General features: G+C 53.5%; 4 protein-coding genes across 14 annotated transcripts; 2 read left to right on the top strand and 2 right to left on the bottom strand.

The window, feature by feature from the left end:
• The first annotated feature begins 3809 nt into the window (after window positions 1-3809).
• On the top strand, window positions 3810-42445 carry SLC44A2 (solute carrier family 44 member 2). 5 transcript variants are annotated; one of them, XM_030546048.1, is made up of 23 exons: window positions 19016-19201; window positions 19875-19951; window positions 21306-21354; window positions 21632-21705; window positions 22827-22911; window positions 23793-23877; window positions 24509-24625; window positions 24822-24882; window positions 25534-25657; window positions 26188-26271; window positions 27134-27246; window positions 28025-28156; window positions 29718-29817; window positions 30085-30177; window positions 30420-30507; window positions 31217-31479; window positions 31608-31702; window positions 32692-32795; window positions 33271-33344; window positions 33928-33998; window positions 34285-34373; window positions 36563-36647; window positions 40437-42445. In XM_030546048.1, exons 1-23 carry the CDS (start codon window positions 19041-19043, stop codon window positions 40541-40543), a joined length of 2331 nt encoding a protein of 776 aa, XP_030401908.1. In that variant the 5' UTR covers window positions 19016-19040; the 3' UTR covers window positions 40544-42445. The 5 variants fall into 5 exon arrangements, with proteins under 5 accessions (XP_030401909.1, XP_030401910.1, XP_030401911.1 ...); XM_030546047.1 differs by lacking the exon at window positions 40437-42445 and adding an exon at window positions 37587-40430; XM_030546049.1 differs by lacking the exons at window positions 19016-19201; window positions 19875-19951; window positions 40437-42445 and adding exons at window positions 3810-3923; window positions 37587-40430.
• Window positions 42446-50868: 8423 nt separating this feature from the next.
• ILF3 (interleukin enhancer binding factor 3) lies at window positions 50869-71415 on the top strand. 7 transcript variants are annotated; one of them, XM_030546154.1, is made up of 20 exons: window positions 50869-50975; window positions 56093-56183; window positions 56267-56493; window positions 56802-56982; window positions 57350-57497; window positions 58816-58907; window positions 59291-59386; window positions 59754-59865; window positions 60586-60683; window positions 61114-61225; window positions 61327-61437; window positions 61736-61935; window positions 62415-62585; window positions 63097-63219; window positions 63449-63625; window positions 63907-64063; window positions 64311-64364; window positions 68115-68480; window positions 70414-70551; window positions 70752-71415. In XM_030546154.1, exons 2-20 carry the CDS (start codon window positions 56181-56183, stop codon window positions 70883-70885), a joined length of 2700 nt encoding a protein of 899 aa, XP_030402014.1. In that variant the 5' UTR covers window positions 50869-50975; window positions 56093-56180; the 3' UTR covers window positions 70886-71415. The 7 variants fall into 7 exon arrangements, with proteins under 7 accessions (XP_030402014.1, XP_030402015.1, XP_030402018.1 ...); XM_030546155.1 differs by having other exon boundaries at window positions 70414-70542; XM_030546152.1 differs by having other exon boundaries at window positions 50870-50975; window positions 63082-63219.
• A 6761-nt stretch (window positions 71416-78176) lies between these two features.
• On the bottom strand, window positions 78177-91665 carry LOC115642506 (beta-1,3-galactosyltransferase 2-like). Its single transcript, XM_030546074.1, has 2 exons — window positions 91614-91665; window positions 78177-79383 (listed from the first exon to the last, which is right to left on the bottom strand). The coding sequence occupies exon 2, from the start codon at window positions 79317-79319 to the stop codon at window positions 78225-78227; it is 1095 nt and encodes a 364-aa protein (XP_030401934.1). The 5' UTR covers window positions 79320-79383; window positions 91614-91665; the 3' UTR covers window positions 78177-78224.
• A 3244-nt stretch (window positions 91666-94909) lies between these two features.
• LOC115642475 (potassium channel subfamily T member 2-like) lies at window positions 94910-103550 on the bottom strand. The gene is made up of 5 exons (XM_030546004.1): window positions 103458-103550; window positions 99271-99399; window positions 97442-97730; window positions 96306-96390; window positions 94910-96002 (listed from the first exon to the last, which is right to left on the bottom strand). The coding sequence occupies exons 1-5, from the start codon at window positions 103521-103523 to the stop codon at window positions 95897-95899; spliced, it is 675 nt and encodes a 224-aa protein (XP_030401864.1). The 5' UTR covers window positions 103524-103550; the 3' UTR covers window positions 94910-95896.
• Between the last annotated feature and the right edge of the window lie 6152 nt (window positions 103551-109702).

Genomic DNA, 109702 nt, shown 5'->3' on the forward strand with positions numbered 1-109702 from the left:
TCTCAGCCCAGTGCCCCACACACTAGCCCATGCTGTCTCTGTGGTATGATGAACGTAGGCGGCTCCGATACCTCCTCTCCCCGGCCCAGCAGCGGCACTGGACTCTCTGGGCCTTTCCCCTGCTCCAGCTCTCAGCCCGTTTCCTAGTGTGGCAGGTGCCCACCTCCCAGAAACCATTCCCGGCTTGGCACCCCCTTGCCAGCAACCTCAGCAGAGAGGAGACCTGCTCCCTCCGGCTGGAGGAGGCTGCATCACAAGGGGGGGATGTGGGTACTGGGCACAGCCCCTCCCTGAAGAATGCCCACTCTCCCTCCCAGGAGGGGCCCGCTCTGCCCCCCGGGAGCTGGAAGGCAGCTGAACCCAGAGGCTGTAGGGACGATTCCATCGCAAAACCCAAACCCGTGTGGGCGTCTGGCTCAGCTGCTGCTCTGGGGCGGAACTCAGAGCTCTGAGCATCTCCTCCGCTGGCACCAGCCTCAGGGAGAGTCACCCCAGCATTGGGGCCCCCCCAAGGTCCACTGCAGCTGAGCTGCCCGGGGGGCTAATGGGGTGCCCGGCTCCAGACAGCAGAGCCCGAGCTGCCAGGGCCTGGCTCCCCCATGAGCAGGGGACTCGCCCTTTTCCAAGGGACCCAAAGCCCTTGGCTGGGACAGGCCCAGTCCCTGCACTGTCCCCATGTGTCCCTCGTGACGTGTTTCCCGAGCAAGCGAGGCAACAGGGGGCACTGGTGCCCCCATTCCGGGACCCAGGGAGCCTGTTCCCATGGGCCTGTCCCCGGGATCTCTTTAGGGGTGTCCCAGGGGAAGCCCAGGAGGTGCAAAGACCAGCCTGTTTGGGAAGCAAGCCCTGGGGCTTGGCAGCACAGAGCTGAGAAGGGATGAGGAGGAAGGATGGGCTGGCGGCCGAGGTGCTGGGTAGGACCCAGGAGATCTAGGGTCAGTTCCTGGCTCTGCCCCAGACTCTCCTGTGGGGCCTTGGGCCCAGGGCCGCCCAGAGGATTCCGGGGGCCTGAGGCCATCGGCGGCAGGCGGCTCCGGTGGACCTCCTGGAGGCATGCCTGCGAGGGTCTGCTGGTCCCGTGGCTCTGGTGAAGCATCCACAGCCATGCCTGCAGGAGGTCCACCGGAGCCGTGGGACCGGCAAGCAGCAGGGGGCCCCCCACGCAGCGAAATGTCTAGAGCCAGCCCTGTTCGGCGGCAGGGGGCCCTTCCGTTCTGGGACCCGCCGCCGAAGTGCCCCGAAGACCCGCGGCGGGGGCCTCCCGCCGGCGAATTACTGCCAAAGCGGGACCCGCCGCCGAAGTGCAGCCCGCTCTTCGGCGGTAATTCGGCAGCGGGGGGCCCCCGCCGCGGGTCTTCGGGGCACTTCGGCGGCGGGTCCCTGAATGGAAGGGCCCCCCCGCTGCCGAATTACCGCCGAAGACTGGGTTGCACTTCAGCGGCAGGTCCCGCTTTGGTGGTAATGCGATGGCGGGGGGTCCTTCCCCCCGGAGCGGAAGGACCCCCCCACCGGCAAAGACTGGGTGCGGAAGAAGCTCCGGGGCCGGGCCCCACAAGAGTTTTCTGGGGCCCCAGAGGGAGTGAAGGACCCCGCTCCAGGGGCCCTGAAAAACTCTCGTGGGGGCCCCTGCGGAGCCCGGGGCCTGGGGCAAATTGCCCCTCTTGCCCCCCCCCCCCGGGCGGCCCTGCTTGGGCCTGTTCCTGCATTTCTCTCCGTTCCCCCTCTGTCAAATGAGAGTGACTTGCTGTTCTCCCCCTGGGTCTGTCTGGTCTTTTTAGGTTGGAAATATGGACCGATTGTCTGCACAGCGCCCAGCATGACAAGGTCCTGATCTCGGTCGGGGTCTGGGCAGCTCCTGGTACAACGGGGCCCTGATCTCGGTTGGGGCCTGGGCAGCATCTGGCATGACGGGGCCCTGATCTCAGCCGGGGTCTGGGCAGTGCCCGGCCCGACGGGGCCCTGATCTCAGCTGGGGTCTGGGCAGCGCCTAGTGGGATGGGGCCCTGGTCTTGGGGTCTGGGCAGCGACGGGGCCCTGATCTTGGTTGGGGCCTGGGCAGCGCTCGGCGCGACGGGGCCCAGATCTCAGCTGGGGCTCTCAGCACTGCTGTAATACATATATAATAATAAGGGGCAGCTCAGGAAGAAAACTGAAGCAGGCAATCGCTCTGTGCCAGGCAGTGTGAGTACACGCTGGTGCCAAGCCCTGGGCTCTTTGCCCAGGGACAGAGCCCTCCATGCTCAGCATGCCTCTGTAATTGCACGGTGTATATTTTGGTGGGTACAAGCCCAGTCTGTCGGGGGACGACCCATGGCGCAGCAGGGCCCACGCCCAGGGTAATTGGAGGTGGGCAGCGAACGAGGCAGTTCCAGGCCACTGCCTGCCTTTCACAAGCGCTCTGGGATCTGAGGGAGGCAGCAGGACTGCGGCTTGGTGGGGCTGTGGCTGTGAGTTCTTGTCAGAACAGCCCAGGATCACAGGCCAAGGAGGAAATGTGGTCGGCTGGCTCCTTCTCTGGCTCCTTCTCAGGCACTGACATCAATGTGTGCAGCCCACGGGCTCTATAGAGCCATAGGGGCTACGCGCTGCTGAGACCCAAGGAGGAGCAGGGTGGGATCTAATGCAAGGGGTAGGTCCTGGGGGGGTCTCAGTGCCTGGTCCACTGCCCCCTCCCCTTCTGCTGAGCTGATGCCGGGGGTGAAATTAAAAATGAGTTTTCATTTAAAAAAAATTCAGTTTGGACTGGTTTGTTCTGACAGGCTGCATGGACGATGGACTGATGGCCCCATCCAACATAGCTGGGATACCAGGCTATACGGGCCCCTAATAATCTATAGGGCACGACAGGACATGGGATACTGGACTATATGGACCAGCAACAGTCTATATACACCTCTACCCTGATATAATGCTGTTCTCAGGAGCCAAAAAATCTTAACCATGTTACAGGTGAAACCGCATTATATTGAACTTGCTTTGATCCACCGCAGTGCACGGCTCTGCCCCCCAGAGCACTGCTTTACTGCGTTATATCCAAATTCGTGTTATATCAGAGTAGAGGTATAGTATGGCAGGCCAATGGACTATGTGGACCAGCAACAGGCTATATAGTATGGCAGGATATTGGACTGTATGGACCTGTAAGTCAGATCCACTAGGGAAGAGCTGTGGATACTGAGGTCTGAGGCCTGGCCCCCTACTCTGCTGCCTAACAAGCTGGCCAGATCTATTCTTCTGTTCCAAACTGGTTAGGTTCTTGTCCGGTGCTCATCACCGTGGTATCATCTGCAGCGCAGCAGGGGGTGGGCCAGTGGGCCAGCGGACCGGTAATGGCTCGATCCTGCAGGGCAGAGAGGAGGGTGCTGGACTTTATGGCCTGATGGCCCGACCTGGCATGGCATGGCAGACAATAGCAACCAATGAGCTGATCTAGGGTGGAAGATGAGATATGTGGAGCAAAGTTCTGATCTGCAATGGCAGGAGGTGCCATATTGGGCTATATGGACCGATGCCCCTCGGGGCTAGCACAGGAGGGAGCTATCTGACTATATGGACTGATGGTCCAGTCCCAGGCAGCAGCAGATGGAATATTGGACCATATGGACTGATGGCAGGATGGGGCCGCTATGGGGCTATATGGCCCTGCCCCAGGGGACCCCACCCCTGCTCCTCCCCGGGCAGGCGCGTCTCGTAGCAGGGCCGGGGCGCGTGGCCCCACTGAGGACCCAGGCGAACGGGGAGCCGAGCTCTGGGGGTGTGGCCTCAGACCCCGCCCCCCGGCGCCCCTCCCCGGCGGGCCCCGGGCTGTGCCGGACGAGCGGCTGCGGCGGAGCAACGCGGGGTGCCTGGGACGCAGCTGCCTGCCGGGGCCAAGCCAGCGATGGAGAAGGGGCCGGGCCGGAAGGACCCGGATGGGGCTTACGGTAAGGGGGGGCTCTGTGGGGCTGTGCCCAGGATCGGGGCCCTCACCCGCCCGAGGGGAGCTGGATGGGGCTTCCCCCATCTGCTGGGCTCAGCCCGGTGGGGGGTGAGCTGGGATCCCCAGTCGTGCCCCGCCACCCCAGTGTATTTCTCCTTAGTATCCTGTAACGCCCGCGGGCTCAGCTCGCATTCCCCCCCGGCGCCCCTGAGCTCCCCCGGTCAGTGGGGGACGGTCAGGCTGGGGGCTGTAAGTGGGGGTCAGCCGGAGGCTGTGGGGGGAACCGGGCCCGTTAGCTGGTCCGCTGTGGCTGATGGTGTGTGACGGGGGGACGGGCCCTGTGGGGCTGGGTTCAGCGCGGCTGCTTTGAAAGCAAAGATCCCAGCTGGGTGCAAAGGCAGGAAACCCTCAGTCCGGCCCTGGGCGGGGCAGTGCAGCCGAACCGAGAACTGCGTCCAGGAGACCCCGTCCCAGATCCTGGTCCGTCGTGCCGGGCGCTGCCCAGACCCCAACCCAGATCCTGGTCCGTCGTGCCGGGCGCTGCCCAGATCCTGGTCCCATCGTGCCAGGCGCTGCCCAGACCCCGACCCAGATCCTGGTCCGTTCTGCCGGGCGCTGCCCAGATCCTTGTCCCGTCGTGCCGGGCGCTGCCCAGACCCCGACCCAGATCCTGGTCCATTGTGCCGGGCGCTGCCCAGATCCTGGTCCCATCGTGCCAGGCGCTGCCCAGACCCCGACCCAGATCCTGGTCCGTTGTGCCGGGCGCTGCCCAGATCCTTGTCCCGTCGTGCCGGGCGCTGCCCAGACCCCGACCCAGATCCTGGTCCGTCGTGCCGGGCGCTGCCCAGATCCTTGTCCCGTCGCGCCGGGCGCTGCCCAGACCCCAACCCATATCCTGGTCCGTTGTGCCAGGCGCTGCCCAGATCCTTGCTCCGTCGTGCCAGGCGCTGCCCAGACCCCGACCCAGATCCTGGTCCGTCGTGCTGGGCGCTGCCCAGATCCTGGTCCATCGTGCCAGGCGCTTCCCAGATCCTGATCCCATCGTGCCGGGCGCTGCCCAGACCCCGACCCAGATCCTGGTCCGTCGTGCCGGGCGCTGCCCAGACCCCGACCCAGATTCCGGCCCCAGCGCCAGGGGTGGCTCCAGGCCCCAGCACACCAAGCGCATGCTAGGGGCGGCATGCTGCGGGGGGTGCTCTGCCAGTCGCCGGGAGGGCAGCAGGCAGGGCTCTGGTGGAGCTCCCACAGGCGTGCCAGCGGAGGCTTTGGTGAAGCCGCGGGACCAGCGACCGGCAGAGCACCCCCCGCAGCATGCCGCTGTGCTTGGGGTGGGGAAATGTCTAGAACTGTCCCTGCCCGTTGTGCCAGGCGCTGCCCAGACCCCGACCGAGATCAGGGCCCCGTCGCGCTGGGCGCTGCCCAGACCCCGACCGAGATCAGGGCCCCGTCGCGCTGGGCGCTGCCCAGACCCCGACCGAGATCAGGGCCCCGTCGCGCTGGGCGCTGCCCAGACCCCGACCGAGATCAGGGCCCCGCCGTGCTGGGTGCTGTGCAGACCCCGACCGAGATCAGGGCCCCACCGTGCCGGGCGCTGCCCAGACCCCGACTGAGATCAGGGCCCCGTCGGGCCGAGCGCTGCCCAGACCCCTTGAGTTACAGCTCTCAGCTGCTGTCCCTTCGCGGGGAGCCGGCTCTACCCGCCCAGAGCAGCACACGCATACGCAGGCTGATGTGAAGATGGGGGCTGGGATCACCGGATATGTGATGTTACAGACCATTCGTTCCCCCCCGTCCCGCCATTCTGTCTCCTCCCCCCGAGCTGTCAATCGTGTCCAGTTCCTGGGGTGATGTTCCCAGGGGCTGTTTATCAGAACCAGCCCTGGGCTTGGCTGCCTTCCGGTTTCCATGGCGCAGGGCCCCGTGTTTCTAATCAGCAGCACGACTTGCGTTGTTTCCTTCCTCCCGGACTGATGGGGCAGGGGAAAGAAGTGGGGGGGGGGGGCCTGGAGCAAACCCTGGTGTGGCAGCCCTGTGAGAAATGCAACGGGCCAGGCGGGTGCCCACACTTGCTCTCCTGCACAAGCAGCACTGACAGCTGCGGGGTTGGGGGGAGAGCAGGGTCTGGGGCTTGTCCCACCCCAGCCAGGGAGCAGAGTCGGGGACTGCTCCTAGCAGGTTCCAGAAGCAGCGGATTGTCCCCCCTCCAGCTCCTATGCATAGGGGCAGCCAGGGGGCTCTGCTCCGCATGCTACCTCTGCCCCAAGTGTTGCCCTCACAGCTCCCATTGGCTGGGAATCGCGGCCAATGGGAGCTGCAGGGGTGGTGCCTGCAGATGGGGCAGCACGCAGAGCCTCCTGGCTGTGCCTCCGTGTAGGAGCTGGAGAGGAGCCATGCCGCTGCTTCCAGGAGCTGCCTGAGGTAAGCGCCACCTGGAGCCTGAAGCCCTGAGCCAACCTCACTCCCACCCCCTGGTTGCCCCTCCCTGTGCCCCAACCCCATTCCCCATCTCTGATCCCCCTCTTACCCTCTGAGCCCCTTGGTCTCAGGCTGGAGCCCCCTCCTGCACCCCAAAACCCCCAGCCCCACCTCAGAGCCTGCACCCCCAGCCGGAGCCCTCACTCCCCCTCCCTGCACCCCACCTCTCCTGCCCCAGCCCGGAGCCCCCTCCCGCACCCTGAACTCCTCATTTCTGGCTCCACCCTGGAGCCCGACCCCTGGCCAGAGCCCTCGTGCCCTCCTGCACCCCAGCCCAATTGCATGAGCATTCATGGCCCGCCTACAATTTCTATTCCCAGATGTGGCCCTTGGGCCAAAAGTGCCCCTCCAGCCCCTGATCTGGAGTGTCGCCCCTTTCACTGCACAGCACTGTGCAGCCGGAGGAGCAGTCTGGTTATTCCTTGGGGGCGCTCATTAACGATATTGCTGGGGCTACCAAAGCTTGGTCCTGAGTGGAGCCCCTGGGCCAGGTGCTGCCCAGACCTCGGCCGAGATCAGGGCCCCATTGTGCCGGGTGCTGTACAAATCTAGACTGGGAAATAGACCCTGCCCCAAAAAGCTCACTCGCTAAGCAGCCCCCTCCCCAGTGCCCAGATGAAAGGGGACAAAGTGTGATTTATGGGGCAAGTTTGAACTGAGGAGGTGGTTTCTACCCCCATTCCCCCCCATGGGACAGAACAGGGCTGGGGGGGGCTCTCACCTTCCTGGTTTATAACAAGCTCTTTCCTCTGTCCTGGCCCCACCCTGGTGATGCAGCAGGTCTGGCAGCCAGAGACCAGAGCGGTTGGGATGTTGGTTTCGGCCCATGGTTCTGGCTGGTGTCTGGGGAGGGTTGTTCTCTCCTGGAGGAAGGGCTGTGGCTGGAGCCAGACTGAGTGCATGCGAGGAGGTTTCTTGGCTCAGTCGGCTGGTGTGACCGGCCGCAGGGCTGGGCTGCGTTCTTCCCTGGAGCCAGCTCTGCATACGCCGCCCTGCAGACAAGGCCCAGGTTGCGTTTTCCCTCCCTGGAGCTCATGGGGGTCAGCTCAGCCGGGCAGAGGCCGCCGGCGCATTGTCTCCATGCGGGGTTTATGCTGCGCTGGCTAATTCCGGCCCAGACACCTCGTTCTGGAGCATATGGACCGGTGGCCCCGGAGGTGAGAGCTGATGTGCCTGGCCCAGCGGGGGCCTGATCCTGGCAGCGGATGGCTCCGCAATCCACACCTGCCGCAGCCCCTCTTCTCTGCAGATTCCTGCGCTCTCGGTAGGGGCTGCTGCTGCACCCATCACCATGGTATCGGGCCCCTTCCAGCTGGGCACTGAGCAGCGTGACCAACATGTCACATGGGGCTCGCTCCCTCGTATTCTCTCCCTCGGTGAGCGTACAGGATCCTCAGCCTTATCGTCCCCCCAGCCTGGGGGCCAGGGCAGGGCAGTCACCCTCCAGCCGGGGAGAAATACCCTGCTTTAGGCCAAAGGGCTAGGCCCTCGCCTGGCAGCGCTAGGTTGGCTGGGAAAGGGCAGCCCGGAGGGGCAGAGGTATTTGCAGGGGATGTGTCTCTCTCTGTAGGGGCTCCCAAGGGGGAGCGTGCCCTGCCCCCATCCACGGGGAGCAGCGTGACTGGAGTCAGGGCTTGCAGCCAGTTCAGTGCAGAATTGGTAGCCCCAGGGGCTGCGTTTGCCACAGGGCCGGCCTGGGAGGGGCCAGTCTGGGGCACTTGTCTGTTGGGCCTGGGACGGAGCCCCCAGGCACATTCCATCCCCAGGCCGGTGACAAGCTACTCGCTGCCAATGGCAGTTCGCTCTGCTGGCTGCCCAGAGGGGCTGGGTTCTGGGCTGCAGATGAGGGGTTGGAGGTGCCCTCCCCGTTCCCACCCCCACCAGCTGGCAGCGTTTCAGAGCTGGCATGCTGGGAGGAGGGGTGGAAGTAGGGGGGAACCGAGGCAGGGAGGTGGCTGCCTTCCAGTCATTCAGGACAGGGTGGGTCGCAGCGCAACTCACTCCCCAGGGACACGCCTGGGGAGAGAGCCCACAAAGCCACGTGTCTCTTGCTTTTGATACATGTGGCTTTTCACTCCCAACCCTGCTGTGCATCAACGGGGAAGCCCAGCCCCTGCCTGTGGTCACCTACCCAAGTCTGAGCTCCGAACGGGAGAGGGACCATGCAAAGGATAGAGAGCAATCTGAACGCAAGGCCACCCCTGAACCCAACTCCACTGTAAGGCCAGCATGCCTGCTGCGGGGATTTGCAAAGGGGCCTGCTAACCAAATGCACAGGAACAGCTCTTCCTAGGAGAAAATGCAGCTGCTTCTGGGGTGGAGCGGGTGCTGTTTAGCAGTGCACAGCCACAGCTTAGGGTGTGTGTGTGAGGAGTTCTGTGCCCAGTGGGATCTAGGGAGGAAGAATGTCCCAGAGAAAGACAGACCTGCTCCCTGTTTGACCCTGCACCCAAAGCTGTTGTGGGAGGGGGTGGGGGATGTTTCCATCTGTCAGGTGCTGTTCAGTCTCCTGGAGGTTCAGAAGCTGCCTAGGGCCCCGGTCCCCGGGTTCAGACCCTTATGGCCCAGAGGCTGCAGACCTTGGCCCGGCTGGAGGAGAAGGAGCCTCCCCTCTGAGTGGGCTCCTGCCCCAGCAGCTGACTCAGGGAGAGGGAATCTGAGCAAGGCAGGAGATGCCTCAGCCAGACGATGAGAGGGAGTTTTGAGGGGTGGAGAACCAGGCTCTGAGATGCCTGCCAGGTCACATGCCAGTCAGCACCCAGCCTACAGGGAGAGCTGCAGATCCTGGCCATGCTGGGGCCCGTCAGGGCAGCAGAGGCCAGGGCCCGGAGAGCAAACAGCTGGTGGTTTGGTGCTGCAAACAGGTACTGGGCTGCGAGGCTGGAAACGCCAGAGGTGCCAGGACCACGTGAGGATTCGGAAAGAGGCAAGCGCTGCCCACGGGCCCCCATGGAGCCTCCAGCGTCAGAGGGGCCCTGGCCCGGGCCTGGCCCAGTCACTTGTTACAGGCCAGGCCTCTAGCTCGTCTGACTGCGCTAGCAGGCATGACATCCTGTTACAAGCCGCACAGGTCACGTGCTCCCGCAGGGGGATTTCCTCACCTCAGGGCTGGATGTTGGTAGCAGAGGGCAGGTGCCAGACTGGCAGCTCTGGAAACTGGCATCCGCTGGGTAAGGCCAGAGCGGGACCTGTGGCAGGGTGACCCCACACCTGGGGGGATGGAATGGTTTGTATAGTGGGGGTGCTGAGAGCCGGTGAACCAAACTCTAAATCCTGTAGGTGATGGAAACCACTTCAAACCAGGGGCTCCTGCCACACCCTGGCACCCTTACTTGTAGCACCTGTGCCCATGCCCTGTACCCACTGCCGCTGGGCATCCCTTGCCCTAGGGTCTCGAGGTCTCTGTTCTCGCCACAGGTGCAGCCCAGGCCATGGCAGGATGGGCCCCAGGTAGTAAATCAGAGATTGCGTCCAGAGGCTGGAATTGGGGAACCCGTCCTTCCCATGTCCTGGGGCACAACGAGGGGGTGGCTGGCCGGGCGGGGGTGGGGGGCATCTGACGCAGGCTGGTCACAAGAGCAGGGTTGCATCAGCAGGAAGATTCCCCCAGACCAGGAGACCGGCCCTGCGGAAACAGGCCACAAGCTGGTCAGTTCCCGCAGGAGGAAACCAGGGCCCGGCTGAGGGAGGAGTTGAGAACCTGTCAGGGCCTCAGCCTGGGGTGGGGCTGCTCTGCCCGCTGGTGACCAGGGGGAGGAGGCGGCTGCAAGGATGGAGCGAAGGGCATTGGGAGAGTTCAGCTGGGAGCCAGGACTAGACTTTGGTGAGGCTGCAGGTTGGGACTGAGGGGCTGGGGAGACAGGCCTGGAGTAGCAGGGGGCTGCGGGTCGGGAGTGAGGGGCCCTGGCAGAGCTGGGGGGGGCAGGGCTGGGATAGTGAGGGCTACCGGCAGAGCTGGTGGGGGGTAGGGCTGGGATAGTGAGGGCTGTGGGTCAAGGGTGAGGGGCCCCGGCAGAGCTGGGGGTAGGGCTGGGATAGTGAGGGCTGTGGGTCAGGGTTGAGGGACATCGGCAGAGCTGGGGGGGTGGGCAGGACTGGGATAGTGAGGGCTGTGGGTCGGGAGTGAGGGGCACTGGCAGAGCTAGCGGGGGTAGGGCTGGGATAGTGAGGGCTGTGGGTCAGGAGTGAAGGGCACCGGCAGAGCTGGGGGTAGGGCTGGGATAGTGAGAGCTGCAGGTCGGGAGTGAGGGGCACCGGCAGAGCTGGGGGTAGGGCTGGGATAGTGAGGGCTGTGGGTCAGGGTTGAGGGGCACCGGCAGAGCTAGTGGGGGTAGGGCTGGGATAATAAGGGCTGTGGGTCAGGGTTGAGGGGCACCGGCAGAGCTGGGGGGGTAGGGCTGGGATAGTGAGGGCTGTGGGTCGGGAGTGAGGGGCACTGGCAGAGCTGGGGGGGGTAGGGCTGGGATAGTGAGGGCTGTGGGTCGGGAGTGAGGGGCACTGGCAGAGCTGGGGGGGTAGGGCTGGGATAGTGGGGGCTGTGGGTCGGGGTTGAGGGGCACCGGCAGAGCTGGGGGGGGTAGGACTGGGATAGTGAGGGCTGTGGGTCGGGAGTGAGGGGCACTGGCAGAGCTAGCGGGGGTAGGGCTGGGATAGTGAGGGCTGTGGGTCAGGAGTGAGGGGCACCGGCAGAGCTGGGGGGGTAGGGCTGGGATAGTGGGGGCTGTGGGTCGGGGTTGAGGGGCACTGGCAGAGCTAGCGGGGGTAGGGCTGGGATAGTGAGGGCTGTGGGTCAGGGTTGAGGGGCACCGGCAGAGCTGGGGGGGGGTAGGGCTGGGATAGTGAGGGCTGTGGGTCAGGAGTGAGGGGCACTGGCAGAGCTAGCGGGGGTAGGGCTGGGATAGTGGGGGCTGTGGGTCGGGGTTGAGGGGCATAGATCCTCCACTCTCCCAGGCAGCAAACTCTTTCTCAATTAAAAGATAAAACCAAATTAACCCCCCTGTTACAACAGAACACAAACCCAGGTCTCTTTAATCTGATAAAAGGCTTTAAACTGAAATTGTCTCTTCCGTCCCTTCCCCACTGTGGGGTCAGCGAGGTGGGTCTAGCAGCCGCTGGGAGGTGGGGGTGGTGGACAGGCTAAACCCAAGTCGCCATTGTGCAGCGAGCCCACGGCTGCCCAGGGATCTCCGGCTACGCCCCACTTCCTCGCTCTTGCGCCCCTCGGAGCCGATGGGGCAGGAGCGGCTGAACAGCTGAGCACGAGGTCTCCCTCGGAGCGGTTCCACTTTTGGGCTGTGAGGAATATGCTGGTTTCCCGCCGTGGAGAGGGGCCTCGGGGGTTCCTCGGGCTCAGCGAACTTGCGGCTTCCTGGCACTTTCTCTGGAACAGCCTCTCTATCGAGCGCCCCTTTGATCCTGGCTGAACGGCAGATAAAAGCCGGCGGCATCCATCTCTTTTAATTAGCGCCACTTCATTTCCTGTTGATTGGGTTGTCTTTGCCAGGACACTGCTCGCCACCTCCACTGGGGCTGGTGCCCTGGGCAGCCCCTTGCGAGATGGGGGGGTCTCCGAACTGTCACTGTGCATGGCCGGAGGCAGAGGGCAGCTGGCTCGGGAGATGACACTTTCTACCTTCTCCTTGTTCTCGTCCCCGTCCTCAGGCCCAGCAGCTCATGGCATCCGAAAGCTGTGAGGCTGCATCTGGGGCGCCGGGACGGGGGCTGCCTCGGGGCTCAGAGCCTGCAGCTTGAGGACAGAGAGGAGGCTATGAGATTGCGCCCACCTAGCTGGTGGGGCGAGGAGAAAGCCGCCTGTGGAAGCCTCTCCTGAGGGGGATTGAAACAAACCTGCAGAATCCACGTTGGGGAAGGAAAATGGCCAGAGGGGCCTGGGAAGGCCACGTGATGGTGATGGGAAAGTCAGAGAGTGACAAAAGGAACCCAAATAGCTCCGGGTGTGTGAATAACCGAGCCAGCCCCCCACCCCCTGGTGAGCTGCCCATGCCAGGGGCTGGGGTATCTCAGCAGCTTTGCTAGCCCTAGCTATGGGAGCTGCTTCTCTGGCCCAGCCCTGGGCTACTACTCATGGTGTACAGCTGGGACCTGAGGCACAGAGAGACTAAGTGACTTGACCAAGACCACACGGGGAGTCAGTGGCAGAGCGGGGAATTGAGCACAAATCGGAGGCTGAACCCTTGGATTGTCCTTCCTCCCCCCACTGTCTGGATCTCCCAGTCCCACCCCTCCAGGCTTCCCCCTTTGCTCCCTCTGCCCCCAGCACTGCAGCTCAGGGACCGGCTAGGAGCATTCGCCCTCTGGGCTGTGGTTAACCGGCCTCTCTCATGCATTCACACCCACTTGTTTCTTGTTCCACTCTCCCCACCCTCCCTGCAGCAGCCTGAGTGGCAGAATGACTCATGGCCCAGCAGGCTCTGCCCTGTCTAGGGAGTGGGCCTGGCCTCTCTCCTCTCCCCAGCATGGCTGAGGCTTTCCCCAGCCCTCCTTTGTGCTGAGGGGCAGCCTGGCACTGGGCGGGGGGCGGTGGTTCCCTCAGTCCAAGGCAGCAGCTCCAGGAGAGATGCTCAGATTCTCCCACTCCTCCAATCCCGGCTTTTGTTTCGGAGCCGTAAATCGTGGCCTACCAGTCTGCCCCATGACATCACCGCCAGCCAATGGGAGTGCAGAGCTGCTGCCAGGGCAGGGGCTCATGGACGACTGGCAGAGGGCACGCAGGGCAGCGAGAAACGTGCTACTCCCACGGTGCATCGTTACGTCAGGCCCCAGGTCTGAGCCCAGCAGCAAACGATGCAGCTGCAGGGAGGTGGATTCTGCGCTGGCTTAGGGGGGTTGCACAGGATGTACCTTCAACCTTTGGCCCAGTCACTATCCAAAGGAAGTTCTGTCTAGTGCTTAGAGCAGTGGGGGCTGGGAGCCAGGACTCCTGGGTTCTGTTCCCAGCTCTGGGAGGGCAGTGAGGTCTCATGGTTAGAGTGGGGGAGGGGCAGGGAGTCAGGGCTTCTGGTTTCTATTCCTGATTCTGAGTCAATGTATCTAGTGGGGATTTATTTACAAGCTAAATATAGCGAAGAGGGTACACCACAGCAATGAACTGTCGGCTCAGGGGACAGAGTAGGCATGAGACACTCAGTGATTTCAACAGCAGCCTGAGATCGGAACGTGCGCCCTGACGCAACGTGAATTTGATGGGTCTCAGCCATGAACAGAACTGGTACCAGCTGGCTTCTTGCTCTTGATCCCAGCAGAGGTGCCGAGGATGCTGAGATGGAGCTGAGGCCCTGGCAGGAGGTGGTGGGAGGCAGAACCCGCTGTAGGGTTCTCTCCCCACTCCGAATTCTGGGGTACAGATGTAGGGACCCGCATGAAAGCCCCCCTAAGCTTATATTCCACCAGCTTAGGTTAAAAACTTCCCCAAGGCACAAATTTCTTACCCTGGGATGGTATTGCTGCCACCACCAAGTGAGTTAGACAAAGATTCAGGAAAAGGACCACTTGGAGTTCCTGTTTCCCCAAAATATCCCCCCAGGCCCCTTCACCCCCTTTCCTGGGGAGCCTTGAGAATAATATACCAACCAAATAGGTAACCAAGCTGAGCACAGACCAGGCCCTTGGATTTTTAGGACACTAAAAACCTATCAGGTTCTTAAAAACACAACTTTATAATAAAGAAAAAAGTAAAAGAAGCACCTCTGTAAAATCTGGATGGAAGGCAATTTTACAGGGTAATAAGATTTAAAACACAGAGGAGTCTCCTCTAGGCAAAACTTTAAAGTTACAAAAAAACAGGACTAAACCTCCCTCTTAGCCTAGGGAAAATCCACAAGCTAAAACAAAAGATACGCTAAGGCATTTCCTTGCTGTTACTTAAAATTTCTGTAATATTAGATGTATCATTTCAGTAGGAGCTGGATTACTTGCTTGGTCTCTCTCTTTGTTTGAGGGTATGTCTACATCTACAATTTTGCAGCGCTGGTTGTTATAGCTGTATTAGTACAGCTGTATAGGGCCAGCGCTGCAGAGTGGCCACACTTACAGCAACCAGCGCTGCAAGTGGTGTTAGATGTGGCCACACTGCAGCGCTGTTGGGCAGCTTCAAGGGGGGTTCGGGGAACGCGAGAGCAAACCGCGGAGAAGCAGGTCTCCTTCCCCGGGTTGCTCCAGTGTTCCCCGAACCCCCGTGCAAGCAGGTCTCCTTCCCCGTGGTTTGCTCTCGCATTCCCCGAACCCCCCTGCAAACCGCGGGGAAGGAGACCTGCTTGCACGGGGGTTCGGGGAACGCGAGAGCAAACCGCGGGGAAGGAGACCTGCTTGCACGGGGGTTCGGGGAACGCAAGAGCAAACCGCGGGGAAGGAGACCTGCTTGCACGGGGGTTCGGGGAACGTGAGAGCAAACCGCGGGGAAGGAGACCTGCTTGCACGGGGGTTCGGGGAACGCGAGAGCAAACCGCGGGGAAGGAGATCTGCTTGCACGGGGGTTCGGGGAACACGAGAGCAAACCGCGGGGAAGGAGACCTGCTTGATTACCAGAGAGGTATCCTCAGGTATGCTGGGATACCTGCTTATTCCACGGAGGTCAAGAAAAGCGCTGGTAAGTGTCTACACTTGATTACCAGCGCTGGATCACCAGCGCTGGATCCTCTACACCCGAGAGAAAACGGGAGTACGGCCAGCGCTGCAAACAGGGAGTTGCAGCGCTGGTGATGCCCTGCAGATGTGTACACCTCCTAAGTTGCAGCGCTGTAACTCCCTCACCAGCGCTGCAACTTTGTGATGTAGACAAGCCCTCAGAGACAACACCACACAGAGCACAAAACAAAAACCTTCCCCCACAGATTTGAAAGTATCTTCTCCCCTTATTGGTCCTTTTGGTCAATCAGGTTATTTGAGCTTCTTAACACTTTACAGGCAAAGGAGGGATTTTATGCCACCCTTAGCTGTATGTTCATGACACCCGCCTTGCTGTGGCTCACCGTGTGCCCCCTGAGGATCAGACGAGGTGCTGGGACTGGCAGTCTGCCAATTATGCTGGGCACACGTTATGAACACAATGAGCAGAACCAGCTTCCAGCCACAGTCCCGCACCTTGGTCCCGTGCCAGTGGTGGCCAGTGGCGTGGCTAAAGGAAGAAGAAGGTCTAGTGGTCAAGGGTGCTAGCCTGAGATGTAAGTGAGCCAGGTTCAAATCCCTGCTCTGCCACAGACTCTCTGTGTGACCTCAGGCAAGTCACTCAGTCTCTCTGGGCCTGCAGTCCCATCTGCCCACTGGCGGTAGCAGCCCCGCCCCCTAGGAGTGTGTGAAGGAGGGCAGATGAGCACAACAGATAGGCTTGAAGCTTTGTTTAAAGACACAATTCTAAGGTCTTGTCTATACACAAAAGCTTAACTCTGTTGGTAGAGTCACCTAGTGTGAACCTGGTTAGCCCGATACCAAGGTGCCTTGAACCGTCTAGCTATTCCTGACAGGAAGGGGAGCAAATCACCTTTACTCTGGCATACCTGCATCCGTGCTAGAGGCTGTGGGAGTATGACTGTATCAGAAACTGACACAGTTCTACCAGTGCAACCATGGTGTCTCGGCCCGTCAGCAGAATAGAAACGTGCGCACATCTATATGCGTCTCTCTCCCACGTGTGCTTTCCCCTCACTTTCTGCATCGAGGGCTTGCGAGAGGAAAGTTTCTTTTTCAGGAGAAAAGAAACTCAAACTTTCTGCCTGTAGCTGCTGCTGCACGTCAAGCGCGCATGAAAGGAGGGAAGAGAATTCAGCTGCGGAGGGGTCAGAGCCCAGCTCAGAGCCTTGCATACCTATTTGCATGGGTGTAAAAAAGCTTATTTTGTGAAGCAATAAAACTTCCCCCATTTTGTTGCCTTTTCATGGTTTAAGCAGCTACAACTGTTTACAGCCTGTCTGAGAGACTCCCTTCTCCCATGTGCCACCATGCTGCCCTGGCCCTAAGGCAAAGAGCTGCTTCATGAACCCCTTTCTTTGGGGAGAAGTTCTTCACAGTGGGTCAGATCCTGTGTGTTTGAGGGTGCTGGGCGTCATGGTTGGGAGTTCTCTGTGCAGGGCTCTGCTTGGCCACAGGCCTGGCCATGCGAGATGGCTAGAATCTGATACATCTTCCCTGCACGGGACATCTTGAGAGATCCTACATGCGTGCTAAAGAGCCTCAGCCCTGCTTGTGAACTGGCCCCTGCCTTGCACCCTGGGTGATGTTTCCACCCTTGTTGCCGTTCTGATTCGGGAGCACTGACACGCTTTGGCACAGGGTGTGAATGACCAGGCGTGGCACAGGGCCTAGGAGAACAAGGCCAACAACCCAGCCCTAGCCTACAGGAGGGTTGCTGTTCCTTTAAATGTGCTCTCTGAATGGGCTTCTGTTTTTATTGGCTGCTTATAGTCACACCCAGAGGGAAGGGGAAAGAGGGCTAAGCTCGCCAGAGAATCAGTGTGGGAAAGAGCAACACAAAGTGCCTGCAAAGGAGCTTTTTGCTAACTACCTATTACAGGTTAGACCAGTTCAGCCAGAGAGGAAGAGGGGCCACGGGAGCCCGACTGGGCAACCGATCCCCGACTGACTGGGGAGTCGAAAGGAAGTGAGCTGAGCTCCTGCAGCGAGTTGCTGGCATGGCGGGAGACGAAGAGAATTATTATGGCAAACACGGTAAGAAAGTGTGCGTCGTGCAGCCATCCAGTGTGTCTTCTCTGGGGCCTGCAGCTCCTGCGCCTGGCGCGTTCCTGCCCCTCTGCGGTGTGCAAGGCTCTGCACTGGACGGCACTTAGTTCTGGGGAATCGGGTGCTGCCTCGCCTGGGGGCCTTGGGACTTTGCCAGTAGCCTTCTGTGCTCGGATGCCTTTCTGATTATGGGCGAAGAGTCTGGACTGGAATCTGGGCGTGGATGGACAGGGCTGGCTCTCAGCAAACTCCCTGAACTTTAATGAATGTCCGACAGTCAGACTCCTTCACAAGCAGCTGAGGTCCATGGAGGGTAGAGAGGATGCAGAGTTACAGTTAACAGCTTCCTGGCTAAGCAGGACAGCAGCTGCCTTTCCTCTGCATTTCTTTTCAGTTGTGGTTAGCCCTGCCCTGAGACTGAATGGAGAAAAAGGCTCTAAGCCCTGGTATCAAGGCACCCTGCATCCACAGACTCTACTCCCTTTCTTGCAGGGGAATAGCTATAAAAGCACCTTTGTAATCAGTATAAACGCTAGCTGGCTCGTCCTGCTTTCCATGGTGTAGTTAAAGCAGCATGACTTGTGTGTGGACAAGTTGTCACTCCCTTGTTGTGAATCACTCTGTTAGTTACATAGCCCTGGGCGCTGGCCCCTCCTCTCTTAGGCTCCCATGGCCACAAATTAACCCTGGAGTCTCTTGGCCCTGATGGCTAAGAAGCTGGACCTCCAGTTCTACTCTGTGACCCTCACCCTTTCCGCAAAGATTCAGAGTTCCCTTTGTGTCAGCACAGATGGTGGAGAACCCCCACCCTTGCTGTCCAAGACATTCATGGGGGGTGGCTAGTTTGGGGGCAATTGCCACAAAGTTGTTGCTTGTGTGGTATTTTTAGGGAGGTGAACGTTTCAGCAAAGTTACCCATTGCTGCCCCGGAGTGACCCAGGACTGGAAGAGCAGGGCGGGGCAGAACTGCGGTGTGTTGGCAGAGTTGGAGGCATGGGGAGTCCAGGACTTGAATAGAAGCGAGATGCACGGACAGTGTCCAGGATTAGCAGGGAGCGGCTGCACGTTTGGCCTGAAGCAGGCTGTTAGTTCCAAGCAGGGCTACTAGCTGCTCTTGCTCTGAGCAGTGAACTGTGATTGGTGGTTGGTGATGGGTTGTTGGATGGGATGGGAGCTGAGTTACTGCAGAGAATTCTTCCCTGAGTGCTGGCTGGTGAGTCTTGCCCACATGCTCAGGGTTTAGCTGATCGCCATATTTGGGGTAGGGAGGGAATTTTCCTCCGGGGCAGATTGGCAGGAGCCCTGGAGGTTTTTCGCCTTCCTCTGTAGCATGGGTCACTTGCTGGTGGATTCTCTGCAGCTTGAGGTCTTCAAACCACAATTTGAAGACTTCAATAACTCAGGCATAGGTTAGGGGTTTGTTATAGAAGTGGATGGGTAGGGTTCTGTGGCCTGCTTTGTGCAGGGGGTCGCACTAGAAGATCACATTGGTCCCTTCTGACCCTAGAATCTATGAATCTATGATCCTTCTGAAAGAGGGAAATCCAGTGAGTAGAAATCAAGAGCTGTTTCATTTCACAGATGCCAAGTGTCCACCTGAGAGCTTGGTGATCTCTGTAGCCTGGCAAATGGGCAATGGTTTATCTTTTGAGTGCTGAGTGGGAGCTGCAAACCTGCTGTTATAAACTCTTCTGCATAAATTCTCCCTGGTGGGGGTGGGGATGCAGCTGCTCTGAGTGTTTGCGCAGACAGTTCACAAAAGCTGCCAAGAATCCTGCTCTGTAGATAAGGGAAACGGGGGCCTTGTAAAATCACTTTACTGCCTGTCCACAAACAAGATAGCCAGGGTGGGTGCTCTGTGTGGGTGAGAGATACGGAGAAGGAACGTTGCACACTCATGTCTCTTCCACAAGTGCCAGCTGTAAGTACATTAGGTAGCTGGAATTTCTGGCATATGCATGCTAGTCTTGCATCCTGTTTTTCCAGGAAATCCACCTGGTTTCACTTTCAAAGCATCTGTGTATGCCTGCCTTGTGCACTGGCTCTTAGGGAATCTCAGCAGCTCCTAGGCTTCTCAGAGAGGGATCCGTGCCTGGCTCCTTCTCAGAGCCGGAGGTAATGGAATGAGGAGTCTGGCTGCAGCTATTGAATTCCATCCAACGAGTGCGTGGCTGGGTTAGGGTGGTTGCACCCTGTAGAGAGACAGGATTTCTAGGTTAGATAAAACTTGCTATCCTAGGTCTGGATCTGGCTCTGGGTAACCTGACTGAGGGGCCCCTGGGCCTCTCCTGAGGCTCTGAAAACATTTCTGGTGACTTTCTCTCTTGGAAGATTCCCAGGAGCTAAATGGAAACATTCTCGAAGAATTGGCTGAGGAGCTATGTGGAAACTGAATTACTTCCAGCCCTGGACACTAGGATGTCAGAAGAAAAGTGATCTCTTGGTAGATTATTTTCCTCCCTGGTTCTGGGTAGTCTCCAGGCCTTTGTTGTAAAGGTGCAACCCACTTCCAGCCTCCTCCATCCGCACCATCCGTGGTGCCAAGATGAGGATGTAGTATTCTAATATCTAAACTGTATTGTTAAATCTAGTCACCTAAATTTGGGTTATTGCTGACTGTGTACTCTATGTATCATGTGACTTTTAAAAACTAACTTTATATTTGTGAATAATCTCTAAGCACTATACCCAGATGTACAGACACTCTTTTCCCAACCTATATATATATATATATATATATTTAACATTAGCTTTAGTAAAATTTTTAAATCTGTTCCTCTTTTCCCAGACCCTGTCTCCTGCGATGTGTCCCGTGCTTTGGGTGTACTTTCCTGGCATCTCTCCTCCCTCTGTGCAGCGTTATTGGTACTGCACTCAAACGAGGGGTGCCAGTTCCAGAAAGAAAACAAAAGACATAGGGAAAGCTTGGAAGGAGCTTTCAGGAGACAGAGGCATGCTTTTGTGAGCTGAGTTCATGAGAAGGAGATAGGACGCCTGGGTTTTGTTGCTGATTCACCGTGTGACTGAGGAATAAATTTTTCCATTTTGTGCTCACTTTCTCCATCTGTAGAATTATGATTCTGACTGGCCTCCCTGAGAGGTTGAGGCACGGGTGATAAATGTTTTGTTTGTAAAGTGCTTTGAGATCCTTGAATGGAAGGCACTGGGGAAAACCTGACATCCTTGGTGGATGGCCAGCATTTCCTTCCTTCCTAGGAGCATTACTAATTGTTTTGGCTCCAGCAATGTGTCTCTTATTTTTAAATTCCCCACCTGCCCCAGTGACTTAAAGCAGTTCTTGAGCTGGTGAAGTGTTAAAATAAAAAGGTGAGAATATAGCACAGAGCTGGCTGTAAGGCATGAACTGCTCCTTGGGCCATGAATTCCTGGTATTTTTAGATCTGCCTGGAGTGTTGTTGGTATTTGGTGTGTGACAGAGGCAGGTGAGGGTGGCTGTGTCTCTGCTGCTCTTCTGTGCTGCTGGATTGTTTACCTAGCATTTTCCTTAATTCCCTTGCTCCTGGGGGATGGCTAGGATCAGCCCAGAAAATGGTGGTCGGAGGTGATTTCCTGTTCTGAATCTTTCTTGCCTGTGTCTATAGAACTGAAGTTCTCCTGCTCAGGAGAGCCCCAAACTCATTACTAACCCACAGCTTCCTGAGTTCTTCTCTTCTTGCTGGGAAGAAATTCAACTGCCACAAATAGACAATTAGACTTAGAATCAGACTTCTTCAACACACCTTTCCCACGATAACACAGCAGATGTGCACAACTCTGCTTTTGAAAAGTAAATACAATGGGTCATGGTCTGCCCTCTGTTATATCTCCAGGGCTGCATGGGGTACCCCAGTGGGGCCAGATTTGGCTCAATCTGTGTCCGGTGGCTGCAAAGACTGAGCAAAGAGGGAACATTGCCAAGTAGTTAGAGTTGTGGAAAATGGTGTCCTATTCCTGACTGTTGCACTGATGTGCTGTGTCCCTTTGGGCAAATCACTTCCTCTTGCTCGGCTTCGGTTTACCAGCTGCCCTGCCACCCGATGAAAGGCATATTTGTCATCTCTAACCAACACCAATATTTGCCATGTTCCTGCTACTCCTGAGTGTGAAGTAGCTCCATAACAGGGCCTAGTTGGAGGAAAAGGATGGGGAAATTGACCCTGCTGTCCCAATGCTACTCCAAATGAATGGCTAACTCAGTGTCCTCTTACCTTCTTTTTAGGGACGCCACAGAAATATGACCCATCATTCAAAGGTCCCATTCATGACAGGTAAGAGCAGCCTCTCAGCAGCTGGCAATAGGAGTGGGGTGCTCCTCACCTGTTCTCATCCGACACTCTGAAGTGGCAATAATATGAATAGGTGACTGGGGAACGCTGATTGCCGCAGAGACCTTGGAGGCAGGAGCCACGTCTCAGCTAGAACATGGATGTGATTGGTTTCTGCAGGGGGGTGCTGGGATGAAGCAGGGGGTCATAGTGAGTGCTCCAGTCTCCATGCTTTTCTGGGGCTAGTGCCTGATCTTCTTACTTCTCCTTCCTCCCTCAGGAGCTGCACTGACATCATCTGCTGTATCCTCCTCGTCATTGCCATTGTTGGCTATGTCGTTGTGGGAATCATAGGTAGGCAGCATGTGGCCCTCTCTTCCTTTCTCTGTTTTCTAGGAAACTGGCATTTGTCACCCTCAACACCTCTAGACTCGGATCCTGGTGGGGACAGGCCCTAAAAAGGCATTGGGATAAAAACACCAGGTTGAAAAGTGATTAAATGCTTACTGTGTTGTGTTGTTACATATGTATGGGGTGGGGCTCACGGGGCATTACTTGGCACAGTACCCAGTGCCCAGCCACTAACAGGTGATGTTTCTGGGTGGGAGGGATGGTTCTCCTCTTGCAGGTGGAGTTGCCCCTGCTCCTCGAGGTAAGATCCCTGACTGTGATGTGGCAGGGCTCCTCCCCAGCTTTCAAGCATATGCTGCCACAGCCAGTATAACTGAAGAAAGTTTATTGTCCAAACCAACAAAACCAGTTCCTCAGCTCACCTCTATCCTAGTGTTTTGTGGCCTCTCCTCCAAGGGGTTTCTGGTAATCCTGCTTCTTGCAGCTTTCTGATTTCACCCAGCTGCCCTTCTTCTGGAAGGCTGGCACCAGGGTTAGCTCTTCGAGCACCTGGGCCCTTGTTCCAGGGATCCATCCCCAGGGTTAGCGCCATTCCTCTGTGGTTTCTGTCCTCAGGAACAACCTGCCCTAGTCACTCCTCTGCCCGTGCTCTGACAGGCCTTCCTAGCCCCACATGGAGCCCTATCCCCTTTAATGGGCTCGACTGGGCCCACCTACTGTGGCACAAGGGAGCCAGACCTGGTCTGTTCACAGGGCCCAGCCACGCTGGGACAATCCCTTTAGCTCCTCGGCAGCTGAAAACTCATGGGGGCAGATTGTCATTTCATGTACTACCTCAGTTTTGTGTCTGCTCCTGTTTCAGAGGGAGGCTGGAAGAGACTGGTCTATGTATCCACAGCCATGTCAGATCAGCACAGAGGAGAACTCTGGGTGGGGCTACCCATGATGGGGCCGCCCCATTGATTTGTTTGGGGAGGAGGGTGTTTATATGAGATCACTTGCTAAGGGGGGTGGGAGAGAGGTCCTTGGCCAATGGTTGACTCAGCAGGTTGATACAGCAGGTGAGATGGGAGAAGGGAATGAAGGTTGCCTGGTTAATCGTAGCTTTTTTTTCTCCCACTCAGCATGGACATACGGTGACCCCAGGAAGGTGATTTACCCCACAGATAGTCGCGGGCAGTTCTGTGGCCAGCTGGGAACTCCCAATGAGTATGTGTCTGAGATGTCTCTTCCTTTAAAAGACTGCCAGGAAAGCTGGTTTGCCATTAAATGGGAACACTGAGTAATGTTCTTGCTCCATAACACTTCTAGAAGCAATATAGCCTCAAAATACTACAAACTTCATTTCGTGGCTTCCTACAGCTCCATTCAACTGTATCTCCTCCCCTCCCCTCCCTTCTCCCCCTTCCGAGCAGCCAGGGGATTTGCCCCTTTCCCTCTGTCCCCCCCAACCCCAAGCTCCCCTGAGGTATAAAGAGGGACACCAACAATCCATCTGTTTGCTCAGTGCTACCTTTTGTTTTTCAGGCTGTGTGAGCACCCCGCCCCCTCCACTTGCCGCTGCCTGAGACTAGGCAAAGCGAGAAAAGCTCTAATCAAACCAGCAGAGACTACTAGAGCTGCAGGTAGAGGCTATGGACCCGGGCTGAGCAACACAGCCTTTTAGTCTCTATTCACACCTAAGTGTGGGTCATTATGATTTTCCAAGTGGCAGCTCCAGTTCTAATCAGCCAGAAAGTGTATTGCTGCGATTCTCTCATCCTAAGAGATGAACCTCTAGACCACTTGCCAGGGAGCCAGATAAAAGAGCAGGATTGGAACTAGGTTCTCCAGCCTGGTGAGACAGAGCATTTGACTCTAGGTTCCTGCTCCAGCTCTTTGGTTTGTGAAAAGAGCAGCACTATAAATGTTTCGAAAGCACTCAGCTGTCTTGGCTGTGGAAGGACAGTGTGACTTCTCCACTGCAGTCGGATGGGCAAGGCAGCGCAGGGTCTCACTTCAGGCCTGAAGTAGAATAGGTGGTGCGGGAGGTTCCTGGGTCCCCTCTTGGACAGGAGATTCCAGAAACTGAAATGTCGTCTTGTTTGCAGGAACAAGCCTTTCCTGTTTTACTTCAACATCCTAAAGTGCGCCAGCCCCTTGGTGTTGCTGGAGTTCCAGTGTCCAACCAAACAGGTAACACAGCTCTCCGCAGCATCTCACACTCCCAAACACCACTCCTTGCTGCTTCTCTTGGGGCTCTGACTCCTCCTTTGTTCTCATTTGGAAGGTTTTAAATAGGAGCTTTGCAGTGTCCCACATGCTATTCCTAGCAAATGTCCTTGCAGATAACATGCAGACCACCGCCCGGGAGCAGGGGGTGTTGCCTTCCAGTCAGCCATGAGGGAATCCTGTAACTGGGTGGGCACTGGGTATTGTGCCAGGTATGTAGAGCACGCGTCTCCCGGTGTTTGTGTCTCAGTGTTTAGGGGGAGAGGAGCTACTTGGTGCGGAATGCCCTCTCTTGGTTGTGCCTGGGCATTGCAACAACAACTGAGAGCCTGAACAGAGAGGTGCAGGAACAGGAGCAAAAATGAGTGGCTTCTCCTGGTGACTTGCTTTGAGTTTTATGGCACGATGGACAAGCGTTGAACTGTAGGCTGAGACTGGATGCTGGCTAGCAGACTGCTGCCCCTCACCCAAGAGGGAGTAGTGACCTGGTGTCTGTCTCATCTGCTCCTCTCTGATTAATAATGATACTTAGATCTTATATAGCCCCACTCAGTTCTTTCAGTCTTAAGTACTGTGCATGTCTGAACTCTTTCAGATCTGTGTGAATAAGTGCCCAGACCAGTATCTCACATACCTGAATGCCAGGAAACAACCCAAAGACTTTGAGTACTACAAGCAGTTCTGCGTCCCAGGATTTAACAATTCGCAGAAGGTGAGTTGTATTAAAGGAAAGGGATGTATTTTAGAAGTAAACTATTCAAAACTGGTCCCAGTATGGTGCCATTCTAGACTCTTCTTTCTCTGATGTTAACCTGATGCTTGCATGTTTCTCCAGAGGAAGAGTGAATGGTATAGAAATTTTCAGGCTGAGAATTTCATTTAAACTAGTCTCTCTCTCTCTCTCCTAGAGTCTCCCAGAAGTGCTGAAGGATGGAGACTGTCCGTCCGTGATCACTCCCAGCAAACCCTGTGAGTTTGACTGGGGAACAGAGGAAAAGAGGCTGGGAAGGGTCCTGGGAACTGAATACGGCTAGTGTTTAAGTTCAGACAGGGTTTGTTGCCTCTGGTGCAACAGCATGTGAGGGCAATGTACATCCAAGATAGCTTTGCAGACAGGTGTGTTACTAATAGCTGGTCTCCATATGTCTTTGTCCCCCTACCTAGGATTTGCTCCAGTTCATTCCCTTGCAGATTGCTTGGAAGAGACTGCAAATACAAGGGTACAGGTTCCTTCCCCCAGTGGCACATCCAACCATCTGGGACAGGGTATTGGAGATAGCATTGACTGAGCAAAACCCCCATTAAATTGCTGGATAAGAGCAGGAGCAGACCAGCTGCTGGGTTTGGGAGTGCAGTATGGTGATGAGAGCAAGGGAACCAGCCAGATTCTAAACCCAGCTCTGCTGTTGATCTTATGTGGAACTGTGGCAGAGTTCCTTCCCAAATCTGTGCCTCAGTTTCCATATATGTGTAAAATGGTGTTAGTGGTATTGACACTTGTGTAAAGCACTTCCTGTTAGCCTTTACCTGAAGGTACTGGATTTTCCTGATGAGGCAAGTGGCAATTAGACTGCTTTGCTCTCCAAAGTTCACCTGTGCCTCTTATGCTTCATCCCTCAGTGGCGCGCAGGTGTTTACCAGCAATCAACACCAAGAAAGGTGTCGTCATGGTTGGGAATGACACGACCTTTGAAGATGGACTGGGACAACGAAGGAATGTGACAGAGCTGGTGGAGGGGGCCAAGTGAGTTCTGAGCCTCATCTCTGAGGCGAGGTATCCTGGGTGCCTCTGGGCTTGTCTTCGCTAGGAAAATTGGTCATGTTAGAACATGACCAGAAGGCATCATGGTAATTAATTTGATGGTGAAATACTACTTGTGTTGTGGTAGCACCTAAGAGCCCTAGTCCTGGACCAGGAACCCACTGTGGTAGGCTCTGTGCAAACACAGAACAGAGGGTCCCTGGCCTAAAGAGCTTACAGTCCAAGTATAAAGACCAGAAAGAGGTGAAGACTGACAGACAGCTGGGGGAGTACCGGCACAACCACTGCTGAGTCACTAGCAAAATGTTTGTAGGCATCACAGCGAAGTTCTAAAAGGGTATCTGAAGGAAGACAATGAGGTGGCTTTGAGGATGTTCAGTGAGAACAATTCTTATCCTGGCACCGACAGGGCGTTGGTTGACCTAAAAAGAGTGCAGGGTTGATCAGAAACTGACATGCCTCTTCACGCGCCCCCCCACCCCCCAACAACTTCCTGCTGTTCTTAATTCCAGAAAAGCAAATGTGGTTCTGGAAGCAAGACAACTGGCCATGAAGATCTTTGAAGATTACACGGTTTCCTGGCACTGGATAATAATGTAAGTAGAGACCTGAATGGCTGAGCTAATGCATACAAAGAGCATGATGTCCGACCTCCTTCCAGACAGAGCTGTATGGGAACAGAGCCAGGGAGCCGCTAGTGCTTAATGGGTACAGAGTCTGGCAGAACATGTGCTGAGAACAGTGCGGCATTTGAATGAATACGTATCAAAGCTTGCTGGTTATGGAAGCTGTAGGGTTTTTCTATCCCCTGTGTAATGAGGCTGTGGGGGAGGCTTTTTCCACTCCACTCTGCTGATGGTAAAAAGGTGGTAGTGGAACTATGTTAAAATAAAGGAATTTAGAGAGACTGGCTGGTTTGGGATCTGAAAGGAATCCAGAGTTTGTTTTTCTTTATCGGTTGGTTTCTGCGCCCGCCTCCGATTCTGATCCACCACCAATGTGGCAGTGGCTGAATCATTCATTCACCTCTGAGAGTTGGGCATCTTGTGTGCAATGAGTTTGGTGGGTCTTGGTCCAGTTCTTAGCAGGACACGTTGCCAGGACTAACTGCCCCATTGCTGGTAGCCCCCATCTAGAGACTAAGGATTTGAACAGGCATTGGGGACTGATCTCTTTCCCCTGCCCTCCTCCAGGAATGAGACACACAGAGAAGGCAGTTTAGAGGAAAGTTTGCTCTGAAGCTGTTTGTGTTGTATCTGCTCTGGGGAGAGAAGACTTCAATCAACAAGGCTGCCAACTTAGCCCCTTCTGCTGCTGTTAAAGTTCACAGGAAAAAAACAAGAGACTAAATCAGTTAATGGAACTAAGCTGCAGGGCACAGAAAATGGGAAGCTCTGATGTGGGCTCGTTTCTGCGTGTGGTTCTGTGCTCATGAACTTGCCTCTCTCCCCTCCACAGAGGTCTCGTGATTGCCATGGTGTTCAGCTTCATCTTCGTTGTCCTGCTTCGCTTCCTTGCTGGGATCATGATCTGGGTTATGATTGTGCTGGTGATCTTGGTGCTCGGATATGGTGAGTAGCAGTTGAGCTCAGAGTCTCTGACGTGAGGCTGTCTTCAGGGTTTCTCTTCTTGCATTCACCCTGCAGAACTATCTGAGATTGGTTTAGTGACTGAGGTCACAGCCGCTCAGCCTGTGTTTTAGTCTCTTCTGTTTCACTGTGATACTGCAGTAGGGTTGCAGGGCTCTTCTACCTAAAGATGCAGTTATTTCCACTGACTTATGCTAGCAGGTGGATCCTATTATTTCCAACCCAGGATACAAGAGGGGATGGGAATATCTCTCTCTGAGGCAGAGGGACAGGGAATTTTGCAAGGAAAAGCTGAGGAACAGCCGACCTTAGTCAGAAGTTTGTTTACATTAACAATAAAAATTAAGTAAGCTCCAGGAAGGAGGCAAGTTTGGACCATATCCAGCATGTACATTTTGTGTAGACCAGGGTGGGAACATACATGAACATCTGCTGGGTGGGGAGACCTGACTCAACTGGCTGACATCTTTTGGTCTGTCGCTTAACCCTAGTTTGTAGGGGCTGGGGCCAGAGGCCCTCTCCAGTTATCAGTTGTTTCTTTGACTGGAGCTCCCCTGAATGGTTAGAGAACAGTTGCTTCTGTAGATATGCATTGACTGAAGTCTCCTCATTCTTGTGTCCAAGAGAGCTGACAGACCCTCCCAATGGTCTCCTTTTAAGGATAGTTCCCGTTGGATAGCAGATACTCTGAGCATGAGGTTAATCAGAGGCTGCTAACAGTTTCACTCTAAGGCAGTCAAATCTCTGCTTTCCATTGCAGGAATTGTCCACTGTTACCTGGAATATGCCCGTCTAAAAGGAGAAGCAGGCTCTGATGTTTCCCTGAAGGACCTGGGATTCCAGACGGATCTGCGTGTCTATCTCCACCTGAAGCAAACGTGGTTGGCCTTCAGTAAGTCTCACTTCTGCTCTACTAGACCTGGTGCAATGCAAACAAACAAAGGGCTGTGGGACAACAAGCGCTCCTATATGCTCATCTCTTGTGCTCGTTTGCTTGGAGGAAGAGGCTAGAAAGTAAGACATCGTGAGGGTTTTAGGTCCTGCTGTCCTGCAAGAATAGGAGCTGGGGGTCTTAGATGGGGGCTCTGCAGATGCACGGCAAGAACCCACTGTGACAAAGTTCCTCCTCTACCTTGGTGGGTCTTACACTTATTGGCAGATTTGCTCACCTCACAGATTTCACCCTGCGGGTCGGGAAACAGCCCAGAGACCTTCCCCTCTGGTAGAAGCCACAGTCCAGGTCAATTCCTCCTGTGTTTGATCAGGAGTTGGGAGGTTTGGGGGGAACCTGGGCCCGCCCTCTACTCCAGGTTCCAGCCCAGGACCCTGTGGACTGCAGCTGTCTAGAGTGCCACCTGGTACAGTTGCGCAATAGGTACAACTCCCTGGGCTACTTCCCCATGGCCTCCTCCCAGCACCTTCTTTATCCTCACCACCAGACCTTCCTCCTGATATGTGATAACGCTTGTACTTCTCAGTCCTCCAGTATTATGCCTACTCACTCTCAGCTTCTTGCACGCCTCTTGCTCCTAATTCCTCACACACACTTGCTCTCCTCTGGCTCCCCCTGGCATGGCTGGAATGAGCCCTTTTATAGCATCAGAGGGGCCTTAATTAGAGTCAGGTGCTTAACAGCCTCACCTGACTCTTAGCAGGTTAATTGGAGTCAGGTGTTCTCATTAGCCTGGAGCAGCCCCTGCTCTGGTCACTCAGGGAACAGAAAACTGCTTATGCAGTGGCCAGTATATCTTCCTTCTACTACTCTGCTGTTCCCAGCTGGCCTGGGTCTATCACACTACATATCTCCATGTGTGATGTCCCAGTCAGGGGACTGTGTTCATGGCAGCATTCGACAGGCAGAAATGCCTGGCTGCGAGGGATGTGAATTTCAGTGCTGGACTGACTGCACCTGGAGACAGGAATCCTCAATCTCCATAACAGGCCCACCAGCATGGGCAGTGGCAGGACATGTATCTTTTTCCTAAGCTCCTCTGGGGATATAAAGGAAGAGAATTCATCCTCCATAGCCTTTCAGTCCTCTGACTTTCTGCTGAGGCTGCCGAGAAGGCCGCCAGTTTTTGTTCCTCTTGCAACCCAGATGCCTGGGAACTGGAAAGAAGGGAAAACTCCTTCAGAAACCAATGTCTAAGGAGGACAATGACGCTGCACAACTGCCTGGTCAATTATTTGGAAAAAAATGTAGCCTGTCCCCTACAGAGAATATCTATGCTCATAGCCTCTATAGAGTTTAAACCCAGTGTATCAGTGATCATGCTACCCCTAACCCAAAGTTGGTGGGTTTCCTTAGGACTCTGTGGAAGAAGAGGTGGTCTCTTCAAGGTGCGCTGCTCTCATATCTAGGGGCCAGCATTGTAGGGTCCTACTACAAAGAAACCGCACGCATCCAGAGCTCTGATCATGGTACGACTCCAGTTTTCCCCTCTCTCTTTCAGTGATTATCCTGTGCATCATGGAGGTGATCATCATCCTGTTACTCATCTTCCTCCGCAAGAGGATCCTCATTGCCATTGCACTCATCAAGGAAGCCAGCAGGTAAGCTTCGTGTGGACTGCTGCAGCCACACGCAATAGCGGGAAGCGGCGAGGACCAATTCTTGCTGGGTCTAACACACAAGCCACGTCTCCCCCTCTGGCCCATGAAAGAGATGGCTGCGCAGTGGCGATTCCAAACCTGTGGTGGGAGGATTGGGGTCTATTGCAAAGCAAGCTGCTGTCTGGATGGTTTGTCCTCCACCTGTTTGGATTTCCCTTGCAATGGGAGGGTTTTTGTTATTTTTACTGACTCTCTCTTCCCTGGCAGGGCTGTTGGTCATATCATGACGTCGCTGGTGTTTCCTCTGTGCACCTTCTTCCTGGTGTGTCTCTGCGTTGCTTACTGGGCCAGCACCGCTGTGTATCCTTCCATCTTCGTCTCTCTTCCACCTCCAAAGAACCCCTGGTGTGGTAGAGGCAGAAATCATACATCCCTCAGAAGGCTAGAAATGTTGTTGTGGGATTATTTACTTACATGTATCCAGTCTCATGATCAGATTAAAAAAAAAAATGTTAAACAGGATGGTAAGAGGTCTGTATGGGACAGATAGAGAACTGGGTCCAGTCTCATAAAGTTGAATCCTCTTAACTGCTTCTTCCCAGTTTCTTATCTACTTCTAATGAGGCTGTCTACAAGGTGTTTAACGATACGTCTAAATGTGATTATGCTGGGCAGACCTGCATACCAGAGGTGAGGGGCTCTCTGAATAGTCACAACTGAACATGTTAGACCTAATAAGATTAGTCTCTTGAGCAGACATATTGTGCAAAAGCCAATTTGGCGGCTACTGTAGCCTCCATCCCTGGAGTACCATATGGGTCCATTTGCTGTGACAATCTCTCGGGCTAGCTAAACTATAACCTCTCCTCTCCTCCCCTCCCCACCCTTTGTTCATATTTACACTCTTCATATCTGTTGATTACTCTCCTCCCCCTCATAATCCTCCTTTAATCATTGTATATGCTTAACCCTGTCCATCTCCAGCCCCTCTTGAGAGTGGGAAATATATATTCCCATTTTCCAGAGGAGAAACTGAGGCACATACTTGGCTGAGGTTGCAAAGGAAGTCCTGTATCTGAGTGAGAATTAGAACTTGGGAGTTCCTGACTCTGTGCCCTGAGCTTAGTTCAAGCCTTTACCCCTCGCCCTTGTGATGTTGAGGCACCAGAGATCTTCACAGTATTCCCAGGGGCTCAGTGAGTAGTGTGTGTAGACAAGTTCTTTTACCCATCTGAAATGCAACTGCTTCTGGGGTTGAACGTGGTGTTTGGGAAATGAAAAATAACTTCCTGGACTCAAACTCCAGAAATGGCTTTTGAGTTGTCGAGAACGACTGTCTATCTTGGTTCTTGTATGGTCCTCATCTCTGCAATATCTAAGCATCTCTTATTTTCTCTAGACATTCAATATGACCAACATCACCAAGCAGTGCCCAGATGCCCGCTGCCTCTTTGCATTCTATGGGGGAGAGACGGCCTACCACAAATACCTCATCATCTTCCAGATCTATAATGCCTTTATGTTCTTCTGGCTGGCCAACTTTGTGATTGCGCTGGGCCAGGTCACGCTAGCTGGAGCCTTTGCTTCCTACTATTGGGCCTTCAAGAAACCTGATGACATGCCGGCTTTCCCCCTCTTCTCCTCCTTCGGCCGGGCACTCAGGTAAGCAGGGGAGCTTTTCCAAAGAGAAGTTTGGGTTTTCTTGATGGCTACAGGAGAAATAACTTAAAAGCAAAAATGCCAAGAAGCTGCATCTAACAAAGGTCCTCTCCTCTTCTTCCCCATGGCAGGTATCACACTGGCTCGTTGGCCTTTGGGTCTCTGATTCTTGCCATTGTCCAGATCATCAGGGTCCTTCTGGAGTATCTGGATCACAAGCTGAAAGGTACCCAGTTGAGGACTGCTTGGGAAAGGGCAGGTGGGGGACAAACGAGGTGAGCAAGGTTTCTCCATGTCGAGTCACAACTCAGAATAATTTGGTCCATGTAAGCCAATGGTATTCCTGCCCTACTTCAAACGTTCCCTTTTCCTTTACCTTTGTATCTGATGCCTGAATGTAAACATAGGTACTGCTCTCTGCTTCCTTCTGAGCCTAGCTGTTCCTAAAGGCTTTCTCTGTCAGACCTCCTCTTCTCTAGATTTTTCTGCCTTTGTGGGCAGAGAGACCTTACATACTCCTCTTGGGTAGGCACTAATCCACTTGGTCTGATTGGCAGTGAGTCAGTAGAATGGCTCTGGACTTCTGTGCAGAATTGCACTTGACACCCTGTTACAGTCCTGGTCTGACTAAATGACTTCAGTGACTGAAATGTGAGCTGTGAATTAAAGTGCAAGAGCCACGCATGAGACCTTCCTCCTGGTATGATTCTCCAGAGCACCCTCTCTGTCCACAGGAGTAGTACAGTCTAGTGGATAGGGCTCTCACTCCAGATGAGAATACTAAAATCCCAGTGCTTCCACTGGCGTGACGGCTGTGGCTAACTGGAATACCCAACCTAAAACTGACATGGGATGCCCAGGATGAAGTGAGGGACTGCTGCTTGCTTCTTCTCTGAGGACGCTTTTGATTGTGGATGGCTAAAAAAGAAAATTGGTTTATGTTTCCTGAAAGTATCTGTGCAAGAGAAGGTAGCTGCCAGCTACATCTGTCAAAGTGATGGTGTTGTGACATAGGGTTAAGCTGAAAGGAGCAAAGAGAAATGGCTGGAGAACTGATATGGGTGGGAACTGTGCACAGGATGGGGGTTGGAGGGGCGTGTTGCAGGGAGCAAGGTGTCTGGTGCTGAGATTTTTGATACTAGAAGAGTTGCTGTTTCAAAGAACAACTTTCTCTTCTGCTCCACACTCTTTCTACTGTGTCTCTTGTGCTTTCAGCTGCTGAGAATAAGTTTGCCAAGTTCCTGCTGGCCTGTCTCAAATGCTGCTTCTGGTGCCTGGAAAAATTTATCAAGTTCCTGAACAGGAATGCATACATCATGGTGAGGACCCCAGTTTAAGAATGCCACCAAATATCCAGTGAATGGGGAAGGTCACAGTACATTTTGAGATTCTCCAGAAGGGACTGCTTCTGAACACTCCTTTCCACCCCATCAATGGCTGGCTTCCCCTAGCTCCATGAAGATCTCATTTAGGTCTTAAGAGGCATTGGCTGTCTTATGTTAGTGACCCAACATCCAGCAGTGTCCACAAGATCAGGAGGTCAGATCTGCCCTGTGTACTAGTGAAAGATGGCACAGGCTTCAGACAGAATGGCCGCTTGACACATTCTTCCCTGGCAGTGTGGTGAAAGGGCAGGGGGTCTCTTTACCCTAATGCGGCTCTGAATGACTAATCTGTACTGCGACAGCTTGGTGACAATCTTTAGGCTTCAGGGCAAAATCTTCTGGAAAAGACCATGACTGCTACGGAGTAACCCCATTTCCTCTCTGTGTCCTCATTTGTGATCCGTCCCAGATTGCCATCTATGGCACCAACTTCTGCACTTCAGCCAAGAATGCATTCTTCCTGCTCATGAGGAACATTATCAGGTAAGAACCTCGAAACTGGTGGAATCCTCCCTCCTCCAAGACTACCCAACAAGGAAATGGCTCCTCTTCCCCAGGGCTACTATTTACCAGGCTTGGCCAGGGTAGCTGACTGAGGGCATGACGTGGGTACAGCCAAATCCATGAAAGCAGCTTGGGATGCCTTGCCACGGACAGACAGGTGACCACAGAAAGATGGGTGACCTGTGGAAGAAGGTGTGTTGGGAATAGAGAATAAGAGGCAGCAGCTAGAGGTAAGAGGACAGGGAGATATTCTAGTCCCACTTGGAAGTAGCCTCTCTGGGGATATGTAAAGGTGGCATTTGTATCTGAAACCATTTAAAAGGCCTGTGTGAACAACTGACTCTCACTGTGGATATCCAAGGTCTGTGTATCTCTCAGATATCAGGTTGGAAATGCATATTGGCTCTAGGTTTGCACAAACCATTGTGTCTTTAGCCTCTTAGCAACTCCTGTCCTGGGTGGTCTTTACCACAGAGGAGCTTGGATGGGCTTTGCCACTTTTACTCCCCCCCACACCCTTCCTTGAGGGTATGGAAAGACATTCACATCTCTCTGTTTTCAGGGTGGCTGTTTTAGATAAAGTCACAGATTTTCTGCTCTTCCTTGGTAAACTCCTCATCGTGGGAAGTGTTGGTAAGTTTGGGATCTCAGCCCTCTTCTGGGGCTTACTTCGGTTAAGCCCCTCCCCCCGAACCCTGTTGTTGTAGAGAGACTGGCGAAAGCTGCATGTCCTTGCATTTTCTCAACCCCTTGCAAATCTCCCCAGCCATTCCGGGAATCAACTTCCTTTCCATAATCCCCCTACTAGATCTCTAAATTCACCTTCCTCCTCCCTCGTCAGCCCCCCATAATGCTGCCCTTTCTTGCTTGTCGCTAGTGCATCTCACAAATATCTCTCTTATGATTTTCTCCTCTCTAGGAATCCTCGCCTTTTTCTTCTTCACCCAGCGGATAGATGTGGTTCAGGGCACTGCACCTACTCTCAATTACTATTGGGTCCCTATCCTGGTGGGTATCTTACTTGCCTTACAATGAATTTAGGTATCAGAGGGGTAGCCGTGTTAGTCTGGATCTGTAAAAAGCAGCAAAGAATCCTGTGGCACCTTATAGACTAACAGACTATACACTAACATCCCACACACAGATGGAATACAAGCTGTCAGGAACAGTAACCCTGATGATGCCACAGCTCAACTGGCTGCTGAGCTCTGTGCCTTTATCCTCACACACAACTATTTCAAATTTGATGACAATATATATCTCCAGATCAGTGGCACCGCTATGGGCACCTGCATGGCCCCACAATATGCCAATATTTTTATGGCGACCTGGAACAACGCTTCCTCAGCTCCTGTCCACTCATGCCCCTTCTCTACCTACGCTACATTGATGACATCTTCATCATCTGGACCCATGGGAAGGAGAATCTGGAAAAATTCCACAATTTCAACAGCTTCCACCCCACCATCAGCCTCAGCCTGGACCAATCTACACGGGAGGTCCACTTCCTAGACACCACGGTGCAAATAAGTGATGGTCACATTAACACCACACTATACCGAAAACCTACCGACCGCTATGCCTACCTTCATGCCTCCAGCTTCCATCCCAGGCACATCACACGATCCATTGTCTACAGCCAAGCACTGAGGTACAACCGCATCTGCTCTAACCCCTCAGACAGAGACCAACTCCTACAAAAGCTCCACCAAGCATTCTCAAAACTACAATACCCGCATGAGGAAATAAGGAAACAGATCAACAGAGCCAGACGTGTACCCAGAAGCCTCCTACTGCAAGACAAACCCAAGAAAGAAACCAACAGGACTCCACTGGCCATCACATACAGTCCCCAGCTAAAACCCCTCCAACGCATCATCACAGACCTACAACCCATCCTGGACAATGATCCCACACTTTCACAGGCCTTGGGTGGCAGGCCAGTCCTTGCCCACAGACAACCTGCCAACCTGAAACATATTCTCACCAGTAACTGCATACCGCACCATAGTAACTCTAGCTCAGGAACCAATCCATGCAACAAACCTCGATGCCAGCTCTGCCCATATATCTACACCAGCGACACCATCACAGGACCTAACCAGATCAGCCACACCATCACTGGTTCATTCACCTGCACGTCCACTAATGTAATATACGCCATCATATGCCAGCAATACCCCTCTGCTATGTACATCGGCCAAACTGGACAATCTCTACAGAAAAGGATAAATGGACACAAATCAGATATTAGGAATGGCAATATATAAAAACCTGTAGGAGAACACTTCAACCTCCCTGGCCACACTATAGCAGATCTTAAGGTGGCCATCCTGCAGCAAAAAAACTTCAGGACCAGACTTCAAAGAGAAACTGCTGAGCTTCAGTTCATCTGCAAATTTGACACCATCAGCTCAGGATTGAACAAAGACTGTGAATGGCTTGCCAACTACAAAACCAGTTTCTCCTCCCTGGGTTTTCACACCTCAACTGCTAGAACAGGGCCTCATCCTCCCTGATTGAACTAACCTTGTTATCTCTAGCTTGCTTGCATGTATATACCTGCCCCTGGAAATTTCCACTACATGCATCTGAGGAAGTGGGTATTCACCCACGAAAGCTCATGCTCCAAAACGTGTTAGTCTATAAGGTGCCACAGGATTCTTTGCTGCTTTTAATGAATTGTAGGGACGTTAGCCCTTCTCCAGAACATATGCAGCTTGAGAGGGAAAGCTTCCCCTACTCACTGTCCTCAAGGAGTCCCTCTTTGTAAAAGAAGGAGAGCTCGTTCTCAGTTTCCCATTCAAACCGTGGGTTCTCTGCGGAGTCAGCCAATTAATGCAGAAGCACATCTCCCTATAGGCACTTCCAGGCAGCTGCACTGAGCCAAGTCTGGCCAGCTTCCATTCACTGGTGCTACTGTGCCTCCATGTGCCTGAATCAGGTTGAGCAGGGCCATTTCTCTTTTCCTTTGGAAACGGACGGAAGGGGGAACCGTGAGTGGAGTTCAGCAGGTCTTTTCTCTCTTTCATGGGACCTTCTGCAGCATCTTGCTCTCCATACTGGTATCAGGTTATAGATTTCAAGACCAGAAGGGATCATGGTGATCATCTAGTCTGACCTCCTAACACAGGGCAGAGAATTGCCCCAAAATAATTAGGTTCAGCATTGAGGTGACAATCTGGTTTCTCTTACAGACTCTGGTCGTGGGCTCCTATCTCATTGCACATGGATTCTTCAGCGTCTATGCCATGTGTGTGGACACCCTCTTCCTTTGCTTCTGTAAGTAACTGGGCCGTATGGGTTTTGGTGCTCAGTTGAATATTACTTTGTACTACTTTGTGGCTACATCTCTGTCACCCCAGAGGGCTGGCCTGTGGAACTGTTCTGTTGTGTTTGGCTCAGGCAACCTTTCTTTGACTACTTGTCACTTCATAGTTTGCTTCTGCTCTACTGAACTACTTCCACCGACATGGCTTCTGCTTATAAAAGAGAGCAGCACACCACAAAGGGACACTCCAGTCTCCATCCTCCCTGTTAGCAAGAATTGAGGTGTCATACTTTTTTCCTTAGTCTAGGGCTTCCCCATACTTCTCATTGCTATTAAAGGCTGTTATGGGCCCTCGCAAACCTCCAGCTTTCCTCTGCTTTCTGCATCACAGCTCCATTAATCTCAAACGCTGCCTCTTGTGCATGGGCTGCAATGGGAAGGATGAGCCCAGGGCTTAGAGCACTTGGGCAAATCTTTCAAAAATGCCAAAGGATTTAGAAGTACAAGTCTTCAAAATCTCTCCCGAAGAGCTGTGTACAAAAATGCGCATGCACCAACTTGGCATCAGTGATTTAAAACCCTGAATAAAATGAGATGATGGAAGAACCCCTGAAAGCTAACTCCTATCATTTCTAAAACGGCCTCTCCCTGTTCAGCACCCCCAAAACCACTCTAACAAGCAGCTTCTGTACACCATGCTTGGTAGCAATAGAAATTTGTAGCCTAAAATTAGACTCTCTGTCATCTGTTTTAGTCTCTCTAAATTTCTTGGTGCTTTGATCTTGGTGGTGGAATCTAACTGCAACTAACTTCAGTTTTTTCCTTTTTTTTTCCTCTCCCTCTGTCGTTCTTCTCTCTTGTTTTTGCTATGCTGCTCTCCTTGCTCCTCCACTTCTTCTCATGCCTCCTTTCCGTGGCCACTTCCTTCATCTTCCTGGGGTTGCAAAAAGGTGAAGACCTGGAGAGGAATGATGGATCTCCTGAGCAACCTTACTACATGTCCCCCGAGCTGAGTGAAATCCTGCTGAAGGGGAGCCTAGAATCATCCAAAAGTGCTGATAGCCAAGGATAGGGCTCAACTTTCTGAGCAGGGAGGGCACGCACATGTGGGTGTCTTGTAGAAGACTTGTGCTCACCCAGACAATCTGTAACTGTGTGGCATTCTTCCAAGGCTCCACCCTGGTGGTGCATGATTTTCAGCTGCTTGTCTTTGGAATTCTTGAGGGTAGAGGGGGTTTTGATTTTGGAAGGACAGTGCAAGTGGGTGAATGCTGTATCAAATCCATGTTCCTTCCCCCTAACTAATATCCTTGTACCAAAATGGGTGGAACTGTAATTGGGACTCTTATGCATTTGACATAATCATCTCCTAGAATGAAGCTCGAGTCGCACCTGTCCATTGATGCATGATAGCTAACATTTTGCTAACCTAAGCAATGAGACTCTTGCCTCCACAGAAGCCAAAGTTGGGTTTATATATACACAGGATAGTGTATATCTCACTCATTAAAAAAATTACTTTGCATCCTCCTCTACTCTCAATTGCCTATAATGAAAGGGGCATTATCACTACTTCTGGAATGTCCCTTAAAAGTTGACTGACTTTTGCTCTGTCCTGTTCTATGCTCTATTTGTGGGGAAGCTGTTTCTCTTTGCAGTTGGTGAGATGCTAATTTGTAGAATGATCAAGAAGTTTACAGCTGCCCATATGTCAATCTGTTCTGGATGCAACTATATTTTCCTCTTTATTGCTTAGCCCCAAGCTAGCTGCAAAGAGAAATTAACCATTTTTCTCACTACTATTTCTATGCAAAATGTAGCTGGCAGATCTGAAGTTTTCTTTACTAGGTCGCATATGCTTCACTTTCAGATCTGTTGTTGTGTCCATGAGGGTCCTGGAAACCTTTGTGTCCCAAAATGGAATTCGCTCTGTTTAAAGTAGGAAACTTGTAGTTGCTGTTTTCTCACACTGACTCTTCAGAGAGGTTATTTTTGGGGAATGAACAAGTTGGCAGGAATTTTTTTAATATAATTTTTTTAAAGTTGAAAAATCTAATTGATCTTTTCACTCGTATGCACAGCTTGACTTGTATAGAATTCTTTCAGTCTGTCTCCCACTTCCTGGCTGGCTACTCGCTTAACTAGTACCTAAATGGAAGATGGCAGAGCTTTGTGGTAACCGGCTTACAGAACTCTGCTCAATCCTGAGGTAGTTCAGATGATGATTGTCCCATTTTTCCATGAGAGAGAAGATGGAGGGGGTAAAGCAGCTTTCCAGGGTTATAGCCTCCAGGTGTTTCAAATAAGATCCTGGCACCTTCTTAGCTCACAGCCCAGTGCAGTCAGGACAGTTGGGTAGAAAATAACTGAAGCTGAGCTACACAGAAAGGGACTCCCTAAATAGGTACTATGATTTCCTTTTAGCCACGAGACCATCCATCAAGTCTAGATGCCACAAGACTCTGTGATTATGTACCCAGTGTTAATGACTGGAAGAGCAAGAGAAAATGGCAGATATTACATTTGGGAGGTGTTGCAGCATGATGGTGGACAGAAATAGTACAACTGAATCTAGAGAGGTTTGACAGATGGCCAGTTTTTAAAGTTTTCGGCATCTAAACATATGCCCGCAAACACCCGATGGAGCTTCACCTTATTTTCTCCTTACTATATCAAGGACCAGAAGGATGTTGTGTGGGGTTTGTTGCCTTATTTTGATTGATTTAGGAAGGGTCTCTTCCTTGAGGACTCAATTCTGCAAACACTGCCAAATCTTGCATTACAAATTCCCATCCAAATAAGGTTCCCATATTTTGAGTCTTATCCTTTTAGGAAAAAGTTGTTGGGTTTTGATGCTCATGCCCTCATCACTATGCCATCAACCTCAAAATATTCCAGGACTGTTTCACTAAGCTATGAAGCTGATAGTCTCTGTGATTTTTGGCTGTTATTCTCCTATGACTCTTGCTGGAGCTGCTGCTGTGCTTTGAACAGCTAGCGACTGAACAATATATTCTGTGCCAGGGACATGCCTAATTATTACGTATATACTGTATGTTGACAAGGGTATTGTACACTAGGTGAACTGTGCCAAACAAATAACAAGTGACTTGCTTTACAATCAAGTCATGAGCAGTTACGCTATACTGAAGAACAATGAGTGAGTACTCTTGCCACACTATCCTGAAGTAATAGTAATCTCTGTATTTCCAGGCAATGGCAGTATTGAGGAACCTGTTCTGTTCATATAGGAGGAACCCCTATCTTAGCTGGTTTGTAACCTAACACTTTAGACCCCCTGCTCCTTCCAAATAGATGTTGATAAACAGCCTCCCTTCAGGAGTCCAATACTCTGGCTTTAAAATGGGAGTGGTACAAGTGTGTAATTGTGACTTTTACATTTGGAAGCTGCATCCATCAAGGGCTTTAGAAGACAGACAGACAGAATACACATACCTGCACTGCCTGTGAGAAGCAGAAGGGCATCCATGTCTCAACTGGGTATTTAATGGATGAGTATTACATCTGTTCTTTTAGCACTAGTCTGTCTCTAGACTCCTTAACTGCACCGTCTATGACCATCACAGGAACCACAGCAACTTTCCCCAGCATCCAACTCAGTCTGAATTGTGAAAAGTTTGTGCATGTAGATGTGAGAGCGCCTGCTGTTTAAATGGCACTGAAAACAAATTTATTCCTACGGGGCTTGGCAAGCCCAGTAACTGGTTCTAGTCTGAGGTGTTTACAACCCTGCAGTACTTAAGCTCTGATTTTTAACCCCTGCTCCTTCCCCCCTGTAGTGGAAGACCTGGAACGTAACGATGGTTCATCTGAAAAGCCTTACTTCATGTCGTCTGACCTGAAAAAACTTCTGAACAAGACAAACAAAGGTCACTTGGATGCATAGCAGCCTCCTCTTTCCTCACTGCTCTCTTCACTTCTATTTGTCCCTTCCCAGTTTCCATTTCAGGAGCAAAGCTGCATGGATAACATATAGCATTAAGTGCTATTAGTCCAATATTTAAACTTTGTTAGTACTTTGTGAACTGCAGTATCCTTTACTCAAATTATGATGGACGGCTTTGGCTGTCAGCCTTTGCATTGGCCACAAGCTTGTCCAGAGCAGTGGAAATTTTTTCTGGAGAGCATTTTGCTGGATTTTCCTTCCTCAGATCGAGAGAAGGGATTAGTGTCAATAGTTCTATGTGAGATTGTTAGGCAATGCTAAGTAAAAACTTAGCCCACAGCCCTAGTAGACAGGTATTCACTACTGCAGAACCCAACACTCCTGAACCAACAAAGTTCCAGTAGAGAGATGAAGAAGTGAATTGGTCAGTTTACAGCTGAGGCCCACTGATATAAGGTTAATTTGCCCTGTCTTTGTCCATCTCCATCTATTCCAGAGACTGAATTCAGTCTACAAGTGTGAAGCCAGCACCAATCGCAGATTCACAGACACCAAATGAATTTTAAAATAAAACTACTAAGTCTGTTTCACCAGTAAAGCTATACCATGACCTCCTCCTTTAACTTGCTAGAACATCACTAACGTACTTGACTGCACTCAGATACTACCATGCTGGACACATTAAATACGGTTGAGGAATGCACCCACTAATGCCTTGTCTTCATGGATGATGGCAGGGACGGAAGAGAAAGCTGCAGTGTTAATCAAGCTGTAGAACTTGAACAGCAGAGGATGCAAAATACTCAGAGAAGCACTTGGTAGGGAGCGTGCATGTCTGGATAGTCATTAGTATTACTGATGAAAGCTGTATGTATTTGTTTTGTCTCTAGTGAGATTGACAGCCCAGGAGTGTGCTGCTTCTGTACCTTTAACTTGTTTGGTTTATTGGAAAAATCCAGCATTATATGCAAAAACCCATTTGAATGCACGGGAAAGAGAGAATGTTCACTGTTGCTTTATATATAATGTGTATATATAAAAACGAGCTGGCTAATGTAAAAATATTGTTAACTGTGGTGAAAGAAACCAAAGGGTCAAACAAACTTGCCTCACAGTTTCGAAAGCCACTGTATTCTGTGAGCTCTACCATCTGATGGGTGCTCCTGCTGGGAAGTTCCAGTCCAAGGGCAGCTTCCACCTAGAGAAACACCAGCAATGTGTGTGAGAGAAAAAGTGAGACCGGAATGCCACTGAATATTAGAAAGCCCAGTGTTGCAAATTAAGTTATCAGGCACGTTAAGAATCACTGTAGTTTCCTTTAAATGGTCGTCATCTCTGACTGTCCCCAATGTTGGCAAAACTGATGATGTACCACAGGTGCAGCCGCAGAGTAGACAGGTCTCCGTTTTTGTTTTTTTTACCAGTGAGCAGGGCTGGCCAAGATGGTGGGGAAAAGGACAGGTCTCAGGCTGCACTAGGGCATCCACCGTTGCTACTGCTAGCTGTAAATTACACGTTCTGTTTTAACTAGTGTAGATGGGGCCTTCTTGGGGATAGGAAAGGTGGCCAACCTCATGACTTCATTTATTATTTGTAATCTGCTTAAACTGCAGTGGGGCTATTTGGATGGTTTACAGCTTCCAAATGATGCAGGAGCCCAGAGGTGCAAAGAGGCATTGTGAGGTTATCTGGACTCTTTTTTTTTTATTTTTTAAACAAAACGGAGTTCTTTATTTCAAATATTTTAATTTGGCCAGTTAATTGTAACATTTAATTTGTACTAAAGGTTATAGTTTACTTTTTTTATACCTATTTCTAGTAACCTTTTGATCCTGTAGTATTTTTTGTAAGATATGAGAATTGTTTTATATCTAAAATATTAAAGGGTTTTTTGGTTTTGTACATTTTGTTTTTATTAGTTGTACCCATGAGCTCCAGTACTGTTGTTGGTCAATATTGCTTCTTCCGTTCAACAGAGATCTCAGATACTGGTATAGCCCCTTAGCCATAAAGTCACACCAGACTGAAGCATAGCATAGATGATCTCATTACAGCAGTACACTTGTTTTTTATTTTTATATATATATATATATAAAACTTTTCTTAAGTTTTCTTTCTCTCCAGTGGATGATCAGCTTTGCATGTTTGAAAGGTTGGTAGTTTATAATGCAAACGAGTTACCTTTGGACATTTTGCTTTAGTTTTAAATATGACCAAGTTGCTGAGTTTTGAGGCAGCTCTAGCTACTCTTCTAAACCACCCTGTAATGGAAAAGACTCACCTGCTGTTGTCAAGTTGCTATTGATTTAATACTTAGAACTTTACAAGTTCAAAGCACTTGTCAAACGCATTAATCCTCCCACAGTCCTGTTGGGCAGGTATTATCCCCACTTTACCATTGGGAAAACTGTGGCAGAGATGTGCTCTGACCTTGCCCAAAGCTTCCACTGGGAGTTGGTATCAGAACTTTGGATTGGAACTTAGGAGTCTCTTATTCCTAGAACTGTCCTTTGGACCACTGGGTCTCAGAAGCAGCATCTACATTAGGAAGCTGATCTGTTGCTGACAATAGCAGGGGATAACCACTCCCCTTGAACTGGTGTGGGAAAAGCTCTGCTAGTGTAGATAGGACAAATTACTCTTCAACACTGTTATAAGAAAATATGACTGAGACTTGCCAGATCACTGACCAAAAAACCAAAACAGCCCCCAAAAAACCTTCCAGAACACTGTACTGCATACACTGTTCTCCCTCTGCAGAAAGGATGAGAGAAATAAGTAATATCTGTTGTTAGTTAGTTAGTTTAACTTCTGTGCCAGGGAAGATAATGGAGCAGGTAATCAAAGAAATCATCTGCAAACACTTGGAAGGTAGTAAGGTGATAGGGAATAGCCAGCATGGATTTGTAAAGAACAAATCGTGTCAAACTAATCTGATAGCGTTCTTTGATAGGATAACGAGCCTTGTGGATAAGGGAGAAGCGGTGGATGTGATATACCTAGACTTTAGTAAGGCTTTTGATACAGTCTCGCATGATATTCTTATAGATAAACTAGGAAAGTACAATTTAGATGGGGCTACTATAAGGTGGGTGCATAACTGGCTGGATAACCGTACTCAGAGAGTAGTTGTTAATGGCTCCCAATCCTGCTGGAAAGATATAACAAGTGGGGTTCCGCAGGGGTCTGTTTTGGGACCGGCTCTGTTCAATATCTTCATCAACGATTTAGATGTTGGCATAGAAAGTACGCTTATTAAGTTTGCGGACGATACCAAACTGGGAGGGATTGCAACTGCTTTGGAGGACAGGGTCAAAATTCAAAATGATCTGGACAAATTGGAGAAATGGTCTGAGGTAAACAGGATGAAGTTCAATAAAGATAAATGCAAAGTGCTTCACCTAGGAAGGAACAATCAGTTTCACACATACAAAATGGGAAGAGACTGTCTAGGAAGGAGTATGGAAGAAAGAGATCTAGGGGTCATAGTAGACCACAAGCTTAATATGAGTCAACAGTGTGATACTGTTGCAAAAAAAGCAAACATGATTCTGGGATGCATTAACAGGTGTGTTGTAAACAAGACACGAGAAGTCATTCTTCCCCTTTACTCTGCTCTGGTTAGGCCTCAACTGGAGTATTGTGTCCAGTTCTGGGCACCGCATTTCAAGAAAGATGTGGAGAAATTGGAGAGGGTCCAGAGAAGAGCAACAAGAATGATTAAAGGTCTTGAGAACATGACCTATGAAGGAGGGCTGAAGGAATTGGGTTTGTTTAGTTTGGAAAAGAGAAGACTGAGAGGGGACATGATAGCAGTTTTCAAGTATCTAAAAGGGTGTCATCAGGAGGAGGGAGAAAACTTGTTCACCTTAGCCTCCAATGATAGAACAAGAGGCAATGGGCTTAAACTGCAGCAAAGGAGATTTAGGTTGGACATTAGGAAAAAGTTCCTAACTGTCAGGGTAGTTAGACACTGGAATAGATTGCCTAGGGAAGTTGTAGAATCTCCATCTCTGGAGATATTTAAGAGTAGGTTAGATAAATGTCTATTGGGGATGGTCTGGACAGTATTTGGTCCTGCCATGAGGGCAGGGGACTGGACTCGATGACCTCTCGAGGTCCCTTCCAGTCCTAGAGTCTATGAGTCTGTCACGTGATTTGTTCTGTCACTTAACTTACTGCTGGAAGGTGCTCAGATGCCACAGGTGCCGTACAGGAACCTATATAGAAGGGGGGGGGGGGCGACCCACCTGAGCATGGTAAGCAGGAGTTGCCCCTGTCAATGACTCATTGACTGAACTTCACCTCTTTGAAACAACTACAGCCTGTTACATAGATAATTAGTGTGCTGTGGAGTCAAGTCTCCAAACCTGGCATCATCTACCTGTCTCCTACAGCATGGCTTTGCCTGACAGCTAGTAATCCATTCAATGGGGCTATAGAGACCAAAAACATCCACAGAAACCAGACTAGAGGATTTCTAACTCTACCCTTACATAAACTCCTGGTGACTTCTTTAGAATCCCCTTCCCATTTTAAAATATAACCCTGTGTGAACTTCATATGCCCTGTTACACATCATATATTCACAGTGCCACTTTTTTTCAACTAATCATAAAGATAGGGTGACCAACTGCATTTCTAGGAAATAAAAGGCAATTGCTCCTTAAAAACCAGCTTTTCTCCTCCTTCATCCCCAATGTTTTATTCATGGCACAAAATCCTAGATTTACAGCGCATGATCCTTTGCATGATTTTTGCCTGAAAACAGACTATCTGATCAAATGCTGCTTACCGGAGATGGGCTGTGGGACAGTAAGCACCAGATACAGGCTGTTCAAAAGGACAGGATGGATGGTCACCTAGGTAAGAGAACAGGAGTGGTTATCAAAACTAAACTACAGATTTGATTTACTGGAATCCCATGGAAAATGTTTGCAAAATGTTTTGTGCAAGATTATTCTGCTCGTCTATTGCTCTTTTTCATCTCTTCCACAGTCTTTTGTGTTGTTTTTACTGCTAGGGATATTTGCATGAGGACAGGCTCTGTGGGTGGTCTATTTCTGCTGCTGCTTTCTCCAGCTCAACTGCTAATTATTTTTCTAATAGAATCATCTTGGTTGCTGTAGAAATAAAGTTCTAAAATAGCAGATGCCCAGGAGGACCAACAGCAAAGGGGATTTCAGGGTTTCTGTTCTTAGGATATTTTTCTTATAAGGTGGCTCATTTTAAGTCATTATGGAAAGATTTGTATTTTCAGGCATACAGGAGTTGATGAGGAAGCATAGTTCCAGCAGAAACTGTTGCTTTGGATGTATTCTGCAGACTCAGTTGTGGTCTAAGAAACTATGGAATGTAAGGAACAGGATGGGGAGGAAGTCCTAGTTAAATTCCCTAATGGAAATCAGATCGAATACCAGACAGCAGCCCTCTCTCTGCCTTCATAGTCTTGATACAATTGTAATGTAGCCTCTTCCCCCTTTTTAAAGATGACAACTACACCTACACTATACTATAATGAGCATGCTTCTTTATTCATCCCAGTGAACTAGATAAACATTGGAGGGGTCCTGCCTTCTGCAGCAAAGGGACATACATATCTTTTATTAAGGAGCTGTTCAGAATATGAATGTTGTCACTGAATCACTCAGACTGGAAAGACAGTCTAGTTCATTTACACATGCACACCGTGTGGCAGGATGCTAATGCCCCAAAATAAACTCCAGTGATTGATTATTATGCTATGACTTGGTGATTCTCACTATCTCCTTATAGGAGCCTGTTTCTGTTACTCAATTGACTGTGTGATTAGAAGCTTTTTTCCCTACCTACCTGAGCTGCATCTTAAAGCCATAACTGCTCATCTTATCTTTAAGAATAACTATCCCTGACTGCCTTTAAAATACCTCTTTACATCCCTGTAAACCACTCATGTTCCACTTCCTTCCCTGGATCCTTCAGGGCTGCTCCTGCAATGGTATTTTGCCTGTACAAAGACTGCAGGATTGGCCCCTCTATGTTGTTGTGATAACTGTCCCTTCCTTTGATTTCCCAAAGATGCTCACTCTATGCACAGGGGCCTTTTAGGCAAAATAAAATAAAAACCAACAACCTTGGGTGGGGATGTATGTATATATTTCCAATGTATATGTGATATTCCGCTATATCGATGTCAGCATTCCAACCACAGATAAAGTGCCTATTTGGACTGGAGCTTGGCTTTCCTCCGAGTGGATCATTCTGATTTGTGTGGCTAATCCTTAGCCAGATTACACTGTCATGACAAATAGTCTACTGAAATCTCTTCACTACTTTCATTTCTCCTCTTTCTGATAAGGTAGGTGAACAAATCAGCATTGCTGTCATAACAGTAACATTCTACCACATGCAGAAGGGTGTTTGACTGAATTCCACCAAATGTCCACATTTTCACTGTGGGAAAGGGAGGACACAGCAAGACCAAGGCCTGGACCAAAGAAAATATAGGAGAGAGAGAATCAGACTCCCTGGCCTTATCCAAACAGGTAATTTTAGGGAGTTCCTCCACCATTGATCCAACCCTGATGCTAGCAGCATAGGGAGCACTTGTGTGGATGAGCTTCTTTGTGTCTTTACTAATGAGCAGTCTAGACTGCTGAGGTAGGTGACAGTGGTAAAAATGCTGTCTAGCAGTCTACATATTATACCCTTTATCTAGCTGGCATGGCTAAAAACTGTAAAGATGCAGTGGCATGGGCTGTACAAGCCCACCTGGGATCTTGATTACATTATGTTGCTAGCCTGCACTGAGGCCCATGATGCTACAGTTTTGCTATTACTTTGAGTTGTGCCAACTAGGTTAAAGCTAGTACAGGTATGCCTACCCGAGCTGCAATTGCACCTCTGACTGCACTGTAGACGTACCCTGAATCCGGATCAAAGACTGGGACTCCAAGGTTGCTAATAGCCATCACTGGCTGTTGTTTCTTGACATTTTAAGAAGACATTAGCACTCATCCCCAGGAACTTGGGTCACTCAGCTGCTTATCAAAAATCATCCTAAAGAGTTACAAATAAATCTTGGTGAATTTCTAGACACTTCCACAATATTTTCCACAAATGGTGCAACATTTTCTTCTTCCCTACAGTTACAGCCTCCCTTTCACTGTGATACTTTGACTTAGCAAATGCAAAGAACCAAAACCAAAAAGTCTCCTATGGTAGCACCACTGTAGCCAAAAGGCACTGACTACCTTCTTCTCCATTGTCAACTTGCCAACCGTCTGAAACTTGCTCCAAGTGAAATGTACAGAATTTTAGAAGCCACAATGCACCCAAGCATAATATTGGCTCTTGCTTGGAAGCTGATTGAAATGGCTTGTTTGGCAAGTTCATGAGACTAGCAAAGCAGGGACTTGATTCTGCAATCCTCACATGACTTTGATGGACTGAGTGAGCAGTGCAGAATTGGTCACCTGACCCCTTCAAGTCTGGAGCAAAGAGCACTCAGACTCCATTTGTTCATGGGTGGGCGCCCATCTGTGGGCAGCGCTGGAGAAGGATGTTACCACTTCTCCCCTCCTGCCCAAGCCTCCACCCTGAAGGATGGAGAATGGTAACAAGACAAGAGAGCATTGGAGAAATTGGCAAGTGTTTCCATATTTCCAGCTTGGAAATACAGTCATCCAGGCTCAAAGAGGGCAGGGGGAGCTAAGTCCTGACAGGTGAGCCTTCTGCATTGTGCTGAGGGTAAGAGCCACACACATGCATGGACACATATGCAGAGAATGATAAGCTCTGAACCCTTCCATACCCCACCTCATAAAAGATGTGAGATGAGCAGCCACCCAGTGATTCTTCCCATGCTCCGTTCATGACAGGATGGACAACAGCTGCAAGGCTCCCCACAATCCTTTCTGCTCACAGCTCATGCTTCAGGCAGTCACCTGCAGGGGTCAGGGAGAGATTCTCCAACACCCCCATCTAGTCTGTATTTGTATTTTGTTTGTTTCTTTTCTCAGAAACATCAGTGATGGCTAGTTGGCTGGTTCTTGTTCACATCATACTCAGAGTCTAACTGAGTGCTAGATGCAGATTTCAGAAGAATTTTCCCCCAGGTCAGATTGGCAGTGACCTTTGGGGTTTTTTGTCCTCCTCTGTGGCTTGGGCTGTGGACTGCTTGCCAGGATCATCTGGGTATATCTCAGTTAATCAGTTTCCTACCACAGCAAGGGTCTTAGGCACTGGGGCACCTCACTCCCTCCTCCTATTCTCTTCCTGTGGCACATGACTGGTTTGTCTCCTGAGGACTGTAATACCCTCAGGGTAGCTGCCCCCCCACCCCTTTCCCCTCAAGGCATGTGCCTCACACTGTCCCCAAACAACCCATTCCCCTCACAGCAGCAGCTCCCCCCTTTCCCCTCAGAGCAGCTGTGTTCTGCCCCCCTACCTTCAGGAAAAAACCCCAACACCCCTTCCCCTCAGAGCAGCTGTGTCCTGCCCCCCTTCTCCACAGGACAACCCCCCGACACCCCTTTCCCTCAGAGCAGCTGTGTCCTGCCCCCCTTCTCCTCAGGACAACCCCCCGACACCCCTTCCCCTCAGATCAGCTGTGTCCTGCCCCCCTTCTCCTCAGGACAACCCCCCGACACCCCTTTCCCCTCAGAGCAGCTGTGTCCTGCCCCCCTACTCCTCAGGACAACCCCCCGACACCCCTTCCCCTCAGAGCAGCTGTGTCCTGCCCCCCTTCTCCTCAGGACAACCCCCCGACACCCCTTCCCCTCAGAGCAGCTGTGTCCTGCCCCCCTTCTCCTCAGGACAACCCCCCGACACCCCTTCCCCTCAGAGCAGCTGTGTCCTGCCCCCTTCTCCTCAGGACAACCCCCCGACACCCCTTCCCCTCAGAGCAGCTGTGTCCTACCCCCCTTCTCAGGACAACCCCCCGACACCCCTTCCCCTCAGAGCAGCTGTGTCCTGCCCCCCTTCTCCTCAGGACAACCCCCCGACACCCCTTCCCCTCAGAGCAGCTGTGTCCTGCCCCCTTCTCCTCAGGACAACCCCCGACACCCCTTTCCCCTCAGAGCAGCTGTGTCCTGCCCCCCTTCTCCTCAGGACAACCCCCCGACACCCCTTCCCCTCAGAGCAGCTGTGTCCTGCCCCCTTCTCCTCAGGACAACCCCCCGACACCCCTTTCCCCTCAGAGCAGCTGTGTCCTGCCCCCCTTCTCCTCAGGACAACCCCCCGACACCCCTTTCCCCTCAGAGCAGCTGTGTCCTGCCCCCCTTCTCCTCAGGACAACCCCCCGACACCCCTTTCCCCTCAGAGCAGCTGTGTCCTCCCCCCTTCTCCTCAGGACAACCCCCCGACACCCCTTCCCCTCAGAGCAGCTGTGTCCTGCCCCCCTTCTCCTCAGGACAACCCCCCCGACACCCCTTCCCCTCAGAGCAGCTGTGTCCTGCCCCCCTTCTCCTCAGGACAACCCCCCGACACCCCTTCCCCTCAGAGCAGCTGTGTCCTGCCCCCCTTCTCCTCAGGACAACCCCCCGACACCCCTTTCCCTCAGAGCAGCTGTGTCCTGCCCCCCTTCTCCTCAGGACAACCCCCCGACACCCCTTTCCCCTCAGAGCAGCTGTGTCCTGCCCCCCTTCTCCTCAGGACAACCCCCCGACACCCCTTCCCCTCAGAGCAGCTGTGTCCTGCCCCCCTTCTCCTCAGGACAACCCCCCGACACCCCTTCCCCTCAGAGCAGCTGTGTCCTGCCCCCCTTCTCCTCAGGACAACCCCCCGACACCCCTTCCCCTCAGAGCAGCTGTGTCCTGCCCCCCTCTCCTCAGGACAACCCCCCGACACCCCTTCCCCTCAGAGCAGCTGTGTCCTGCCCCCCTTCTCCTCAGGACAACCCCCCGACACCCCTTCCCCTCAGAGCAGCTGTGTCCTGCCCCCCTTCTCCTCAGGACAACCCCCCGACACCCCTTCCCCTCAGAGCAGCTGTGTCCTGCCCCCCTTCTCCTCAGGACAACCCCCCGACACCCCTTTCCCCTCAGAGCAGCTGTGTCCTGCCCCCCTCTCCTCAGGACAACCCCCCGACACCCCTTCCCCTCAGAGCAGCCCCCCTCGCTTTGCCATCGGGGCTACTGCCCCTCCGGGGGGCTAGCCCCGCCCCTCGTCTCGTCTCTGCCCCACTTCCCGCGCGCCGAGCCCCAGGTGCCCCGCGAGGAGACGCGGAGCAGAGAAAGGCGGAGCCTAGCCGGGCGCGCAGGTGACGTCACCGCGCGGTCCCGCACCGATTGGCGGGGAGCGGACCCGGCGGCCTCCCCACGTGATCCCTCCCTTCCCCCCGACGGCCCCCTCCCCCATTCTCCCGCCGGCTCCTCCCCCCTCGCTGCAGTCGGAGCCGAACAGCGCTGCGCACCGCACCGTGTGGGAGCCGGCGGCGGTGGGCACGGCCCGGCCGGTGAGTGCGGCCTCGGGGAGCGGGGCCGGGCGAGGCGGGGCCGCCCCCGGCCTGAGGGGCTCCCCGCGCTGCGGCGGCGGCGGACCGGGGGGCGGTGCTGGGCCGCGGGGGCGCGGGGGGCGGTGCTGGGCCTGCTCCGCGGTGGCGGCCCCTTCCCGCCTGGCCTGAAGCCGAGCGGGTGCCTGGTCCCCCCGGGCCGGGCCCGGGCCCCCGCTCCGCTCGCCCCATTGTGCTGTGGAGACAAAATGGCGGCGGATGGCGGTTGGGCCGGGAGTAGGAGCGGGGGGGGGGGGGAGCGGTACCGCGCGGGCGCAGGGGGGGGCTGCGCGCGCACCTGGCTCTCACCCCCCGCGCGCCGCCCGGCTGGGGCTGCATGGCGCGTGCGGGGTCTCGCGGCTCCACGCGCTGCTCGGCGCCGCTTTGTTCTCGCGGCCGCCTTTGCAAATGGCGGCGGCTGCGCGCCTGGGGGCCCGATCCCTCCTTCCTCCCCCCGCGCGGCGCGAGGCCGGGACTCCCGGGGCCGCCGCTCCCTCCGCATAGGGCGGAGCGCCGCATCCCGGGTAGGCTGCCCCCCCCCCCCCCCGCAGGGCAGCAGCGGGGGCCGCGCCCCGAGGCTGCATCCTCGCAGTGCGCTGCCTTTCTTCGGGGGAGGGCGGACCAGCCAGGCACGGGCCCGACGGGGAAACATCCGGCTGGGTCCCGTTGAGTTCATCCCCGCGGGAGCCACGGTATGGCGGCTTCTCCTCTTTTCCCCTCGCCCCCCGTGTTTATCCTCCAGTCAGATCTACATGGACACCCACAACTTCCCTGAGAGCTGAAATGTCTCATCCTTTGTTCTACCGCAGAACAGTGTTCAGAGCTGCTGGGGTTCTGTGTAACTCGGAATTCAAAACCTGGAAATCTCTGCTTTCCATCAACATCCTGCATCTCTTTACCTTTGAGCTAGGTTCTGTAAATCTTCCCACAGACAGTCTATTCGGAGACCAGGATTTGAACAACTCCAACATTAGTGTCCTGTCCTGTTACTGAATAAGAACTTGAAAGTGTAACCGGCTGTAAACAAAAATGAAATGGACTACCCAGTCTTATTCAAATCGAGGAAGTTAAAACAAATGAACTGTATAAATGGAGAAATAGAAACTTATTTTTTTCCTCATCAGTCTAAGATATCACATAATAGATGGGGTGTTTTTATAAAAAACAAAATTTTAAACCCTCAGCATTCTAATTATTCTCTTGCATTTCACCAATATGGGCCAGTTTGGGCCATTACTTTGAAATGCAAGAACCCAATGCTTCATAGCATTGGAATAATTAGTTAAATCATGGTTGAAGTGGAAATGATAGCAGGAAATTTTAGCATAGTAAAGAGCATGATGTGATTTCGAAGTGCATTACCTTATTTTAGTCCTTTCCCCACGTTTTATTGAATGTTAACTTTGTGAAGCTTAGTTCACACACCATAAGTAGAATTAATGTTTTTAATCTATTCTGTGGTTACTTTTCCTGCAAGGTCTGAATCCTGTGATGCTGCAGAAGCCATAAGTAGCTCTTATTCTCGCATTAAAAAGAAGTTTCTATGATCTTAAGTGCATAGGTAATAGTCTTAGAACATAGGAAATTTCAGTTTAATCTGCTGTAGCATTTTCTGAATGTGACAGTTACCTTTTTTTTTTGAGACAGTTACTTTTTTTTAATTGACATGATTCAGAATTTCTCATCTCACTTGGAGAGGGAACAATAGAGATGTCAATAACATATTAATTTTTGGCTGTCAGCCCTTATTTTTTTAAATGAATATTCAAGGTACAAATGAATTTAACAGTGATTTTTAGTAAATTAAGTAGATATTTGGCTAACAGTTGAGGACATTTTTAAGTAAGGGTACAAATACTTTCAGAAGTATTCAGAATCCAAACTCAGGCCTTCAAACAGGGATTAGAGAGGTTTGGATTTTCATGTGTTCCTAACATATGACAAGTTGTGTGGCTATGTCAGAATACCAGCACACCTCTGTATTACAGGATAAGAATGAATTCTGGAATTGTCTGAGACATCTAGGCGTCAGTCCTGCAAACACGTGCACACATACTTATCCTTATTATTGCAGGTAGTCTCATTGAAGTTAATGGGACTGCTCACAGTAGGAAAGTTAATCATGTTTGTAAATATTTGCAGAATTGCAGCCCTAGCTGTTTGTTTTAATGTGCTATCATAAGAGGCTGCATGGTGAAAATTCCCCACTTGCTGTCACAAAGGATTAATGATAGTGGCTTGTCTTCATTATAGCGTATTACTTTGTGGGGCTAGGGGACTGCCTTCTCCTTCTGTATTGGTGCAGCACCTAGCACAGTGGGGTCCTGGTCCGTGATGCGGCTCCTAGGCACTATGATAATACAGCTAAGAACATTATAGCAGCACTGCTTTAGTGAAATACGGAGCGTTTTGCCACTTCATTGCTAGCATTTTTTTCTTCCTAGCCCCTCACAATAGTTTATATTTATTTAAAATGTGTCAGGATTAGATGTAAACCACTATTGAAAAAGTGATATGGCATCCTGAGTATATTGTCAATGCTAAGTATTTTTATAGTACTCATCAAGGTGTTTTTGTTTTTACTGTCTCCTAAGATACCTGTCTGCATGAATCCCAGTGTAATTTAATGTAATAAAGGTTAAAACTTAGTCCCCTTTTTGTGAAGATGTATGTTCATTTACATACAGCTGAAATTTGAGTACATGTATTTGATTCTGATTTGTAAAATACAATTGAGACGTAGGTAGAAAATGCGAGAGAAGGTTAATATGGATGCATTTAATCTAGTAAAACTAACAAAATTAAACAGTTTGACAAAATCTGAATTGAAATTAAGCAGAGCCCAGTAGTGGTGTTGAAGTTAAGGGTCTGCCAGTGCTTGTATACAGCTTAAATTTCTGTTGTAAACCTTTACAAATGTATTCATTAGCTTTGAGGCTTAATAACTGCATCACCTTTTTGAGATCATGAAGAATTTCATGTTGGAGATGCGATATGCTTAGAAGTTTTTAGCCAGCACCTAACAGGTAATCTAGTTCCTTGAAGTTATTAGAAAACTAGGAGTTTAGGGGTGGTAAATTGACTTGTAAGATTTTGCAGAGGGAAATCATGGAGACTTACTAAAGGTAAATATTTTCAAACTGATTTTGAATTACTGTCTCTATTCCAAGAAACTGTTGGTTCTTGTCATATTCTTATTTCATAGCTTCCTGCATTCTGACTACTGTTTAAAACTAGAAAGGTAAAGCCAGTTTGGTGCTCAATTGTATTTTGGGCTCCATGCCAAAAGTCACCTGCACGTCTGAAAACATTCTTGGAAAGGTGTCACCTTTCACAAAGAGGAGCTATGAATCGTTAGGAGATGAATCTTATTAGAGAATGTTTAAATAAAAATGATACAAAGAGTTCAAAGCGTCAGTTGTTGGTCATTGGGGGCAACATACAACTACTATTAAAGAGCAATCCAATGAAGAAACAAAGGGGTAGAAGTTTGAGTTTGATACAGAGTTTAAAACCAGTTATGGCATAAACTATTTTAAAGCATTTTTGTTCATTTCTAAAGATGACCTCAGAATGGTGATCAGTAATCCCATGGAGATTCTTGTATAACTGTAGCGCAACAATTATGGGCATTATCAAAACACTTGTATTCCTACACAAAAATTAGCTATCTCCTCATAGATGGACCTGGAAGGATTAGATTTTTATCAGTAAACATGGATTTCATTGAACACACACAAACTGATGGAAAAATGTTAACATTAAAATTTACACATAGTCAAAGTAAGAAAAATGTTTGAATCATTAGGGTTGGTTATAAGGATATTTACTTTGTATATTTTGACATGTGATGTTGACAATTTGTTTTAACCGTTATAAAGCTTTAATTTTTTGAATCTCAATGTCTGCTGGCATGAAATAATTGTTTGACCCTCCCCTTAATTTGTGCAACTGGTGAAAATTTAATTTGATAAACATCAAAAAGAGTGCTTAAAAATAGACATCAGTGTTATCCGTCAGAAGTATAAAAACCCAAATTATGCCAAGCCTACTCATAACACAAATAGTGAAACAAGGAAAACAAAAGTTAAGGCAACCAACATAATCATACTTGCTCATATACCATCCTAGTGAAAGGCTGTCCAATTACTTGTAGGCAGTAGAATGAGGAGGTGGTATGGGAAATACATTATTGCAAGTGATCGCTTAGGCCTGTCTGGGATGAACAGGCATTGGAGGATCCTTTCTGCTAGGACACCAGGTTGTTCCTTTCGCCATAAAACTACAGTGGTTAGTTAAAAGTTTGCAGTGATTTTGTTTTCATGTTCCACTTCACTAGTGGAAGCTAGTTTTGAATTAACTGGGGATTTAGCTTAGTTGCACTTAAAAATTCATGTCTTTACAATGTAGAGAGGGGCTTTTGTAGTGGATTTTGTTTGTAAAGAAAATGAGTGAGCATTTTACGCAGAGGGAGGCTAAATCACTTGCCCAAGGCCACAGTGGGTACAGTGTCAGAGCTAGGATTAGAAATCAAGCAGTCTTGTTTGCTCAGACCATTGGACTCTTATAGTTAAATCTTTAGACAACGTGAAACCTCACTCCTTTTGTGCTCTTGAATGAAATATAGCATAGGGTTGGCATTATACATTTAGGTCTGTGTAGTTATTTCCCATGTTGCACATGTTTAATGTGCAAAGGCTGTATGGTAATGGTTGTCAAACCTTTATTAAATAGATATACTTGATGGAACTCTGGAGTGTTTTCATCCTTCCTCTCAAAGTAAGAGCTTTGTAAGCAATTCATACATATTAGAATGGTATCTGTATGGCACACTTGATTTTGATTATTATTCCGCACTTGGGTTATTGTTCAGCTACTATATCAATGTCTGTGGGTATTGATATTCAGGGGTAGAATACTTGGTCGGCTATAAACTGTTCATATGGTCCTAATCTACACAGTTTATATGCCCAATTACTTTGATAACCAATTTGAGTTACATATACACACTTACCAAGTAGACAGATGATTTATCAGTCCACCTACAGATCATTGGTAATTATTTTTTTTGTTGTTTTTAGATTATAGGAAGCTGTATTGGTGTAGTTCCTTGGAGGAAGAAGCTAGATAAGTACTTTTGAAAGCTTCGGCAAAGATTCGGAAGCAAAAATGGTAAGACTCTGAAATCTCCAGCTTTCAGAAATAAATATTATCCTTAGACTATTATTAAATTGCATCAAATTTTGTCTTGTCAGCGACCGATGCGTATTTTTGTGAATGATGACCGCCACGTGATGGCAAAACATTCTGCTGTTTACCCAACTCAGGAAGAGTTGGAGGCAGTTCAGAACATGGTCTCCCATACAGAACGTGCTCTCAAAGCTGTATCTGACTGGATAGATGAACAGGAAAAAGTCAGTGGGGAGCAGCCAGAACCGGAGGCCATGGAAACAGCAGCTGAAGAAGAAAACAAAGAAGGAGGGTAAGTAACAGTACTAGTCGAACTCTGTCAAGTGCTTCAGTATTTTTTCTCTAGACTGATAGAAATGTGCTCTTTAAGTGCTTGAAAAGGCATTAGTTCTCACTTCCCCCTAACATTCCATAGCCAGAGGAAATAAACATGGAATTCAAGTAATTTTTCCTGTATATGTGTAGTAATATTAACCATATTTTGGATCTAAACCATTACTGCTTTGCCCTGTGAGCTTGGTTAATTATTTGTGTCCCTTTAAGTGCACTTCAGGCTTTGACTTTTGTGCTGCCATAACTGCATTTACATATCTTTCACAGGGATCAGAAGGCTGCCGAGCATCTGACTAGGACCCTTCGTGGAGTGATGCGTGTTGGACTTGTTGCAAAAGGTCTGCTACTGAAGGGAGACTTGGATCTTGAGCTAGTTCTCCTGTGCAAAGAGAAACCCACAACTGGTCTCTTGGACAAAGTAGCTGAGAATCTTGGAGTACAGCTTGCTGTGAGTAAAATCCTTTGATTGTGCATGCTTGTCACAGTGAACGAACACACACACACACACACGGATTAAAGGGACTAGAAGGTAACTGAGATATTTATTAGGCTTCTTACTAAGACAGAATGGGAAAATGTGGTTAATATCTTTGTGCAGTCTTTACAGAACCACCTTGTAAAGTAAGTAGATGTCATTTGCTGCAAATGATGATTGTATAATCTCACTTCATTAACTAACTAAACGGAAAAGTAAGTTACAGCATCCGTACAAAGCTTGTTGATACTACTTAAAAGAAAGGGCAGTGCTTTGCACTTGGGAAGAAATGCATAAATCCAAGAGGAAATTTCTAAATGGTAAAATTATTATATTGTAGACTATTACTGAAGATAAATATGAAATAATCCAGTCTGTGAGCGAAGCTGCAATTATCATTAAGAACACACAGGAGCCTCCATTGACGCTGACTATTCACTTGACATCTCCTGTTGTGAGAGAAGAAATGGAAAAACTGTTAGCTGGAGGTATGGAGGACTGAAAACGGCTAACAGTCAGTCTGGAAACTTAAGTTGTCTGTTGCTAATCACTATTAAAATGTGCTATTCAATTTCAGTTTAGGTAGTCCAAGCTGTTTGAGATAAAAATATTTCATGCAGACGAATTCAAATTCCAGATTGTAATAGTACAAGAAACCCTGGATGTGGATCATTAGAAACAGACTCCTAAAATTGAGTAGCACCTTTCAAGTGGTATTTCACTTTACTTACTTGGGCCTTTAGTTCACTAATATGTAATATTGTTTAAATCTTTTTTTATACCTAGCCATGTTAAAGGCCCACACAAATGACATCAAATGTGAGCTTGTACTTTAAAAAAAAATATTGAAGGCTTCTTGTAAATGACTTTTGCATGTACATGAAATTGGATATGTTATATAAAATGGTTTGTGTTGCAGCAAAAATGATAGGTGCACTGTTGGGTCTCTTTGGCTGTTTTATCAGCCAAAGTTCAGAATTCCAGGACGTGATGCAGAGTTTTGGATAAAGTTAGACGCCATCCATGATCTTATTCAAACTTACTGTTTGGAATAAGACTTCAGAAATACCTTCACTTGAAAAATCTCTTACTATGATCACTTCTGTATCACAAGCATCACACTATTTGACTCATGAACTTGTATGCATAGCAAGTGTTCGAACTAGCCTTATCTAAAACCCTGGTCTTCAGACACTTCAAAAATATTAACACATATCTTCAGTTTTGCTGCAGCACAGACTGGAGAATATTTTTGTGCTCTATTGATTGTCTATGGTTCTGATATCTGACTTCGTCTACCAAGCCTTCTAGTTTGTCAATTTTAGGGACGCTGGACCTTTGACCAACAGGACGCACTCTGTCACGGGCCGGGGCCAGGGCAGTCAAGCCTTGTGGGCGGAGGGGGTTCCCTTGGCTTTAGAAAAGCCTTTACCTCTGCTCTGGATGTAGAGTGAGGGTTAACTTCAAACTTCCCTTTCTGTTAGGTACTGTAACATTCTACTTTCTGAAGCTTTGTTAAAGCAGTATAGGCTTTCTGTCCCCTCCTACTTAGCATTCCTCTTTCCCCTCATAGTATAGGAGTTAGCCTATTCCCTGTTACATTAATTTCCCCCTCTCTGCAGTGTGAAGTTCCAGTTAAGGGTAATAAAGTGAAGTGTACTGCAGGCTATCCTTTCAGGTAAAGGGTATAGCTCAAGATCTTTTGGGAGCCTCCGCTGCCCTTTAGGAAGCTGCCTCATCCCCTCTCCACCTGACAGAACCCCCTTGGTCAAACTGTGCCTGTCTTCTTATTCCATCCACGAATAGAAACGCTATCAGTCAACGACACCCCGGACGTTCTGGACAGGCAGAAATGCCTTGCTGCCTTGGCGTCACTCCGACACGCCAAGTGGTTCCAGGTTTGCATTTTGTTCTTATATTTGTCTTTATGTAGCCAGTTAAAGTTTACAAATTATCTAACTTTATATTAAAGTACTTTAACATTGGACAATAGTTGTGCTGAACTTAGCGTCTGTCAACCATACAGTTGCTAAAGAAGCACTTAAGCGAATTTAATGTTCAAAGATGAAACTTTTTTTAATGAGTAGATGCATAGTTGCTGCTTTGTGTTAAGAGTAATGTCGCTTTTGTACACTGTAATTACTATTACATTATAAAATTGTAATGTAAATATATATTGTTTACCCTTGACAAAGTAGCACTGCAAAAATTAATATTTGTCTGCACATTAATTGGTTTGGTATTTTTATTGAATATGCCTTTGCTTGATTACTTATTCTAGGCCAGGGCTAATGGTCTGAAATCGTGCGTCATAGTCATCAGGGTGCTGAGAGATCTGTGTACTCGGGTTCCTACTTGGGGACCACTTAGAGGATGGGTAATTCTTACTTTTTTTTTTTTGTTACTGTTTTCTGAATTGTTTGGTTTTATTCTTTAAGTCACTGGAGAGAACTGTTCTTCAGTCTGAAATTCCATTTTCACAAATTGCAACTTACTTTAATTTGAAGAAATTGAATTATTCTGTTTTTGAAATATACACTTGAAGACTTTCTATATGATATAGTCACATACTTTGGATCTGTGGGCTGAAATTAAAGTAACTTCTAAACTTATGGCAGTTACAGTCCTCTGCTTCTTATATCCAATTTGGCGATTATTTTGCTGTTGCTTAGGCATCTGCTGTAAAGTTTCCCTAAAACAGTCGTGTGTGCGAATCTCACTTTTTAAAATCACGTGTCTTACAGCCTCTGGAGCTGCTGTGTGAAAAATCAATTGGAACAGCTAATAGACCAATGGGAGCTGGTGAGGCCTTGAGGAGAGTGCTTGAATGTCTTGCATCAGGAATTGTTATGCCAGGTTAGATGGTTCTCTGCATATACATTTCAAAGCAAGGAATCACATGGAATGCGATTAAAGTTTGGTGCATTGTAGTATTGTGTAGTAGTTACAAGAACCCCCTCGTTGTCAGGGATGATTTAGGTCAGTGGTTCTCAACCTGTTTACTGTTGTGGGGTTGCATATGTGGCCCACAATGTGTTATGTGGGCCGCATCCAATACTACCTGTATGGCCCTGAAGATGTCACATGGTCCGTAGGTCTGTGCTGATTGGGCTGAAAGCCAGCCTGTGGGCTGCAGGTTGAGAACCTCTGGTCTAGGTATACTTGATCCTGCCTCAGCGTGAGAAGGACAAGATGGCCTCTCAGCCCCCCAGCCCTACATTTCTATGGTTCTGTGTTTGCAGAGTTGAGATATAAAAGTTCATAAAAATGTGTAGTGTATATGGGTATTACGGTACCATGGTTTTATTTAGGGTACATGGACCCATGATGATAAGCCCTGTAGTGTGAAGTACCAGGTTCTACAAGTGTTAAATTGGTTGTCTTACTTTCTAAGTGGTTTTGACCAACTTCACTTATAATTGTACTTGTAAAATAATCCAGATAAATTTCAAAATGTTGGACATTGATCAGTGTTACACAGATGAGTATTGAATGATGCCAAGGGAATACTTAGTTTAGTTTTTTTAGAAACACTAGGATAATTCTCTGCATATCTTCCTTGTTTCCTGCCTTCAGATGGTTCTGGTATTTATGATCCTTGTGAAAAAGAAGCCACTGATGCTATTGGGCATCTAGACAGACAACAAAGGGAAGATATCACACAGAGTGCTCAGGTATAGTTTTGCCTACAGATGTTGCAAAAACTTAATGAGTTCAATTTATGTTGAACTTCCCTATTGGTTAATGGTAGTTTAGTAACCTCACTGAGGTTGGTTTTAATTTTTTTCATACCTAGTCATGTAAAAAAATGGGTCTCACACTAAAAAAGAAATTTATAGTTTGATCTACCAGAAGCAAAGTATCAGGTTTTAAGTAGTGACTTACCACTATGGCCCAGGTTTTGGATTGAATTTAGAATTCTAAGGAGCCATCCTATTTAAACTGAGGTGTCTTTTTTTTGGTATGTTTTTTGTTGGTTTTTTTTGTTTGTTTTTTGTTTTTTTGTACAGGGGTGGGTAGAAGATTCCTCTTTGAACCTCTGCAGTGAGCAAATATTACTTTAACGACTTGTGCATCCCATTAACATGTGTTCCATCTTTCTAGCATGCTCTGAGACTTGCTGCTTTTGGCCAGCTTCACAAGGTCTTGGGGATGGATCCCCTGCCTTCCAAGATGCCCAAGAAACCAAAGAACGAAAATCCAGTTGACTACACTGGTAGGTATTGTAATAAACGAATACATTCTCAGTGCCCAGTGCTCTTGCTACTCTGTCACTCAGTAATTGATATATTTAGCTGCCTCTTATGGTTTTTACAGTCCAGATTCCCCCCAGTACCACATATGCCATCACCCCAATGAAGCGCCCTATGGAGGAGGATGGAGAGGAGAAGTCTCCCAGCAAAAAGAAAAAGAAGATTCAGAAAAAAGGTATTGAGTTAACCAGAGGTAGGCAACAAGTTGATGCTTGAGAGCTGTTTTCAGACTAAATGAGGGGCAAACTGCAGAAGAAAGTGTTTCTTGTGGAATGGCTTGTAAATCTGAGTGACTGGATTTTTCTCCTGCTTTTTAAGGCTTTATCAAGTGTAAATGACCCTTTCAAATCTGTACTTGTAAACAAGAAGTCCACAGTGGCAGATTGTAACCTCTTATTGTCTGAACTCAGTCGTCAAGTTTATCTTAAAACAAATGTGCATGTCTGACAAAGAACAAACTGTTTTCTGTTTAGAGGAAAAAACGGAACCTCCCCAGGCTATGAATGCACTGATGAAATTAAATCAGCTAAAACCTGGTCTCCAGTACAAACTTGTGTCTCAGACTGGTCCAGTTCATGCTCCTATCTTTACTATGTCCGTGGAAGTCGATGGCAGCACATTTGAGGCATCGGGACCTTCCAAAAAGACAGCCAAATTGCATGTGGCTGTAAAGGTAAGAGTTTTGTCTGCATGTAAACGCTTTTTTTTCCTTCTTATTCCTTTCTCTAAAAAACGTTAGTATCCAGACAGTTATTCCCTTAAACTTGAACTTCTGGAAGATCATGTTAAAAATTGTATGTGAAGCGTGTAGGCCCTTCTACACTGGATACAGTTTTGTGTTGAAGTTAAAACACTGAAATAGCAGTAGCACTTGATGGATTAAGTACATTGGTAGCCAGAAGACTTGTTGCAAATGTTTAAAGGGCCTGGGGGAATGCTTATAGCGTCCTGGAAGTTCCAGCACCATCAGTGGGGATGGATGAAGCTTGGGCTGATACTACATTTGGAATGAATGGAGGTAGTAATTTCTGGGACAGGGCCAATGGACCCACTTCTACACAGCCTTCTGAGCTGCTTATCGCACAGTAGAGAGCCATGGAGGATATAATATCCGCACTTCTCAATGGCCTTTCTCCCTTCCCACACCCTCAGGTGTTGCAAGATATGGGTTTACCCACAGGAGTGGAAGGCAAAGAGTCTGGAAAAGGAGATGAATCGGCAGAGGAAACAGAACAGAAACCAGTAGTTGTTGCTCCTCCTCCTGTAGTGGAAACTATCTCTACACCCAGTGCTGCCTCTCCTCCCTCAGAGCAAACTTCAGAGGTGAGCACAAACTTTTTACATCTTTTGAAACCAAATCTTTCCTCTAACATTCAGGAGAGCGACGTTGTGACAACTTGCTCAAATGAGTCTTTCACTCATGAGTCTGAAACTCTCAAGCACTTTTTAAAAGGAATATTGTCCACTTGAGTTTCAGTGGTGTTTTGGTTCAATAGTGTGTGCTGAAACTCCTTAGAATCCATAAAATATCTGAGGATTTTTTTCTCTCCTGTTTTAAAGGAGTATTCTAAGTAAGGAGTAAACTGACTATGCATAATGCTAACAAATGCAAAATAAAAGTGGTGAAAATCATTAACTTTTCAGTTATAGTAATTATAGGGGTTATAGCTGAAATTTGTCTACCTCAAACTTAACTTTGAATGTAATTTTCCCTTTAAGGTTAACTTTTTCCTTAATTATAAAAACCTTGAACATATAGTGGATAATTCCAAGTCCAACAGCTCGTTGGACCTTTATTGGCACTTCCAATTTATTTTAGAATGTGAAACAACAGGGACCAATCCTGACGAAGCATGGCAAGAATCCAGTGATGGAACTCAACGAGAAGAGACGTGGGCTGAAATACGAACTGATTTCAGAGACAGGTGGCAGCCATGACAAACGCTTTGTCATGGAGGTGAGCTGACTTTGTAGTCCTCTCTGCACATGGTTACATTTATAGACATGCTGTGCAGTTTTAACTTCCAGGCCTAGTAACATTTCATTAGTTCATACTAATTTCTGTTTGACACTGCGCGTGGAAGTAGCAAGCTATGCCATAATTAACCAGCATGGCAGTGACAAAAGGTCACTCTCTTGTGTGGCTATTACTGATTCATAGCATGGTTATTTAATCTGTTTTGAAGGTTGAGGTTGATGGGCAGAAATTTCAAGGAGCTGGCTCGAACAAAAAAGTGGCAAAAGCCTATGCTGCTCTAGCTGCCCTGGAGAAGCTGTTTCCCGATACTCCAGTTGCTATTGAGCCCAATAAGAAGAAAAGAGCCCCTGTACCTGCAAGGGGAGGACCCAAGTTTGCTGTAAAGGTAGGTAGACTTGCTGGTGATTAAATGTCTGTGTCTGTGTGTGTCCTAAGCACTACTACTCTACGCCCCGGAGAGGCTGGGGAGGGGTGGTGGTTATCCCAGTTTACCTTCAGAGAAATGGAGATTGATTTACCCCTAAATTTTTAGAATTAGGACCAAACGCTCAGATTTGCGACTTAGTTCTATCCGCGTTGAACTTTAGCAACACAAATCAGTTTAATCTTGGACATATAAATACTGATATAAAAACGGGATTGTGTAACAAGTTGTCTTTTCCACAGCAGCATAATCCAGGTTTTGGAATGGGGGGCCCCATGCACAATGAAGTGCCACCTCCCCCAAATCTGCGTGGACGTGGTAGAGGAGGCAACATCAGAGGCCGTGGTAGAGGCAGAGGTGGATTTGGTGGTGGCAATCATGGTGGCTATATGAATGCTGGTGAGTTACCATGAATGTTTCACTCTACTAACTTCATGTCTGCTGTCTCATGTTAAAGTGAAGTGCCTGTCCACAAATCGGTATCTCCAATGGAGTTGATCAGCTTTCGTGCAAGTTCTTACGTTACACAAGTTAAATAACTTACACTGTAGCTTCTTGGAAATGAAGTTTGTTTTAATAGCTTTTCATTCCTTTCATTAACAATAGAAAATGAATATCTTAGAGTAATTGCTTTACTCCATTCTAGGAGCTGGATACGGAAGCTATGGTTATGGAGGAAATTCGGCAACAGCAGGCTATAGTAAGTGTTAATGTTTTAATCTTTGAAACACAGCACCCTACTGGGATTACTCAAACTCTGGGTTACAACATACAGTGATATACCTGTATCTGAACCATCATAGCATGTTCATTTTTAAAATGAGAACTAATAAAAGGGAGCTGAATCAGGTGTTTAAAACTTAAACTCAAATCCAGGTGACTTTAGGTTTCCTCTTCAAATGTGAATATTTTAAATTTCTCTGCTTTAAGCCATGTGAAGCAATCCACCACTCTTGTGAATAAGATTTTCCCGAAAATACACAGCTATTTGTCTTGAGAAGAAACCTTCATTGGGGGGTGACAGGAGCAGAGAAATCTAAAACATGACTTTCAAATGTGGCGCATTTTGCCATCTTCAAAAGAATTCTAATTTTTTTCTCTGCTCTGTCTCCCCCTTTTGTAGGTGACTTTTTCACAGACTGCTACGGCTATCATGATTTTGGGTCTTCCTAGATCATCTAAAAGTATTGCAAAAAAACAGCTTTTTACTCCAATTTTCTCGAACTCCAAAACCCAAAGTGTTCGTGGTGTGTCCCTGTGCTTCACTGGGTTTCTCAACAGTGGCTTTTCACCGCAGCTTGTCTGAAACTATTAGCCTGCAGAACTTAAGACAGTGGCAGTTCTTATTGTGATTTGCCTTTGAACTTGGTCGTAATTTGATGTACACAACAGGGGGAACTAATTATCCAAGAACGTTTTTGTGCAGTTTGCACAAATTTTAAAGTCAGCTCTGTTCAGCATAAAGGCAAAAAGCCCACCTTTGCTTTTTATGGAAAGCATTACTTTATTTTTAAGAAACAAATACTGAAGTTTTAATCTACCTTTGTCTTAATTTACAGCAGGTTTTGTACAAAATTTAAGCCTTTTAATAAACATCAGAACTTGGGTTGATGCCTCTGACAGTAGGGAAGATACTTCCAATGTTTCTGAATCTAGTACAGCCAAGCTTTTTAAGCATGCAAAATGGTGACTTGTATGTGGAATCATATGTGCTAAATTAATCTTTACATCCTTTGTAATACACTGATGGATAAATGCTGGAGGGGTGTGACTTACTGTGGCTGATAGCTAGTATACTGTCAAAGGTATTGTATTGTGCTTCCAATACTGGTACAATAACTATCCAGGCATTAAGGAGTTGATGTAAAAAATGTCAGTTCTGATTACTTCTAAAAATGCGTGGGTTCATTAGATACATAAAATCAGGCTTTTTCTGATCCAAGTATGAAGGACCTAAAGCACTTCAAAAACTGAAATGTCCAAGGGTTGCAAACACAGCTGGCTGGCTGCGCAGGCCATCTGATATTCTCTGAGACAGCTTATGCCTCTTGTAAAATACACATTGCTCTAAAAGCAGAAGTATTTAATAGCCCAGCCAATGAAACTTCATAAGATTTTGAAGTCTCAGGGAATCAGTTGCCCTTTGAGACTCTGGAATGTTTAATAAAACATCATGTGTTCAGTCCTTTATTCTTGCTATGATACTTATGTTTCAAAACTGTATTTTTTGTCACTGTTCTTTTTAGCTGCAAATCCTGCAGCACTGCATTAATTTAATTTGTGAGGCTCAATAACGTTTGAGGTAACTCGGTAATTTAAACTGGTGAAAACAGTAACTTGTGAAATATCAGGTTGTTGAAACCTCCTTGGGCAAAATTTTAAATATTCAGTGTGAACACTTTTTAAAACAAAACGCATGTCCTATTTTTTTTAGAAAGTTATTGTTTGAGATAATGTCTTTTTATACAAGGGAATAGATATTGTTCTGAATGAGGTGAAAATGCCGTTTTTTTTAAATGAATACATGTTAAAGTAACTTGTGTGTCGGATATTTTTATTCAGTAGTTTTAACTGGACGGGGGTGGAATTCAGGTGTTGAACAGTGTTAATGCTTGCTTAGTTAAATGTGAAGGGTTCATCTAGAAATGACTGTCCCAAAAGCTGTCTTAACTCGCTTGGGAAAGGAGTCAACTTCTACCATTTGTTTTCAGCTCAGGTGAGGCAAGTTTCTCCCTCACCGCCCGTTCAGAAGAAGTTTACTTCTGCATTCTTTCATATATTCTTTTGCTATAACTCTGGATCTCTGTTTGTACCAAAGGCTGGAGTTTAGTACCAATCTACACACTACAGGAATATTTTTATTGTGGTATGGTTGTGCCATAACCATGTTATAACTTCTCTTGGGTGGAAAGAAATATTGAAGAACCTTGTTTCTGCCCTATTGTAACGTGTCCTTCTGCCCACAGAAGAAGACATGTTCTAACATAGTGTGAAAAGGGCCTTACTCTAATTTAGAGGTGGGGTGAAGTCAGTTTAAATGGTTACTCCAAGAATATTAGGAGTTTTAAACTAGTATGCAAAATAAAAAAGCTGGATGGTCACTAGAGCCAGCTCTTCTGTACAAACTGCAGTTTTTGCTGGAGATGAGCTCTGAGTCACATCTCATCATTCAGATGGGCTCTTTAAAGTTCCACAAATGTGGAGCTGTTAAAACAAAGATCACAGGTTTACTCCTTGACTTACTAACCTTAACAGCCTTCTCTATTTGAACGGGAGTTAAGTTCTCAATACACCCCTCCTTTGTTTCTAAGGTAGTTAAAATCAGTAAAGTTCCACCTGTCTCTGAAGCATCACTTAAGCTCCTGGAGCTGTACGTACTCGACTGTGGGCGGTGATGCCAGTTTTTGTCTAGATCCTAGTGGCTGTCATTTCTTGGTAAATAAGAATCATGAACTTTATTAAAAAATCAAACCACAACATACCTCCTCTCGACTTAAGTTATTAAAGTTGGCCAGTTATCTAGGGCCTGAACTGAACAATCCTGTTAAACGTGAACATGTTTAAATTGGGCAGGAAAATAGTTACTTAACAGTGCAAGATCCAGTCTGTTAGTGCCACAGGCCGATCAGAAAATAAGTTTCTAGCTGCCAAAAGACCAAGTACAACGTTATTCCAGTTACTCCTTTTACGGATCCTCAGCCCTAACACAGGGTTCTGGTAACCTCCTGAGTTCATGCTGGTGCCAGAATTTGATGGAGTGAGCACTTCTGTACAATTGAATAAGCTTTGTATAAGGCTTCTTTAATTTTAGTCAAATTATTGCTATTCAAACAGCACTTCATGTGGAAAGTGCTCTTTATTTTAGAGTGATTTGCATGGGTGTTGGCTCTAAGTCCTTGTCACTGGAGTAAGATTCTTCCTGATTGTCATTCCTTTTCTGTGGAGAATGAGCTTCAATTATCATTGGTGGCTGGCTTGTCTCCAGTGTAATTTGAGGACTAGACCAAGTAACTTTGTAGAACATGAAGTAGGAATTGTTAGATATTGTAACATGCATTGGAAAAACCACTAGTCACCGTAACTTAGTTCTAGAATTTGGTATTGATACTTAAAGTTCTACACACACTTAATTCCTATGGCTTGGAGAGTTGTTAGATGAGCAGTGAGAGTAACTGGAAGGTCCTGTGTCAGTGTGTCTAGTGATTCCTTATCTACTTAAATGAACAAATGTTACACCTGTTGGCCTTGTCTGGAATTACTTAAATCTTTATTCATGTGTTCGTCAAAATAGTCCTAGATTCTAAACTGCTGCTTATATAATGGCAAAGCATCGTAGTGTGATATAAGGCACACAACCATTTACATTTAATAAGGTATTTTAAGACACGGGTGGAGTGACTTTCCTCAAGCCTATCGGAAACACCATTTGACTTCCTCTTCCTTTGTTCAGGCCAGTTTTATAGCAATGGTGGTCACTCCGGCAACACGGGAAGTGGTGGTGGTGGTGGCGGCGGCGGGGGCTCCTCTGGCTATGGATCCTACTACCAAGGTGGTGACAACTACAGCTCACCAGTTCCACCCAAACATGCTGGAAAGAAGCAGCAGCATGGAGGACAGCAAAAACCTTCCTATGGGTCAGGGTATCAATCGCACCAAGGCCAGCAACAGCAGTCATACAACCAAAACCAGTACAGCAATTATGGCCCTCCACAAGGCAAACAAAAAGGATACAATCACGGACAAGGCAACTACTCTTATTCTAACTCCTACAACTCCTCTGGCGGAGGATCAGACTACAACTACGAGAGCAAATTCAGTGAGTGGGGGATTGTTCCTCTGGTTGGAAGTGTGTGGCCCTCTTGCCCCTGAGTAGGATTCTCTCCACAGTGTGTTCCTGTCACTGCAGCGGGGGGTTCCATGGAGTCTCTGGCACTCCGAAACAGCCAGGTTGACTGAACTTTGGACTTGGCAGTCTGCGGCTCAGTACTCCAAGGGGCTGAAATTTAGAAATGGAATGACATTTTTTTATAAGGAGCTCAGTAGATACTTAGGGTTTAAATGCTACATTTGAGGGGCCAGGCAGAGACTTCCACAGGGAGCATGAAGAGTCTTTTGGGGGTGAGCAGGTGGTACTGCCTTAAACATTTACATTTTAGTGAGCTTCAGGAGTTGGGATGATGGTACGTCAATGCCATATTGGCATGCGAGTCCGTTATGGGTGTGTTGTTCTACTGAAACTTCTTTTATTGGTTAAGGAGCAGTGTCATGGAATCAGGGACGTGGAGATTCCTTCTAATCCTGTTCAAGGCCCGTAAACACTTCTGTCCAGAAATACTGTTTCTTCACGGTGTACAGCCCAAATGAAAGATAGCTAGTGAGACTGACTAGCCCTCGATCACCTGTGTGGTCTGAGATGTAGGGAATTACAAACTCTAAATGCAGGCCCATTCTGTGTAGCTGGCCTGTCTGTTCCCTGGTGATTCTGGGCAGAAAATCTGTGGGTTTGACAAAAATATATCCTCCTATTTTGTGTAGTTTTAGATATAAGGTTTAGTGTTCAGCTGGAAAGAAGCAGGAGTCCCAGTGAATGGTAAATCTGTGTTATAAAATGGCACCCTGTGCACTTCATTCCAGAGTGAGATATTATCCATATTCAGGATCTAAACCTGCTAGAATAATGTAGGTAGGTAGTGAAGTTAAACTGACCCTGTTACACTTAGGGCTGGTCTACACTGGAAACTTACATCAGCATAGCTACATCTCTCAGCTGTGTGACAAGCTACACCCCTGAGAAAAGCTAAGCTGACCTAACCCCTCGTCTAGACAGTGCTAGGTCCATGGAAGAATTCTACTGCCTTTCGGGGAGGTGGGTTAACTACAGCAATGGGAGAACCCCTCCTATCGCTGTCTTGAGTGCAGCTGTGCCACTGTAGCGTTTTCAGTGGAGACAGAGCCTTAGCTGTTTGCTGCCAAATGTAGCAGATACCAGATTGGCCTTTTGGCCTGTTAGACTGATCTCTCTTCCATTCCGATGCTACTTCCAGGGTCACTCAGAGCTGTACCAAGGAGAGACTTAATCTGTTATAGGGTAACTTCTTCTCCACCGCCTGTACAGTTGTGCTGTCTCTTTATGGATATTGTCTGCTACATTACCGCTAATGTGATCAGTTGGGCATTTAGTCTTTAATAGCTTTAGAAGAATAAACATTTGATAGTTCTGCTCTTTCCTTCACAAATCAAACTGCTTCAGGGCACTTATGCCAAAAGCCAGCCTGCCTGTTTACATCCAACACTCACGTAGTTTTTGGCTGGGCAAGGCCTAACAGGCTACCCATGTGACTCAGCCAAAAAATTACCCAAGTCCCCACTCTCCACAAAAGGTATCTTTTTACTTGCATGAACTGTTCTTCCAACGGTAGGCCAGACCTACACAATTGTACAGGCTGTGGAGAAGTTACCCTGTTACAGACTATAGTCTGTCCTTGGTACAACTTTGACTGATCAAGCTTCTGCTGCTCTGGCAGCTAGGCCAGTGGTGCTTTTACCAGCCAAAGGCTGCAGGGGAAAGATTTTCTCTAATTGAACCCTTGGCCATAACCCTTACCTTGATGAGTCATAAACTCCTTGGCAGTTTCTGTTACTAGCTTAGTTCTATATTGATGGTCTGGGTATTTTTAAGGTGTCCTGGTCTAAGAGCAGAGTTGCAGACCTCATTGTCATGCTTGCTCAGCATATGTTCTCGATTGCAGATTACGGTGGTGGCAGTGGCCGTGGTGGTGGAGGAAATAACTATGGGTCAGGAGGAGGTTCCTCATACAATACTGGTTCACACAGCGGCTATGGGGGAGGATCTGGGGGAGGAGGGTCGTCTTACCAAGGTAAGCAAGGTCAGTACACAACCCTTTTCGACTCTCCTTTGTTAAACGTTTTGTGTAGTGCAAAGACGCAGTCACCGCTCTTCTGTTTGTGTGTACTTTGCAGGATGGCAGCCCAGGCTGGATAAGTAACAATTCTTGTTGCGTACAGTTGTGTTAAAATAGCTCTTGTCTCTCAGCATGGTTTAGATGGACTCCTTTCTCCATTGCAGGTGGCTATTCTTCTCAGACTAACTACAGCTCTCCTGGTTCAGGCCAGAATTACAGCGGTCCCCCCAGTTCCTACCAAGCTTCGCAAGGCGGCTACGGCAGAAACGATCACAGCATGAATTATCAGTACAGATAAACCGACCCTTTCTCCATGGGTGTGAAGTTTTGTTACCTTCTGCACTTGCGCACCCTTTGAATATTCAGTTTTATTGCATCACAGTAAACATGTAAACCCCCGTTTCCATGTTGCAGTGCTCTTTGTGATACCTGTCACTAATGGTTGAGTACCTGTAATTCCAGACTTAGCTGTATTTTGGACATCTATGTATTTAATGGTTTGTTAGTTGCCATTACAACTTTGTCTAAATAGAATTTTTGAGTTAATAAAATTTCAGTATCCTTTTTCTATTTAAAATGGTCATTCAAGTGTTAACCCAGGATGGCTTTAAATAGATAAGGGATATGCCATCTGTTAATGCTTTTGTGAAGTGAGTTAAACAAGCTTTCTGTATTTTAATGCTTTAGTGTTTCAGTTTTATAAGTGAAGATTTTATTTTAAAAACCAGTGGGAAAGAGAGTGGGTTTTGTATGTCTGGATCATTCAGGCAGTACATCTGGATTAAGCTGAATGTAGACAAATAAACACAAACTCTTGATGTCTTTGTCTCCAACTGTGTAGATTTGCCTTGCATACAAATGTCAGCTAGAATGTTTGTCTGCAGCAAAATAACTTTTCCTCCTCCTTTAATAGACACAGTGGCACAAATAGTGAAAAATGGCCAGAAAAGCATTTTGCAGAAATAAATCCAGCAGCCCCAGAGGTTTGCAGATGAGAAACCTGAGTTCAGTAGCTGTTTCTATCGATATAGAAAGCAAAACTCAAAGTTCGTTCTGCTGGACATGCTGCCCTAGGTACCCAGGGACTGGAAGAGGTGAGAGATCAAAGGAAATCAGACCCTGAAGGACTTTTACATAAGAGAACAGCAGTTCTTCTCCACCTGGTTATGGAGAACCTAAGAGCACCAGGCTGTCACAAACACTGACTCTTGCCAGAATTAAAAAACTGGCCTAGGTTGCCCTTGGCCCATGGAAGATGGAGTGGAAGCTGAGCGCCCTCTGTCAAGCAGGCATGTCTGAAATGCCTTAGCTGAGCATTAGGTGGCGCTGCTGTCTGCCGGGGAACGGGAAGACCGAAGGCTTCGCCTGTGTTGTGCGGAATCGGGTTTGAGCCGACTCTCACCTGTCAGTTTTCATTCTCCCCCCAGCCCTGGCAACCTCTGTTCACGCTCCCTGTCCAGAAACAGCAGGGCCATGCCGACTCCGCGAGCTTTGACCTCTTCTGGCAGTCAGGCTTGGTCTGTACTGTTAGCAAGACATTTGCAATAGCTCGGTTGGGATGACGCAGAAATCAGTTTCTCTGAGAGATTCCTCACCCCCAAAAGCGCATCAGTCACTAAGCTAAGGTGCCGGGAAAGATGGCAGCATCTGCTGCCTGCCCTTTCCCTGACATGCCCATCGATTTCAGTCCTCAGTGCCTGGCAAGCTTACCCAGCTTAGGTCATCCCGTTTGACAGCAGCGGGATGTAACACAGGAGCCAGTAGGTCAAGCAGCTTGGGGAAGGCTGAACTTTTCTGCCGTGACTCATCCTTTGTGCAAGCGGCACTGAGGCAGGCAGCAACCCAGACACAGTGACTGGTGTCTCCCTGGCCTCTGGCCTGTCAGGCACCAGCCGCGCAGCTTTGCACAGCAACCTGTCTAGTTAGGCCAGGGTGTCTATCGCAGGTGAAGGCTGTGAGGGAGCCGGGCTGCTGGCTAATGGCTGGAGTCTAGCACCAGCAGTTCAATGCCAGATGGGTAGGCAGGTTAGCATGGGGCAGTGCACTCCCCCCTCTGTGGAAAGAAAACTGCCCCGTTGATGTGTAGCTGAAGCTTTCCAGCTTGGTTCTCTTCCAGCTTACCTGTACAGCTGCTCCCCTTTGCTTCTACGGGCCCAAGTGCCCTGGCCTTGTTACCCACACCAGTGCATGGCTAATAACCCCTTCCTGGGGTGGCTCAGCGCAGCGGCTACCTGAATTGCCGTGGGAAAGACTCACAGGAGAGCTTGCTGCTGATTTAGATAGTCTGAGCCAGAACCTGCTTAGAAGAGCCAATCAGCACCGGCCCCCTCGCATTGTGCTCCACCTGACAAGGGCGGCGCAAGACTTCATGGGCACTCACACCAACTCGGCTCTCTTGCCAGGGGCAGCAGGAAAAAGAACCCCAGCGTGCTGCATCGGGAGGGGGGGGAGGAATGCAGCACCCACCTTGCTGATAGCAGCACACTCAGCCCAGGCTAGAAATCAAAGGGAAGCTGGTGTGGACTTTCGTGGAAGTGAATCCCCATCTGCTTGGATGTTTGGTTCAGCCCTGGTTGGGTGCAGCCTGCGAGCCCCTGTCTGGGGCCTCATCTGTCTGCGCTGCAGGTCCTCCTGGGCTTCCAGCCAGGCTATGGGGAAGATGCACCAGGGAAGGGCTTAATGCTTCAGCAGGCCTGGGGAGCTCTGAGGGGGAGGAAATTAAAAGGACCTTTTCCCAAGCCATGCAGGTTACGCCTAGGGGTAAGATGATGGGGGGGAGCTGTTGGGTATGAGAGCTGGGGCGGGGGCTGACTTTCACAGGAGAGAAGAGCAGGATCTGGAATAAAAGTGAAAGCGACCTCTGGCCAGCCAGAAGCTGGGAGTGGCCAACGGGCCGGATCACTCGGTAATGGCCCTCTCCTGTTCATCTGGCATCGGCCACCGTGGGAAGACAGGATACTGGGCTGGACGGAGTGGCTGGCCAGACCCCATGTGGCTGTTCTTATGCCTGGATATTAGTGGGGAATTCTGGAAAACCAATTAGGGAGGGAGAAGGGGGAAATAGCCCCATGTCTTGGGGGAGGGATGGACCCAGCCATGCTAGGCTGTAGCTGTAGCTGGCTTGTGGGACAGGGAGGTGTGTTGAGCACCTTCCATAAATCTGCACAGGCTTTGCCAGCTGCATATTTGTGGAAATGTGCCCCTTGTTGAAACCAGGCAGCTCACTTTGAAGAGCCCGGTGCTAAAGTGGAGGGAGGGAAGGTGGCTGCAGGAAAGCTATTCGCTGCAGCAAGCAGAGCTGGCTTTTGCCTGGGATTTGCGTCACAGGCTGCACTTGTGTGTGGTCGTTCCAGGTCGCAGGGCCCTTTTTCCAAGGCTTGGGGTGATAACCCTGGTGTTCTGCTCCATTCTGGCATGGCAGATGGTGCTCTACCTACTTGAACACCACCTGATGGTTTCGGTTAGCACCACCTAGCTCTTATGAGTAGATCTCACTCACCTCCTTCGCAAAGTGCTTTATCAGCATCTCCATTGTACGGATGGGGAAACAGACACAGAACAGGGACATGGTTTGCCTGAGGTCACCCAGCAGGCCAGGGGCTGAGCTGGGACCTGAGTCCAGGTTTGGAGTCCTCAGTCTCCAATCCTCGGTAGTCACGGGATTCTCTTTCTCTTCTAAACGGCTGTGCAGTTCTTAGAGAGTTGCTGCGTCCCACCCCGGCTGCTGTTTCTGGGCGTCCTTTGGGAGAAATGCCAGCACAGAAATGCAAAGAATTATTAACAAACCTGAGACTGAAGCCTGGTTTTAGCAGTGACATGAAGTCCTTTTTTGAAACGGCTGGTCTTACGCTTACTCCACTAAAATCAGAGCTCTCAGCTGTGCCCTGGGGGGGCGGCTGTGTAGTGGTCCAGCTGCTCTCGTTAGAGATTCATTCAGTGTCGCAGTCTCCTGCCGTGTGGTTTTGCATATTTGTAAATCCTCTCATCCCCCAAAAGACTACGCAAGTTTATGTGTCGGTCACTGCACCAATTGCGCCTTGCATGAAGAATAAATCATACGTTTGGTACGTGAGCAGAGCACAAGTGTCCTTTCAGCGACTGTCGGAAGGTACGGAGTTGGGGCAGCGATGCATTCGCCTGCTGCCCAGGCCCCAACACTGAATGGAATCGGCTCTTGGCTGGTGCATGGCATGGCAGTAACCACAAGCTGACTTTTGGCCTTTTGTTTTGTTTTAATCTCATACAGCATCTCAGCTGAGAGACTGGGCGCCTTAGGGAACAAAGTTAAGCCCAGCAATGGCCACCGTTTTCATCATGCTTGTAGACATAAGTGTCGTAACCAGGGCCTGAGGAGGATTTGAAGCGCAGCAGACATCTGTCTCCACCGTGGATTTGAGCTGTGTTTGTAATGAGTCGGTGGCTGGGGAGGTGGTTGAGACAGCTACTGAAGTGTGCAAGACCTCAGTCCTAGACCTGCATCTCGTTAGGGTTGTTCCTCTTCCTCGTTGGCGTGGCTCATGCAGGGCCAGACTGGGAGAGGTTGCCATTAACCTCAGTCAGCTTGGGGGGGGGGGGGGTTCCATTATCTGGGGACTTGAAAAGGGGAATGGAGGCTGCTTTCTCAGCCACGTGACGGTGGCTGCTGGAATCACAGGCGCAGCTCTTGGAAGCACGTCAGGCTACATCTAGAATGGTCCCTCTTGGCCTTCAAATCTCTGAATCTAGGATCTACCTGAAAATCAAAGGCTCTGAATTGAGGCTGGAATGAAAAGCAGGGGGTGGACCTGAGAGCTGAGCACAATCCTTGTGAAACTTGAGTTCTTACTGCAACCCACCCTCCAGCCCGATTTGCACCTGCCTCCATGCCCCCTGCCCTTACCCCCCAGCTACGGGGAGCCCGGACCGTGTCTGCGTGCTGCTGTCGCGCATGGGGCTGGAAGTGGCAGAGGAGCTACCTTGCAGGGATCTGCTCCGCTCGAGGGAGTTCCCGGAGCCGGCCTGTAGCCGGGGTCCCCTCCAGCTGGGTCAGGGTGATTTTGCAGATGCAGAATATTTTCCCATTAGCCACTTCCTTTATCGCTGCCCCAGTTCCGAGCAGCGGGGAGTTGGGGGGAGGAACCCAGGACCCAGCATGCACCACCTAGTCTTTGTCCCTGTGCACTTGAGGGTAGCAGGTCATGCCTTCCCCACTACCAGCCCAGCATTGTCGAGGTGACGCCACTGGTCTCCATGGGGAAAGGGGCTGGGGTGGGGAGGATGCTATGGCAACCAGCTGGCACAGGGGAGAAGGGAAGAGGAGTTGCCTAGCAACAGAGGAAGTGCCAGGATGTTCTGATTTAACCAGCCTGATGTTTGGGGGGAGTGGGGTGGGGAGGAGAAGCGAAGGTGTCCGTGCTGTCCTGGGGGTGGGGGCGGGGAGGATGAATCCTCTAATGTCTGCAAACAGCTTTGGCCATCAGGGGAAGGGGGGCGTGGGGCGCTGAGAGCAGTGCCTTTGGGCAGAGGGGTTGCCCACCCCGCTGCGGTACCAAGCTAGGGAGAGGCTCCCAGGGATGAGATGTTGGCTGCAGGTCAGCGAGTCTCAGGCACTTGGGCTGGATTCATCCCAGGGGGGATTGGGGGCTTGTTTTTCTTTTAGGAGGGCAGCTCCCCTGCCTTGGCCCAGGTTTCCCGCTGGCTGGAGCCCCTTGTCCTGGAATGGTTCCAGGCTCCGTCCTACCCACACATGCCCAGCGAACCTCCTGTCCCATACTGGGGGGTTGGCAGTTTGCTAGCTCACCGGGACGTGTGTGTCACCCCTGGCTGTGGGCAGGGACCAGGATGGGACAGGTGCCGCTCGCTGGTGCCTGTCTGGTACTGAATTGTCACCAGACACCCCCTTATACGCACCCGACACTGACCTAGACACACAGGGGATTGCTGCGGGTTCTCCGGGGGCCTTGGGCCCAGCTCTGGCTCTAGCCCAATTAAACGGATGCGGGTGCCGCTTTCAGCATGAGGGGCAACGTCTCAGTATTTGTCTCCGCCGGGCCTGTCTAGCCAGTGGGACGATGGCAGAGCGCTGGGGGCTCGGGGAATTCACCCGTGTATGTCGCAGCGCCGTTCCCAGCTCAGCCCCCTGGAGCCGGAGGGGTCACTAACAGCTCTCGGGGTTAAGCACTTTCTCGGCTCTGCAGCCAAGTCTCTGGTAGCGCAGACCGGGCTGCTGCTGGCTCTGTCACTGGGGCTCCCTCTCTTGGGGCTCAGTGTGTCCCCTCAGCTGGCTGGCAGCAGAATCCACCCGGCCAGCCTGCCGCTGCAATTCCCCTGCCTGCGGGCTCCATTTGGACCCGAGAGGTTGGTCAGTGGGTGGACTCGGCCCAGTCCTGGGATCGTTTCTGCCCGGTCCAGCGTAACGCCCAGGCCTGCAATTGTGGAAGGTCACCAGCAGGTGGCAGCATGCCAGGCCTTATTTTTCTATTGCCAGGCCTGTTGGTTGCAGCACTTGGCTTTGTAGCAAAGAATCCCTCCAGCCCCCCGATTCCCTCCAGCCCCCCTGCTGCAGTTGGTCCCTCACACCTCCCCAGCTCCTGGCGTTGGGGGCAGCTGCTCCTCCCGGGCGCAAGCGGCTACGTCAGCTGTCAGCAGTGCCCAGCGACTCATCTGAGCTGGAGCCCTGGTCCCCTTCTGGGTTCTGCGCAGCACAGGAAGGGCTGGATTCCCCCACCCAGTGGTGTTCAGGCCCCTCCACTGAAGGCTTTAGAAGCCCTGGCAGCAGGGGGGCAGGGAACCGTTTTAACCCTGATTTCAGAAGGAACCAGCCAGGAGCAGGGGAACCTAGCATGGAAGAGAACTGAAGGGCTGGGGGAGTCAGTCTGGCTGGCCCGTAGCCAGCCCGTTTATTACAAATAGCGAAGCTCAGTCATTTAATACAAAACCCAAACCAGCCTGCGATACAGCCAGGGCCTGGGCATGGGAGCCCGTATCAGTGTCGCCGGGCAGCAGCAGGGTGGGCGCTGTTTGCCCATGTATCAGCCCCTGTGTGCAGTGCTGGGGGGGGGGCAGCATGGAATGGGGTTATTCACTGGGGGCCAGCTGAGAGCCCTGAGACTATGCAGCCAATGAGGCCTGAGCAGTTGCCCAGGAGCCTGAGTTTCTGTCCAAAGTGTCTGAGGTCAGGCGGGCTGGGTGGGAGTGGATGGGGGTCTGGGAGGGTGGTGACTGTGTCAGGTGTACGGTTGGTGAGTGAGGGGTAGAGCTGTAGGGTGTGTATATACGTTGGGCATGTGTGTGTGTACATGAGGGTGTGTACCGTGGTGTGTGTGTGTGTGTACGTACATGGAAGGGGTGTGTACCCTGGTATGTGTGTGTGTGTGTGTGTGTGTACATGGGAGGGGTGTGTACCCTGGTATGTGTGTGTGTGTGTGTGTGTACAGGGAGGGGTGTGTACCCTGGTGTGTGTGTGTGTACATGGGAGGGGTGTGTACCCTGGCACGTGTGTGAGTGTGTGCGTGGTGTGTAGTGGAGGTGTACGTTGGGGGCATACACAGCGGCAAGTGTGTACACACACTGGGGTGTCAGTCTGGGCAAGGCTCCATGCCCACGCCTGCCTCCCTGCCCATGCGTTCCTGCACACGTCCCAGTCCTTCCCCAGCCCACTAGCTGGGGCAGGTCTTGTTCCCGCCCTGGAAGTCCGGCCAGACCCTCTGCAGGTCCGTGGGCCCGAAGTGATGCACCAGCACCAGCTTGGAGAACTGGCACTTCTCGTACTCCAGCCTGGCGAGGTTGAAGAGGCCCCAGGGGCTGTTGGTCACGCTGACGCCCAGCTTGTGCAAACAGAGCCCCATGAACACATCCTCCATGTTGATGACCCGGAGGGTCTGGGCCACCCCATACACCTTCTTGGCGAGGTCTCCGGAGAGCACGTAGCCAGGGCCGCCGCAGTACGGGGGGTAGGTGTCATTGGGGTACACCTCCCGGGGCACGTACCACTTGTACGCCTTGCTCCGCAGCGGCCCCGTGTTCCTGTAGATGTACCCCGTCATGAAGTCCTTCTTGGGCGGCAGCTGGAGCTGCAGCAGCTCCCGGGCGAGGAAGCCCACATTGAGGAAGATGTCGCTGTCGGCCTTCATCACGTAGCTGGCATTGGGGCAGTGCCTGCTCACCCACTCCATGCCCATCAGCGTCTTCAGGGTCAGGTTGTTGTAGGTGTCCAGGAAGTCCTGCTGGATGATGTCATGGTGCAGGGTGCTCTCTTCCTCCATCAGCCGCTGCAGCGGGGAGCCGAAGCGCGGGTGGACCCCGGTCAGGAAGAGCCGCACCATGGAGACCCCAGGCACGGTGCTCTCATTGCCCCAGGTCTGGCGGATGACGTTCCTCACCATGATGTCCTTGGGCTCCGTCACCACCAGCAGCACCAGGAAGGGCGCCCGCTCCCGGCACTTGTCCGGCTCATTCAGGAGGAAGCGGTAGCTGTAGGGGTAGACAACCTGCAGCGGGTGCCTGGTGGACGCTGGCGGGCGGCTGGGCACGGGCACAGGCATGGAGTCCCCAGCTGTCTCCTGCTTGGTGCCTCGCCACTGGAAGATGGGGCTGCCGTGGAGCTGCTCCGCAGAGACAGGCTCACCCCGGGGTGCATACAAGAGCTTCCACTGCAGGGTTCTGGGGGTGTCCTGGTGGAGGATGACAACCAGCAGGAAGAGGCAGGAGAAGCAGGCGAAGAAGAGCACTTTGCATGGGAACCGGGGCCTCATGCTGGCAGAGTTCTCAGGGACAGGGCAGAGTCGCAGCCCTCTCCTGCTTCGTGACAGCGCAGACCTAGAGAGAGGGAGGCCCCGTCTGCGTTAGAGCGAGAGCAGCCAGGAGCCTCGGGGAGCAAGCCCAGCCCCCTGGGGCTGTGACCCTGTCTCCCAGGAGGCTGAGTCTGCCGTTGGATGGGAGCTCACCATGTGCTGCAGGGGAAGGGGGGCATGCCACTGAGGCCTTGGCTACGCTGGCACTTTACAGCGCTGCAACTTTCCCGCTCAGGGGTGTGAAAAAAACACACCCCCGAGCGCTGCAAGATACAGCGCTGTGAAGCGCCAGTGTAAACAGTGCCCCAGTGCTGGGCGCGCGGCTCCCAGCGCTGCAAGCTACACCCGTAAGGGATGTGGAGTACGCGCAGCGCTGGGAGAGCTCTCTACACCCGTAAGGGATGTGGAGTACGCGCAGCGCTGGGAGAGCTCTCTACACCCGTAAGGGATGTGGAGTACGCGCAGCGCTGGGAGAGCTCTCTACACCCGTAAGGGATGTGGAGTACGCGCAGCGCTGGGAGAGCTCTCTACACCCGTAAGGGATGTGGAGTACGTGCAGCGCTGGGAGAGCTCTCTACACCCGTAAGGGATGTGGAGTACGTGCAGCGCTGGGAGAGCTCCAACCACACTCACACTTCAAAGCGCTGCCGCGGCAGGACTGCCACGGCAGCGCTTTGAAGTTTCAAGTGTAGCCATACCCTCAGTCAGCTGCCCCCAATGCCCCAGCCTGGCACTGGGGGGCGCAGTGCTGCAGGGACCAGGGGGCTCAGCAGGGGGCGCTCTCCCTTGGCAGTCGGTGCTGCCCCTAATGCCCCAGCCTGGCACTAGGGGGCGCTGTGCTGCAGGGACCAGGGGGCTAGGCAGGGGGCGCTCTCCCTTGGCAGTCGGTGCTGCCCCCAATGCCCCACCCTGGCACTAGGGGGCGCTGTGCTGCAGGGACCAGGGGGCTCAGCAGGGGGCGCTCTCCCCTGGCAGTCGGTGCTGCCCCCAATGCCCCAGCCTGGCACTAGGGGGCGCTGTGCTGCAGGGACCAGGGGGCTCAGCAGGGGGCGCTCTCCCTTGGCAGTCGGTGCTGCCCCTAATGCCCCAGCCTGGCACTAGGGGGCGCTGTGCTGCAGGGACCAGGGGGCTAGGCAGGGGGCGCTCTCCCTTGGCAGTCGGTGCTGCCCCCAATGCCCCACCCTGGCACTAGGGGGCCCCTCAGTCCAGCTGGCCCCCAATGCCCCGCCTGGCACTAGGGGGCGCTGTGCTGCAGGGACCAGGGGGCTCAGCAGGGGGCGCTCTCCCCTGACAGTCGGTGCTGCCCCCAATGCCCCACCCTGGCACTGGGGGGCGCAGTGCTGCAGGGACCAGGGGGCTAGGCAGGGGGCGCTCTCCCCTGGCAGTCGGTGCTGCCCCCAATGCCCCAGCCTGGCACTAGGGGGCGCTGTGCTCCAGCGACCAGGGGGCTCAGCAGGGGGCACTCTCCCCTGGCAGTTGGTGCTGCCCCCAATGTCCCAGCCTGGCACTAGGGGGCGCTGTGCTGCAGGGGACCAGGGGGCTAGGCAAGGGGCATTCTCCCCTGGCAGTCGGTACTGCCCCCAATGTCCCAGCCTGGCACTAGGGGGCGCTGTGCTGCAGGGACCAGGGGGCTCAGCAGGGGGCGCTCTCCCCTGGCAGTCGGTGCTGCCCCCAATGCCCCAGCCTGGCACTAGGGGGCGCTGTGCTGCAGGGACCAGGGGGCTCAGCAGGGGGCGCTCTCCCCTGGCAGTCGGTTCTGCCCCCAATGCCCCAGCCTGGCACAAGGGGGCGCTGTGCTGCAGGGAGTGCGGTGGGGGCTCAGTAGGGGGCACTCTCCCCTCTGAATTGGCAGCTTAATTCTAAGCGGGTGAGCCATGACAAACAAGGTCCTCTGGCCCGTCCACCTGGCTTACGCTGCTAACCCGGCTGCCGTGGCTGCACCTGCCTCATTCCATTGCCCTTCCTAAAGCCCCCTCGCAACTGCAGCAGGAGACACCGGCCAGCCGTCATGTCCCCAGCACCCCCCACAAACTGGTGTGCAGTGTTGCTGTCTGGCTGGTTCACACACGGGCTGCTCCACCACAAAGGCAGCTGCAGCTCAGTGGCCGGTGAGCAGCGGTTCTTGTCTCTCTCACAGTGGCCAGCACCACCTCGCACTCCACACACACCAGGGGCTGGAAAACCCCCGGTGGGGCAAGGGGGCTCCTGGTCTCTGGACACAGGTGCTTGGAGGGACCAAGCCGGGATATGAGACCAAAGCGACCAGCCCCACGTGCCCCTGGACAGGCAGCACTTTGCAGCCAGCCCCCTCCTGCGGCAGCTCCGTGAGTCACCCCCAGCGACCCCGCTGCCTCCATCCGGTCCCAGCATCCTGGAACGTTGATTCTCAGATTGCGGGAGATCCGGAACTGGCAGGGGCACCCCTTGGCCTGCTGAGAAGGAAACAGAGTCCAGCAGCGTCTGGGCCTGTGCCCAGAGCAAACACGGGAATGGGGGATCTGGCACCGGGACACCTCGGCCAAGTGTAAACAGCTTGGTGTGGTGCGGAGTGGGCAGCGCTTGCCTGCCGTTCTGCGGCTGAACCTGTTGGCTGATGGATTTAATCTTCTGCCTCCCCAGAGTTGTTCGGGAATGCAACAGGATCAAGGCAGTGGGGAGGGGAGGGAACGTTGGGAGCTGGGCTCCAGGGTGCCTGGGTTCTGTCCTGGCTCTGGGAGGGGAGTGGGGTCTAGTGGTTAGAGCAGGAGGGGCTGGGAGCCAGGACTCTTGGGTTCACTCACTAGGTGAGCAGGGTGAAGGCCCTTCCCTTCGCTGTGTCTGTTTGGCTGGCAGCCCATGGCAGTGGTTTGCAGCATGGCAGCTGGGCAGCCTGCCCAAGAAGATCTCCGCAGGGCAGGGAAAGGCAAACGAGGAAGAGTCTCTGTCTCTCCCACTTGAGGCCTCCCTGCCAGCTGCTGGGCAGCATTCCTGTGGCCCTGTGGTATTTCCTCCACGGGCGATTGATGCCTTTGGCAGCCCTGCTGTTCCAGAGCCAACTGGCCGTAAGAGCTGGAGCCAAGGGGAATTGCCAGAGCCGGGACCTTCCCGCCCAGCGGTTCGCAGCCCCGTGAACCTGGCTCCGGCAAGGCCCCGGTGTGCATTGGGTGTAAAGTGCTGTGTGGGCAGAGGAAGGATGGGCCTGTGGCTGGGGCTCTAGCTTAGCACTCGGGAGACCAGCAGCAAGGCCCTGCTCTGCCGTGGCGTTCCTGAGTGATGCCATGACTCAGTTTCCACCTGTGTGTGATGCGCTGCCCCCCACAGAGTTTAGGGGTGTGAGGATCAAAGCACTGCAGATTTGACTCCACTACTCAGCTGATGGGGGGATGGACGGAGAGATTTCTCCTCTAGTGGCTGCTCTGCTTACAGGATAACAGCCCACTACTGCCGCTTGCTAACGGAGCTGCTGCTTTAGCACAACCCAAAGAGGCTTGTGCTGTGGACATGAGGTTACAGTGCTCAAACCTCCCAGAAATTATTAGAGTTATTATGTCACTAGGATGGTAGCACTGAAAGGCCGCAATCAAGATCAGGGCCCCGTTGCACTGGGTGCTGCACAGACCCTGGCCAAGATCAGGGCCCCGTCGTGCTGGGCGCTGCCCAGACCCCGGCCAAGATCCAGGCCCCAAGACGCCAGGCGCTGCCCAGACCCTGACCGAGATCCGGGCCCCGTTGTGTTGGGTGCTGCCCAGACCCCAGCGGAGATCAGGGCCCCCGTTACATTAGGTGCTGCACAGACACAATGAGAGACAGTCTAAATAGACAAGTGTGGGGACAGGAACCGGAGATGGTAAACAGGCCAAGGTCATGCAGCAGGGCAGTGCAGAGCTGGGGACAGAACCCAGGAGTCCTAGCTCCCAGGTCTCCCCTGCTCTAACCACTAGACCCCACTCCCCTCCCAGAGCCAGGGAGAGAACCCAGGAGTCCTGGCTGGCTCCTCCTCCAGTGCCCCACCACTGGGCCCTCTTCCTACCAAGCAGGTGCAGAGGGGTGCTGCTGGCTAGAGTGGGAACCAAGTACACATGGGTTCTAGTGACAGCGCTGAGAACTCTCTGTTCTGGGCACAGAACCAGAAGTCCTGGCTCCCACCCCTCCTCCGCAACCACCCCACACCCCGCCCCATCACCTCTCTGTTCTGGGCACAGAACCAGAAGTCCTGGCTCCCACCCCTCCTCCGCAACCACCCCACACCCCGCCCCATCACCTCTCTGTTCTGGGCACAGAACCCAGGAGTCCTGGCTCCCACCCCTCCTCCTCAACCACCCCACACCCCGCCCCACCTCTTCTCTGTTCTGGGCACAGAACCCAGGAGTCCTGGCTCCCACCCCTCCTCCACAACCACCCCACACCCCGCCCCATCTCCTCTCTGTTCTGGGCACAGAACCCAGGACTCCTGGCTCCCACCCCTCCTCCTCAACCACTGCAAACCCTGCCCCAGCTCCTCTCCGTTCTGGGCACAGAACCCAGGAGTCCTGGCTCCTGGGCCCCATCCTGCTCTAAGCTAACTCCCTCCTGGAGCTAAAACCAGGGTGCAGGTGCCCTGTAACCACTAGCTCCCACAGCCTCTCTATCCCAGTGGCCCGAGAGCCAGGCCTTTGGAACCTGTGTCAAAGGTCTCTGCACAGCACTGCCTGAACAGAACTAAAGCCCAAGTCCCTGGCCGAGCTGGGGAGGAAGGGAAACACTCTCGCCCCCTTAGCTCTGCCCCCCACACTCAAATCCCCCCCCCCAGGGTATTTCTCTGTGCAGCATTTCCCCGGCTGTTTTTTAAGGCCAGATGTCCCAGGTAAGGTGGGTCCTGGCTGCGGGTTCCCTGTCAGAACCTGCTCTTAACTGTCAGGTTGAACCAGAACTGCCCCGTCCCTGCACGGCCCCTCCACTGATCCGTGTGACTCCACTTCCCCGACATCGCCCTTCCTGTGGGACCTCGCCACGACCCAGCGGCCGCTTCCACTCTTCTGTGAACTGCTCGTCCCTCACCATTGCTTCCCCCTACCCTGGCCTGACGCTGAGACACTAGGGGCAGGACTCAGCTAGGTAATATCGACTTCAATTGGAGGCTCTGTGGGGCAGGGACCCCCGCTCTGTTCTGGGCTCCTAGGCTCTACCGTACTTCACCTAATAAATAATGTACAGCACCCAGCACAATGGGGCCTGGGCCATGGCTGGGGCTCCCGGGTGCTACCATAATACACCTAATAAATACTACTAATAAAATAACCTAGGATAATTTGCAAGAAAAGCAGTCACAGAACCAAACAATGGGGGAAAGGGGCCATGAGACAAGTGGGGGGCCACACCCAGCGGCACCAGGACCAGCAATGGCACTACCGGGTGTTGGTTTCCCTGGGCGTCCCAGCTTGGGGCAGCCGGTAAGTGACAATCTGCAGAAAGCTGAAATGCGCTGAGGGCACGAGGAAGGAAAGTGCCAGGCGGCTGCGTGTGTGACCAAGGGTGCCTCTGCCATGTGGCTCAGCAGCAGCACGTGGCCAATGGTGCCATGACCCAATCCCAGGCTCTGATCAGGCGTCACTCAGCCGGCCTGGGCGATATCACCAGACATGAGCCAGGAAGAAAAAAATTCGCATGTCTCTGGTTCCCCAAGCCAGAGCCCGGCCCTCCAGGGCTGCGGGGAGGGGAGGGGGTCACGTGAAGACAAGGGCAGAGGTGTTTCGCTGGACCCACCCTTTACAGATGCTGCCACGTGTTTTCTGTGGGGCTTCCACAGGCTCATTCCTTCCTCCCCGCCATTCTCCTGCCTTCTGTGACCTACCAGGGGCTCTGAGCCCGGCCCCAAATCGCAGTGAAATGACCCAGTTGGCCCTGTACTTTGAGAACAACCCACCTTGAGAGGCTCAGCCAGTCGCTTGGCAGGAGTTGTGCCTGATACCCCACTGTGCTCTGGTTTGCCAGCAGCACCGTAGAGCAGCGCTGGGCCACCAGGCCCTGAGGCGCTCCAGAGACGCCTCTCCAGAAGCCTGGCCGCTGACTCTCGCTCCCATGCTCAGGCACAAACGGATCATTAGGTCTGGGGCAGAAACTTCCCCCCAGCTCAATGATCTGGGGGACAGTGGGGGGGGGTGTTCGCCTCCCTCTGCAGCGCGAGGCACCTGCTGTGGTCACCAGGGCACACCTCACCTCGTCACATTCCCTGCCGAGGCGTTGCTGGCCGGAACTGCTTAGTCTCCTGAGGGCTGTATGTGATCCTCAGAGCTAATGGTTCCTTCTGGCCTGAAACTCTCACACTAGCACAGAGGAGACCACACACTGGGTGTCAGTTGAAGTGATCTGGATCTGAAATGGAGCCCTGAACTTCCCCCCTACACAGTGCAACTTTCCAAAGAGTTTCACAGTGACACAGGTCGAAAACGAACCATCTTCTTGTAAAGGTGTCTTGTTGGCCTGATAAGAGCCTGTCAAACTCCACGTCCCGCGTCCTCCTGCTGGGGGACGCAGGCCGAGCAGCCTTGATGCTATAGCTCAGAATGTGGTTTCGGTATGAAACTGTTCAACCCGCTCGGTAACATTCTGTAGCTGGGTTTATCTGCCCCCCAGGATGTGCACCACCGTGGACTCCTTTTCAGGACCTGCACATGGTACTAATTAGACGACTGGATTCTGATCTACTTTGGCTGCTGCCTTGCTGCTTCGTTGGCGGCGTTGTTTGGTTTCATGTTCAGTGGCAGATTCTATTTCTATTTACGAACATAGGAACGGCCAGACTGGGTCAGACCAAAGGCCCCTCCAGCCCAGTGTCCTGTCTGCTGACAGTGGTCAATGCCAGGTGCCCCAGAGGGAATGACCAGAACAGGGGATCACCAAGTGATCCATCCCCCATTCCCAGCTTCTGGCTGGCTAATTAACCTTTCATCATCAGACTGTCCAACCCCTGTGGCCGCAGCCTCTGAGCCCCTGGCAGTGGTTAGCGTATTTACCCTTGGCAGGCAGGTAGGCGCCATTCCCATTTTACAGAGAGTAGCTCCCACCAGCCTCCTGAGCTTGGAGACTCTCTCAGAGCCTGGATGAGTTTGATGGCCTTCTAGTGCGATTACACATACTGACATAAGGGCAATTGCAGCTCCTGCTTCCTGGTGGAGCAAGGCAGGGACTGGGGCACGACTGGAGTGACTAACTTCTCCTTTCTTCCCCTTCCGCCTTGCAGGTTGGCACAGTGGGCGAAGCCACGCCAGGCTCTTTTCCTCCCTGCCCTTCCTCTTAAGTATCAGGCGTTGGCAACTGTCGGAGGTCGGGGGCAGGATGCAGCTAGGAACCGTGAGTGCCGGCCACTCAGCCAGGATGGCAGGCCAGGTATTTCCAGTGCTTCTCTTATACAAGGCACTGGCCAGACCTTGTCTGTAATGTGGGTGCGTGTTGCAGCGAGAGGGACTCAGACCCCCCGAAGGGAGAGGAGCTACTGACGCCAAGGGCCAACGCTGTCACCTTCCGCTGCGGGGCCTCGGCACGGCTGACGCTGGTTTCCAGCTGGTTTATCCAGGAGAGGATTAAGAGCCAGTTGCTCACAGTTGAGAGGAAAAATCTGACCTAGCAGGTGCAGGCCGGGGCAGCTCCGTCAGCCTAACTGGGGCTACAGATTTAACTATCCTGAGCGCCACTGTGGGAAAGTGGCTGAAAGTCCCTGAAGCGTCACGTTGACCTAGAACAACGAACACCATCGCCGACGGGAAACAGTGCCACCGGGCAACACAGTCAGGTGCAAGCCAAAGGCCTCCTGCGATAACTCAGGGACTGTGTGAAAACCAAGCCTGGGAAACGAGGCCCACACGGGGCCAGACCTCAGCGAGCCAGACTTGGTGGGCTGGAAATGAGGCCATGGGAGGACGGGCTGGCCTGCTCCCAGCCCGGCTGAGCGGTCTCACCATTGGACCTTCGTTGTCCCGAGCCCAAGAGCTGGCCTGAGCAGGTGACCCAGAGGCCACCACCTCTAGGTGGGATCCCAACCACCCCCTGGCATACGAGCCCGTCCCACGCCCCTCAGGTGCCCTTTCCTGCCGCACCTTCTAGCTCCTCCTGCCCACCGTCGCCTGGTGCCTTTGGGTTGCCACGGGGCTGGTTTGATAGAGATTTTTGCAACACCACGGTGAGCCCGCAGCCACAATGAGCCAGAGAAAGCACCAGCCTTCGCAGCCTGACGCAGGTCTGTGTTTGCCAGGCCTCGGAGTGGCTGCCCAGTCCGTGTGCCAGGCCTGTGTTTATCCAGTAACAAGCTGACAAGGAAAAGTCAACTTCAAGGACAATAAACACTGCAGGTCCTGTTTGTTCTTCCCCCCGGCCTGTGTTTGCTTGTGTCATCTAGGAACCACAGCAATGTCGGCTCCAGCCCCAGCCAGCCTGTCTCTGCCCCCCAACCAGGCCAGTTATCACCAGCCTTAACCCCACCCCAAAGCGTCAAAGAGCAGGGACTGAACCCCTCCCCCGCTGGGGGCCCAGGGCTGGGCAAATTAAAACGTCACTGCTTTACCTGCCCCTCCCCTGCCCCCCACTTTTGGTATCTTTAATAAAGGCTCCAAGGCTTTGCTGGCGGCTGTGCTGGCAGTTCGAGGCTCCCACCCCGCCACACCTCGGGTTCATGGTGGCCGGTGCCTGGGTTGTGTTAACATCGCTGGCTCCTAGGGTCCATTAATTCCAGCTCAATTAATGCCCCAGCCCAGCGCCAGCTGCTGGGCACCACCCATTGGGACTGGACTAAGGGGGTTTTCATCAGGAAGGGGGATTAGCCGGGCCAGGCCCGGGGTGTTTTCTCCCTCACCCAGGCTCTGCACTTTGACTTCAACTTTTCTCTAGCTCCACCACAAGCTATGGGCTGGACACGGGGCTCTCTGGGGGAGCTTCTCAGGCCTGGGCTATGCAGGAGCAGGGGAAGAACCCCTGGGCGGTGGCCCTGGTGCTCGGACGGGGAGCTGGTGCTAAAGGACAGCGAGGGGACTGCGGAGAGACGGCCCCCGAGGGCAGCGCGAGGCCCAGGCTCTGATCAAGGCCCCGGTTGTCTTGCACAGACCCGTGGCCAGAGACGGCCCCTGCCCCAAGGAGCTTACGCTCTGTCCCAGAGCCCCGGCAAGACGCGGGTTCTAGTCCTGGGCCAAGCATGTCCTTCGTGTGTCACTTCTGCAGCTATACACCCAGGATAACGGTGCTGCGCTGCCAGGTGTTACCCGTGCGATAAAGGGCCGCTCTGATTGCCCTAGGGCATTGGCTGCTAAGTAGCTATTTCACAACCAGGAACCAGGGCAGTGAAAATCTTTCTAGAGCTCTGGGATTGGCCAGCCCCAGGCAGCTGTTTTATAAAGCCTCTTTCCTTCCCAGTTGGGAAGCGGGGGTGGGACAGCAGGATTGCAAGGGGGGGGTCTGTTCACCAGGGGAGCCATTAGCAGCAGAGGGATCAGAGTTTAGGAGTCCACATTTGTGTTACTGCCAGGAAGGCAGGGTGACCAGACAGCAAGTGTGAAAAATCAGGACGGGGGTGGGGAGTAATAGGAGCCGATATAAGAAAAAGACCCAAAAATCGAGACTGTCCCTACAAAATCAGGACATCTGGTCACCCTACAGGAAGGCAGCTATGGCAGATGGCTGAGAGCAGCAGGCTACCACCCGTTCTGGGAGCTGAATGGCATCCAGAGGTTAGAGCGGGAGGGGGGCTGGGGGCCAGGACTCCTGGGTTCTATCCCTAGCTGTGGGAGGGGAGTGATGTCTAGTGGTCAGAGCACAGGCAGGGTTTCTAATACCTTGTGCCAATTCCTCCCCTGCCCCATGCCTCAGTTTCCCCCTCTGTAAGAGAGATGGTCCTGCCTCCATGAAGTGCGTTGAACTCCATGGATGGAAAGCAGCCATGGCAGGCTCTCTACCGTAGAGTTGCTAATGGCAGGTACTTACCAGGCCCCCACTCTGGTATCTGGGCATCCCTTGGGGGTGGGCTATTCCCCCACTGCACACAGGGGCCCCAAAGCAGCTCCGTGGCTCACCCACAGCCCAACATGGACTCAAACCCAGGGCCAGGCCAGCACTCTGAACACTGCTCCCTCCTGCCCCCTCACCTACTCTGATGGGAAGGGAGGACTGGAGTGAGCTGTGGGGCAGGGGATGACGGGAGCAAAGGTGACTGCAGAAGCTGGAGCCAGGTGCTCTGAGGTAAGTGAAAGGGCGTGACACAAGAATGCAGGGCTCGGGCAATCTGGTTAGAGCACATTTCGGCTGAGGAATCACCTGAAAATGTGATTTCCCCAACACCTCTGGGAAAGGCCGGGATCCTGCTGCGCCCGCAGCAGGAGGGGGGAAAGCCAGGGACTCAATCGTCCCTTTGCGGGAAGGGTTAGGGACCCGGCTTCTCCCTGATAGCTGGGGAATCGTCCCCCAGAAGGGTCAGGGGCCCCATCTGTGGGGCTAGTTAAAGCCCTGCTAGGACAGGAAAGGGGTGCCGGGGAGGGGTTGTCAGTTACATTCAGCCCCATCAAACCCAGCCGCAGGGAGTGGGACCGAGACCGGGCCTGATCCCAGAAGCCCTGACAGGCGAGTGCAGCGTCACTAGGGTGACTGGCCGTCCCGCTGTGATTGGGACCATCCAGTATGAGGGTCTTTGGCTTCTATACGCAACTATTCCTGACTCCCCCGCCCCCGAAAAAGTGTCCCAATTTTGCACTCTTGTTATCTGGTCACCTCGAGCGTTACGCCCATGAGTCAACCCAGCACAGGCCAGCTGGGGAGCAGGAAGGTGGCCGGCAGCTAAAACTTCCAGCCAGGCTTCAGCCTTGGCAACAGGATTTTCCGGTTTTCCGTGCAAGCCCCGTGAACGCACAGAGTCATGTTGCCAGTGTAGCAGCTGGGGCTCTGGGGGTGGAAGGGCTGGGCTGGGATTCAGGAGACCAGTGTTCAGTTCCTGCCCCTGTGGCTCCCTGTGTCACTGCCACTCTCCGTGCCTCGGTTTCCCCCCACCCCAGCGCAGTTAGACTGCTAGATCTTTGGGGCTGGGATTGTCTCTTGCACTGTGTCTGGGCAGCGCCTGGCACGACGGGGTCCTGATTTCAGCAGTGACTACTGTAACAGACACAATACTAAGCCCCTTTCAAAGTCCTGCTTGAAGCTGGCCGGGGCCGAGAGCCCTTTGCAGGGAAGGAATCACAAGCAGTACCGAAAAACAGCCAGTCCGCGATTCAACCCAGCCCTCAGCGAGCCCAGCCTACCCCGGGAGCTGCTCTAACCCCACTGGGGAATCCTGCCCCCAGCCCCTCCCATGAGACCCCCCCAACCCTTGCCTGGTCTCTGCAGACCCCTCACAGCAGGGACTCTCCCTCTAAGCACCTTCCCATTCAGAACCGCAGATCCAGGGCATCTCACCTTGCAGGGAGCCACATGGGCCTGTAGGTTAGATTCCCCCTCCCTCCCCTCCAGCAACAAGGCCCTGACCCACCTGGTGCTTGTGGGGCGACAGGCAACGTGGGAGGGATGGGGTTAAAACCAGCCAGCACAGCACACAGGGAGCATGAACCGAACCCAAGAGCCCAGGAGTGATGGGGAGTTTGCTCCTGACCCGCTGGGTTTCCACCGCAGTGGCTGGGCTGAGCAATTCCTCCGGCGTGGGACGGGGGGGCTTTTCTTCCTACCCCTTTATCGTGAGAGAGCGAGAGATCTGCTTCTAAGGGCTGGTACAATCTTTCTTATCCTTCTCCTCACTCTCTAGCTCAGGGGGAGGCACCTATGGCACAGGTGCCGAAGGCGGCACGCGAGCGGATTGTCAGTGGCGCTCACACTGCTGGGTCCTGGCCACCGCTCCGGGGGGCTCTGCATTTTAATTTAATTTTAAATGAAGCTTCTTAAACATTTTAAAAACCTTCTTTACTTTCTATACAAGAAGAGTTTAGTTCTATATTAGCGACTTCTAGAAAGAGACCTTCTAAAACCGTTACAATGTGTGACTGGCGTGGGAAACGGTCAATCGGAGTGAATCAGTGAAGACGGCACAGCACGTCTGGAAGGTGCCGACGCCTGCCCAGCTGGGTCTCGTGGCTTCCTTCCTTGTTCCTTTCGCTCTCTCTACAGCCGTCTTTCTTACGTGTCATTCTAACCTGCTTCCCAATTGTTCATCCTTCCCGTCACACAGCTCCCTTCTTCTGTCTCTCCCTCACTCAGCCCTGGCCCCATTCGTTCTAGCCGTTTGGCTCTCTCTCCCCACCTCTTTCCTTCCCCATTCTCCCAGCATCTCCCGCTCACCTGTGGGCTGTGCGGTGCCGCCCGGCTGAGCCCTGCTCGCGTCTCTCTCCTGTCCCGGCCCCCTCCCGGCACAGTTTGTTACACACGTTCTGGGTGTGGGGGGAGGATTGCACAAGGCAGCTGACGACAGTGCCCAGCATGCGCCCTCCCCGCAAACTTCCTGCTTCCCTCCCTTTGCCGGGGCAGGGCCCTGCTGCCCCACTGCCTGGGGCCAGGGGATGGGGGTGGCTGGGCTGGGCACTCCCCTGTACTTTGACACATATTGCGACAGGGTGGGCTGGGCCAGCTGCTTTCCCTGACATCAAGTCCCTGCTGCCACCTGGCCCTGGGTACCAGGATCTGGGCCCCTCTCGGGTGTGGGGTCTGGGCCTTGTCTGCCCCAGGGAACCTCCCCCCTCCCGGTCAAGGCCAGGCGCCGGGGGCTGGTGATCAGGGCTGAGGATCAAGCACCTGTTGGTCTCTGGGCCGTGACCCCTTGCAGCCCTGGGGCCTAATTCCCCCCCCCCCCCGAGCCTGATCCTTCCCCCTCCCCCCACCAGCCCTGGGCCTGATCCTTCCCCCTCCCCCCATCTACTGCTCTGTCTGTTCTTGTCCTAACTCCTTGGATTGCCCAGCGGGGACCCCCGGGGCTGCTCACCGCTCCCTGGGTCATCACCGGCTCCAGCAAGGGCCGCAGTGTCGGAGGTCAGAGCCAGTGCAGGGCCCGGGGGAGCCGGGAGGGGCTCTTCCCCGGGGAGATTTGCACTGGGGCTTCAGGTGGAGGGCATGGCCCTGGCTAGGTCAGGGGGACAGCGACGCAGGAGCTGGGCTCCACCTCAGAGGCAGCTGCATTTCAGCGCCGGGTATGTGAGCCCAGCAGGCTGCCCCTTGCTCCTTTCAGGCTGGAATCTGACTCGTCCAGCCCCACCCCAGGCCAGGGGCTACAATACGGACCTGGAGGTAGCAGTTCCTGGACACTCCCTCCCAGAGACAGGGATAGAACCCAGGAGTCCTGGCACCAGCTCTGACCCACTAGGCCCCACCCCCCTCCCAGAGCTGAGGAGAGAACCCAGGAGTCCTGGCTCCCAGCCTCCCTCTGCTCTAAGCCATAGATCCTGCTTCCCTCCCAGACCAGGGTGAGAACCCAGGAGTCCTGGATCCTACCTGCCCCTGCTCTAACCACCAGGCATCGCTACCTCCTTGTCCAGAGTCTCCACCCTTTCGACCCATCTCTGCTCCAGCAGGGGAACCTGCCACTATCCCAGCCGTTAATAGTGACGCCTGCAGCATGGCCCCTCCCTGTGCGCCATAGGCCCTGGCACTGGATTAAACCCCCAGGCAGTGGATGTGCCAGCCCCTTGTGGGGTGGTAAATGCTTCCACACCCAGCACGGGGGGGGAACGGGGGACGGACAGCAGCTCAGGGCCAGGCTTTCAGCCAAACGCAGCCCGGCGCCCCCCACCCCCTCCCCACAGCCCAGCGCCCCCCACCAGGTCCCTGCCCCGCTCTCCGCAGCATAGCGCCCCACCCCTGGCCCCCATCCCACTCCCCGCAGCCCGGCGCCCCCCACCAGGTCCCTGCCCCGCTCTCCGCAGCATAGCGCCCCACCCCTGGCCCCCATCCCACTCCCCGCAGCCCGGCGCCCCCCGCCCCCTCCCCGCAGCCCAGGGCCCCCCACCAGGTCCCTGCCCCGCTCTCCGCAGCATAGCGCCCCACCCCTGGCCCCCATCCCATTCCCCGCAGCCCGGCGCCCGCCCTCTAAGCCCCTGCCACACTCCGCTCCCTGCAGCCCAGCACTCCACACCTGGCCCCCACCCCACAGCCCGGTGCCCCCCCACCAGACTCCCACCCCGCATCCCAGCACCACCCTGCTCCTCAGCGCCCCTCACCAAGCCCCACCCCGCTTCCCCCATCCCAGTACCCCCTGCTCCCCAGCACCCCCCCATCTAGCCCCCACTCCGCTCCCGGCAGCCCAGCGCCCCCCTGTTCCCCAGCACCCCCCCACTGAGCCCCCACTCCACACCCCACAACCCAGCGCCCCCCTGCTCCCCAGCACTCCCCCAAGCCCCCATCCCGCTTCCACAGCCCGGCGCCCCCCTGCTCCTCAGCGCCCCCCCACCGAGCCCCCGCCCCGCTTCCCGGCGCCCCCCTGCTGAGCCCTTGCCCCACTCTGCTCCCCGCAGCCCAGCACCCTACCCCTGGCCCCCACCCCACAGCCCAGTGCCCCCCCGCCTGGCCCCCACCCCGCATCCCAGAACCCCCCTGCTCCCCAGCACCCCCCCCCACTGAGCCCTCCCCGCTCCCTGCAGCCCGGCGCCCCCACCCCACTGAGGCCCCGCCCCGCTCCCCGTTCCTCCGTGCCCCCTAGCCCAGGCAGTGGGCTCTTGTTCAGAAGTTGCAGCTCCTGGGTCCCAGCCTGGCTGGAGCTGAGCTGCTGACAGCTGAGGCAGGCCCCACGGTTCTCTCGTACCCGCAGCCCAGTTGCCCCGGCAGGGTGGGTGCCGAGGCCTCTCCAGGGAGGGGTCCCTCGCCCGGGGTGTGGGGCCCACAGGGCTGTTGCTGGAGGCAGGGTTGTCTGCAGGGTTCAGGCCTCGCAGCTGCTCCGGGGTGAGGAGCCCAGTCTGGCCCGGGGCAGAGACCAAGCCAGGCAGGAACCAACCCCCCAGCCCTGCTCCAAACCAGAGCAGTGAATGGCCCAGGCCCCACCTGCTGCCCGTCCCACCCCGGAGGGGGCCCTGTCTCGCCTGCACCCGGAGGCCAGGGCAGCACCAGCCTGGCTAGGGGGACAGCAGCCTTCCCCACCCACCAGGCCCCACGGCCAGCCCCACGCTCTGGGGCCGGCACTCCAGCTCCACTGGGTGGGGGCTAATGCAGAGCAGTGTGAGGGGGCCAGTGGTCAGGACCCCACTGGGGGTCGAGGGACCTGTCCCAAACTGGGAGTGCGTGAACCTCCCCTGTCCCTCCGAGCTGTGTCTGCTGGGCCAGCCCACGTCCGGCTCCAAGCTCCCCCTCTCCCCCACAGCCCAGGGGCACAGGGAGGGGTAAACGGGCCCCGGAAGAGAGCCGCCTGGCCTGCAGTGCCCCAGGAACCAGTGCCCTGTGACGCTGAGGGCAGCAGGGGGGCCTGGCCCAGGGTGGAGCCCAAACCGAGCTGCACCCTCACACACACCATAAGCTGAAAGAACCAGGCAGCAACTCAAGCCCTCTCCGCTCGCCCGCGAGCTGAAGGCTTAAAATCCTGCAAAGGTCACACAAGTAGGGAGCGGTGCTTAGACCCACGTGCTCCTGTTCACGTAACCACAGATTTCCAACGCCCCAGGCTGGCTGGCTGCCGATGGAGCGGAAAATCACAAGACAAGATTACAAATTACAAGAGTTTAAACAACTCCGGCCTGGCAGCTCAGCTCTCCAAGCGCTGTGTCTTCTGTCCGAGCCCGGCTCTTCTGTCACCAGACAGCTGCACAGCTTCACTCACTGTTGGTTAAACAAAAGCCAAACATCTCCTGTGATCACAGGACTCTGGGAGCTGGAGATTTATGTGGGGATCCCAGAAAATATGGCAAGGGAGAGGCAGGTCCCCCGCTCCTACATTGATGGAGCTCTCCCAGGCAGCTAGAGATCCTCTTGAGTTTTATTGTATCTGTACAACTAAGAGCCCATGTTCACAGTGAGACCAGAGCCGGGGGAATCTCTGGCATTAAGAAGTCCCTTAGCCGGGAGGGTGGGGAGGCTCTACATTCCACCAGTAGCTGGGGGGGGGGCAGTGCATTTCCCAGCATTCCCCGGCCTCAATCCTTAAACAGGAGGGGTGCCCGAGCTCAGCTCCCTGGTCCCAATCTGGTCCCAGCGTGGGGATGGGGAGCTGCCTGGGGGGGAGCAGAGGGGCCAGATTCCTGTCTCTGGGGCTGGAAATATGGGGCAGGGCGCAGGGCCATCTCAGCCAGCCAGCCAGAGCTCCAGGAAGCATGGGGCAGTGGGCACGGGCACAGCGGGACAGGCCTGGCTGACTGTCCCGTGGGGTGCCCAGGAAGGGGCAGAATATGCACAGTGCCCGCTGGGTCAGGGCTGCCCGTGCTGGGTCAGGGCTGCTCTTTCCACAGCCAGTGGGAAAGCCCTGCACCCGGAATGGGCACGGCCCCAATCTTCTCTGGGCAGCGCCCCTGTGGCTCCGGAGCTGTAGAGACTGGGGCCAGGATCAGGCCCGGTGGGTGCTCTGGGGCAGATCTTGGCTGGGGGGCTGGCAGAGTCCATTGCCGAGCAGAGGGGACGGGGTCACAGTGTTGGCACGTGTCTCCTGGCTGGGGTCACAGGCTGATGCTGTCCTTGAGGTCCTCGGAGCGGCTGACGCTGGCTTTTCGGCTGGGGCTGCTGGCGGAGACCAGGGTCAGGGGGTCGGGCCGGATGAGATACCTGTGGGGAGACAAAGGAGACGTTGGGGGGGGCCAGGGGCCAGGCAGTTCATTGCCCTGCCCTCATAGGAGCAGGCTGGCTCTGACCTGGCACCTCCCCTCTCTGGGGGGGCTGCTGAGCCTGGCCCTCCTAGGCCCATGGGTGAGGGGTGCTCCCTCCCCAGGGGAGGGCTTGGGACTGTGAGGGGGGAGAAGCCCAGCGTGGATTTGACCCAGGGATGGGGATCGAGGGGGCAGAGGGTGTGGGTGCCCCCCCAGAGAGAAGCCCCACCCCTCTGGCCGTGCCCCTGGCCCCTGGCCTCACACCACGTCGTTGACTTCCAGCCGCGTGTCGGGCGAGGGGTTGAGCAGGATGTAGGACAGCGTGTTGCCGTGATCCAGCATGTCCACTGCAAGGTGGGGGGAGATAGTGAGACCCCTGCCCAGCCCCCATCCCATCCCTGGGCGGAGTCAGCTGGCCTAGGACCACCCCTGACTGCCGCTCAGACCCCTGGGCCCAGCCCGCCCGGGACCCCCCCTCCAGCTCAGCCCCTGGGCCCAGCCTGCCCGGCCCCCCATCTTCCAGCTCAGCCCCTCGGGCATGGCCTGCCTGGACCCCCATCTTCCAGCTCAGCCCCTGGGCCCGGCCCGCCCGGCCCCCCATCTTCTAGCTCAGCCCCTCGGGCACGGCCTGCCTGGACCCCCATCTTCCAGCTCAGCCCCTGGGCCCGGCCCGCCCGGCCCCCCATCTTCCAGCTCAGCCCCTCGGGCCCAGCCTGCCCGGCCCCCCATCTTCCAGCTCAGCCCCTCGGGCATGGCCTGCCTGGACCCCCATCTTCCAGCTCAGCCCCTGGGCCCGGCCCGCCCGGCCCCCCATCTTCCAGCTCAGCCCCTCGGGCACGGCCTGCCTGGACCCCCATCTTCCAGCTCAGCCCCTGGGCCCGGCCCGCCCGGCCCCCCATCTTCCAGCTCAGCCCCTCAGGCACGGCCCACCCGGCCCCCCATCTTCCAGCTCAGCCCCTGGGCCCAACCCGCCCGGCCCCCCATCTTCCAGCTCAGCCCCTTGGGCACGGCCTGCCTGGACCCCCATCTTCCAGCTCAGTCCCTGGGCCCAGCCCGCCCGGCCCCCCATCTTCCAGCTCAGCCCCTCGGGCACGGCCCGCCCGGCCCCCCATCTTCCAGCTCAGCCCCTCGGGCACGGCCTGCCTGGACCCCCATCTTCCAGCTCATCCCCTGGGCCCAGCCCCCCCGGGACCCTCCCAGCTCAGCCCCCCGGGCCCAGCCCGCCCGGGACCCCCCCTCCAGCTCAGCCCCTGGGCCCAGCCTGCCCGGCCCCCCATCTTCCAGCTCAGCCCCTCGGGCACGGCCTGCCCGGACCCCCATGTTCCAGCTCAGCCCCCCGGGCCCAGCCCACCTGGGTGCCCCCCCCAGCTCAGCCCCCGCCCGAGGGCCCCTCCGTACTGCATCCGGCGGCCGGGAGCCCCAGGTGTTTCATGCGGCTCTTGACGAGGGCGCCGAGCTCCTGGCGCTCGGAGCGGCGGTACAGCGTCAGGCGCTGCTGGCTGATGTGCGCGGGGGGGCGCCCGCCCTTGCGGCTCAGCCGCCGAGCCCACGGCATGCTTTTCCGCCGCAGCAGCGGCTGCTCGGCCTGGTCGCTGCTCGTGGAGTCGCGGGGCCCCAGGCGGCAGATCAGGGCGTCGCGCGGCTCCCGCGTGTCCTCGTAGTCCTCCACGCCAACGGAGACCTGCGGCTGGGGGGGCGGGGCAGGGGGTGGCACAGAGCAGTGGGGACACCTGCCTCTGCACCCCACAACCCGCCCTGGAGACCAGCCCTTGGCCCCTGAACACACTGGAGGGGATGGTCCCGCTTCTGAAGGGGGGGCGTGAGTGTGAACTAGGGGTGATTGTGGGGGGCAGCCCTGCTTCCAGGGGGGGTGGAGAGGGGGCGAGCCTTGCTCCCTGGGGGGCTGAATGGGGACCCAGCCCTGCTCCAGGGGGGCGGGGGGGTGGATGGGCCGAGCCCTGTTCCCGGGGGGCATGGGGGCCCAACCCTGATCCTGGGAGAGGACAGCTCTGCTCCCTGGGGGGCTGAATGGGGACCCAGCCCTGCTCCGGGGTCAGGGTGAGGGGTGGATGGGCCAAACCCTGTTCCCGAGGCGGGTATGGGGCCCCAGCCCTGGTCCGGGGTGGGGGTGGGGGGTGGATGGGCTGAGCCCTGCTCCCTGGGGGGCTGACTGGGGATCCAGCCCTGCTCCAGGGTGGGGGTGGGGGGTGGATGGGCTGAGCCCTGCTCCCTGGGGGGCTGACTGGGGATCCAGCCCTGCTCCAGGGTGGGGGTGGCGGGTGGATGGGCTGAGCCCTGCTCCCTGGGGGGCTGACTGGGGGCCCAGCCCTGGTCCAGGGTGGGGGTGGGGGGTGGATGGGCTGAGCCCTGCTCCCTGGGGGGCTGACTGGGGGCCCAGCCCTGGTCTGGGGTGGGGGTGGGGGGTGGATGGGCTGAGCCCTGCTCCCTGGGGGGCTGAATGGGGACCCAGCCCTGCTCCAGGGTGGGGGTGGAGGGTGGATGGGCTGAGCCCTGCTCCCTGAGGGGGATTGGAGCCCAACTCTGCTCCTGGAGGGGGGTGGATGGGCTGAGCCCTGCTCCCTGGGGGGCTGACTGGGGACCCAGCCCTGCTCCGGGGTGGAGGTGGGGGATGGATGGGCCGAACGCTGTTCCCGGGGGGTGGATGGGGGCCCAGCCCTGCTCTGGGGTGGGGGTGAATGGGCCAAACCCTGGGATGGGCTGAGCCCTGCTCCCTGGGGGGCTGAACGGGGACCCATCCCTGCTCCGGGGTGGGGGTGGGGGGTGGATGGGCCAAGCCCTGCTCCCGGGGGGGCTGAACGGGGGCCCAGCCCTGCTCCGGGGTGGGGGTGGGGGGTGGATGGGCCAAGCCCTGCTCCCGGGGGGGCTGACCGGGGACCCAGCCCTGCTCCGGGGTGGGAGTGGGGGGTGGATGGGCTGAGCCCTGCTCCCTGGGGGGCTGAACGGGGACCCAGCCATGCTCCGGGGTGGGGGTGGGGGATGGATGGGCCGAACGCTGTTCCCGGGGGGTGGATGGGGACCCATCCCTGCTCTGGGGTGGGGGTGGGGGGTGGATGAGCCGAGCCCTGCTCCCGGGGGTGCTGAACGGGGACCCAGCCCTGCTCCCGGGGTTGGGGTGGGGGGTGGATGGGCCAAGCCCTGCTCCCGGGGGGGCTGAACGGGGACCCAGCCCTGCTCCCGGGGGAAGGCCCCGGCTTCCCGGCCTGCACCTCGGCGGTGGAGAACAGGTGGCTCTCCGTGCGGTAGATGCCGATCGGGATGTCGCCCGTGCTGGAGCAGAGCTTCTGGTAGAGGCGCCCGTACGAGCGGATCCACAGGTCGTCCTCGGTCACCTTCAGCTGCGGGGGAGAGAGATGGGGTCACCCTGCGGGGGAGGGGACGTTCCCCTGCCCCCCGAGCCTGCCATCCCCTCCCCCAGCGCAGCAGTGACTGCTGCCCCCCCCCAGCGGCCCCTGCAGGGGGACGAGGAGCGAGACCCACACAGAGAACAGAAGGGAAAGGGGGGATGACGGGGGGCGTGTGTGGGGACCGACGGACAAAGGGCTGCGTGTGGGGACCAAGCAGGGGTGGGGGATTTGGTGGGGCAGCTTTAACCGTGAGGCCAGGCCGGGGGCTACTTAGGGCAGAGAACTTAGCAATTAGCTGACAGGAGCCCTGGGTCTAATTCCTATAGAAAAGAAAGAAAATTCAGTAACTATGAGACCCACTCGGCCCTAATACAAAATGTTCTGACATCCTGTGGCAAGTGTCACGGAGTGTGGGGAGTCCGGCCCTGCACCCCTCTTCCTGGGACCCCCAGTGACTCTCAGCCAGCCAGGAAAACAGAAGGTTTATTGGACAACAGGAACACCGGTTACAGCAGAGCTTGGAGGCACAGTCAGGACCCCTCAGTCGAGTCCTTCTAGGCCGGACCGGCGCTAGGGGTTTGAGCACCCTAGGCGGACGGCAATTTTGCCGCCCCGAGCGCTGGTCCGCGGCTCCGGTGGAGCTGCAGCAGTGGTGTCTGCGGGAGGTCCACCAGAGCCGCGCGAGCAGCCGACCGTCCGCAGGCACGACTGTGGCAGCTTCACGGGAGCTGCCTGCCACCCCCTCTGGACACCCTGGACTGCCGGCTGCCGCAGCGGCGCCCTGACCCAGGGGACACCCTGGGCTGCCGGCTGCTGGGGCGGCGCCCTGACCCAGGGGACCCCCTGGGCTGCCGGCTGCCGCGGCGGCGCCCTGACCCAGGGGACCCCCTGGACTGCCGGCTGCCAGGGCAGCGCCCTGACCCAGGGGACACCGTGGACTGCCGGCTGCTGGGGCGGCGCCCTGACCCAGGGGACCCCCTGGGCTGCCGGCTGCTGGGGCGGCGCCCTGACCCGGGGGACACCCTGGACTGCCGGCTGCCGCGGCGGCGCCCTGACCCAGGGGACCCCCTGGACTGCCGGCTGCCAGGGCAGCGCCCTGACCCAGGGGACACCGTGGACTGCCGGCTGCTGGGGCGGCGCCCTGACCCAGGGGACCCCCTGGGCTGCCGGCTGCCAGGGCAGCGCCCTGACCCGGGGGACACCCTGGACTGCCGGCTGCCGCGGCGGTGCCCTGACCCAGGGGACCCCCTGGGCTGCCGGCTGCCAGGGCAGCGCCCTGACCCGGGGGACACCCTGGACTGCCGGCTGCCGGGGCGGCGCCCTGACCCGGGGGACACCCTGGGCTGCCGGCTGCCAGGGCAGCGCCCTGACCCAGGGGACCCCCTGGGCTACCGGCTGCCGCGGCGGCGCCCTGACCCAGGGGACCCCCTGGGCTGCCGGCTGCCAGGGCGGCGCCCTGACCCAGAGGACACCCTGGGCTGCCGGCTGCCAGGCCGGCGCCCTGACCCGGGGGACACCCTGGGCTGCCGGCTGCCAGGCCGGCGCCCAGACCCAGGGGACACCCTGGACTGCCGGCTGCCAGGCCGGCGCCCTGACCCGGGGGACACCCTGGGCTGCCGGCTGCCAGGCCGGCGCCCTGACCCAGAGGACACCCTGGACTGCCGGAGCCGGCAGCTCAGACTCCCTCTCTGTCCCAGCAGCAGCGGCTGCTCAACCATTTAAAAAAAATTTGGGGTGCTTTTTGGCGCCCTCAAATCTCGGCACCCTAGGCAACCGCCTAGTCCACCTAAATGGTTGCACCGGCCCTGCTTCTAGGGGTTCAGGGTGCTTGGATCCCAGTTTAGGATTCCCTGAATTCCCACCACCCAGCCCCAAACCGAAACTGAAACTGACCTAACTCCCCTGCAGCCGGCCCCTTCCTTTGTCCAGCTTCCCCGGGCAAAGGTGCTGACCCCCCCACCCCACCTGGCTCAGGTTACAGGCTTAGGTCCTGTCCCTCACCTAAAGTCACCCCCTGCTCTCCCTTCCCCCACCCAGACAGCCCCTGCTCCATCACAGCAAGTCACTTAAGGGACGCTGGTGAGGTTTTAAAATGTAACATCTGTTCTTACTCTGTTACTAACTGCAGAGAGGGAGCCCCTGTCAGGACTCCTGGGTTCCATCTCAGCTCTGGGAGGGGAGGGGGAAGATACACCTGGGCTCTATATAAGAACATCAGAACGAGCTGGGTCAGAGCAAAGGTCCAGCCAGGTGCCCCAGAGGGAATGAACAGAACAGGGAATCACCAAGTGACCCATCCCCAGTCACCCATTCCCAGCTTCTGGCGCACAGGCTAGGGACACCATCCCTGCCCAGCCTGGCTAACAGCCATTGAGGGACCCCTGGCCTTTGTGAACTTCTCTAGTTCTTTTCTGAACGCTGTTATACTCTTGGCCTTCACAACATCCTCTGGCACGGAGTTCCACAGGTTGACTGTGCATTGTGTGAAGAAATACTTCCTTTTGTTTGTTTTAAACCTGCTGCTTGTTAATTCCACTGGGTGACCCCTAGTACTTGTGTTTTAAGGGAAGGAATAAGAAACACTTCTTTATTCAATTTTTCCAAACCAGTCATGATTTTGTAGACCTCTATCCTACCCCCCCTTAGTCGTCTCTTTTCCAAGCTGAAAAGTCCCAGTCTTATTAATTGCTCCTCATACAGCAGCCGTTCCATCCCCCCGAATCATTTCTGTTGTCCTTACCTGCACCTTTTCCAGTTCCAATATATCTTTTTTGAGATGGGGCGATCACATCTGCATGCAGTATTCAAGGTGTGGGCATCCCATGGATTTATATAGAGGCAATATGATATTTTCGGTCTTATTATCTCTCCCTTTCTTACTTATTCCCAACATTCTGTTCACTTTTTTGACTGCGCTGCACATTGAGTGGATGTTTTCAGAGAACTATCCACAATGACTCCAAGATCTCTCTTGAGTGGTGACAGCTCATTTAGACCCCATCATTTTATATGTACAGTTGGGATGATGTTTTCCACTGTGCATTACTTTGCCTTCATCAACACTGAATTTCATCTGCCATTGTGTTGTCCAGTCCCCCAGTTTTGTGAGATCTCTTTGCAGTTCTTCGCGGTCTGCCTGGGACTTAACTATCTTGAATAGTTTTGTACCATCTGCAAATTTTGCCATCTCACTGTTCACCCCTTTTTCCAGACCATTTATGAGTATGGTGACTAGGACTGGGCCCAGTACAGACCCCTGGGGGACACCACCATTTACCTGTCCCCATTGTGAAACCTGACCAGTTATTCCTGCCCTGGGTTCCTAGTCCGTGCCTGGCACTGCTTTCAGGATCATCTAACCAGCCTTAATCTGCTTTAACAACAAGTCTTATGTTATCTTAATCACCTGCCTCTGGTTATAAACACACTGGGGGGGGGGGCAGTCAGGGGACAGGGAATGGGAGGGGAGGGGGTTGGATAAGTGTGGGAGTCTCAGGGGCTGGGGTGTGGATAGCGGTCAGGGGACGGGGAATGCAGGGGTTGGACAGGCGTGCGGTCCCGTGGGCCTGTCAGGGGGTCGGGGGGTGGATAGGGGACCCAGAACTGATCCCTGCAGGACCCCACTCGTTATGTCCTTCCAGCATGACTGTGAACCACTGATTACTGCTCTCTGGGAATGATTTTCCAACTACCTTATAGTAGCTCCATCGAGGCTGTATTTCCCTAATTTGTGTGCAGCTAACTATGTACAGTTAAGAGCTCCGTCTCTGTGAGCAGAGCTCAGGTACAAAACTCCACCCCCTGCCCCTCCTAAATGGCGCCCCTTGGACAGACAGAGGGCCGTGAAGGGGGGCGGCTGGACAGAGGGCGTGTGTGGGGACGGACAGACGGAGGGAAGGCCGTGTGTGGGGACGGATCATCAGCCTGACAGATGTGTAAAGCAGAGGGATGGATAGGACAAGTGAGAGGCAGGCAGAGGGACACAGACACACGTGCCCAGAGGCCAGGGTGAGGGGCAGGTGCCAGGCGGCACCCAGCTGGGTACTCACCGCACACAGGAAGCCAGAGCCTGGCATGGAGTCGAGCCCCAGGAGCAGGCGGGTGATGGAGATCATGTAATCCTTCACAAACGACTGCAGGAGAGGGCGAGGGTCAACGGGGAGCTTTCCGGGCCACCCCCCACCCGACTCCCCATCTCCCCCTATTGGCAAGGAGGGGGTTGGGGCAGATCTTACAGTGCAGCTCGGTGTGGCCAGCCTGGCCCCTGGCCCCAGCTGTCATGGAGTGTGGCGGAGTCAGGGCCCTGCACCCCCCACTCCTGCAGTTCCCTGGGAATCTCAGCCAGCTAGTAACACAGAAGGTTTATTGGACGACAGGACACAGTCCCAAGCAGGGCTTGTAGGTACAACCAGGACCCCTCAGTTAAGTCCTTTTGGGGGGCAGGGAGCTTAGACCCCAGTCCTGGGGTTCTCACCGTCTCCCCAGCCAGCTCCCAGCTGAAACCCCCTCCAGCCTCTCACCCAGCCTCCCCCCGGCTCCTCCCCCAGCCTTTGTCCAGTGTCCCGGGCAGGGGTGTCACCTGCCGCAACCCCCTCCCGGTTCTCATGTTCTGTGCTCAGGTCTCCTCCCTTCCCCAGTGCAGCCCATCCCGGCACAATCCCCTGCAACCTTCCCAGGCCCACGCTCCGCTCCGCTCTCCCTGCGTCACACCAGCACAGCAGGCTCTGGGCTGCCCTGCCACTATGGGGGGCGAGGGGGGCTGGGATGTCCCACAGAAGGGGGGTTACCTGGGCTGGCTGGTTACCCAGGAGTCGAACTGGTAGAGAAAAGACGGTTACTCACCTTTGTAACTGTTGTTCTTCGAGATGTGTTGCTCATATCCATTCCAGTTAGGTGTACGCGCCGCGCGTGCACGTTCGTCGGAAACTTTTTTACCCTAGCAACTCAGTGGGCCGGCAGGTCGCCCCCTAGAGTGGCGCCGCCATGGCACTCTATATATACCCCTGCCGGCCCGCCCGCTCCTCAGTTCCTTCTTGCCGGCTACTCCGACAGTGGGGAAGGAGGGCGGGTGTGGAATGGATGTGAGCAACACATCTCGAAGAACAACAGTTACAAAGGTGAGTAACCGTCTTTTCTTCTTCGAGTGATTGCTCACATCCATTCCAGGTAGGTGACTCCCAAGCCATACCTAGGCGGTGGGGTCGGAGTGAGAAGTCGCGGCATGGAGCACTGCAGTTCCGAAGGCCGCATCCTCCCTTGACTGCTGTACCAGGGCGTAGTGGGAAGCAAAGGTGTGGACCGATGACCAGGTCGCTTCCCGACAGATTTCCTGGATGGGCACACGGGCGAGGAAAGCTAGCGACGACGCCTGCGCCCTGGTGGAATGCGCAGTCACACGGCCCGTAGGGACATGGGCCAAGTCATAACAGGTCCTGATACAGGACGTAACCCACGAGGATACCCTCTGGGAGGAGATAGGAAGACCTTTCATACGATCTGCTACCGCCACGAAAAGTTGGGGGGATTTTCGGAAGGGCTTAGTCCTCTCTATGTAGAACGCGAGAGCCCTACGGACATCCAGCGAGTGGAGCTGCTGCTCCCTGCCTGAGGAGTGAGGTTTTGGGAAAAAAACCAGAAGGAAAATCTCTTGGTTGACGTGAAAGGCTGAGACCACCTTGGGCAGAAAAGCAGGGTGTGGTCTCAGCTGCACCTTATCCTTGTGGAAGACCGTATATGGGGGGTCTACCACAAGAGCCCGGAGTTCCGACACCCGTCTAGCTGAGGTGATAGCCACTAGAAAGGCAGTTTTCCAAGAGAGGTAGAGCAGGGAGCAAGTAGCTAACGGCTCAAAGGGGGGCCCCATGAGCCGGGACAACACCAGGTTAAGATCCCAGGTTGGAGCAGGGGGACGGACGTTAGGGAATAAACGTTCCAGCCCTTTAAGGAATCTCGACACCGTCGGGTGAGAAAAAACGGAGCGACCGTCCGCACCCGGGTGAAAGGTGGAGATAGCTGCTAGGTGGACTCGCAACGACGATAAGGCCAGACCTTGCCCTTTGAGGGACAAAACGTAGTCTAAGATTTCGGATACCGAAACTTCCATAGGGCGGAGATTTCTCTCTACGCACCAACAGGAGAAGCGCTTCCATTTCGCCGAATATGTGGCTCTTGTGGACGGTTTCCTGCTGCTCAAGAGCACCTCTCTCACAGGCGTAGAGCAGCGCAGCTCGGAACCAGTCAGCCACGCAGGAGCCACGCCGCTAGGTGCAGCGACTGCAGGTCTGGGTGACAGAGGGTCCCGTGGTCCTGGGTAATCAGGTCCGGATGAAGGGGCAGGGGAACTGGGTCGGCTACGGCCAAGTCCAGCAGCATGGTGTACCAGTGCTGCCTGGGCCACGCCGGGGCCACCATGATCACGAGAGCCCTGTCCCTGCGCACCTTCAGGAGGACCTTGTGGACCAGAGGGAACGGGGGAAACGCATAGTACAGGTGGGTCGACCACTGGATGAGGAAGGCATCCGCTATCGACCCCGGCTCCCTGCCCTGAAAGGAGCAGAACGCTTGGCACTTCCTGTTCCCTTTGGACGCGAAGAGGTCCACCCGGGGATAACCCCACCTCCGGAAAATGGAGAGAGCGACGTCCGGGCGAAGGGACCACTCGTGTGACAGGAAGGATCTGCTCAATCGATCTGCCAGAGTGTTCCGTACTCCAGGGAGGAAGGAAGCCCTGAGGTGAATGGAGTGGGCTACGCAAAAGTCCCAGAGTCGTATCGCCTCGTGGCACAGGGAGGAGGACCTGGTGCCTCCCTGCTTGTTGATATAGTACATGGTCGTCGTGTTGTCCGTGAACACGGCGACACAACGACCCTGAAGCTGATGACAAAACGCTTGACAAGCAAGGCGGACCGCTCTCAACTCCCGCATGTTGATGTGGAGCCCCACCTCTTCCTGGGACCACAGGCCCTGTGTCCGCAGGGTCCCTAGGTGGGCCCCCCAGCCTAGATCTGAGGCATCCGTTGTCAGGGATACCGAGGGCTGAGAGGGGTGAAAGGGAAGACCCGCACATAATACGGACTGGTCTAACCACCAGCCGAGGGAATCTAAGACCTTCTGGGGGATTGTGATTAACATGTCTAACGGTTGCCTTGCCGGTCTGTAATGACTGATAAGCCACAGCTGGAAAGGCCTCATGTGGAGCCGAGCGTAGTCGGTCACAAAAGTGCACGCCGCCATGTGGCCTAACAGGGCTAGACATGTCCTCACTGATGTCAACGGGGCTGACCGCAAACGTTGAACGATCGCCGCCATGGTCTGGAACCGTTGCAGAGGCAGCGAGGCCCTGCCCACAGTGGCATCCAGGACGGCCCCGATAAATTCCACCTTCTGCGTGGGCCTCAGAGTGGACTTGTCTGTGTTTATCAAGAGGCCCAGACTTGCAAATATGGCGGTGATCATGCGGACATGGCTGTTGACCTGCTGTTCCGACGTGCCCCGAATCAGCCAGTCGTCCAGATAAGGGAACACGTGGACGCGGTTGCGTCGAAGATGCGCCACGACAACTGCCATGCATTTTGTAAACACCCTCGGGGCCGTGGACAGGCCGAATGGGAGGACTGCAAACTGATAATGAAGAGCCCCCACAACGAAGCGGAGAAAGCGTCTGTGGCGCGGCCAAATGGCAATGTGGAAATACGCGTCCTGCATGTCGAGGGCGGCGTACCAGTCTCCCGGATCCAGGGATGGAATAATGGTCCCCAGGGATACCATGCGGAACTTCAACTTCACGAGGTATTTGTTGAGTTCTCGCAGGTCGAGGATAGGCCTGAGGCCCCCCTTGGCCTTGGGGATCAGAAAGTAGCGGGAATAAAACCCCTTGCCTTTCTCGTTTTCCGGAACCGCCTCTATAGCTCCTTTGCTGAGGAGCGTCTGCACCTCCTGCCGAAGGAATTGCTCGTGAGAGGGGTCCCTGAAGAGGGACGAGGAAGGAGGGCGGGAAGGAGGAAACGAAACAAACTGCAGGCGGTATCCCGTCTGCACCATGCTTAAGACCCAGCGGTCCGATGTTATTTGGGACCACGCCGGGAGGAAAAACGAAAGGCGGTTTGAAAACGGGGGGGAAGGATCCATAGGGGAAACTGTTACCGCGCCCTCGGGCGCACCTTCAAAATGAAGGCTTAGGACCAGGCGGGGGTTTTGAGGAGCCTTGGTTCTGCCCCCCTTGGTTCCCAGACTGCCTGCGCCTGCCGTTCCTGCCGCGGCGCCTGTAAAGGTCCTGCCGCTGGCGGAACTGGGAAAACGGCCTACGTTGTTGCTGTTGTTGCGACCTAAAGGGTCTACGCTGCGTCACGGGGGTGTGCATCCCGAGGGACCGCATGATGACCCTGTTGTCTTTTAGACTCTTGAGTCTGGGGTCTGTCTTATCGGAAAACAGGCCCTGGCCTTCGAAAGGAAGGTCCTGTATAGTGTGCTGGAGCTCCGGCGGAAGGCCGGAAACCTGCAGCCAGGAGATGCGACGCATCGTAACTCCTGACGCGAGGGTACGGGCAGCCGAGTCCGCAGCGTCCAAGGAGGCTTGTAAGGCCGTGCGTGCGACCTTCTTGCCTTCGTCCAAGATGGCCGTAAACTCTTGGCGAGCATCCTGTGGCAGCAGCTCCTTAAATTTGTCCACTGCCACCCAGGAGTTAAAGGCGTATCTGCTCAGCAGGGCCTGCTGGTTAGAGACCCTGAGCTGCAGCGCCCCAGCCGAATACACCTTACGGCCAAGGAGGTCCATCCGCCTGGCCTCTCTGGACTTGGGGGCCGGAGCCTCCTGGCCGTGACGCTCCCTATCGTTCACCGATTGCACTACCAGTGAACCGGGAGTCGGGTGAACATGTAGATATTCATATTCCCTAGAAGTGGCCATGTACTTTCTCTCGACTCCTTTCGCTGTCGGAGGGATGGAGGCCGGGGACTGCCAGATAGTATTGGCATTGGCCTGAATGGTCCGTACAAAGGGCAGGGCGACCCTGGTGGGAGCATCCGAAGAGAGGATGGTAACAATCGGGTCCTCTATCTCCGAGACCTCCTCTGCCTGCAGACTCAGGTTTTGGGCCAACCGCCTGAGGAGGTCCTGGTGCGCCCTGAGATCCAGCGGGGGGGGACTGTTGGAGGAGGTACCCGCCACCGCCTCATCCGGGGAGGAGGATGATGAGACCCCAGGCACGAGAGTGTCCAACTGAGGGTCTTCCTCAGCCCTCGCCTCTGCCTCCGGAGCCACAGCGGAGTCCTGCTGTTTGGACCCTTCCTCCCCTTCCGGGGAGGGAGGGGGGCGAGACAAGGAGGCTTCAGGGGCCCTACGCTCCGCAGTCGCCGGTCTAGCAGGGAGCTGCTGGGGGCCCTGGGCCTGATGGTATGCCCAGGGTGTCCAGAATCCCCACTGTTGTGGGCCTTGGTCTTGCAGCGGCGGATCCCCGAACAGCGCCGCCTGCCGGTCGGTGCCCAGCGCATACCCGCTGTCCGTCTGGGAGGATACGGACGGCTGTCTCGAGGGCCACGGTGGGGCCGACCCCGGATGGTAAGGGTCTGCGTGGGCCGGCACGGAGGATCGTCTCGGTGCCGGGGACTGGTGCCGGGAGTCATAGCGGTGCCGGGACCGGGATCGGGACCGGGATCTGTCACGGTGCCGGGATCCTGATCGGTACCGGGTGCCGCTTCGGTACCGGGACCTGCCACCAGCTCGGTGCCGGGAGGTCGACCGGGACCTACCACCAGCTCGGCGCCGGGAGGTCGACCGAGACCGGGACCTGCCACCAGCTCGGTGCCGGGAGGTCGACCGGTGCGGCGAGTAGCGTCGGGACCTGCTCCTGGAGTCGCGGTGCCGGTGTCGCCGACTGGAGCCTGACCGCGACCGTCTCGATGCCGACCGTTGCCGCGAGTGCGACCGGTACCGCTGAGGGGAGCGGTGCCGGGACTGCGAGCGGCGTCGGGATCTGGAGCGCCCAAGACGTCGGGACCTGGATCGTGAACGACTGTCTCTGGGCGGCGCCGACAGCATGGGCTTGCCTCTGGACACAACCCGCACCGGAGGTACCGGGGGTGGCAGCCGAGTGGGCTCAGTCAGGGCAATAAGGTCCCGAGCCGAGGCGAAGGTCTCCGATGTGGATGGGACCACTACCTCAACCCCAGATCTCATGGGGGAGCTCGGCGGCACCGGACTCAACGGACCCGCCGGGCCCGGAGTCAACGGTGCTGACGGTGCCGGCGGCGCCGCGGCCGATGTCGAGGCCGGGCGCTCAAGCCGGGTCTGCCTGAG

Source organism: Gopherus evgoodei, unplaced genomic scaffold, assembly GCF_007399415.2.
Source record: "Gopherus evgoodei ecotype Sinaloan lineage unplaced genomic scaffold, rGopEvg1_v1.p scaffold_40_arrow_ctg1, whole genome shotgun sequence".
Lineage (NCBI taxonomy): Eukaryota > Metazoa > Chordata > Testudines > Testudinidae > Gopherus > Gopherus evgoodei.

Excerpts from the sequence above, each read along its gene's own strand:
- LOC115642506 (XM_030546074.1), bottom strand. The coding sequence starts at position 79,319 with ATGAGGCCCCGGTTCCCATGCAAAGTGCTCTTCTTCGCCTGCTTCTCC.
- ILF3 (XM_030546152.1), top strand. Across the intron at positions 61,438-61,735 it reads AAAGAAGATTCAGAAAAAAG|AGGAAAAAACGGAACCTCCC; the intron begins GTATTGAGTTAA and ends TTTTCTGTTTAG. Across the intron at positions 68,481-70,413 it reads CAACTACGAGAGCAAATTCA|ATTACGGTGGTGGCAGTGGC; the intron begins GTGAGTGGGGGA and ends TCTCGATTGCAG.
- LOC115642475 (XM_030546004.1), bottom strand. The coding sequence starts at position 103,523 with ATGATCTCCATCACCCGCCTGCTCCTGGGGCTCGACTCCATGCCAGGC. Across the intron at positions 97,731-99,270 it reads ACCTGTTCTCCACCGCCGAG|CCGCAGGTCTCCGTTGGCGT; the intron begins GTGCAGGCCGGG and ends CCGCCCCCCCAG. Across the intron at positions 96,391-97,441 it reads GCTCCCGGCCGCCGGATGCA|TGGACATGCTGGATCACGGC; the intron begins GTACGGAGGGGC and ends CCCACCTTGCAG.
- SLC44A2 (XM_030546047.1), top strand. The coding sequence starts at position 19,041 with ATGCATGCTAGTCTTGCATCCTGTTTTTCCAGGAAATCCACCTGGTTT. Across the intron at positions 23,878-24,508 it reads TCCAGTGTCCAACCAAACAG|ATCTGTGTGAATAAGTGCCC; the intron begins GTAACACAGCTC and ends GAACTCTTTCAG. Across the intron at positions 26,272-27,133 it reads TCCTGGCACTGGATAATAAT|AGGTCTCGTGATTGCCATGG; the intron begins GTAAGTAGAGAC and ends TCCCCTCCACAG.